Below are 144,179 nucleotides of genomic sequence, written 5' to 3'. Positions count from 1 at the left end.
ATCCATGTGAGTTTAGTAAATAGCAGGGAAATGGTTGATAGCAGCAATGTTAGGCTACCTTCCCCTATCCATGTGAGTGTAGTAAATAGCAGGGGAATGGTTGATAGCAGCAATGTTAGGCTACCTTCCTCTATCCATGTGAGTGTAGTAAATAGCAGGGAAATGGTTGATAGCAGCAATGTTAGGCTACCTTCACCTATCCATGTGAGTGTATTAAATAGCAGGGAAATGGTTGATAGCAGCAATTTTAGGCTACCTTCACCTATCCATGTTAGTGTTATCAACTGATATACACAGACCAATTATTTTTTAGGTCTCATCCTAGTTGTACCTTAGTTGCATCCATTTTTTTAACATCCATTTTTTTTTCATTAAAACATGTAGATTGTCTGAACTTTAATCGATTGACTCTTAACAATGTAACTGTTAAAAATGGATCACACTAGGATGGATCTCTGCAGTACACAGTATGTGTTCCATTTTTCATTTATGTTACACAGATCCCCAAAAACTTTAATGGTCAAGTCTGATCTGCAAAATAGATGAGATTAGGAAATGTCACACAGGACAGATACAGGGACTCCTTTTTAAAACTGATGTGTGTGTGGCTCTATTAAACTTTATGGGTCTGTGTACTGTTAGAGAAGAAAATGAACAGCAGAAAATGTGTCACACAGATATGTGAATTCAGTCTGGTATTTTTCAGCAAGGCAATAGTTAATAGCAGCAATATTTGCAACTCAAACTTGTAGAGTAAAAATAAATAATGCAGGAATGTGATGAAGTACAAGCAAACTGGAGACATGCTTCAAGAGATGTGTTACCTTGTTTGCCGAAATTAGGTGTGAACAGGACTGAAAACAGTTGGGAGGAGTTGTTAACTTGTTGAGAGGTTGGTATCAAAGCAAAACTGAGTTTGGAAACTACTCCGGTTTGTAGCATGGAAGTCAGGAGTAGCAGAGATGATTGCCTCCATGCTGGAGAAGAGAAGAAGCAAACTTCGGACAGGCTTGCAGCAACTGAGTATTATGCTGCTTGATTTCCAAGCACCTGATCTCTGCCCGACTTAGCCTTAAAAGACCTGGGTGATGCTGTTTAAGGAGATTGATGGACTTCTTGAGAAACCCAGCATTGACTAATGCAAATAAAGGCAGGCATTTGAGAAGGGATCATGGGCCAGCATCGGAGTCGGGATAGGTAATTAACAATGTCCCTTCTTAGCATTGATCTAAAGGAGACAGAGGAGGAAACTATAATAAAGGTCAGTAAGATGTGGTGCCAATGGAGTAGAATGGAGCATTGGGGGTCCATACAGACACAGACAGAAGCACTAGGGGCCTAAGAAATGCAAACTGGAACACTGATGGACCAGAAGGATCCTAATCCCTAATTCATTGTACACTAGAGCTACCTTTTCCCCCCTTATCTTCATGAGTTACTTTACAAAACAGTTGCCCAGAAAAAACTAAATCATCTCATCTTATATAAACCATGCAAAAGAAATGTTAACTCTTGTTGACTAGAGGCTGTTTGACAATAAATTTGATTTAAGATCAGGAACCATATTTTTCTGACTGCTTTCCACTCTGTCAATCAGGTCACATGGTGACAATTACTCAACATTGCTATTGTATATACTGTACGTTTGGTGTGTTAGAAGCGATGCGCGTCGGGTCCACAGAGGCGCCTCTTATCCACCCTGGTAAATATTCTGTCAAATATGTTTATTTACTTATCTAATTGATCTGGTATATACAGTGGGGCAAAAAAGTATTTAGTCAGTCAGCAATAGTGCAAGTTCTACCACTTAAAAAGATGAGAGGCGTCTGTAATTTACATCATAGGTAGACCTCAACTATGGGAGACAAACTGAGAAAAAAAAATCTAGAAAATCACATTGTCTGTTTTTTTATCATTTTTTTTGCATATTATGGTGGAAAATAAGTATTTGGTCAGAAACAAACAATCAAGATTTCTGGCTCTCACAGACCTGTAACTTCTTCTTTAAGAGTCTCCTCTTTCCTCCACTCATTACCTGTAGTAATGGCACCTGTTTAAACTTGTTATCAGTATAAAAAGATACCTGTGCACACCCTCAAACAGTCTGACTCCAAACTCCACTATGGTGAAGACCAAAGAGCTGTCAAAGGACACCAGAAACAATATTGTAGCCCTGCACCAGGCTGGGAAGACTGAATCTGCAATAGCCAACCAGCTTGGAGTGAAGAAATCAACAGTGGGAGCAATAATTAGAAAATGGAAGACATACAAGACCACTGATAATCTCCCTCGATCTGGGGCTCCACGCAAAATCCCACCCCGTGGGGTCAGAATGATCACAAGAACGGTGAGCAAAAATCCCAGAACCACGCGGGGGGACCTAGTGAATGAACTGCAGAGAGCTGGGACCAATGTAACAAGGCCTACCATAAGTAACACACTACGCCACCATGGACTCAGATCCTGCAGTGCCAGACGTGTCCCACTGCTTAAGCCAGTACATGTCCGGGCCCGTCTGAAGTTTGCTAGAGAGCATTTGGATGATCCAGAGGAGTTTTGGAAGAATGTCCTATGGTCTGATGAAACCAAACTGGAACTGTTTGGTAGAAACACAACTTGTCGTGTTTGGAGGAAAAAGAATACTGAGTTGCATCCATCAAACACCATACCTACTGTAAAGCATGGTGGTGGAAACATCATGCTTTGGGGCTGTTTCTCTGCAAAGGGGCCACGACGACTGATCCGGGTACATGAAAGAATGAATGGGGCCATGTATCGTGAGATTTTGAGTGCAAACCTCCTTCCATCAGCAAGGGCATTGAAGATGAAACGTGGCTGGGTCTTTCAACATGACAATGATCCAAAGCACACCGCCAGGGCAACGAAGGAGTGGCTTCGTAAGAAGCATTTCAAGGTCCTGGAGTGGCCTAGCCAGTCTCCAGATCTCAACCCTATAGAAAACCTTTGGAGGGAGTTGAAAGTCCGTGTTGCCAAGCGAAAAGCCAAAAACATCACTGCTCTAGAGGAGATCTGCATGGAAGAATGGGCCAACATACCAACAACAGTGTGTGGCAACCTTGTGAAGACTTACAGAAAACGTTTGACCTCTGTCATTGCCAACAAAGGATATATTACAAAGTATTGAGATGAAATTTTGTTTCTGACCAAATACTTATTTTCCACCATAATATGCAAATAAAATGTTAAAAAAACAGACAATGTGATTTTCTGGATTTTTTTTTCTCAGTTTGTCTCCCATAGTTGAGGTCTACCTATGATGTAAATTACAGACGCCTCTCATCTTTTTAAGTGGTGGAACTTGCACTATTGCTGACTGACTAAATACTTTTTTGCCCCACTGTATGTCTCTTTTTTGTGTATTTCCATATTGATTTATACTTATTAATTGTTGTCTTATATTATATATATGATCTTCTCTTATTAGGAATGTGTTATGTATATACTGAATATTGATCCGGTGCCTACACCTATTTTGCCTGCCGGTTAAGGAGAGGCGTTCTATGGATTATTCAAGCTAAGCTGCTGCCAACCTCCATGAATATACATTTTTTAAATGTTTTTATTAATTTGTTGTGTGTTTTTGCTGTTTATCATACTTAATAAAGATTAATTAATGTTTGCGCATGCTGAGATTTTTTTCCTTGGAAAGGATTTATCCGAGGGAAAAAAAAAATCGGTTCCATAAAACACTGGTACGAGTGCGATCCGATATTTTGTCGAATCACTCTTGGACCAAAAATACGCTCGTCTGTACCTGCCCTATAAAAGCATAATCAATATATATTGAGCAGTAGAATAATTGTTACAGCCAATCACTTGGCTTTTTATATCAGCTGCATGGCTGAGCCATGTGATTCATGTAAAGAAGCTGCGGAGACACCATCACGTGTTTCTCGACGCAAGCAGTGAATAGCCAGGCCTTTCCACGGGAAGGAACAACCACGGGAAGGGCAGCATCCTATGAAGGAAAGCCACCTATGCCAAGCATGGTATCCATCCACAGACAGCTGTTTCGGGGTTTTTTGCCCCTCATCAGTGTGGAGTAGGAATCTGGCTATTAGGAGCAGTGCCTAGTAAAAAGGCTATAAAGGCACAGATGATTGGCCTCGATACCATGCTTGGCATAGGTGGCTTTCCTTCATAGGATGCTGCCCTTCCCGTGGTTGTTCCTTCCCGGGGAAAGGCCTGGCTATTCACTGCTTGCGTCGAGAAACACGTGATGGTGTCTCCGCAGCTTCTTTACATGCATCTGCATATTTCCCATAAGGGATGGGGGCAATGTTCTGGAATCACTGCGTTGAGAAACACGTGATGGTGTCTCCGCGGTGTTGGATGTTTTGGTCTCCCCGAGGCCAATCATCTGTGCCTTTATAGCCTTTTTACTAGGCACTGCTCCTAATAGCCAGATTCCTACTCCACACTGATGAGGGGCAAAAAGCCCGAAACAGCTGTCTGTGGATGGATACCATGCTTGGCATAGGTGGCTTTCCTTCATAGGATGCTGCCCTTCCCGTGGTTGTTCCTTCCCGGGGAAAGGCCTGGCTATTCACTGCTTGCGTTGAGAAACACGTGATGGTGTCTCCGCAGCTTCTTTACATGCATCTGCATATTTCCCATAAGGGATGGGGGCAGTGTTCTGGAATCACTGCGTTGAGAAACACGTGATGGTGTCTCCGCGGTGTTGGATGTTTTGGTCTCCCCGAGGCCAATCGTCTGTGCCTTTGAGCCATGTGATTGGCGGCAGCGGTCAGGTGATGTTGATATGATGTTTCCGCTGTAGCCCTATGGACAAAGACTGGAGAGCAGGGAACCGATGCGGAATTGGCAGTGGGCGATCTGATCTATGCTGCCAAACCACGGCTAGCGTCAATCCTACACCGGCAGCTTTTTTGCAGTTGTGTATTTTTTTTACTCTGAAACGCTGCGGCATTTTTGAGAAAACGTACCTCGAAAAACCAGCCAAGGACCATAGTATGTCTTGGATGTCAGAAAAATAGAACTCTGACATCTAATGGCCACAGCGTGTCATTACTGCATCTGTCGGCGAGGACATCTAGTGGCAGACCAATAGAAATTACATCAAGAAAGTGGTCTGTATTCTATAAAGGACTGACCTTCTCAGCTTCCGTAGAAACCCCAGAAGAAGTAGAGCCATACGCATAATCCATCAAAGCTTGCGACATATTTTCGGATTTTGACTAGAGGAATAAATGATACCCACTCTATCCTTTATCCGGAGCTCAGGAAGTGAAAAACATTGTGATGAAGAAATTAGTATGGTAACCTATCATCCATCCATGATGTCCCCTCTGCCCACCTGAAGGAGCGTTAGAAAGATGTGCAACACCGCTAAGTGGATGCATTTACAATAACGTAACTTTCTAATGAATTGAACCTATGAATATCTCACCCCCCAAAAAAAATTAAATTAAGTACAAAGGAAACAACATCTAAAATATATACAAATGTTATTAGCTGACAATTAATCTACACGGACCCTAAAGAAAAAAACATAAAAAACACCCCATAAAACCCAGATAAAAGAGAAGGCAGTGTGGTCGATTATGGATAACATTAAGGCAAATGAAAGTCATAAATAGACTAATAATTACAGAGACCCGGAAATTATGAAGACATGATAGTACCTGACAGCGTTCTCGATCAATAAATCAATATATTTTTATTCCATTTTTTTATGGATTTGATGAAGAAAATAAAATCAATCACGCTTTTTTATGCCATTTACCGGTCACTGATTACGGTATTCTATTGTGTAGGTTGTTACGATTACAAATATGTCTGTTGTTTGCTGATTTGTGATCTTTATTCTTTTTTAAAAGAAAAGTGCATTAAAAATAACATTATTGTAATTATGGTAGTTTTTTTTAGTAATTTTATAGGAAGAAAAAGAATCTGACGTTTCCTTTACCTCTAGAGTACAAGGGACATAGAAATACACTGATATATACCGATGTGCATGTATCAGTATACTCTACCTGTGTGTTAAGTAGTTGGTTTAGTTGCTGCCTACAATGATGTAGGTTGTTGGTTTGATTCCTGGGGAGACCAAATCACAAGAAAAGAAGAGAAAAATAGTATTTTTCTAATTGTTTTTAAATATGTTTTAGTCTTTTAGGAAGAAAAAAATCTGACTTATACTTTCCCTGTAGAATACATGTACATAGAAATACACTGCTATGTACAAATATATCTCTATGTACCTGTACAATCTGTGCATTCACAGCCTGCAATGCAGCTTCAAGTCTGTCAAATAGCTGTGTCTGGAATAATGCAGATTGTGGGTATGATTGGCAGGGAGATCACAAAAAAATAAGAGAATTGTTTATTTAATTAATGTAAGTGCATGTAGAGCGGAGATGCCAACCCACCCCACCGAGGAGGAGGTAGGGAGCAATAAAGCAAAGAGACTGAGTGGAAGTTGGAACAAAGCCCTGACCTAGCTGGACTAAGCTCTCAAATTGGGACAGTCCCGCTGAATTGGAAACTGCTGGTAGCTATGTATTAGGGTTGGCAGAAATTAAATACCTGGGCCTCGGACGCTAGCCATGGGTTTTTGGGTTCCATAGGTAAAGGAGGATTCTATGCATGCGCCCACAAAGGTCTCAGGTTAGACCAAGATGTATGACTTCATCGTGTGTGCAATGACCTTGGCGGATGTAAAGCCGTCCCAAACCTAGGAAACCCAGAAGCCTCAGCCTGGCCCGGGAATATCATTTCTGCCAATGTCGATGCTGTGACAAGGACCGAACGGGTGGCGGTGCAAGTGATCAAAAGCCGACTTGTCTTTAAGCAATGTAAAAGGTTTATGTATGAAATAACAAGCTATCCCATATCCATATAATGCTGATCGCTGGGAGTCTGACCACTTTCTAGCAATCCTAGGATTGGGCTCTTGGGACCCCAGTAAATGGGCTCTCCATGCTAAATCATTGGTCCCTACTCCATACATTTTCTATAAGACTGTAGAAACTGTGCGCAGCTGTTTCCAGCAGTCCTCTTATTTAGCGACTTAATGGGGTTATCCAGGCTTTTTTTTCATCTGGACCCAGCACTACTCGGGCTTCCTTGTTTGTGGATGGTGGGGGGGGCGGGTCGCAGGCCGCTGACCATGTGCAGTACTGGATTAGGTACATTGATGATTTATTAATTTTTTTCTCAGGGTACCACTACTGAGCTGGAGCAATTCATGGATCAACTCAACTCAAATCCGTTTAATATTAATTTAGCTTTAAATCGTGATACTCGGATTGTACATTTTCTTGACCTATCGGCTCGAGAGGGTGTATAGTAAACGATGTATTAAGCGAGAGTTAATGGACTCCCTGCAGTCAATGACTTAATTCTAAGACCAAACGGCACAATGATCGTGGACAGCTGAGCTTCATCTCCACTTATAACCATAACTGGGGGAGTATGAGACATATTCTCCAAAAACATTAGTCGTTCCTATTAAGTGAACCTTCCCTTTAGCCTCATCCGCCTTAATGACACCAAAACGTAGCAAAAATCTAAAAGACATATTGGTTAATAGTCACTATGTTCCTCCAAAAGTGAACCCCTTTGGATCAAAAGGACCAACCCAAGGGTGTTTTCCGTCTGGCCTTCACCAATGTCTCTCGCAACACAACATTTAAATTTCACGGCAATTTTTGATTCTGTTTTTTATTAGTGATGAGAAGTTGGATCGCCCCCACGTAAGGGCAATGGGGTACTCGGTACTGGGTCCTTCAGCGGGGATGTCACAGTGGCCCGACCTGGCCCGTTGCCCTATGAGGGGCGCCCAATAAAAGACAGAGTTTGGATGGATTGATAGTGTTCGTGACGCCACCTGTGGTATTCGGTCAGGATGACTGACGCTGCTTAGGGGTCCGCTGGGGTGATATGATGGCAGCTAGATGGTATACCTTCCCACAGGTGAAGTATGTCCCCAGGGCTTCCCAGAAGAGTAAGTGGTAGATGGTGGATGGTGTGAGGCGCAGTTAATAACGAGGACACAAAGGGTGCAGTCTCTTTACCTTTACTGAAGGCTTCAGCATCCACATTCCAGAGTACCGGATTGCAGGGTTGGCAGAGTCCAGCCGGTCTGAAGGCAAGTCCAGAGTTCCCTTATCCAGGTAGAATTCAATAGCCTTCCTATAGCACTCGTGCGTTGTAGTACCTCCCTGCTGAACAACTTGGTAAGGTCCTCACAACTGTTGTAGATGTTATGTCTTCCTCCCTGTCCCCCAGATGGTATGGATAGGACGAACCCGTATGACTGATGGCCTGAGGCTTGTTTATAGGGACCCTAGAGATGCCCCGACCCCCACAATTGCCACCATGCCTCCTGGGTGTATGGTCGGGCAGCCAACTTGGAATTGACCGTCCTGCCAGTCTCTGAAGTAAAGCATAGAGTCTATTACTCCCTCGGTGTTCTGGCTACCGGTCCGCGCACCAGAAGGAGGCAGCCTCTCACAGGACAGGACTCCTTCTGGTTTTCTTCTCCTTGTGCTATGACTTTGTTTCTGACTCCCTACAATACAATTCTCTTCATTTCCTTTCTTAGGATGCTGCCGCACGTGGAGCAGGCGCAGCTCCGTGTCTTTCTGTCTTGCTAGGCCTCTGTCAGGATTCCACCCCTGACAGGGACCTCTGTCTGCAGCTCCGATGTTCCTCCTTTTCCCTCTGTCTGCCTGACAGGTGTTGCCTGGGCCGAGCCCAGTCAGCTTCTGACCAACTTCCTACCCAATCCACCAGTTTTACCCTAATGTGAGGAGTGCCCTAGTAGATAGGAGCAAGGCTCGCCCTGGTGGACTGGAGTGTGAAGTGTGTTGTGTGTTTTGTGATACCTGGTAAGGTGAACTCCTTTGGTGCCATCAGACGTAACATCACTCCCCCTGGTGGAAGAATAACATTACTGCAACGACCAGGACTCTGGGGCGCTGCACAAATATACTCGTTACTCAAGATTTCTCGAGCACGCTCGGGTGTCCTCCAAGTATTTTTTAGTGCTTGGAGATTTAGTTTTTCTTGCCGCAGCTGAACGATTTACATCTGTTAGCCAGCATAAGTACATGTGGGGTTTGCCTGGCTGTGCATGATCCCCAGTGATTGCTGGGGGGGCGTGGTCAGCTCTCACCGCCATGTTCATGCGCCATTAAGCCGGACTACGATTCGGTGAAATTGACCACAGGCTCTGGTTGATAAATAGCTAGTGGAAGGTCCTATTTACTATATCCCCAGAGGAAGCCAGCAAAGTTAATAGGCGAAACGCGCGTTGGGGCTATTCATTCCCTGTGTGGCCATACTACTTTTAAAAATAGTTAAGGACTCTCTGCCTTAATATGCCGTAACATTTACTTGCGCTGGGTATATTTATTGTGTCTTTTTATGCCCGCTGCGGCAGTTAAGTTCTGAATGACCTTCCTCCACTGTTTGCATAGCATTTAATAGGCTTCTTTTCTGTCTTTTACAGCAGGTATATGTAAGGGGGAGAAACTAACCAGGTTTGCATCATTCGTAACAGGTCCAGAACCGTCGGGTCTGTCACCTAGGATACAGGGGGGAGAGCTTGTGGTGTCCCTCTGCTCAAGAGAAGGGGGCGTGGGTAAGCAGACAGTTAATGCGCTTGCAGAAATTCAAACTGTTCAGGCGGGAATGGCGCGCATAGGAGGGTCCTGTCAGAAAAGATCAGCTGTGAGGCAACGGGGCAGCGCTGACTGGAGCCGAATACAAGAGGACGCGCTGACACGAAACGACCGACGGGGTCCTGCTGAGACACCATAGATAATGCTGTCCTCGCTAACACTGCTGTCCTTGCTTACATCACAAACCTTTAACCCCTTTCTGACATTAGACGTACTATCCCGTCGAGGTGGAATGGGCCCATATGACCACCGATGGCATAGTATGTCTAATGCGATTAGCCACACTGCGATCGCGGCCGGGTGTCAGCTGACTATCACAGCTGACATCCGGCACTATGTGTCAGGAGCAGTTACGGACTGCTCCTGGCACATTAACCTCCGGCACACTGTGATCAAACATGATCGCAGCGTTCTGGCGGCATAGGGAAACATCGCGCAGGGAGGGGGCTCCCTGCGTACTTCCCTGAGACCTTCAGAGCAACGCAATGTGATCGTGTTGCTCCGAGCGTCTCCTCCATCCTCCTCCCTGCAGGCCCCGGATCCAAGATGGCCACGCGGGTCCTGCTGGGTGCTGCAGGGAGGTGGCTTGCAAGCGCCTGCTCAGAGCAGATGCCGTCAAGCCTGGAGCACTGCCTGTCAGATCGCTGATCTGACACACTGCATTGCAAAGTGTCAGATGAGCGATCTGACACTATAACATGATGTCCCACACTGGTACAAAGTAAAAAAGTTAAAAAAAAAAATATTTACATGTGTAAAAAAAAAAAACCTAAATAAATAAAAAAATATATATATTGTTCCAATAAATACATTTCTTTATGTAAATAAAAAAACAAAAACAATAAAAGTACACATATTTAGTATCGTCGCATCCGTAAGGACCTGACCTATAAAACTGTCCCACTAGTTAACCCCTTCAGTGAACACCGTAAAAAAAGAGGCAAAAAACAACGCTTTATTATCATACCGTGGAACAAAAGTGGAATAACACGCAATCAAAAAGACAGATATAAATAAACATTGTGCCGCCGAAAACATCATTTTGTTCCGCAAAAAATGAGCTGCCCTACAGCATCATCAGCAAAAAAATTAAAAAGTTATAGCCCTCAGAATAAAGAGATGCAAAAATAATTATTTTTTCTATAAAATAGTTTTTATTGTATAATAGCGCCAAAACATAAAAAAAATATAAATGAGGTGTCGCTGTAATCGTACTGACCCGAAGAATAAAACTGCTTTATCAATTTTACCAAACGCGGAACGATATAAACACCCCCCCCCCCAAAAAAAAAGAAATTCACAAATTGCTGGTTTTTGTTCATTCTGCCTCCCAAAAATCGGAATAAAAAGCGATCAAAAAATGTGACATGCCCGAAAATGATACCAATAAAAATGTCAACTCATTCCACAAAAAACAAGACCTCACATGACTCTGTGGGCCAAAATATGGAAAAATTATAGCTCTCAGAATGTGGTAACGCAAAAAATATATTTTGCAATAAAAATGCGTCTTTTAGTGTGTGACAGCTGCCAATCATAAAAACACGCTATAAATAGTAAATCAAACCCCCCTTCATCACCTCCTTAGTTAGGGAAAATAATAAAATAAAAAAATGTATTTATTTCCATTTTTCCATTAGGGTTAGGGTTGGGGCTAAAGTTAGGGTTAGGGTTGGGGCTAAAGTTTGAGTTAGGGTTGGGGCTCGAGTTGAGGTTAGGGTTTGGATTATGTTTACGGTTGGGTTAGGGGTGTGTCAGGGTTAGGGATATGGTTAGGGTTGGGATTAGGGTTAGGGGTGTGTTGGGGTTAGAGGTGTGTTGGGGTTGGGATTAAGGTTAGGATTTTTTATTTTTACGGCTCTGCATTATAAACTTCTGTGAAGCACTTGGTGTTTCACAGAAAAAAAAAAAAATACTGAGGGATTAATAAATAGAACAATTTCACAGAAAACAACCCCTAATACTAAAAATATCTTTATTAACAGTAATTAAAAACAACAAAGTGCATACAAATCCATCACCAAAAGAAAACACTTGAAAATAGAAAAAGAACCTAGGGAGGTGCCTGTCCCTAATAGCCTAACACTTCTCAGTACCCTACCTACCAGCGGAGGTTGGCACCCTAATCCTGCGCAGTGGCGCCCCCGCTCAACGTCGACTGTCCCTTCTAGTTTATTTGACTCTATTAAGAAGGGAAATAGAAAAATGTAGTGAAATGTGGAGGGTGAGGATATCAAAATAAATACTGTCTCACAAAATCACCCTACCTACCAGCGGGGGTTGGCACCCTAGACCTGCGCAATGGCGCCCCCACTCCTCGACGGCTGTCCCAATATAAATGGCCCTGGCAGAAAAATTTCCAACCCTAGTGATGGTAGGGTACTGAAAGATGTGAGAACCAAGTGAACCAGGAGAAAGAAGAAAAGAAAAAAAAGGGGTATACTAACCTCCCAAAAATAGATAATGTTAGGATAACACCCAAAATGTTGGCTATATTAAATCTACAATAAATGGCCTTCCACTATAGAAGATATTCAGCCACAATACTTACTCTCAATACCACTCCTCCAAAATTGGTTTGGAGTGGAGAGAGAAGGAGCAATTTGAGCTATGAGACTGTTGTATGCCTATCTATCTTAGAATGTGAGTTTTTATATTTTTGCAAAATTGAGGGATTGGCCTCTTTTTGCAGAGTGCGGGTCTTATTATTTTGAAGCCAGAGAAACAAGCATGTTTGCTTCATGACCCCACTGGGTATTGTGTGAACCAGGACACCACCTCGGGGAGTATCTTCTTTTTTTTTTTTTTTTTGTATCAAGCGTTATATTGGGATATATGACTCATTTGATGATGATTATGGGCAATGTGCAATATTTGTGTGCATCTAATCTGTGGTAGCCTGCTATAAGCTATGTCATATAATATGTGATATCTATAAGGCAAGACATATGACACATTTCATTAGTGGATAAATTTCTGAGTGCAATATTTGTGGTTTGTTTAAGCAGGTTATATCACACTTTTTGTTCAAACAATGGCAGCCTAGGACTGTGTTATTTAGCACACCAGTGAAATAATCTTTTATTGCTACATTCTTAGACCCCCGTTTTGAGGTGTGTTTATTTATTTATTTTTTTTGGCTCCCTCTCTCTCCACTCCAAACCAATTTTGGAGGCGTGGTACTGAGAGAAAGTATTGTGGCTGAAGCCCTTGGTGGGTTAAAGTGCTCACCACACATCTAGATAAGTTCCTTAGGGGGTCTAGTTTCCAAAATGGTGTCACTTGTGGGGGGTTTCAATGTTTAGGCACATCAGGGGCTCTCCAAATGTAACATGGCGTCCCATCTCAATTCCAGTCAATTTTGCATTGAAAAGTCAAATGGCGCTCCTTCACTTCTGAGTTCTGCCATGCGCCCAAACAGTGGTTTACCCCCACATGTGGGGTATCGGCGTACTCAGAACAAATTGTACAACACCTTTTCGGGTCCAATTTCTTCTCTTACCCTTGGGAAAATAAGACAAATTGGAGCTGAAGTAAATTTTTTGTGAAAAAAGTTAAATGTAAATTTTTTGTAAACATTCCAAAAATTCCTGTAAAACACCTGAAGGGTTAATAAACTTCTTGAATGTGGTTTTGAGCACCTTGAGGGGTGCAGCTTTTAGAATGGTGTCACACTTGGGTATTTTCTATCATATAGACCCCTCAAAATGACTTCAAATGTGATGTGGCCCCTAAAAAATATTGGTGTTGTAAAAATGAGAAATTGCTGGTCAACTTTTAACCCTCATAACTCCCTAACAAAAAATATTTTGGTTCCAAAATTGTGCTGATGTAAAGTAGACATGTGGGAAATGTTACTTATTAATTATTTTACATGAAATATCTCTGTGATTTAAGGGCATTAAAATTCAAAGTTGGAAAATTGCAACATTTTTAAAATTTTCACCAAATTTCCACTTTTTTCACAAATAAACTCAAGTAATATCAAAGAAATGTTACCACTATCATAAAGTACAATATGTCATGAGAAAACAATGTCAGAATCACTGGGATCTGTTGAAGCGTTCCAGAGTTATAACCTCATAAAGGGACAGTGGTCAGAATTGTAAAAATTGACCCGGTCATTAATGTGCAAACCACCCTTGGGGGTAAAGGGGTTAAGAGACTGCTGACTCAGCCAACGACACTGACAAGACCGCCACGGCTGGGAGTACTGACTGTGAGAGGCAAGGTCTGTGTACCGGATACAGGCGCTCATCGGTACGGCACAGCGGACAGAGCTGGCCATTATAGAGTGTGTCGGGACAGTGTCACAGGGTCCGGCAGTGTGGGGACTCTCACCGCTGAGGGAAGAGACTATTCCTCCTTCCTCCCTTCATCCATTGGGGCCATTGCCCGTGATAATACCACAGATTATCACCACCATCGCCATGTTCACCAGAGGACATCGCCACGGCCACAACCACCAGAGGACACCGCCATCATCAGGACCACAGGAGGACACCGATAACACCAGGGAAGTTTCCCCCATTGTTTACACAGAACTGTGACAGACACTTTTTTTTTGTCTCGTAATCTAAACATCCTCAGTCACGGGCAGGAGTACACCCGTGGCTGATGCCCAAAGTGTTAAGAGTATTATTAATATTATTCTCCTCTGTTCATTAAAAAACCTTCCCCCCTATTAGTTCTCTCTGTATTAGGTATAACCTTGCTCCATGTGTACATATCTCCCTGCGAGGAGTAACTACTGTTTATTAAACCCCTTGTTAACTCTTGGTCTGCCTCCTGTCCGTCACTGCATCCCGCAACAGCTGATATCTATAATATAACGCTGGGAGCGTCACTCTGTCCGAAGCCTTTATGGACTGCGCAAGCGCCGGCGCAGTCTGGCCCCCACAGAGTGACGCTCCCAGGAGATCGCGGTATGCGTAAACACTGAACGCACACCGCGATCTCCAACAGAGAAGCAGGGACCGCCAGGAGGGTGAGTATATTCATCTGTCCCCCGTTCCAGCGCTGCGTGCGGCTCCGTCTCCCGGGTCCTCTGCTGTGACGTTCACAGTTCAGAGGGCGCGATGACGCGCTTAATGCGCGCCGCCGCCGCCCTCTGACTGAACAGTCACAGCCAGAGGAGCCGGAAGATGGCGGCGCGCAGCACTGGATCAGGGCCAGGTGAATATAGCAAGTGTCGGGGGCCTGAGCTAGCGGCGATACCGGCACCTGACCCCCACAGCGCGCCGGTGTCCCCGCCTGCTCAGGCCCCCCAGCACTCAGCGCCCAGCGACGATAGGTGAGTATGGTATTTTTTTTTATATATCGCAGCAGCATACGAGGCATATAATACTATGGAGCATCTTATGGGGCCATCAACCATAATTGAGCAGTGTACGGGGGCATATATTATGGAGCATCTTATGGGGGCCATAAACCATAATGGAGCAGTGTACGGGGGCATACACACTGGAGCGTCTTATGGGGGCCATAAACCTTTATGGAGCAGTGTACGGGGCATACACACTGGAGCGTCTTATGGGGGCCATAAACCTTTATGGAGCAGTGTATTGGGGCATACACACTGGAGCGTCTTATGGGGGCCATAAACCTTTATGGAGCAGTGTACGGGGGGGCATACACTATGGAGCATCTTATGGGGGCCATAAACCTTTATGGAGCATCTTATGGGGGCCATAAACCATAATGGAGCAGTGTACGGGGGCATATATTATGGAGCATCTTATGGGGGCCATAAACCATAATGGAGCAGTGTACGGGGGCATACACACTGGAGCGTCTTATGGGGGCCATAAACCTTTATGGAGCAGTGTACGGGGGCATACACTCTGGAGCGTCTTATGGGGGCCATAAACCTTTATGGAGCAGTGTACGGGGCATACACACTGGAGCGTCTTATGGGGGCCATAAACCTTTATGGAGCAGTGTATTGGGGCATACACACTGGAGCGTCTTATGGGGGCCATAAACCTTTATGGAGCAGTGTATTGGGGCATACACACTGGAGCGTCTTATAGGGGCCATAAACCTTTATGGAGCAGTGTACGGGGGGCATACACTATGGAGCATCTTATGGGGGCCATAAACCATAATGGAGCAGTGTACGGGGGCATATACTATGGAGCATCTTATGGGGGCCATCAACCTAAATGGAGCAGCGTATGGGGCATATGGATGGGAGAAGCAAATTAAAGAATGGTGACGCAGGATGGGAGCAGCACATGACAGAATAGGGCAGCATATGACAGAACGGGGGTGCAGGATGGAAGCAGCACATGACAGAACGGGGGTGCAGGATGGAAGCAGCACATGACAGAACGGGCGCAGGATGGGAGCAGCACATGACAGAACAGGGGCGCAGGATGGGAGCAGCACATGACAGAATGGAGGCGCAGGATGGAGCAGCACATACCAGGATGGAGACCATATACCAATATAAATGCTCGCCACCCGGGTGTAGAACGGGTTCAATAGCTAGTACTGTATATACAGCTCTGGTAAAAATTAAGAGACCACTGCGCAGTTTTATAAAAATCTGCTTCTCTACATGTCGTACAGCCATTCCATTCCAGTGTCAGATGAATTCCAAACATAGTACACCTCATTCTACTTAATGTGCTTCTGATTAGGTGATCACCTGAACCAAATCTTATTTAACGAAGGGAAGTATAAAAAACCCTGCTGTAGTGTTCACAATCCTCTTGCAATAGGACAAGCTGGATGGCAAAACAAGTGCTAGTAACATCCCAAAAGTAATATGAATGAAAAAATAACTTTTAACCATGGCAAATGAGTTGAAATGAAAAGTCTTGAGTGAGGAAAAGAAGGGCTCAATTCCGGTTTTACTAGCAGAGGGACACAGTGAGTGTCATGTTGCCTCCATCCTTAAAATTTCTAGGACGGCAGTCCATTACAACAAGGTCAAGCAGGAGATATTGGGGACAACAAAGCTACAGACCGGCAGAGGGTGAAAACGACTCTCCACTGACCGTGATGACCATCATCTTAGTCGAATGTCATTCAGCAACCACAGGATGACATCAAGTGACCTAAAAAAGGAATGGCAGCTGGGGAGAAGTGCACGGCAAGAACAGTTCGTAACAGGCTCCTAGAGGCAGGGCTCAAGTCATGTAAAGCTAGAAAAAAGCCTTTCATCAAAGAGAAGCAAAGGAGAGCCAGGCTGATGTTTGCAAATACCATAAGGATTGGACCATAGAGGACTGGAGTAAGGTAATCTTCTCTGATGAGTCTAATTTTCAGCTTTGCCCAACACCTGGTCGTCTAATGGTTAGACGGAGACCTGGAGAGACGTACAAGCCACAGTGTCTTGCACCCACTGTGAAATTTGGTGGAGATGATGATCTGGGGATGCTTCATGAAGGCTGGAATTGGGCAGGTTAATCTTTGTAAAGGACGTATGAATCAAGCCGCATACAAGGTTATCCTGGAAAAACAGTTGATTGCTTCTGCTCAGGCAATGTTCCCCAACTCTGAGGACTGTTTTTTTCCAGCAGGACAATGTCCCATGCCACACAGCTAGGTCAATCAAGGTGTGGATGAAGGACCACCACATCAAAACCCTGTCATGACCGCCCAATCTCCAGACCTGAACCCCATTCTTTGGAGCTCTGTAGCATGCATAATAAAATCTCCAGTTAAAAACCTTGAGTATATAAAGTGTAAAAGTTGAAAATGTTTAGGTTAAGTTATTTGAGAACATATGATGACCCCCATATGCCAATTTCTTGCTGCAACAGTCTCCACACATTGTAAGGGAAAGGTGACTCGTCCTGTTCCAGAAAGTTCCACTCTTGACCACAAGATGGCGACAAACATCATAGGAAAATATTAAAATCGGATTTTTCCGCTACACTAATGATTGTCATTCCACCATTCATTATTACTGTGTTTTACTTAAGAGTGAGGGTTGGAAGAATTCAGCTCTCACAATGACATTGACGTCAGAGGAATGATCTGCTAAATGACAAAGCCGATGTAGCAGACCTGCGTTTGTTATATAAACGTATCATGAAGCTGCTGAAAAAAATTCAATATAAATGTAAATAATGTGAAATGTGTATTTCCTCTTATTTAGGGACTTAATGGGGTTATCTAGGCTTTTTTTTTTTTTCATCTGAACCCAGTACTGCTGGTTTCTGAGCCTCCTCTTATGGCCCGAAGGTGGTGTCAGGAGAGAAGAAAACTATCTTTTTTTAATTATTATTATTATCATTTGGTTTCCAGCATCGTCTGATGACACCCAATTATACACATCGCCTCCTGCCGTCACCCCTGCATTACTACAGAATACCGGGGAATGTCTGTCTGCTGTCTAACACCATGTTCGGCCTCTATTGAAAACTGAATTTCTCCAAAACTCAACTCCCGATATTGCAGTTTCCTTGGGTGGCTCACCCATCACTCCCCAGCAGCACGCTCGCTGCCTTGGGGTCATATATGACCCAGAACTTCCTTTATTCCCTATATCCAGTCACTCCCTCATGTCACTTGCATCTAAAATAACCTTCTCCAGAATCCGACCTTTTCTTACCTTTGAAACTACAAAAACTCTTACTGTCTTTCTCATTGACTCTCGTCTGGACTGCTGCAACTCTCTACTGATCAGTCTGCCTCTTACCAAACTCTCCCCTCTCCAATCCATCCAGGGTTATGTTACTGTCCAGCCGTTACACCGGTGTTTCCTCCTTGTGCCAGTCATTACACTGGTTACCTATCTGCTACAGAATACAACACAAAACTCTCTCTCTCACCCACAAAGCTCTCCACAGTTCTGCACCTCCCTATATTTCATGCCGCATTTCTGTCTATAACCTCACCCGTGCCCTTTATTCTGCAACTGATCTAGGACTAACATTCTTCATAATCTGAACCTCTTAGCTCCGTCTCCAAAGACATCTCTTGTGCTGCACCAGTTTTCTGGAATGCACCACCGACTGATATCTAGCCCCAATATTTTAAGCCTGCTCTTTAGACAACTCTCCCAGCTTCCCTTTTTCTGAATGTTAATCATAATCTGCCCCTCCTCACCTGTCTCCACATCCTCCATGCACCCAATAACACACGGTAACTGCACTTACAGACGCCCGATTTATTATAATGATGGCTGGACTGTACATGATAATAGATGATAGATAGATAATAAATAGATAATAGATAGAAGATAGATAGATAACAGATATTAGATAATTATAGATAACAGATAAATAGATAGTAGATAGATAGATAATAGATAAATGATAGATAATAGATAGATAATATATAGATAATATATAGATAATAGATAGATAATAGATGGATAGATAATAGATAGATAGATAATAGATACATAATAGATAGAAGATAGATACAGTTGTGCTAAAAAGTTTACATACCTCAACAGAATTTTTGCTTTCTTGGCTATTTTTCAGAGATTATGAATGATTATTATTATTACTAGATGGTGGCCTGATTCTAACGCATCGGGTATTCTAGAATATGCTGTGACAAAACACTCTGGGATCGCCTTTGCTGGGGTCAAAGGTCACGTGGTTTGTGCATTGAATCTGAGGCGTACAGCAGGTTTCTGAGCAGGCTGACCTCAGGTCAGATTTATTAACGTGAAAGCAACACAAAAAACAAAACATAAAAATAAACCCTAACCTGTCCGGCACTAACTAAACAAATACGTTGCTATCTCAACAACTGGGGGGGCTTCTCCCACCCAGCTAACATCATACAGATCTTGAGCAGAGCTCTTCACTCACGTTTGTCTCACACAGGCAGGCAATCTGTGTGCCCCAGGCAGACACTGGAAACACCCAGCTGGTCATCTTTTATTCCTGCAATCATTAACCCATTAGCACCCTGAAGATACTGAGTGGCCTAATTCACATAGGACAAACACCTGGGCGAGATATACCTGCCTCCATCTACCACACCAGCATGAGTCTTACATATCCCCCCCCCTTGCTCAGACCACTCCGGTCGAGCAAGAACACTTTTGAAACAGTGCACTCGGGATAGGGCATCGGCGTTCCCCATCTGCACCCCAGGTCGGTGCTCCACCGTAAAAGAGTAAGCCTGCAGGGCAAGGAACCACCTGGTTACCCGACTATTACGGTCCTTGTGGAGGTGCATCCACTTGAGAGGGGCATGGTCTGTGACCAGCCTAAACTTCCTACCAGCCAGGTAATACTTGAGGGAGTCGAGAGCCCATTTAATGGCTAGGCACTCTTTTTCAACCACGGCATACCTCTGCTCATGTACATTCAGTTTCCGACTGAGATAGAGGACCGGGTGTTCGACTCCGTCCCTCACCTGGGAAAGTACAGCTCCGACACCAGTATCAGAGGCATCAGTTTGTACCACAAACTCGCTGCTGAAATCAGGAGTCACTAGTACGGGCTGAGAGCACAAAGCCCGTTTCAGGCTGTGGAAGGCCTCTTCAGCAGCTGAGGTCCATTTTACCATGACGGAACCCTTCCCCTTGGTAAGATCCGTCAAGGGAGTAGCCATGGCTGCAAAATTGGGTATGAACCGGCGATAATAGCCGGCAATCCCCAGGAAAGCCTGCACTTGTTTCTTGTTCACTGGTTGTGGCCAGCCCTGAATTGCCTGTATTTTGTCGATCTGGGGTTTAACCACTCCTCGGCCAATCACGTAGCCCAAGTATCGGGCTTCTTCAAGCCCGATGTGGCATTTCTTGGGGTTTGCCGTTAAACCTGCATCTCGCAGGTCATCAATCACGGCTTGTACCTTCTGGAGATGAGTTTCCCAGTCCATGCTGTAAATTACGATGTCATCCAGGTAGGCAGAAGCGTACTGTCTGTGAGGCCTCAAGACTCGATCCATCAATCTCTGGAACGTTGCGGGAGCTCCGTGAAGTCCAAACGGCATATAGACATACTGGAACAGACCTTCCGGTGTAGCAAATGCCGTCTTCTCTCTGGCCGCCTCGGCCAGAGGAATCTGCCAGTACCCCTTTGTTAAATCCAGGGTCGTAATGTATCGGGCTTTACCAAGCCGGTCGATCAACTCATCGACCCGGGGCATAGGGTACGCATCAAATTTAGAAACTGCATTCAGTTTCCTAAAGTCATTACAAAACCGGATGGAGCCATCCGGTTTAGGTATCAACACAATTGGACTGGACCAGGCGCTGTGTGACTCCTCAATGACTCCTAAGTCCAACATTGCCATCACTTCCCGGGAGACGGCTTCACGGCGGGCTTCCGGAATCCGGTAGGGCTTCACATGAACAGTGACGCCAGGCTCTGTGACAATCTCATGTTTCACCAACTTCGTCCGGCCAGGTTTTTCGGAGAAAAACTGTCGGTTCTGTAACAAAAATTGCTTAACCTCAGATTTTTGTCGTTCTGAGAGAGTCTCAGCAACCTGCACCTCTGGTACAGTAGGTGAACAAACCGGACGGGGCAGATCCGCCGTTAGGGCAGAGCGGTCTTTCCAGGATTTTATCAGATTCACATGATAAATCTGTTCCGGTTTTCTCTTACCCGGCTGGTACACTTTATAGTTCACTTCACCAACTCTTTCTCGGACCTCAAATGGGCCCTGCCATTTCGCCAGGAATTTACTATCCACCGTAGGGATTAGGACCAACACCCTATCGCCGGGTGCAAATGTACGGACCTTAGCGCCTCTATCATAACTTTGCCTCTGGGCTCCCTGGGCCTGTAACATATGGTCCCTAACAATGGGCATGACAGCGGCAATACGATCCTGCATTTGTGTTACATGGTCGATCACCGTTTTAAAGGGAGTGACTTGACCTTCCCAGGTTTCTTTTGCGACGTCCAGCAGTCCCCGGGGACGACGGGCGTACAACAGTTCGAAAGGCGAAAATCCTGTGGAAGACTGGGGAACTTCCCTAATGGCAAACAGCAAATAGGGTAACAAGTAATCCCAGTTCTTCCCATCTTTGTCTATCGCCTTCCGGAGCATCTGTTTTAAGGTTTTGTTGAAGCGCTCAACCAGGCCATCTGTTTGAAGGTGATAGACAGACGTACGCAACGGGTCTATTTGTAAGAGCCTGCAGAGCTCCTTCATTACCCTCGACATAAAGGGAGTCCCCTGGTCGGTGAGTATCTGTTTTGGAATTCCCACCCGACTAAACACTTGTACCAATTCCTTGGCGATCGTCTTGGTAGCTGTGTTACGCAAAGGGACGGCTTCCGGGTAACGAGTGGCATAGTCCACGATGACGAGGATATGTTGGTGCCCACGTGCGGATCGGGGAAGGGGCCCAACCAAATCCATCCCAATTCTCTCAAAAGGGACCCCGATGATAGGAAGGGGTACCAAAGGGCTACGGAACTGAGATTTAGGGGCCGCGATTTGGCACTCTGGACAGGACTCACAATAGTTACGCACATCACAATGTATTCCAGGCCACACAAAACAATGCAATATCCTTTCTGTGGTTTTCTGTACCCCCAGATGTCCCCCCATTATATGTCCGTGGGCCAAATCCAGTACCTTCCGCCGATAAGGTTTGGGTACCACTAACCGTTGCACTGTGTCTTCCCCTTTTTTTTCTACCTGGTAGAGCAAATCATTTTCAAGAACCATATATGGGTACGCTAGCCTAGTGTCAGGTTCTACGGGTACCCCATCTATCATTTTTACATTTTTCCTAGCCGGAGTCAGGGTAGGATCTTTCATTTGCTCGCTGTGGAAGTCATCCACCTGGACTCCCAAATCTGGCAGGCAGGGTGCCGGATGGCTGTCTGCCTCCGCCTCTCGCTGAAGTTCCTCAGTTTCCTCTGTTTCCCCCGCCATGACGGAGAAGGGGTACTGAAGGTTAGATTCACTAACCTCCCCAGCAACATCTTCCTGTGGGGTCTCCTCTAGGGACTCGGGACCTCCAGATGGCATGGGAGAAGATTCACGGGTACAGCTACCGTGAAGGAGCAACTGATTCTCCCTCAACTGCCAGAAATAGGGAAAATCCCTGCCCAGGATTACATCATGTAACAATGCGGGAACGAGTCCCACTATGTGCTGCACTGACCCATAGGGAGTAGAAATCCATATGACCGCTGTTAAGTACGAGCGGGTGTCACCATGCACACACGTCACAGAAAACTTGTCAGACGGACCAGACGGAAGTGCCACCAGACTAGCTTTCACCAGAGTCACCACACTTCCAGAGTCTAGTAATGCCACAACATTTTTCCCATCAACAGATAATTCACACAGGTGTTTCACTGTATCATTTTGACCCGCATTCACACTCACTAGCTGTGTAACCAAAGACATGCGTTTTCTAGAGTCTATAACGTCGCACTGCATGGGTTCAGCGGTAACAGGACAGTTCGCAGAAACATGACCCTTCTCATGGCAGCGGAAACATCTAACAGGTCCCCTACTGAGACCACCGTCCAATACTCTTGGTCTCGGAGTGCGAGCAGTCCCGGACTCCTCCCCCACAGTTTTAAGCGATTTTCCTTCACCCGTGGTCCCTGGAACAGTCTTACCGGTTCCACGAGGAGGAGGCACAGTCCGGGGTTTGGCGGTGTCGTCGGGAAGTCCTTCTGCCACGGAATAACGCTCGACCAACTCCACAAGTTGATCCGCTGTCGTGGGATTTCCTTGGCTTACCCACCTTTTCAGCGCTGGGGGTAGTACTCTCAGGTACTTGTCCAGGACAACCCGCTGGATTATTTCGGGTATTGTCAGTACCTCGGGTTGCAGCCATTTCTTTGTCAAGTAGATCAGGTCGAACATCTGAGACCGCGCTGGTTTATCTTGCTGGTATGTCCACTGATGTACCCTCTGTGCACGGACAGCCGTCGTCACACCCAGCCGGGCCAGGATCTCAGCTTTCAGCTTCTCAAAGTCCTGAGCAACCTCCGGGTCCAAATCATGGTAAGCTTTTTGGGCCTCGCCGGAGAGAAACGGGGCAATCAAATCGGCCCATCGTGCCTTCGGCCACTTCTCTCTCAATGCCGTCCGCTCAAACGTTGTCAGGTATGCCTCGACGTCATCTTCTGCAGTCAGCTTTTGCCAGTATCGACTCACATGGATCCTTCTGGACTCTGCTTCCGGGTCAGCGTCAGGCATGCTCACCAGGCGCTGCGCCACCTGTTGGAGAAGTTGGCGGTCTGCAACCGTCATGTCCAGTAACTCCTTCAGCTGTGCGGCCATCAAGCGATTAGCTTCGTGCTGTGCGGCAGTGGCCTGCTGCTGTACGGCAGTGGACTGTACTAAGGCTTTCACCACGTCTTCCATGCTGTCGCCTGTGCCACGGTATGCCCGCGTTCTCCACCACAATGTGACAAAACACTCTGGGATCGCCTTTGCTGGGGTCAAAGGACACGTGGTTTGTGCACTGAATCTGAGGCGTACAGCAGGTTTCTGAGCAGGCTGACCTCAGGTCAGATTTATTAACGTGAAAGCAACACAAAAAACAAAACATAAAAATAAACCCTAGCCTGTCCGGCACTAACTAAACAAATACGTTGCTATCTCAACAACTGGGGGGGCTTCTCCCACCCAGCTAACATCATACAGATCTTGAGCACAGCTCTTCACTCACGTTTGTCTCACACAGGCAGGCAATCTGTGTGCCCCAGGCAGACACTGGAAACACCCAGCTGGTCATCTTTTATTCCTGCAATCATTAACCCATTAGCACCCTGAAGATACTGAGTGGCCTAATTCACATAGGACAAACACCTGGGCGAGATATACCTGCCTCCATCTACCACACCAGCATGAGTCTTACAATGCATGTCCACGTAGTATATTGCACAGCCCACGTAGTATATTGTCCAGCTACGTAGTATATTGCACAGCCACATAGTATATTGCACAGCCACGTAGTATATTGCCCAGCAACGTAGTATATTGCCCAGCCACGTAGTATATTGCACAGCCACATAGTATATTGCACAGCCACGTAGTATATTGCCCAGCAACGTAGTATATTGCCCAGCCACGTAGTATATTGCACAGCCACGTAGTATATTGCACAGCCACGTAGTATATTGCCCAGTCACGTACTATATTGCCCAGCAACGTAGTATATTGCCCAGCCACGTACTATATTGCCCAGCAACGTAGTATATTGCCCAGCCACGTACTATATTGCCCAGCCACGTAGTATATTCCCCAGCCACGTAGTATATTGCCCAGTCATGTAGTATATTGCCCAGCCACGTAGTATATTGCCCAGCCACGTAGTATATTGCCCAGTCACGTAGTATATTGCCCAGTCACGTAGTATATTGCCCAGCCACGTACTATATTGCCCAGCAACGTAGTATATTGCCCAGCCACATACTATATTGCTCAGCCACGTAGTATATTGCCCAGCCATGTACTATATTGCCCAGCTACGTAGTATATTGCACAGCCCACGTAGTATATTGCCCAGACACGTAGTATATTGCCCAGTGACGTAGTATATTGCGCAGCCACGTAGTATATTGCCCTGCCACGTAGTATATTGCCCAACCACGTAGTATATTGCCCAGTCACGTAGTATATTGCCCAGTCACGTAGTATATTGCCCAGTGACATAGTATACAGCACAGAGCCACGTAGTATATTGCCCAGACACGTAGTATATTGCCCAGTCACGTAGTATATTGCCCAGTGACATAGTATACAGCACAGAGCCACGTAGTATATTGCCCAGACACGTAGTATATTGCCCAGTCACGTAGTATATTGCCCAGTGACATAGTATACAGCACAGAGCCACGTAGTATATTGGCCAACCACGTAATATATTGCCCAGCCACGTAGTATATTGCCCAGTGACGTAGTATATTGCGCAGCCATGTAGTATATTGCCCAGTGACGTAGTATACAGCACAGAGCCACGTAGTATATTGCCCAGCCACGTAGTATATTGCACAGCCACATAGTATATTGCACAGCCACGTAGTATATTGCCCAGCAACGTAGTATATTGCCCAGCCACGTAGTATATTGCCCAGCCACGTAGTATATTGCCCAGCCACGTAGTATATTGCACAGCCACATAGTATATTGCACAGCCACGTAGTATATTGCCCAGTCACGTACTATATTGCCCAGCAACGTAGTATATTGCCCAGCCACGTACTATATTGCCCAGCAACGTAGTATATTGCCCAGCCACGTACTATATTGCCCAGCCACGTAGTATATTCCCCAGCCACGTACTATATTGCCCAGTCACGTAGTATATTGCCCAGCCACGTACTATATTGCCCAGCAACGTAGTATATTGCCCAGCCACGTACTATATTGATCAGCCACGTAGTATATTGCCCAGCCACGTAGTATATTGCCCAGTCACGTAGTATATTGCCCAGCCACGTAGTATATTGCCCAGCCACGTAGTATATTGCCCAGTCACGTAGTATATTGCCCAGCCACGTAGTATATTGCCCAGTCACGTAGTATATTGCCCAGCCACGTACTATATTGCCCAGCAACGTAGTATATTGCCCAGCCACGTACTATATTGCTTAGCCACGTAGTATATTGCCCAGCCACGTAGTATATTGCCCAGCTATGTAGTATATTGCACAGCCCACGTAGTATATTGCCCAGTGACGTAGTATATTGCGCAGCCACGTAGTATATTGCCCTGCCACGTAGTATATTGCCCAACCACGTAGTATATTGCCCAGTCACGTAGTATATTGCCCAGTCACGTAGTATATTGCCCAGTGACATAGTATACAGCACAGAGCCACGTAGTATATTGCCCAGACACGTAGTATATTGCCCAGTCACGTAGTATATTGCCCAGTGACATAGTATACAGCACAGAGCCACGTAGTATATTGGCCAACCACGTAATATATTGCCCAGCCACGTAGTATATTGCCCAGTGACGTAGTATATTGCGCAGCCATGTAGTATATTGCCCAGTGACGTAGTATACAGCACAGAGCCACGTAGTATATTGGCCAACCACGTAATATATTGCCCAGCCACGTAGTATATTGCCCAGTGACGTAGTATATTGCGCAGCCATGTAGTATATTGCCCAGTGACGTAGTATACAGCACAGAGCCACGTAGTATATTGGCCAGTCACGTAGTATATTGCCCAGCCAGGTTTGTCACAGGTTAAAAAATAAAAAAATAAACATATACTCACCTTTCCGAGGGAGCCCTTGTAGTCCACGGCAGCTTCCGGTCCCAGGGGAGCGCAGGGCCTGTGATGACGTCGCAGTCACATGACCGTGACGTCATGGCAGGTCCTTCTGCCACCAGAACCTGCAGCGGAAGATGGCGGCCGGCGTAAGCTGCTACTGAGGGTGAGTATACGATTACCAATCAATGTCCCATCATAATCGATGAATAACTTCCTAGCAGGGAAGTGACAGCTATTTTACTGTCTCTTGTGTGTGTTGAGGGTGAGTATAGTAGGTTTTTTTATAATTATTATTTTTAACATTACATTTTTTACTATTGATGCCGCATAGGCAGCGTCAATAGTAAAAACTTGGGGACACACAGGGTTAATAGCGGCGGTAACGGAGTGCGTTACCCGCGGCATAACGCGGTCCGTTACCGCCGGCATTAACCCTGTGTTAGCGGTGACCGGAGGGGAGTGTGTGGGTGACGGGCACTGACTGCGGGGAGTAAGGAGCGGCCATTTTCTTCCGGACTGTGCTCGTCGCTGATTGGTCGCGGCAGCCATGACAGGCAGCTGGCGAGACCAATCAGCGAATGAATAACCGTGACAGAAGGACAGACAGACGGAAGTGACCCTTAGACAATTATATAGTAGATTATTATTATTATCATTATTATTTATTTATATAGCACCATTGATTCCATGGTGCTGTACATGAGAAGGGGTTACATACAAGTTACAGATATCACATACAGTAAACAAACTAACAATGACGGACTGGTACAGAGGGGCAAGGACCCTGCCCTTGCGGGCTTACATTCTACAGGATGGTGGGGAAGGAGACAGTAGGTTGAGGGTTGCAGGAGCTCCGGTGTTGGTGAGGCGGTAGCTTCGGTAGTGATGAGGAGGCAGCGGGGTCAGTGCAGGCTGTAAGCTTTCCTGAAGAGATGGGTTTCAGGTTCCGTATGAAGGATCCGAATGTGGTTGATAGTCGGACGTGTCGGGGCAAAGAATTCCAGAGGATAGGGGATATTCGGGAGAAGTCTTGGAGGCGATTGGATGAGGAGCGAATAAGTGTGGAGGAGAGAAGGAGGTTTTGGGAGGACCGGAGATCACGTGAGGGAAGATATCGGGAGATTAGTTCAGAGATATATGGAGGAGACAGGTTATGGATGGCTTTGTAGGTCAGTATTAGTAATTTGAACTGGATACGCTGAGGGAATGGGAGCCAGTGAAGAGATTTGCAGAGGGGGGAAGCAGAGGAGTAGCAGGAGAGAGATGAATTAGTTGGGCAGCAGAGTTAAAGGGACTCTGTCACCTGAATTTGGAGGGAACAATCTTCAGCCATAGGGGCGGGGTTTTCGGGTGTTTGATTCACCCTTTCCTTACCCGCTGGCTGCATGCTGGCTGCAATATTGGATTGAAGTTAATTCTCTGTCCTCCATAGTACACGCCTGCGCAAGGCAAGATTGCCTTGTGCAGGCATGTACTACGGAGGACAGAGAATGAACTTCAATCCAATATTGCAGCCAGCGGGTAAATAAAGGGTGAATCAAACACCCAAAAACTCCGCCTCTATGGCTGAAGATTGTTCCCTCCAAATTCAGGTGACAGAGTCCCTTTAAGAATGGACTGGAGAGGTGCAAGGGTGTTAGCAGGGAGGCCGCAGAAAAGGATGTTGCAGTAGTCAAGGCGGGAGATGATGAGGGCATGCACAAGCATTTTAGTAGATTGGCGGTTGAGGAAAGGACGGATTCTGGAGATATTATTGAGCTGGAGGTGACAGGAGGTGGAGAGAGATTGGATGTGCAATGTGGATGTGGAAGGACAGGGCAGAGTCGAAGGTTACTCCGAGGCAGTGGACTTCCGGTACGGAGGAAAGCATGATGTCATTGATTGCGATAGATAGGTCAGGTAAGGAAGATCTATGGGATGGAGGAAAGATGATGAGTTCAGATTTGTCCACATTGAGTTTGATGAAGCGAGAGGAGAAGGAGGATATGGCTGATAGGCACTCTGGGATTCTGGAAAGCAGAGAGGTAACATCTGGGCCAGAGAGGTAGATCTGAGTGTCATCTGTTATGACCTGGTGGTCAGGACAATAATGGACCTGGTGGTTAAGAGCACATGGAATGACCTGATAGTTACTGATAATAAGGACGAGCTCTGGGATGTGGGAACTCTGCTGACCGCAATCCCTAAACCTATGAAACACACTAGAAATAGCCGTGGATTGCGCCTAACGCTCCCTATGCAACTCGGCACAGCCTAAGAAACTAGCTAGCCCTGAAGATAGAAAAATAAAGCCTACCTTGCCTCAGAGAAATTCCCCAAAGGAAAAGGCAGCCCCCCACATATAATGACTGTGAGTAAAGATGAAAATACAAACACAGAGATGAAATAGATTTAGCAAAGTGAGGCCCGACTTACTGAACAGACCGAGGATAGGAAAGGTTACTTTGCGGTCAGCACAAAAACCTACAAAAAGACCACGCATAGGGCGCAAAAAGACCCTCTGCACCGACTCACAGTGCGGAGGCGCTCCCTCTGCGTCCCAGAGCTTCCAGCAAGCAAGACAACAAATTAAATAGCAAGCTGGACAGAAAAATAGCAAACCAAAGAAATACAAGCTGGAACTTAGCTTCTGATGGGAAGACAGGTCACAAGAACAATCCAGGAGTGAACAGACCAATACTGGAACATTGACAGGTGGCCTGGAGCAAAGATCTAAGTGGAGTTAAATAGAGCAGCAGCTAACGAATTAACCTCGTCACCTGTGAAACTCAGAAACATATTCTCTGAAAAAAGGCCAAGAAAGCAAAAATTCTGCCGGGGTGTGAAGACTCTTGCATTTTTCATCCAGCCACTGACGTTTCTGGATTGTGAGTCATGGGGAAAGCAAAAGAGTTGTCAACTTATCTACGGGAAAAGGTAGTTGAACTGTATAAAACAGGAAAGGGATACAAAAAGATATCCAAGGAATTGATAATGCTAGTCAGCAGCGTTCAAACTGTGATTATAAAATGGAAAATCAGAGGCTCTGTAAAAACAAAACCACGGTCAGGTAGACCAACAAAAACGTCGTCCACAACTGCCAGCAAAATTGTTCGAGATGCAAAGAAAAACCCACAAATAACATCAGCTGAAATACAGGTCTCTCTTGCGGTGTGGCTGTTTCAAGATGCACAATAAGGAGGCACTTGAAGAAAAATGGGCTGCATGGTCGAGTCACCAGAAGAAAGCCATTACTGCGCAAATGTCACAAAGTATCTGGCCTACAATACGCAAAACAGAATAGAGACAAACCTCAAAACTTGTGGAACAAGGTAATTTGGAGTGATGAGACCAAAATTGAACTTTTTGGCCACAATCATAAACGTTACATTTGGAGAGAGGTCAACAAGGCCTATGATGAAAGGAACACCATTCCTACTGTAAAGCACGGAGGTGGAACGCTGATGCTTTGGGGATGTGTGAGCTACAAAGGCACAGGAAACTTGGTCAAAGTTGAAGGAAAGATGAATGCAGCATGTTATCAGCAAATACTGGAGGCAAATTTGCACTCATCAGCCCAGAAGCTGCGCATGGGACGTATTTGGACGTTCCAACATGACAGCAATCCAAAACACAAGGCCAAGTCGACCTGTCATTGGCTACAGCAGAACAAAGTGAAGGTTGTGGAGTGGCCATCTCAGTCTCCTGACCTCAATGTCATTGAACCACTTTGGGGAGATTACAGGAACTGGAGGCTTTTTGCCAAGAAGAGTGGGCACCTTTACCATCTGAGAAAATAAAAAACCTCATCCACAACTACCACAAAAGACTTCAAGCTGTCATTGATGTTAGAGGGGACATTACACGGTATTAAGAAATGGGGTATGTAAACTTTTGATCAGGGTCATTTGGATGTTTTGGGTTGTCATGATTTAAAAAGGGAAAACACAGTAGTCTGAGAATAAATGGTTTCACCCAACTACTAACCATGAGTGGCGAAAAAGTGTTGGGTGTTATCATTCATATTCTCTGAAAAAAAGGCCAAGAAAGCAAAAATTCTGCCGGGGTATGTAAACTTTTGAGCACATTTGTAGATCGATAGATGGATGGATGGATAGATAGATAATAGACAGATGGATAATAGATAATCACACTGGCACTACCACTAGATGGCAGTCTGGAGTAAGTATAGGAATTCCCGCTGATTCATGCTCAGCCTGATGTTTACTGAGGACTGGATGTCATCCGCGGCCTCGTCCTGTACAGATGACAATGAGCAGAGCAGCTTCTGCCATCCGGCTCCATTTGCCTCTGGCCATCTGCGTTACCAGCCAGCGAGCCTCCCATCATCTCCTCTCTGCAAAACCAAGAATTTTATATTTCAAAATGATGTTTGATGTTTAAATGATGCTAAATCTAAGGCCTTATTATTTACTGTGCAATTCAATGGGAACTATTGTTCTCTGTTATCTGCCAAACTGATACTTCAATTCTAGAATCTTATAGCGGGTAGACAATGTGATAACTGAGAAGAAAAAAAAAAAGTCCAGGATTACTGCTGCTTTCTGTCACATATTTCCATTGCTGTGACATTTACTGTGGTTCTCTGTATAGAGGAAACTTTGTATGATCAGATACATTTTCTTTCTCCACTTATGGAGCCAGTTCTCTCCCAAAACCATTGAGCCGATCATTCACTCTGAAAAACAGAGCTAAAATCATGGTCAAAACAAGATAGACTGTCAGCTCACTGAGAGATCAGATTACAGCTCCCTGCTGAAGTCTATGCTAATAGGGTGAAGTGGAGGGAGGAGCAGAGTGAGAGAGGCAAAATCTAGTGCTGCAGCCTTCAAGTAAGTGTTTATCTCACTCTAGAGCTGAATTCACAGCTACACTGCAATGTTTAGCTCACCCTAGAACTGGATTCACAGCTACACTGTAGTGTTTGTCATCCTAGAGCTGGATTCACAGCTACATTGCAGTGTCTATCTCACCCTAGAGCTGGATTCACAGCTATGCTGCAGTGTCTATCTCACTTTAAGGCTTGATTAACAGTTATACTGAAGTGTTTATCTCACCCTAGATCTGGATTCACCGCTATACTAAAGTGTTCATCTCACCCTAGAGCTGGATTCACTGCTATACTGAAGTGTTTATCTCACCCTAGATCTGGATTCACCGCTATACTAAAGTGTTCATCTCACCCCAGATCTGGATTTACAGCTGTACTGAAGTGTTTATCTTACCCCAAATCAGGATTCACAGCTATACTGAAGTGTTTATATCACCCTTGATCTGGATTCACAGCTATACTGAAGTGTTTATCTCACCCTAGAGCTGGATTCACAGTTACACTGCTCAATACTACTGTATTATGACCTATGTCCTCCCATGCTGCTGCCGATTATGCATGTGCTACTTAGACACATACATCAATCAGGAATCCATCATTTCTGTGTGTGCTGTACACGGGAGACATCATAAATCTTGTCCACCCCCATTATCTCAGAGACAACTGAAAAATAAAGATAGAAGTTTTTGCCAGAATTCAGACATAAAGCCATTTAAAATGTTGCAAAATGTTGTTCTTATATCAATTTTACAGCACCTCGGTCAACTTTACAAAAGGTAGGAGAAACTTAGCCGAGAAAAAGTAAGGGCAATAAATTCATCATAAGTTACTCCACAAAGGCAAGCATTGCTGTGCTTCCACCTCTGTGAATAGAATAGGTTTTAGGAGGGCAAAACACTCATGTAAGGAAATTTCTGCAATTTGTATTTATTGCTGCTCTGACATTAATGTGTTTTGGCTTTAAATGGAAAATCAGTGAAAGCTTTATTTACATAAAATAACACACTCCCCGGAAAATGACCTAATGCTCATCAGGTTTCAGGTATTTCTGTTAAAGGTGTTGTCAGGTCCAAATCAATAAGACTCTGTGACTGCAAACTGATGAGTTTCCGCAGCGCATGCGGTGTGCGCTGCAAGGATTCGCCGGTTTCTGAGCCGGGACGGGAGGGTGTGAAGCCGTTATACATACTCGGGGCAGTGAGTGCCGCCTCGCTCTCCATATGAGGACATGCCCAATATCCGGCAGCAGTAGTCGGGGCCGGGAGTATGTATAACCCATATATACCCTCCAGTACCGGGTCAGAAACTGATGCATCCCCGCAGGGCACAGTGCAGTCACTGGTGGGATTCATAAGTCTGCAGAGTGACCCCTTTAAATGTTTTTTTTTCTACTTTTTTATAGTTTTTTTGTTTTCAATTTTTAAAAGCGCTATCTATATACAAAAAAAAACTAAGAAAAAAATACGAAAACTTGCAGAATACTAGAGTCATACTTCCTGCTAAAATTTACTTTTCAGTAGTCTTCTTATCAGTACAGAGAAGGCAGCTATAAAAAAAAAAAAGAGTACCACCTCTATATACAGCAAAAGCACAGGATCCACCATTCACAATAGGTGATTTCACAGCTCACCTCCTCCTGTACAATGACTGATAACACCTCTATATACAGCAAAAGCACAGGATCCACCATTCACAATAGGTGATTTCACAGCTCACCTCCTCCTCCTGTACAATGACTGATAAGACCTCTAAATACAGTAGATAACATAGAATCCGCCATTCACAATAGGTGATGTCACAGCTCACCTCCTCCTCCTGTACAATGACTGATAACACCTCTATATACAGTAGATAACACAGGATCCACCATTCACAATAGGTGATGTCACAGCTCACCTCCTCCTCCTGTACAATGACTGATAACACCTCTATATACAGTATATAACACAGGATCCACCATTCACAATAGGTGATTTCACAGCTCACCTCCTCCTCCTGTACAATGACTGATAAGACCTCTAAATACAGTAGATAACATAGAATCCGCCATTCACAATAGGTGATGTCACAGCTCACCTCCTCCTCCTGTACAATGACTGATAACACCTCTATATACAGTAGATAACACAGGACCCACCATTCACAATAGGTGATGTCACAGCTCACCTCCTCCTCCTGTACAATGACTGATAACACCTCTATATACAGTATATAACACAGGGTCCACCATTCACAATAGTAGATGTCACAGCTCACCTCCTCCTCCTGGACAATGACTGATAACACCTCTACATACAGTAGATAACACAGGATCCACCATTCACAATAGGTGATGTCACAGCTCACCTCCTCCCACAAGATTTTTTTTATCTTTATATAATATGAAAAAATAGAACAAAGTCATTATTAGGCACACTGCACTGAACATGTTTTCTGTCCTCACATTCCCTTTCTCTGGTGCTGTCAGTATAGAGCTGATACTGTACAGTTCTCAGGACTATTAGCCTTTTCCAGCAGCTCATGGGTTACGTGCGCTGATCTCCCTCATTTACCATCACATTGTACTTGTTTTGCAATTAAAAGCAGGCGGCTCATTACATTGATGGAAGATGAAATGAAATAATTCACTGAGAGCTGTTTGTATTCCAGTTCTCATGGCTCCTCTCTGAATAATGCATCGGCAGCACATCAAAGCCCGTCAGGGAGGCGTCCGGCCTCGCTCCTGCCACTTATTCATTTCTGAGAGGTTACAGCGAAATTCATGTCATAAGCGGGCACAGTATATAGTCAGGGTGAGGGGTCATATCTATGGCGGACCACACTGGGCTCTGAGCCTCGGGTCCTGAATGCTATCCTCCGCCAAAGGGCGAGGGCTCCCGTGCAGGGGAACAGATCCTGTGCAGGGGAATATTTTACCTGCGCAGGAGAATAGCAACGATATAGGGAAGGACCTCCTGTGCAGGGGAATAGCAACAGTATAGGGAAAGGCCTCCTGTGCAGGGGAATAGCAACTGTATAAGGAAGATCCTCCTGTGCAGGGGAATAGCAACAGTATAAGGAAGGGCCTCGTGTGCAGGGGAATAGCAACAGTATAAGGAAGGGCCTCCTGTGCAAGGGAATAGCTCATATGCAGGGGAATAGCAACAGTATAGGGAAGGGCCTCGTGTGCAGGGGAATAGCAACAGTATAAGGCCACTTGTACTGCTGTGATCTGGTGGCGTAGGAGCAGCATGAGACGTACTCTGGAGAAGGTGGTCCCTGTACTGACCGCAGACCCTGAACTTAGCAGCGCAACTAGAAATAGCCGTGGGGGGTACCTAACTCTCCCTAGCCTCCTCGGCACAGCCTAAGGACTAACTTCCCCTAAAGATAGAAACGGAAAACTATCTTGCCTCAGAGAAAATCCCCAAAGGATAGACAGCCCCCCACAAATATTGACTGTGAGAGGAGAGGGAAATGACAAACGCAGACTGAAATCAGGATTAGCATAGGAGGCCATACTAGCTAAATAGAAAGAATAGGACAGAGAACTATGCGATCAGTATTAAAACACTAGAAAATATCCACCACAGAAAATACAAAACTCCACATCTGACTAAAGACATGGGGGGTATATCTGCATCTCCAATGATACCGCTTGGCTGCAAAAAATCCTTTCACAGACAAAGCTGGACAAGACAAAACATGAAAATGCACTGAACTATAAGGCCCACAGCATGTGGACAGCAAAAACAAAGCCAGGACTTATCTTTGTTGAAAAGAACAGCAAACAGGAGAGACCAGTAAGGAATGTGAATCCTCCAAAAACAATGGACAACTGGCACTGACTAAAGGATCAAGCAAGACTAAATAGCCCAGTCCAAATTGCAATAAGTGGACACACCTGATAAATGCAGCGATCCAAAGACAGCAGCACTACCACTCATAACCACCGGAGGGAGCCCAAGAGCAGAATTCACAACAGGGAATAGTAACAGTATAGGGAAGGGCCTCGTGTGCAGGGGAATAGCAACAGTATAGAGAAGGGCCTCCTGTGCAGGGGAATAGCAACAGTATAAGGAAGGGCCTCCTGTGCAGGGGAATAGCAACAGTATGAGGAAGGGCCTCCTGTGCAGGGGAATAGCAACAGTATAGGGAAAGGCCTTCTGTGCAGGGGGATAGTAACAGTATAGGGAAGGGCTTCCAGTGCAGGGGAATAGCAACAGTATAAGGAAGGGCCTCCTGTGCAAGGGAATAGCTCCTATGCAGTGGAATAGCAACAGTATAGGGAAGGGCCTCCTGTGCAGGGGAATAGCAACAGTATAGAGAAAGGCCTCCTGTGCAAGGGAATAACAACAGTATAGGGAAAGGCCTCCTGTGTAGGGGAATTGCAACAGTATTGGGAAGGGCCTCCTGTGTGGGGGAATAGCTCATATGCAGGGGAATAGCAACAGTATAGGGAAAGGCCTCCTGTGCAGGGGAATAGCAACAGTATAAGGAAGGGTCTCCTGTGCAGGGGAATAGCAACAGTATAGGGAAAGGCCCTCTGTGCAGGGGAATAGCAACAGTATAGGGAAGGGCCTCCTGTGCAAGAGAATAGCTCCTATGCAGGGGAATAGCAACAGTATAGGGAAGGGCCTCCTGTGCAGGGGAATAGCAACAGTATAGGGAAAGGCCTCATGTGCAGGGCAGGGGAATAGCAACAGTATAGGGAAGGGCCTCCTGTGCAAGGGAATAGCTCCTATGCAGGGGAATAGCAACAGTATAGAGAAAGGCCTCCTGTGCAGGGGAATAGCAACAATATAAAGAAGGGCCTCCTGTGCAGGAGAATAGCAACAGTATAGGGAAAGGCCTCCTGTGCAGTGGAATAGCAACAGTATTGGGAAGGGCCTCCTGTGCAGGGGAATAGCTCCTATGCAGGGGAATAGCAACAGTATAGGGAAGGGCCTCCTGTGCAGGGAAATAGCAACAGTATAGGGAAAGGCCTCCTGTGCAGGGGAATTGCAACAGTATAGGGAATAGCTCCTATGCAGTGGAATAGCAACAGTATTGGGAAGGGCCTCCTGTGCAGGGGAATAGCAACAGTATAGGGAAGGGACTCCTGTGCAGGGGAATAGCAACAGTATACAGAAGGGCTTCCTGTGCAGGGGAATAGCTCTGGTATGAGAGGACCTCCTGTGTAAGGCTAGGTTCACATTGCGTTAGGGCAATCCGTTAAGTGCATAGCGCTAGCGGATTGCGCTAACGCAATGTTTATCTTGGGTCCACGTTCACCGTCCCCGCTAGCGCAGATCCCCGATCTGCGCTAGCGAGGGACGGACCTCGGACGCTGCAAGCAGCGTCTGAGGTCCGTCACAAAAGAACGGCACATCGCTAGCGCGTGCCGAAAGTGGCTTGCGCTAGCGATGCGCTACAGGCACAAATCACATTGCTGTCAATGGGTGCACTAATGGACCCGTTGCACGGCGTTAATTGCGACATTTTCACTGTGCAACGCAGTCCGTTAGCGCTAACCCATTAACGCAATGTGAACCTAGCTTAAGGGAATAGTTCCTGTGTATGGAAGGGCCTCCTTTGCAGGGAAAAACTCCTGTGCAGTGGAATAGCACCTGTACAGGGAAGGGCCTCCTGTGCAAGGGAATAGCTGATATGCAGGGGAGGGCCTGCTGAGCAAGGGAATAGCTGATATGCAGGGGAGGGCCTGCTGAGCAGGGTAAGAGCACCTATGCAGGGGACCAGTTCCTGTACATGAAGGGAGTCTGTGCAAGGGAACATTTCCTTTGTGCAGGAGCACATGTGTAGTAGAACAATTCCTGTGCATGGGAGGAGCACCTGTGCAGGGGAGGGCCTTCTGTGCAGGGGAGGAGCACCTGTGCAGGGGAGAGCCGTCTGTGCAGGGGAGGAGCACCTGTGCAGGGGAGGGCCTTCTGTGCAGGGAAGGAGCACCTGTGCAGAGGAGGATACACTACTTGTGAGGAGCAGGAGACAATTTGTCTCAAAGATCCTGGACAATGTTATCGATAACTTATGGAAATGTCCGTTTCTGTAAATGGGCAGCAAATAGAGAGATCTTCTTTAGTAAATGTGGCATGTCCATATTGAAGATGTGGCAGAGGTGAGACAAGAAGAAGAAAGTTGTGCTAGAGCTGATGCACTCTGTGAACTCTGACACGCCTCCCTGTGGATACTGACACACCCCAATGCACTTTCTGGCTAATTAGCATTTGGTCAGATGCAGGAAACACTGAATTAGGACATCTGAGGTCCCTCGGGAGGATTGAAGAAGAATGTTGATCCACCATATACAACAGGACATATACTGCATCATATACTTCACCACTTAAACAAGTTTGCGCTTGACCTGGTGAATCAACAAAGTAAAAAAAAAAATGACTGAGCATCTTTACACATGTTAAAGTCACTTGAATATTATTTTTAAGCTTTTTCTTTACTTGCAGTACCAACTTTCACCACTGCATCTAATAGTGTATTTTCCCTAGAGAGCAATGCAATAGCGCCTCCAGTCCAACCTTTTCCAAGGATGGAACGAATTTCAAAAACTTTGGAATTAAGCCCTTGCAGGAAAAGTTGCCATCATTTACTGTATGAGAAAAATATTTTTTTCAACTCATAGAATTAACTATACATTCACTGTAACAGCAGTAATTATTTCTTCCCCCTCCACTCCTACGAGGACCCCATAAAATGATGTTTTTTTGTAGTGATGTTTACTAATCAGCCGCGTTGTATGAGCAATGTCAAATCAAATTCTAAAGCACAACTACTATTCTCACTGAGATTACGCAACTTGTTCTCCCGTACGCCCACGTCGCCGTCCGTACAATACCGAGCTTCTCCTGCATGAAAAAAGCTCCTTTGAAAAAAAACAACTCTTCATTCAGGAACACAATCCGCCCTCGAAAGGCCCTTTAAGAGGTCAATTGTTTTCTGTGTTTTTTTAACATATTTTTTTTTTCCAGGAAGAACATTGTAGTAGAAATGAATGGACTGCACAAGACAAGAAAGGCTCAGTGTTCAGGACCTATAGTGATGTGGGGCAATACCGCGTACAGACCAGAATGGCCATGGCTCAAGTTGGCGTTTGCGTTGGATAATATGATGCATGCAGAATTGTATCACACGCTCAGCATAGATCCACATTAACTCTTACTATGCCAAGTTTGCAAACAATCATTAGGATTTTATAATGTATGTAATCAGAAAAGTATTCTTATTTCTCCACCTGTATGCCATTTCTTTTCCTCCCCCTGCCTCCTAAATTGTGTAGCACAAACAGGTAGGACAGGGTTAAGTCCTGGCTCTGCAGGATTTGATTAGATGCACCTGCCTATCTTATTTTACTAGAACTAGGGACAGTGTTCACTACTGGTGTGTCTCCTGGATGAAGCAGAATCGAGTGTGCTGCTGGCGAGTGATCAGCCAAAGTGTGAGCTTGAGACTGCATGGGTCAGCTAGGAAAGCTGGGCAGTCTGTATGTTGGAGCTGCAGAGACCTGGCAGCTGCAGCCTGTTCAGTGTGAACTGCGCCCAGAGTTGAATACTTTAATGCTGGAAGCGGCTGGAGCTTGGGCTGAAAGTGATGCTGAGACTGAGAGGATCAGTTTGTTACGGACCACGGAGCAGTGTCTGACGGGGAGAGGCAGAAAGACCTCTTTGCGCAGATTCAGACTGGGACTAAATCTGAGGGAAAGCCGGACATGTAACTGAAGAGGAGAGCCTGTTCTGTCATGTGGACCGGTTTGTTTCCTCTTTGCTTGCCTTTATGCCAGAGGAAGGTTGTATATTTTACTTTATACTGGAAGTGTTATGTTGACCTTCAATAAACTTTCCTATGTGCCATAAAAACTGTGTGCCTGTGCATAAACTATGCAAACTGCCAAAAAGTTAAATGCCAAAGAGTTAAATCCCTACAATTGATTAACCCAGAAAAATTGATGAAACGTGTTTTGCTCAAAACAAGACAGACTACCAGCTCACTGAGGGATCAGACTACAGCTGCCTATTAAAGTCTATGGAGAGACGAGGCAAAAGAGTTGAGAAAGAGGAGTATATAGACGCACAGGCAGAAAAATAGTGCTGCCAGTGTTGCACTGTGCTATAATGCTGCTTTATCTCACCCTGGTGCTGGATTCACAGCTACATTGCCCAGTGCTGCTGTATATAGTCTTCCATGTTGCTTCGCTACAGATGCCTATTAACCCCTTATCGACATCGGGCATAATAGTACGCCGATGTCGGTATCCCTCCCTTTGATGTAGGCTCCGGCGGTGAGCCTATATCTTTCCCGTGACATGTCAAAAATTCTATATATATATATATATATATATATATATATATATATATATATATATATATATATATATATGTGTGTGTTTTTCCATTTTTGTTAATCACAATGAACTTTTGGAAAGTTTTTAAATCCTCTCCAAACTCTTCCTTGCTGCCAGAGACAAATCCTATAATCATCCCCAACTTCTCTCTCTCTTGGCCCTGCTCTATTTGTATCTCAAAAATGGACCAAGTCATGAAAATATAATATTTTTATCCAAGAATTTAAAATCCTTCATGGCTACAATAAACCCGAATGATTCTGATTCTACACTGGACTCGCCATAATTTTTATATTCTCTTTAATGTATATTCATAGTTTCTGCTCCTTGTACATGTTAAACACTTTTTCACCTCGTTGAGTTGTCAGTAACGAATTCGCATTTTGCAAGAATTTCAGACATGGTTAGGGAACTACACGATTTTTGGGGGCTGTGACAAACATGAACGGTTACTTTAACTGAAATGAAAGAGAATCTGTCTCCAGGTTTTATTATATTCCCGCTTCTTCCCTGAGTATTACATTTTTTATATTTTTAAAATCCGCCATACGGTTCCAGAGATACGATTCTTTTAAGTGCTAACTTTTTTTATCTTTCAAAGTGGGCGTGGCTCACAAGGTACTGATGCAGAGGAGCCTAAAGACCCGCCCCTGAGGAGCTACTAAAAACCAGCGCTAAATACAAAAAGGCCCATATCTCTGGAACTGTATGACGGATTGAAAAAAAAGCAAAAACGGAATATTCAGGGGAGCACGAGGAATAAAATCAGAGCACAAAATGGCCACAATTGACTTATTGTCAGGTTCTATTGGTGTCAGGCATTTTTTGAAGGCAGCAGGAGACTGCAAAAACAATGTGGTTGCTGGCAAGGAGCAATCATTATCTACCGAATCTCATCTTCTATCGATTACTAAATGACTCCGTGATTTAGAAAGGGACTCAATGAGGTTAGTATTCCAGGAATTGGGGTAGCAGCAGTGCATGATGGTGGAGCTATTATATGGAGTAATATATAAGAATAAAACCATGAAGTCTGACTTTCCAGCCTAATATAATGGAAGCCAGGCTGACACATCTGCACACAATATAGTATTGGACCTGAGGCCAGGACTTTGTAGTAGCTGTGGGTACGGTCCTGGGACACAAGGAAGGATCTAGTCCTGATTTCCGCAGCACAGTCTCCATAAAAGCTGGCAGCGCTCCAGAAAGCAAATTACAGCAGAGAAAGCCATTTGGGAACTTTAGTTACTTTATCTCTGATGAAATCAGAGTCTAAAATCTACTGATCTGCCCGTCAGCGAGGTTTATTGCCTACTAATAGCAGGTAGAAGGAAATAAAAGCTGATGAAAACCTTCCTCTGCTGCATTAACTCCTTAACGACGGGACAATTTAAAAAAAAATAAAAATTGCCAATACTATTTTTTAGCAACCATACATTTTAAAAAAAAATTATTTCATTTACAATGTTGCTGTACGACTGAGGATTTGTTTCGGAAGGGCGGAATTGTAATTTATTTTTTTAAAATGCTGTTTTGCCGGCAGCGGTTGGCGCACAGCCCCGCACCTTTAAAGGCTAGAAAGTATTAAGGACCCGCTGAGAGGGTGACCGTGACGTGGCGGTGGGCTTCATACAGTCTGATCAGAAAGGGAAACCAAGAATCTCATGATCAGTTTTGTAAATTTTGGCACTAGACCAATGTATGATTTTTGGATGTGCTGCCCATGTTTTTCTCTACAGCTATGGTAGAAGGAGTGAAGTACCTGTTACAGGACTCGCACAGCATATACCCTGCTTCATTTAGCTATACAAGACATAAGAAATCTTTCTAAAACCATCAAAAAATATGTTCCGAGTCCCTGCACTAAGATCTCTCGTGGCTGTTTGACAGCCTCAACATATGCAGGGGGACTAACAAACAGACAATCCCTGCATGCGCTGCGGCCGTCGAACAGACGCGAGGCATGCAGTTGCAGAGACTCGAACAAATTTTTCGAACACGAAGAAGAAACTCACAGCCAGCACATGAGCATGTCCAGACAACACCTTATCCAAGCATGTTCTCTCATCAACAACGGAAGTTTAGCCGCTAGTCTGCCTGTGTCTACCTCTACAGAATAACACCTTATCCAAGCATGTTCTCTCATCAACAACGGAAGTTTAGCCGCTAGTCTGCCTGTGTCTACCTCTATAGAATAACACCTTATCCAAGCATGTTCTCTCATCAACAACGGAAGTTTAGCTGCTAGTCTGCCTGTGTCTGCCTCTACAGAATAACACCTTATCCAAGCATGTTCTCTCATCAACAACGGAAGTTTAGCTGCTAGTCTGCCTGTGTCTGCCTCTACAGAATAATACTATATCTAAGCATGTTCTCTCATCAACAACGGAAGTTTAGCTGCTAGTCTGCCTGCATCTGCCTCTACAGAATAACACCTTATCTAAGCATGTTCTATCATCAACAACGGAAGTTTAGCTGCTAGTCTGCCTGTGTCTGCCTCTACAGAATAACACCTTATCCAAGCATGTTCTCTCATCAACAATCAACAACGGAAGTTTAGCTGCTAGTCTGCCTGTGTCTGCCTCTACAGAATAACACCTTATCCAAGCATGTTCTCTCATCAACAACGGAAGTTTAGCTGCTAGTCTGCCTGTGTCTTCCTCTACGGAATAACACCTTATCCAAGCATGTTCTCTCATCAACAACGGAAGTTTAGCTGCTAGTCTGCCTGTGTCTGCCTCTACAGAATAACACCTTATCCAAGCATGTTCTCTCATCAACAACGGAAGTTTAGCTGCTAGTCTGCCTGTGTCTTCCTCTACGGAATAACACCTTATCCAAGCATGTTCTCTCATCAACAACGGAAGTTTAGCTGCTAGTCTGCCTGTGTCTGCCTCTACAGAATAACACCTTATCCAAGCATGTTCTCTCATCAACAACGGAAGTTTAGCTGCTAGTCTGCCTGTGTCTGCCTCTACAGAATAACACCTTATCCAAGCATGTTCTCTCATCAACAACGGAAGTTTAGCTGCTAGTCTGCCTGTGTCTTCCTCTACAGAATAACACCTTATCCAAGCATGTTCTCTCATCAACAACGGAAGTTTAGCTGCTAGTCTGCCTGTGTCTACCTCTACAGAATAACACCTTATCCAAGCATGTTCTCTCATCAACAAAGGAAGTTTAGCTGCTAGTCTGCCTGTGTCTGCCTCTACAGACTAACACCTTATCCAAGCATGTTCTCTCATCAACAACGGAAGTTTAGCTGCTAGTCTGCCGGTGTCTACCTCAACAGAATAACACCTTATCCAAGCATGTTCTCTCATCAACAACGGAAGTTTAGCTGCTAGTCTGCCGGTGTCTACCTCAACAGAATAACACCTTATCCAAGCATGTTCTCTCATCAACAACGGAAGTTTAGCTGCTAGTCTGCCTCAACAGAATAACACCTTATCCAAGCATGTTCTCTCATCAACAACGGAAGTTTAGCTGCTAGTCTGCCGGTGTCTACCTCAACAGAATAACACCTTATCCAAGCATGTTCTCTCATCAACAACGGAAGTTTAGCTGCTAGTCTGCCGGTGTCTACCTCAACAGAACAACACCTTATCCAAGCATGTTCTCTCATCAACAACGGAAGTTTAGCTGCTAGTCTGCCTCAACAGAATAACACCTTATCCAAGCATGTTCTCTCATCAACAACGGAAGTTTAGCTGCTAGTCTGCCGGTGTCTGCCTCTACAGAATAACACCTTATCCAAGCATGTTCTCTCATCAACAACGGAAGTTTAGCTGCTAGTCTGCCTCAACAGAATAACACCTTATCCAAGCATGTTCTCTCATCAACAATGGAAGTTTAGCTGCTAGTCTGCCTGTGTCTGCCTCTACAGAATAACACCTTATCCAAGCATGCTCTCTCATCAACAACGGAAGTTTAGCTGCTAGTCTGCCTGTGTCTTCCTCTACAGAATAACACCTTATCCAAGCATGTTCTCTCATCAACAACGGAAGTTTAGCTGCTAGTCTGCCTGTGTCTACCTCTACAGAATAACACCTTATCCAAGCATGTTCTCTCATCAACAAAGGAAGTTTAGCTGCTAGTCTGCCTGTGTCTGCCTCTACAGAATAACACCTTATCCAAGCATGTTCTCTCATCAACAACGGAAGTTTAGCTGCTAGTCTGCCGGTGTCTACCTCAACAGAACAACACCTTATCCAAGCATGTTCTCTCATCAACAACGGAAGTTTAGCTGCTAGTCTGCCTCAACAGAATAACACCTTATTCAAGCATGTTCTCTCATCAACAACGGAAGTTTAGCTGCTAGTCTGCCGGTGTCTGCCTCTACAGAATAACACCTTATCCAAGCATGTTCTCTCATCAACAACGGAAGTTTAGCTGCTAGTCTGCCGGTGTCTACCTCAACAGAACAACACCTTATCCAAGCATGTTCTCTCATCAACAACGGAAGTTTAGCTGCTAGTCTGCCGGTGTCTACCTCAACAGAACAACACCTTATCCAAGCATGTTCTCTCATCAACAACGGAAGTTTAGCTGCTAGTCTGCCTCAACAGAATAACACCTTATCCAAGCATGTTCTCTCATCAACAACGGATGTTTAGCTGCTAGTCTGCCTGTGTCTGCCTCTACAGAATAACACCTTATCCAAGCATGTTCTCTCATCAACAATCAACAACGGAAGTTTAGCTGCTAGTCTGCCTGTGTCTGCCTCTACAGAATAACACCTTATCCAAGCATGTTCTCTCTTCAACAATCAACAATGGAAGTTTAGCTGCTAGTCTGCCTGCGTCTGCCTCCCTCTACAGAATAACACCTTATCCAAGCATGTTCTCTCATCAACAATGGAAGTTTAGCTGCTAGTCTGCCTGTGTCTACCTCTACAGAATAACACCTTATCCAAGCATGTTCTCTCATCAACAATGGAAGTTTAGCTGCTAGTCTGAATGTGTCTGCCTCTACAGAATAACACCTTATCCAAGCACATTCACTCATCATAGAGGACACCTATGCCACACTGGTGACTTCATTAAAACTAACTAAAAAATCTTGCACATGGTCTTGCGACAGACAGAACCCCGTGTTTTTCAACATTTGTGCCATATAGATATTACTCACTTGTAACCTCGGGCAACTTCTTTAAATTTCTCTCAAATCAGTTGTAAAATTCTCTCCAACTTTTTTCTGTGCTTGTACTTACATCTGACATTTTCCGTCACCAGTTACGACTCTGTGCACCATTGGGGGAGCGTGTTTATGCGGAACGTTAGGAGCGATCTCTCTTAACCCAAATGATAGTTTATCTGCAGCAAACAAGCCATTTGACCCTTTCACAGCCAAGGTTTTATCTCTCATACATCAAGCACTATATAACATATGCCGTGATTAGTATATATAGGATACCAGGGTCGAAGCTTAAAAGTACAAATATCAGGAGCACAAGAATTTCTTTGAAATTAGAAAAGTGGGAAAAATAAATGTACTTCCTGGTTCTGTATCTGTGTAGGGTTCTGTATCTGTGTAGGGTTCTGTATCTGTGTAGGGTTCTGTATCTGTGTAGGGTTCTGTATCTGTGTAGGGTTCTGTATCTGTGTAGGGTTCTGTATCTGTGTAGGGTTCTGTATCTGTGTAGGGTTCTGTATCTGTGTAGGGTTCTGTATCTGTGTAGGGTTCTATATCTGTGTAGGGTTCTGTATCTGTGTAGGGTTCTGTATCTGTGTAGGGGATGAGCAAGTGAGATCAGGAAGAAAGAGGACTCATTTTTCCCTCTATAACTTATTCCCTTATCAGTTTTATGATATGTGTTCTGGCTGTAGCATATATCATAGTTGTTATTTTTACAAAAGCGTGATAAAATATGTAATCACACCTTCAGGCCATTTCTGGAGTGGATTAACATGTGGCAGATTTCACATCGTAGGCTGTGCTTAGGTCAAACTTTAAGATCATGCTCCCACATGCTGCAAAGTTGCATCAAAATACACACAACAGAAATTTGCACCAATTTTGCCTCTTTTTTGGCGCAAATTTGACAGCAATTTTTTTAATGCTTTTTTTTTTTTTTTTTTTTCAGTGGACAAACACCAGTGCGTTTTTTGTGTGTATCTTTTATGAGATCCATAGAAAAATAGAGGGGAAAAAAAGTTGCACAGTTCAACAGCATCAGAACTTTTCGGCAGGATTTACTACACCACCCAACTGATCTAGTCTGCGTTAGTTTGCTGTAAGGGCTCATGCACCATATTTTTGGTCCAAATGTGATCTGACAAAACATTGGCACGCACCTGGACCAATGTTATTACATGGGGCCCTGCAAGCACACAATGAGTTTCCACTAAATCACTTTGTGTGAACCGTGAAATGCAAATTTTCAGCATAAAAAAATAAATAAAATCTGCAGTGGGAAAAAAAATAATGCAACATTTATCCTTACGTGGGAACATGGCCCAAGTCTCAGATTAATTTGAATGAATATTCAGATTTAATCAAATTTATTGATAAAATGCAATTAATCATATCCAAGTTGCATGAAGGAGCGCGAGAGTGTAAAGTGCTGGCTGCAATTTTTTCAGAACATCGGTGAATAATAGTTTGGTTTTTTTAGAGGGTCTTGCTTGTCCAAAATGTGAAATTTCTTTGAAACCTGCTGAAAAAGGGTTAAAATGGAACAAAAAAATTAAAATCTCATTGTAAATAATCGTTATACTGTAGATAACCCTGCCCGGTATGGAGGTCGCATGTAAAATATGTACTAAAAATATTGACACGAGACAGACATAACAAACGCACGTTGGCGGCGGTGGTGGACGGCGCCCTTCACCATTAATCAAACAACACAAACAGCTCTTGAAATATAAATAGTAATTTTTTATATTTTTCTTAGAAAACAAGAAAATAAAGAAACGCACTTGCTTAATGCTTAACATATCTGACTGCTTACTAGTAAGGTATAAGTACATGGAAATATCTCATCTTCATGAAGTAAACGTACAGAAGTATTGTCCGGTGACATCTACTAATAAATTAGTTCTATTAAAGACAATTCTCAATTTTAAATCAGACAAGTTTTGGAGCACAAGTTAAAAAAACAAACAAAAAAAAAAAACAAACAAAAAAAAGCACCAGAAAATATTTCAGAATTGAAAGGGTGATTCAAACATGAACAGGAATGAGGAAAGGTTGTGGACTCAGAGAAGAACTTGCCCGAAACGTCTGTTGAAAACTCAGACACAGATTCAGCTATTTGATCGTTTCTAAAAAAAAAAAAAGCGGCTCATCTTTATCAACTGTGACTTTTACATTGGCCGATAATCAGCCAAACTAAGTAAAAACGCTCGTACCGGATCACTGGGCATGAGATGGCAGAGATCGGCTGATCAGTGGGATCACTCGTTGGCTGATCGCATCATTTATGCAGCCAAAAAAATATATATTATAGCTGCTTCTCCGTAACCAACAAAAGTGCTGCCGGTAGAGTTGAGCAAAAAGATTAGCGGGACCTTGGTACAGTGGTCTCCGTGCCAAACCAGAGCTCTGAGACCTCCTCCTTCCTGCCGGCATCCCCAGGCCACCTTTTGATCAGCAGACCCTTGTCGTGGTGTGACACCTCCAGACATACTAAATCATAGGAGGTGCTGGGGATGACAGCAAGGAGGAGGAGGTTCACAAGATCCTGGTCCACAGCCACCAAACCAGAGCTCTGAGACCTCCTCCTTGCTGCCGGCACCCCCAGGCCACCTTTTTTTATCAGCAGACCCTTGTCGTGGTGCGACACCTCCAGACATACTGAATCAGAGGAGGTGCTGGGGATGCCGGCAAGAAGGAGTAGATTCACAAGATCCTGGTCCACAGCCACCAAACCAGAGCTCTGAGACCACCTCCTTCCTGCTGGCATCCCAAGGCCACCTTTAGATTAGCAGACCCTTGTCGTGGTGTAACACCTGTGGGCATACTAAATCAGAGGAGGTGCTGGAGATGCCGGCAAGGAGGAGGAGGTTTGCAAGACCCTGGTTCACAGCTACCAAACCAGAGCCCTGCGATCTCCTTCCTGTCGGCATCACCAGGCCACCTTTTGAGTAGCAGACCCCTGTAGTGGCATGACACCTGCAGGCATACTAAATCAGAGGAGGTGCTGGGGATGTCATCAAGGAGGAGGAGGTTCGCAAGATCCTGGTCCACAGCCACCAAACCAGACCCCTGCAACTTCCTCCTTCTTGCCGGCATCCCTAGGCCACCTTTTCATTAGCAGACCCTTGTCGTGGCATGACAGAAAGGAGGCGGCAGCTTGCAAGCCTGGTCCAGAGTACATATTGGTAGTCAACAGCCGCCAAACCAGAGCCCTGTGACCTCTTTATACCTGCCGCCATCTTCTCATTAGTAGGCATGGCTTGTTGTCAGAAGAAGTGCCGTGGATACAGGCAAGTAGGAGGAGGTTCTCAGGGCTCTGGTCTGGAGGTCATGGACTGCAAATCTTTCTGCTCGACTCTTGCTGCCAACAATAGGCAAACTGATCGTTAATGAGATCGATCGTTCCCATAAAGTTAGAAAAAGGGGCCTTTAAACAGGCACTGACCCGCCATGTCTCGGCGTCTGTTATGGGCCAACATCTGCCCAAGTAAGTGGACCTTTAGTATTTCAGTGGCTACTGTAGTTGCTGAAGAAGTCTGATCACATACGTTGTCTGAACTTTTAGTAGACAATTTCAGGCAGAAATAATTCTCCAAGGCAATAAAAGTTATATCAGAACATGATGGAAACACAATAATGGTTTCAACTGGATGTAGACTTCCCCCGTAAAGGAGAGTCATGTAATATGAACTAAATGGAGACCCCTAACAAAGATAGAACAAGAGTAACAGGTGAAGAGGTCTGTACACCTGCATTGCCACTAGGGGGAGCTCAGGGGGCTACTGTATACACAGCTCCCATTATCCTCAGTAACTAGATCTGTATGCATTCAGCTCCCCCTAGTGGTGGCTGGAGGAAGGCGGAATATTTCCAGTTAATTTACTTCATTTCTGCATGAAGAAAAGAAGCTGGGGATTTTTGGGGGCGTTTCACATGAGAAAAGAAAGAACTCCCACCTGCATAAAAGATATATTATTAAATATCAGAAATTATATGGTGTTCATATAATTGGCCAATGCCTGCTAATACTTATAATTAATAGAAACTTTATTATATCCTGGGGGTCTACGGTGTTTCCTCCATTTATTAACACTAGTGATGTCTGAAGATGCAACACGGTCTCATATTTTTGTAATATTTTGTGTTTTTGTTTATTTTTTTAAGGATTGCTGGAAACCGTCAGCAAGCTGCTGTAGACAGATCTGTTCCAATGTGGCTTTTCTTGGTACTTTCAGTGTCCTACTGCATCACCTTATCACCTATTCACGTTGCAACATGTCCCATTATTGGGAGCCCCTATGAAAACATGAATGAGGGTCTCGTGTCCCTGTTTGAATGGATGGGTCGGTCAATCCGGTGCACTTCTGCTCTCTTAGGAGTAAAAATAAAAGATGGCTGAGTAGAAGGATGCAAACTATGCTTACTATTAAAATAAAACCATAGTAAGATCTGTCAACAGCAGCTTAGTGATGGTTTCTAGAAAGTAATTTTTTTTACACTGCTGAATAAAAACGAAGTAATAAAAAAAAAAAGGAAAACGGTCACGTAGAAATCATAGAAAAATGCCAAACAATGCAACTAGTCACATTATGGGAGGTGCCCAAAAATCCAAAGCCCCTTATATAAGAGATGGTAAGAACATGTTTCTGCCTGATAGCTCCATGAATTAAAGTCTGAGTGGACGTGTCGGCAAACGAAGGCCATGTTGGGATCCTATGACGAGGAACGAGGCAATGGTTTAGACCACAACATGGATTTTGCCACCATATTGTGGGTGGTGGGGAGTCTTGCCATGAAAATGAAAAATGTAAAAAAAAAAAAAATGAATGGCAGATACTCTCATCCTGAGAAAAACTAGACCAGATGACTAAATAGAACAAAAATATAGAATTTTCTTCCCTTTATCAAGATCAATAACCCAAAATGTGACTTTCATCTTTGCAAACATTCATGGAGAAAAACTTTTTACGAACACAAAATACCTTCTGATATTACTAAAATGGGGTGAAATAATGAGGCGAGGGTCCCTCAAGGGTGGATGGAGATGCGATGACTAAGACGACTGCAGCATTTTTGAACCTGTACCATTCGTCACTGGACGGAAGTCCCTCCCATGAGGAGTCGTAGAAACCTATACTCTCGTACCGGCTGTGATATAGGTAAGTACCATGCATTGTAAGTCTCATCAGCAGCTCGGGAGGGCGGGATATCAACTTCCAGCCCCTTAATTATAACCATCGGCCCGAAGGTCAGTGATCTACGGAACACTAGAAGATAAGAGAGGTGCCAAGAGTGGTCTACATTATGCAACATAATGGATATCGCCATATTGTGGTGGAATGCCTTCGAGAATCCAAAGAGCACCTCCACGGCTTCACGTCACATGGAACGGACTATAACGGTTATGCGAACGTGGTGACGAGAATTCCGTTGAACAGAAAATGGATATGATATGTACAAAAGCTGCAAATCCAACAGACGTTTGCAGCATGCGTAGCATCCCGACCAATGCCACGGTTGGGTGAATGCGATAAGTGGGGATGATGTTTCGTTACGACTGGCCTGGAGAAACAAGGTACCCGCTCCGTTCTGTCATTCAAGGCAAGCTCTTTATTGTAGACTTCACCAAGGCTACAGCAGGTCAGGGAGGTGGCTGTAGACCGAGTCGAGGAGTTTTTGGCTGGCCTCTTGGCTCTTAACACCTGCTATCTCAAAGAGTCGGTCCAGTTTGTCTTCGGCCTGTGGTATTTCATCGATGATGTGGATCTCTTCGGGACTGAGGATGGGTAGCATGTCATCGAAGATCGGCTGAAGGTCACAGGGGTCTAAGCGAACTTGGCGGAGTACCGTGTCCTTTTTTTCTGTAAGAAGAACAAAAACGTATAAATGTGGATTCTACACAAAAATAGAAAACTGCTTTGATCTTCAAAGGAATTATAACAGACTTGGTGGAGCCGGATTCCAGTTATGAACATTGAGATTTTTATGAATGGCATAGGTCCTACAGTTATGGGAGACATTTTCGGCGTTGTGACGAACTGGCAAACGTAACGCATTTACTTAAATCACTTGGAACAGCTCCAAATTAATATCAGACAGAAGGATAATGATATATTTGCCATGTTTTTTATCTATGGAAAGAGAAGCATTGATAGGAAATAAGGCATTAATATCTCCTTCCTGGGACCTCCAGCGGGGTGTTATCCTGAAAATTGGTGATCTCGTAAGTTTTTGGGACATTGACGCATTTCATTGACCAGTCCCAATCTGAGGTTATACAGGGGAGGTATGTGGGCACATCTTTTGTATATTTTTATAAACACAGTCTACTTTTCATATTAAAAAAATAAATTTTATTAGCTTTGTTCTTTTTGCTCTATGAACCGCATTCCTGAAGACATATGCTAACTAACGGGTGACCAATCGGCCTGTATAAACGAGTGGTGGTGGTAGTATTATTGCGAAGCTTGGCAGTGACAGAACCAGAATTTATTCATATCCCATGCGTTGGAATCAGATGTGTATATACTATACATTCACTGTGAGTTCCCCAATAACCGGCCTAGCGGTGAAAGCAGCCGTGGCCCTCTCCCATCACTCGTCAGTCAACTGCATAATTGTCCTGACGATTGGAGGAAGCAGATTGCTAGTTTTTGACAGCTTGGTAACAGTGGAGGTATATCTGTGTCATTTTCTAGGAGTGCCAATGTTAGGACCACCATAAGGTAAAGATAGTTTGTTGTTCCTGCAACTTATCAAAAGGGTAGGAAACATTAAAGTTCCAAACACTATTTTGCTCCATATTTATAAGGACGATTGGTGGGTGTCTTAGTAGGAAAAGACAAGATTTTCCTACGTGGAGATGTTGAAGAACCAATGATTCTCTCATACTCTTAATTTGCTCCAAATTTGGGAGAGTTACTTGACGTGTACCCTAGTCATACAGCATTAGGAAAGGGGGCTCGGTGTACCAACCACTCCACTAAAGGGTAGGAAAGAAATGGATTCTCTTTGGAGATGTTGAAGAACCAATGGTCCTCTTATACTTGTTCTTGGACCAGACTGAGAAGAGTCATGACTGGTGGGCGCGTCAGTGATATTTATTGTCTATCCCTTGAGTATCAGTAGTAGGATTATCCCTTTTTGAGGAAGATGTTCCATGACCTCCTGGTTCTGAAATTCTCCAGGTAGCTCAGGTAACCATCAAGGAAGATCCAGGCTTTGATACACAGGCGTGACTGCCACCAAAGTGAACCCAAGTTCAGTTACCTTTGGTTATAAAGGAGCCTCTTCTACTTAAAGCAGAGGAACCACTGGACGTAGAGTCGCATCGCAGAAGAGGTTCTGACTCATCGGCAAAGAAGCATTTATTCTTATCCAGAGGAGATGGTTCTATTGTCAAGGCGGCAGAATCGGGCGTCTTGACAGAGGGATCCTGAGTTGGCATTGGCTGGTTAGGACTGACTGGAAGGGTCGGCTTTTCCTCTTCTATCTGTCGAGGCAAACAGAAGACATATAAATGAATGGTAGAAAGCAATGCTCTCATCTACTGCCCAAGATACCAAGTCAAGTCTCCTCTGCATCCTCACAGTAACGTTACACCGGGCTCGATAGGGACGTTATAATAAGCAAACGGTATTCTCAGTTATAAGGACACATTTGCAGATTGTCAAATACAGCTTCAATTACTAAATTCAGTAAAAACAAGAATCTAAATGTCAAAATAGTGAAAAAAAAAAAGAAGAAAATAGAGAAGTAAATCGCCTGAGAGGTGAAACAATGGAAGAGGTATAAATACTCTGATAAATGAAGAGGTCAGTAATATATTATAGTAGTTACAGGGGTTGGACAAAATAATGGAAACACCTAACGTTTAGGCATCATAATCTTCGAACATGTTATAAACGTGCAAACCGTGACATATGGTAATGTTTTGTAGTTGATTATCTGTGTTATGTGATATGTGTATGTAAATTAACGGTTTGTTTTGCATAATTGTAAGAATGTTGATGAGAACCTGATACCAATGGCAGACCTCTCGGATTTTCAAAGAGGCCAAATTGTTGGTGCTCGTACGGCAGGTGCTAGTGTAACAGAAAGTGCCCGAATGCTTGGCGTGCCAAGAGGTACTGTCTCCAAAGTAATGACTGCGTTTGAAAGAGAAGGAAAAAACGTCCGCAGCAAAGCACAGGTCCAGCCGAAAGTCAAAGTCGACTGAGAGAGACCACGGCTCCGAAAATCACTGCTGAGCTCAATGAACACCTACAGGACCCGGTTTCCACGAAAACTGTTCGTTGGGAGCTGCACAAATCTGGATTCCACAGAAGAGCTGCTCTCAATGACAAATGTTTCCAAGCGTTTAGAGTGGTGTAGAAACCTCCAGAATTGGCCCCTCGAGCAGTGGAAACAAGTGATTCTCAGACGAATCATCGTTCACCCCATTTCCGACCTCCGGCCGAGTGTACGCTTGGAGACAGCCGAAAGAAGCATTCCATCCAGACTGCCTTCTCCCAACCGTAAAACATGGTGGAGGGGAACGCCATCTTTCAGGATGATAATGCACCAATTCATACAGCTAGAATCGTTAAAGCGTGGCACGAGGAACATTCTAATGAAGTTGAGCATCTCATCTGGCCCCCACAATCCCCAGACCTCAACATTATTGAGCATTTGTGGTCGATTTTAGAAATTCAAGTTAGACTGGAGGGGTTTTAACTGCAGACTGGGTTAAAATTCCTTTGGAAACAATTCACACCTTGTATGAATCCATACCTCGGAGAATTGAGGCTGTAATCGCCGCAAAAGGTGGACCTACACCATATTAAACTAACTTTTGTTGATGTTTCCAGGTGTTTCCATTATTTTGTCCAACCCCTGTATATTCTTGTACATAGGAGCAGTATTATAGTAGTTATATTCTTGTACATAGGGGCAGTATTATAGTAGTTATATTCTTGTACATAGGGGCAGTATTATAGTAGTTATATTCTTGTACATAGGAGCAGTATTATAGTAGTTATAATACTGCTCCTATGTACAAGAATATAACTACTATAATACTGCCCCTGTGTACAAGAATATAACTACTATAATACTGCTCCTATGTACAAGAATATAGTAGTTATATTCTTGTACATAGGGGCAGTATTATAGTAGCTATATTCTTGTACATAGGGGCAGTATTATAGTAGTTATATTCTTGTACATAGGGGCAGTACTATAGTAGTTATATTCTTGTATATAAAGGCAGTATTATAGTAGTTATATTCTTGTACATAGGGGCAGTATTATAGTAGTTATATTCTTGTACATAGGGGCAGTATTATAGTAGTTATATTCTTGTACATAGGAGCAGTATTATAGTAGTTATATTCTTGTACATAGGGGCAGTACTATAGTAGTTATATTCTTGTATATAAAGGCAGTATTATAGTAGTTATATTCTTGTACATAGGAGCAGTATTATAGTAGTTATATTCTTGTACATAGGAGCAGTATTATAGTAGTTATATTCTTGTACATAGGAACAGTATTATAGTAGTTATATTCTTGTACATAGGGGCAGTATTATACTAGTTATATTCATGTACATAGGGGCAGTATTATAGTAGTTATATTCTTGTACATAGGAACAGTATTATAGTAGTTATATTCATGTACATAGGGGCAGTATTATACTAGTTATATTCATGTACATAGGGGCAGTATTATAGTAGTTATATTCTTGTACATAGGAGCAGTATTATAGTAGTTATATTCTTGTACATAGGAACAGTATTATAGTAGTTATATTCTTGTACATAGGGGCAGTATTATAGTAGTTATATTCTTGTACATAGGAACAGTATTATAGTAGTTATATTCTTGTACATAGGGGCAGTATTATAGTAGTTATATTCTTGTACATAGGAGCAGTATTATAGTAGTTATATTCTTGTACATAGGAGCAGTATTATAGTAGTTATATTCTTGTACATAGGAGCAGTATTATAGTAGTTATATTCTTGTATATAGGGGCAGTATTATAGTAGTTATATTCTTGTACATAGGAGCAGTATTATAGTAGTTATATTCTTGTACATAGGGGCAGTATTATAGTAGTTCTATTCTTGTACATAGGGGCAGTATTATAGTAGTTATATTCTTGTACATAGGAACAGTATTATAGTAGTTATATTCTTGTACATAGGGGACAGTATTATAGTAGTTATATTCTTGTACATAGGGGCAGTATTATAGTAGTTATATTCTTGTACATAGGAGCAGTATTATAGTAGTTATATTCTTGTACATAGGGGCAGTATTATAGTAGTTATATTCTTGTACATAGGAGCAGTATTATAGTAGTTATATTCTTGTACACAGGTGCAGTATTATAGTAGTTATATTCTTGTACACAGGTGCAGTATTATAGTAGTTATATTCTTGTATATAGGGGCAGTATTATAGTAGTTATATTCTTGTACATAGGGGCAGTATTATAGTAGTTATATTCTTGTACATAGGAACAGTATTATAGTAGTTATATTCTTGTACATAGGGGCAGTATTATAGTAGTTCTATTCTTGTACATAGGGGCAGTATTATAGTAGTTATATTCTTGTACATAGGAACAGTATTATAGTAGTTATATTCTTGTACATAGGGGACAGTATTATAGTAGTTATATTCTTGTACATAGGGGCAGTATTATAGTAGTTATATTCTTGTACATAGGAGCAGTATTATAGTAGTTATATTCTTGTACATAGGGGCAGTATTATAGTAGTTATATTCTTGTACATAGGAGCAGTATTATAGTAGTTATATTCTTGTACACAGGTGCAGTATTATAGTAGTTATATTCTTGTACACAGGTGCAGTATTATAGTAGTTATATTCTTGTATATAGGAGCAGTATTATAGTAGTTATATTCTTGTACATAGAGGCAGTATTATAGTAGTTATATTCTTGTACATAGGGGCAGTATTATAGTAGTTATATTCTTGTACATAGGAGCAGTATTATAGTAGTTATATTCTTGTATATAGGGGCAGTATTATAGTAGTTATATTCTTGTACATAGGAGACTGGTAGCTGTGGTAATATCCTTTCCCCACATCACCGTGCAGACAGTTTCTTCTGAAGTAGAGAATGTGAAGCTGAGATCGGACGTGAAGAGGGTGTTTATCATACATAACCTCAGATGTATTTGTGGCTTACAGGACATGGCCACCTACAGCACATTGTTTTCTATGTACACAACCCCAACCTTTGGGCCATAAGCACAGACACGGGTTAGCGATCACAATGTGCCGCCATCTATATGCAGTTCCCTTCATGTGTGTATATGCAGCCATGTTGCTCTTCACCTTCATCACACCAGGTCATTGTCTGTTCTGCATATTCAAGCCTTTCTGTAAATGGTCCACACCCACGGAGGGATCCTCTCCATGTTCCAGAGCTGCCACTCCCAGCATGCCAGGACTAGAATAGAGATTTGTGACTATAAGATTTCCAGCACTTTCATCTTGTAAGAGCCCATTAGAGAGTGCTGCGCCCCAGCAGATAATGTAAGTGCTCCCATTCGTCACTGACAGCTGCTGGTGGCGGAGAGCATTGATATGATGTGGCGGCACTAGACGGGTGGGTCTCAGAGAAGATTACTACTGTATGCAGCGACAACCCCCACTCTCCGCACAGCAATCACATACTATTCTACATGACAAATGAAGAAAACAGCAAAAACGAACATCCATTATGGAGGAGCGTGTGTGCATAGATATAAGCAATGCTACGGCTCATGGTTGACGGCCATAGCCAAAACAACCCTGTTCTAATACCACCGTTGGGCAATCAAGGTGCCAGAGCACCCCATCATGTCATAGCTATTACCCAGGGCACCCCATCATGTCATAGCTATTACCCAGGGCACCCCATCATGTCATAGCTATTACCCAGGGCAACCCATCATGTCATAGCTATTACCCACGACAACCCATCATGTCATAGCTATTACCCAGGGCAACCCATCATGTCATAGCTATTACCCAGGACACCCCATCATGTAATCACTATTACCCAGTGCACCCTATGATGTCATAGGTATTAACCGGAGCAGCCCATCATGTCATAGCTATTACCTAGGGCACCCCATCATATCATAGGTATTACCTAGGGGACCCCATCATGTCATAGCTATTACCCAGGCCAGCCCATCATGTCACAACCATTGCTCAGGACAGCCCATCACGTCAGAACCATTGCTCAGGACTGCCCATCACGTCACAACCTTTTCTAGGACATGCCATCACGTCCTAGCTTGCGTGTAGAAACACGTGATGGTGTCTCCGCGGCTTTTCTACATGCATTTGCATATTTCCCATAAGGGATTGGGGCAGTGTTCTGGATCACTGCGTTGAGAAACACATGATGGTGTCTCCGGGGTGTTGGATGTTTTGATCTCCCCGAGGTCATTTATCCTTATGTTTATAGTTATTTTACTAGGCACTGCTCCTAATAGCCAGTTTCCTACTCCACACTGATGAGGGGCAAATACCCCGAAACAGCTGTCTGTGGATGGATACCATGTTTTGGCATAGGTGGTTTTCCTTTTTGGATGCTGCCCTTCCCGTGGTTGTTCCTTCCCGGTGAAAGACCGGGCTATTTATTGCTTGCGTTGAGAAACACGTGATGGTGTCTCCGCGGCTTTTCTACATGCACAACCATTGCTAGGACAGTCCATCACGTCACAACCATTGCTAGGACAGCCCATCACGTCACAACCATTGCTCAGGACAGCCCATCACCTCACAACCATTGCTCAGAACAGCCCATCACCTCACAACCATTGCTCAGGACTGCCCATCGCCTCACAACCATTGCTAGGACAGCCCATCACCTCACAACCATTGCTAGGACAGCCCATCACGTCACAACCATTGCCATCACGTCACAACCATTGCTCAGGCCTGCCCATCACCTCACAACCATTGCTAGGACAGCCCATCACGTCACAACCATTGCTCAGGACTGCCCATCACGTCACAACCATTGCTCAGGACTGCCCATCACCTCACAACCATTGCTAGGACAGCCCATCACGTCACAGCCATTGCTCAGGACTGCCCATCACCTCACAACCATTGCCCAGGACAGCACATCACATTACAACCATTGCTAGGACAGCCCATCACGTCACAACCATTGCTCAGGACTGCCCATCACGTCACAACCATTGCTCAGGACTGCCCATCACGTCACAACCATTGCTAAGACAGCCCATCACCTCACAACCATTGCTAGGACAGCCCATCACGTCACAAGCAACCATTGCTGAGGACTGCCCATCACCTCACAACCATTGCCCAGGGCAAGTTGATCAAAGCAACAAATGCTGCTCGGGTCAACTCATTAATGCTGCCGAGCGAAGCCAGTCATGTGCCAACTGTTGCTCGGAGCAGCCAATGACATGAAAAAAGTTGCTTGTGGCTGCTTATGTGGTGACCATTACGCGGAGCAGTCCATCATGGGACAGACTACCTGAGGGGTTGTTTGTAGTCTTAAACCATGGAGACGTTAAGGTCTGTGTTAGAGCTGCAAACACAAAACTCTTGGGAGATTTTGAATAAAAACCATTTGCATGTCACCAGCACATCAGGACCTTCACCGGCCACTAAAGTGGAAACAAGGCAGACCGAGGAGAACCAGTCCCCTGCTGACATCACCGTGTACTCCGTGAAGGAGAAGGCGCTAGACGGGACATCAACCTCACTCGCTGTTTCGGAGGAGCTTACAATCTACTTTCTTGCTGCCGGGGAGGACACCACAGATAATGAAGGCAATTTTGCTAGATATGTGCAACTGCCAAGTGTAATGGCGTCATCATAGGACATCACACGGTGGATCCAAGATGGCTTCATCTATCTAATCAGGTACGTGGCAGTTTTTATTAATTTTTGCATGAGATCAGTTACCAAGAGAGGAAACACATACAGGAGCGAAACCTCCTTCCCCGTCGTTTTGGAAAAAATTCCTACCATTCATTGAGAATGAAAAACTGCAAAAAGTGGCACCAAACTTCACGTGCCCCATAGGTGGGGCCTTCCCTATAATACATACCACCTTGTCCTAGAAGATGGGGACAGAATATTCAATAGTCACAGCTCGCTAAAGGTTACCAGTTTGATGGCTGTCAGAGGACACTGAGGGAAATAATTTGCCAGGGAAGGGAGAGGCATGCATAGACGTCGCTCAGCAATTACAGGGAGACCGGCGGGCAGACACTCGCAGTAACAGAGGACCTCAGCACGTGCCTTGGCAGCAACGTCTAATACGATGCGATGTGAATGCCAATTCTATCCTGATGGCGACAGCACAACAGGGAAGAAAAATGTAAAAACCTCCTGAATAACCGGTGAAACCATACCGCACTGAGAGAGGGGCACATCATTCTCCCCAACCTGCCAAATCTGCCATGCGGGAAGTGGACATGGCGTCTTCCGAGACATATTGGAGCAGTGTCGATGATGTTACGACCCCACACAGGCCGAGACGTGTGCACGATCGGCAACTATCAAGCATGTGTCCTGGTCATTAGAATGAGACACATGCTCGATACCTCTTATGTGCATGCTTCTCGGCAGGTGTGTGGGGTCACAACGTCATCGTACCACTGAGATCCAATATGGAAGTGAGCGGCGATGGATAATTCCTTTAAAGAAGTTTTTAAAAGTTAGCCTAATCGCAGACCAAACCGCCATCACGCCGGTGGTCTTCAACGGTCTTTGTTTTTTGCTGCTGTGTTGCCATGCCGTACATATGATGTACTGCTGCAGTCAATCTCTGGAGTCATGTAAATATAGATCGTTGAAAACCACGGAAGTGAGAGAGGCGGGGCTGGAACTTAATGGGTGATTAATGGTGAATGTTTTTTTCCCCATTCATTTATGACAAAGCAGGGTGCGGGCACAAGAGCTGAACTGACTCCATTAACTGAAGAGGTGTTATAGCTCAGATCTCTAAGTGCCGCTGTCAATCGCCGATGAGAGCTAGGAGGCGGCTTTGGCAGGGCTTCATAGGAGATCATTAATTTCACAAGATAATGCAATTTTTAAAAGAAATTTTTAAAACAGTATTCTCAAGTTGTCTCCTGAGCAGCTCGGAGCTTTGCAGTCTCCTTACTTCCTTGTTTCTGGCAGGGAGGGCTCTTCTTGAGTGACAGTGATTTTAAGTAGCACTATAACTGCAGATTCAACAGTCAGTAGTTTGTTCTACATTGTTATCACTATCTTTACAAGAATAGATAACAAGACATTTGAATAAGCATACAGGTTAGTGAGAGCTTTGATTAAAGGCCCCTTCACATTTAGCGACGCTGCAGCGATACTGACAACGATCCGAATCGCTGCAGCGTCGCTGTTTGGTCGCTGGAGAGCTGTCACACAGACCGCTCTCCAGCGACCAACGATGCCGGTAACCAGGGTAAACATCGGGTAACTAAGCGCAGGGCCGCGCTTAGTAACCCGATGTTTACCCTGGTTACCATGCTAAAAGTAAAAAAAAACAAACAGTACATACTTACCTACAGCCGTCTGTCCTCCAGCGCTGCGCTCTGCTTCTCTGCTCTCCTCCTGTACTGTCTGGGAGCCGGAAAGCAGAGCGGTGACGTCACCGCTCTGCTTTCCGGCTCACAGCCAGTACAGGAGGAGTGCAGAGCGCAGCGCTGGAGGACAGACAGCGTTAGGTAAGTATGTAGTGTTTTTTTTTTTTTTTACTTTTAGCATGGTAACCAGGGTAAACATCGGGTTACTAAGCGCGGCCCTGCGCTTAGTTACCCGATGTTTACCCTGGTTACCAGTGAAGACATCGCTGGATCGGTGTCACACACGCCGATCCAGCGATGTCAGCAGGAGTCCAGCGACGAAATAAAGTTCTGGACTTTATTCAGCGACCAACGATCTCCCAGCAGGGGCCTGATCGTTGGTCGCTGTCACACATAACGATTTAATTAACGATATCGTTGCTACGTCACAAATAGCAACGATATCGTTAACGATATCGTTATGTGTGAAGGTACCTTAAGAAAGCTGATCTGAAGCTAATGATTTTACAGGATTTAGAACAGCAGCTTGTCAGGAGCTGAGATAGGGGGAAGGAAGTGAGCAGCTTTATTGGCTGTATAGAAACGAATTGGCTGAAGAGAGTTGGTATGTTAGGAGTTAACTTATCTCCTAGAATGTAACTACTGTCTGGGCTGACACTAGTAGCCGAGTGCAATGGAAACCAGCTGTACACTATGAAAGATAAAAGCTCACACAGGATAACGATTGCAGATCAAAAAAGCAAGTCAATTGCAAACTTGCTTAATTATATACAGTCTTAATTAAATTAAATTTGAGTAATGCAGTATAGTGATCACAGGTTGGGGAAGACTTAAGAGAAAAAAAATTGTATTACAAGAAATTAAAAGAATTATTCCATAAAAGGAAAATACCGTAAATAAAAATTGAATGAACAGTGATCATAATGTCGAATATACCCCAAAGCTATAGAAACAGAAATATCATCTCGCCCTGCAGGGAAAAAAAATGTCCAACAACAAGCTGGAACTTCTCTAGCTCTTCTGTCAGAGTAAATGTCATTATCGAGTCAATTACGCAGAGATTCAGCTCCAGCCGGACTCATTACAGGAGTCTACCAGACCGGACCCCTCAATGCCAGACGTCTGCAGTTCATTAGCGATGTATACCCGTGACGGGACGTGCCTGCTGCCGGCAGCTCTACACACTATATCCATCGCTATACCAGATCTCATTTGTGGCACCTAGAAGGCCTTAAAGAGAGAAAAATAAGGATTTTATCTGATTAGGATTTTCTTTTTGCTGGATTTAGGTAATCACCAGCTCTATGGAAAAGAGAGTTTGGCCCAAAACAGAAGGATGACTGGCCAGAGGAAGGAGTATCCAAGAAGGTGGTGTGCCGACTAACGGGTGGTTTCCACCTTGGGCCTCCCAGCTGTGACAGCACCTCTGGTGAATGTTGGATCCTGTGTTATCTACTGTGTACAGAGGTGTTATCAGTCATTGTACAGGAGGAGGAGGTGAGCTGTGACATCACCTATTGTGAATGGTGGATCCTGTGTTATCTACTGTATATAAAGGTGCTATCAGTCATTGTACAGGAGGAGGTGGTGAGCTGTGACATCACCTATTGTGAATGGTGGATCCTGGGTTATATACTGTATATAGAGGTGTTATCAGTCATTGTACAGGAGGAGGAGGTGAGCTGTGACATCACCTATTGTGAATGGTGGATCCTGTGTTATCTACTGTATATAAAGGTGCTATCAGTCATTGTACAGGAGGAGGAGGTGAGCTGTGACAGCACCTCTGGTGAATGTTGGATCCTGTGTTATCTACTGTGTACAGAGGTGTTATCAGTCATTGTACAGGAGGAGGAGGTGAGCTGTGACATCACCTATTGTGAATGGTGGATCCTGTGTTATCTACTGTATATAAAGGTGCTATCAGTCATTGTACAGGAGGAGGAGGTGAGCTGTGACATCACCTATTGTCAATGGTGGATCCTGTGTTATATACTGTATATAGAGGTGTTATCAGTCATTGTAGAGGAGGAGGAGGTGAGCTGCGACATCACCTATTGTGAATGGTGGATTCTGTGTTATCTACTGTATATAGAGGTGTTATCAGACATTGTACAGGAGGAGGAGGTGAGTTGTGACATCACATTGTGCATGGTGAATACTGTGTAATCTACTCTACATAGAGGTTGTACCACAAAAACTTGATTTAAGCAATAAGTTCTTTTCTAATTACACATTTCCTTTAAATATACAGATAATTTCTTTTTTTTTTGCTAGGTGCATCTATGCCTTAACAGCTTGGACCTGTAACTGTCCCTGTACATGGCGCTGTCCGTAGTCACACAATAGAGGCCTTGGTTACTAGTAAGGATTTATTGCATCGCTTTCCAGTCGGTTCAATCAGTGGTCTGCAAACAATTTGGGGCACAGGCTTTTTTTTGTTAAAGAAGCTTAAAGGGGTTGGTCTAATAAAAAACATTAATGCACAGGACAGATGATAAATATATGATCACTGAGGGGTCTGGATGCAGAAATTCCTGCCAATCTCTAAGGTATAAAATCTAGCAGTACTGAGCATGTGCGACCACCACTCCTGAAGCAATGGTCGCACATGCTCAGTACTGCTCTGCAGAAGACATTGGGACCCCTGTTCTTCTGATCATACACTTATCACCACTTGTGGATTGGCCTTACATGTTGCATATGGTACACCCCTTTAACCAGTCAGCGATAATCTGTGCTTTACCCCAGATGACTACCCTTAACATTTGCAACCCCCAACCGTGCATTACCAATGAGTCCCTGCAGATCCTCATCTGGGAGCAGATAAATATTCCTCTGCATTGCAGGTATTTCTGGCAGACGAGTGCATTAAGACATATTTATAAAATCTGCTCTTCCAGTAATTTCATTACAGGCAGAAACACAAACATTTTGCGAGACTAATCCACTTAATCCTGCACCTGGGAGCCACTACACCATCAGTACATGATAAAAACACCGGGCCCTAAACTGTACTGAGCGCTGCGGGTAGAAACAAAACACCAAAGGGACATGTCTGTACAGAACAATCCCCATCCGTCACCTCCATAACTCACACAACGAATGTCTGAGCCGTGAGATGCATCAATGCTCCTCCGAGAGGGGCTCAATCATCTCTAATGGAAAGTTCTTCAACTCTCAACAGTTTCTCAAGAACTCTGCTTTCTGCCAAAGAAAAAAATCATGAAAAGGCTGACTATATCTGAATAACCAGGTGTATTATACTGCAATGAGCTTAATAGCTAGGTCCGAAGGAGATCATGCGGATAGGCCTTGAAGGCAAATCGGTCAGCAAGCTTTTGATGCCTCGAAACCAGCATGAAGTAAGGGCAGATACCCATATTCCTCAGGTATAACCCCAGTAAGGAGAAGGTTCTTCTCCGAAACGCGTTGTAATAAATTGGAAGGTATTTTTTATACTTACCACCTGTATTAACCTTAATCAGTGGCAGCGCATGGGATCCACCGCACTCCCCTCTCCTGTAATGGTGTTATAGCATATACGTAAGATGGACACAAGGACACAGGTCAGCTTACACTAGTGCAAAGACCACATGTACCTGAAGAAAGGAAAGGACGGTTCATCCATTCTTTAACTGTTGCCCACGGTCAGGGCCGGACTGGCCATCTGGCAATTCTGGCAAATTCCAGAAGGGCCTGTCTGGTCGTGGGCCACCTTGACTGCTACATTGTTAAGAGAATCGGTGATCTCAAGACACCCATACTATTAAGATTTGTGACAGAGCACAAAGTCACTGACTCCGCCACTTACCCCAGCAGGCCACGGGTATCATTAGAAATATTGGTCTTGTAGTAAATTTTGCTTTCATCCATCCAGGGTAATATTAGTAATATATCCCATCTGGTGCTTGGAGACGGGGACAACATGGGCCTGTGTGATTTCAAATGCCAGGGCTGAATTTCAGCCCCAGTCCGTACCTGCCCACGGTGTTACACCAGGAGCGCCTCTTGTTTGTTAGTGCTCTAGTAAAAAATAAAGAACAAAAGGCTTTCACTTCTCAAAGTTGGTCCATGATCTCCTGCCTGTCTTCCTGATACTTACCAACTTTAACAAAGGGCTTTCCGAAAAGTTGTACCGATGTGGCACATTTAGCGCTCAGGCAAAAAATTTACCTACAAACCATGACCTTTATTCCAGGTCACACCACCATTTCGACCCCTTCCACATTTAATTTCCTGCCCCTTGAATGTCCAGTGAAGAAACCTCCCAGAATCACTGCTTTATAGGAGGTTTGGGTGGCTTTCCAACTCTACCAGGAGATCTCACTCTTGGATAAAAGTTGTATTTCGGTAAGAAAAATCTTCTATCCCAGCCCAAAGTCTCCAAGGTTTGTTTGCTCTAACCCAAGCCTACATATGTCCTCCTGTCAGGATTGTTCATCAGAAGAGATTACAGCTTAGACCAATGATTGATATATTGACATTATAAGACCTAGAAATCTCAAACGTGTCATGGCTTCCTACGGTCAGATAAAAATAAGGTTCGAGCAGAAACACTCTTTGGTTACTAATTCTCCACTACTTTCGGCTTTTCACCAAACATTAGTTTATGCTTTGAAGGTACCAGAGCTAAAGCGGTAATTCCCTTTACAAAATCAATGAGTCTTTCAGCCGCTGCGTCCGTCTGGTCACAGAACTCAATTGAACTCTCCGAGGTCTGGAAAGTTACAGAGAGGATGGAAAAGTCACTAAACCGCATCTGTCAACCAGATCTCAAGTGGTCCCCACCACGGCTTCCCGTCAGGTCAGGAGAGGAATCGGACTTGTGACTGGTTGCGTTGGACTGAACGAGGTGTAACTAAACACAGCCATGTAAATGACTGACAGATCTTTTCCATTCGAGAAAATGGTCTGCCTGTTTTGGGCTCATACATCATGGGCTAATTAGGTTTGGGATAAGTCCAAAACAAATTCCTCCAGGCTTCCAGGATGTTTGGTTACGGCCAGAAATATTCATGAGTAAAGTCCTCTTCCACTGAACTCCGAGCAAAATTATTTTAGATTATTCTAACTCCAACTTGGCTGTTCATGGCTAGTCCTGCCCTCAGCTGAGAAGTACCTGCAGTATCAGTGTACGCAATGCTCTGCGAGCTAAAAAGCAATGCTCTTCACCAATTTCTTGATTCCCCTCCTATTTCCGTCTGCGGTGATGACATGTTCCTGTGTTGGGACATCATCGCTGAGACAAAGTAGTGACCAAATGAGGACCGGGCGGCATTGAAAAGAGAGATGTACATTCATGGAGTAGTCAAACATACTTTCAAACTAAAGTATGGGGATTATGTCTCAACTAACTAGTTCAAGGCAGGTCCTGATCCCTTTGACCGACAAGTTTCTCCCTGTACACACATAGTGAGAGACCTGTCAACCTGGTAAACCGAGTGGGGAGAAGATCCAAGAGACCTACCTTGGATCAGTCAAAACAAAACTGGTATGTCAAAAGCTTCAGGGTATGAGTTTCCATCTATTAGCAGTCTCATATCACCAAGCCCAATGCCGATCATCAGATGGAGTGGTGTAAAGCCACCACCACTGGACTCTGGAGGAGACGTGTTCTGTGCAGTGACAGATCACAGTTCTCTATCTGGCCTCTAATGGAGTTTGGGTTTGGCGATTCCAGGAGAACGTTACCCCCTGACTGCATTGCGCTACTGTACAGTTTGATGTAGGAGGCATAGTGATATGGGCTGTTATCAGGGGTCAGCCCTTTGTACCAGTGATGAGAAATTTTAATGCTTCAGCACAAGACATTGTGGACAGTTAACGTCCAGCTTCGTGGGAACAGTTTGGGGAAGACCCTTTTCTGTTCCCCATGACTGTGCCCAGTACACAAGGTCCATACAGACATGGTTGGGGGAGTTTGGTGGGAAGAACATGACCGGCCACACAGAGCCCGGAACGAAACCCCATCCAACACCTAAAATGGAGACTGTGAGCCCGGGCCACTCCCCAACATCACGTTCTGACCTCACAAATCCTCTTCTGGATCAAGGGGAAAAAATCCCACAGAGCAGGGTGGATAAAAATCAATGTTTAAAAAAAAAAAAAAAAAAAAAAAAAAAAAAAAAAAATCGGATTTTTTTTATTTAAATCGGATTTTTTACAATAAACTGCTTTTTGAGGAAAATATTTTACCATCCAAAGGTTCTTCCATCATGAGATAAAGCTGAGTTGTTTAACTCAGTAGACTAAAGGCTGTATATGTGTAACATTCACAATGCCATGCTCTTCCAGAGGTTTCTGTAGGATTAGTGGGCAGTTTCTCTCCTATATTATCACAGACGCTCGCTTTACTTATGCAGTTCTCAAAACTGAATTTGACTCCGCAGAGGTCCCAGCCTCTTCTTCACGGCAAAAATGTTACAACATGAACAGAGTTGAGAAAAAGACCTTAATCCTATTGTTCTACAAACCTATGAATACAGAATCAACCCCTTCAGTGCCAAGTCCAAGAAGTTAGACAATATGTTTCTGATTGTTTGGAGTGGAATAGATCTGCACAACACAAGAAGAATGTGAATCTAAGTGTGAGGAGGAGGAAGGGCAAGCAGTCAAGAAAATGAAAGTGAAACTTTGAGCACAATACTGCAGCATAGCCACAGACAGACAAGTCTGGATCTGTTTGTGTGTACGATCTGAGGTTTATTACATTCTTTCCTTATAATGGCAGCAGGCCGTAAAAGAGACCCAGTTTGGGAATATTTTAATGAAGCTCCTTTGCCTATCGGTAAGGCAGGCATGCGTGCAAAATGCAAACGATGCAACAAAGAGATGCAAGGCCTGGTGGCGTGAATGAGGCAACATCATGAGAAGTGCGGTGATTAAGATGACCAAAGAAACTTCTGAACAGGCAGGATCTTCAGGTTGGTAAACATTTTTATTGAATCCTATTTCTAAAGACTGAACTGTCATGTGTGAGAAAAATTATATTTCTTATTATTACTGCATGTTACTGTCATTTGGTACAGTTATGAAGAAAAACAAATATTCCTTTTGGGGCAGGGGCAGTGATGTGTTGTGTACAATAAGCAGAAATTGTATAAACAATAAAATAACAGCATTGACTTTTTTTTGTTTAGGGGAATTCGTGGATTCTGGAAACTATCCACCTCCAAGATCACCATCATCCTGTTCTACAGTTTCAGAGTTATCCATCCAGGATAGTGCTTCATTAGCAGCAGCATCATCATCAGACACCCACAAACACATATCACCATCACCCAAAAGGAAGAAAAAACCTTTACCTCCTGGAACCACCATAGATAGGTTTGTGATAAGAACTAGCAGCTTAGAAAAAGAGTTGACTGATGAAAAAATTGCCCAGTTTATTTATGCAACGAACTCTTCTTTCTGTCTGACTGAGAACCCACATTCCATTAATATGGTTCAGTCACTGAGACCAGGATACAGTCCATCCAGCAGAGCTGGTGTTGCAGGGAAACTGCTGGATCAAGTGTATGACAGAGAAATGGAGCAATGTGCAACAGCTCTGGAGGGTAAAATTGTTAACCTAAGTATTGATGGGTGGAGTAATGTCCACAATGATCCTATTGTATGTGCTTGTATAACAACAGAAGAAGGTAAAGTCTTCCTTGCACAAACAACTGAAACGTCAGGAAATGCACACACAGCAGAATACTTACAAGAAGTGGCAGTAAAAGCTATAACGACATGTGAACAAAAATTCAAATGTCTAGTACGCAGTTTGGTCACTGACAATGCTGCAAACGTATCCAAGATGAGAAGAGATTTAGAAGAGCAGGGAGGGAATACAAAGCTGCTAATAACATATGGTTGCAGTGCTCATTTGCTGCACCTCTTAGCCAAAGACTTACGTGTTCCAGAAATAAAGGCTAATGTTGTTGAAATTGCTAAATACTTCCGTAATAATCATTTTGCTGCAGCAGCTCTGAAAAGGATGGGTGGAACCAAGCTAACGCTCCCACAAGATGTTAGATGGAACTCTGTGGTGGACTGTTTTGAGCAGTATATCAAAAACTGGCCTATTCTGATGACACAATGTGAAGAAAATCAAGATAAAATAGATGGCACTGTCATGGCCAAAATCCTCAACATTGGGCTTAAGAGAAATGTTGAACATATGCTGAGCTTCCTGAAACCCATCTCTCAAGCTTTAAACAAAATACAGAAAAATAGCTGTTTTATTGCGGATGCTGTTGAAATTTGGAAGGAACTGAGTGAACACTTAAAAACAGAACTACACATGGACAGAATTAAATTACAAGCAGTAAACAAACGAATGGGACAAGCACTGACTCCAGCTAATTTTTTGGCAAATATTGTCAATATCCAATATCAGGGTCAAAACCTAAGTGCTGAGGAAGAGGAGTTAGCTATGACATGGGTATCCAGCAATCATCCATCTTTAATGCCAACTATAATAAACTTCAGAGCTAAGGGGGAACCATTCAAGAAATATATGTTTGTTGAAGATATTTTAAGGAAGGTCACACCAGTAAACTGGTGGAAGTCACTTAAGCCCTTGGATTTAGAGACTGTTCAAGTAATGATTTCACTTTTAACAGCAGTAGCTTCTTCTGCAGGCGTTGAAAGAATATTCTCTTCCTTTGGACTCATTCATTCTAAATTGAGAAATCGGTTGGGACCCAATAAAGCAGGAAAGCTTGTTTTTCTTTTCCAGATTATGAATAGGAACAAAGAAGAAGATGATGATGAAGATGACGACAAGTGAGCTACAGAGGACAGCAGGGACAGTAGTATTTAAGTTTTTCATGTGTCGGCTGGGCTGACAGTCTAAGTTTCTTATAATATATATATATATATATTGTTTAGCCAAATTAGTTAACAAACATGGATGTTTGTTTAAGCAAATAACTTATGCTGTAATGTTGTTATTGTTTCAGTTGAATAAATCTATTTAAATTGTTATTAAGGTCAGGATTATTTTTCTCCTTCCTAAGTACAACAGAACAGTGGTGTCCAAATATGAATGATTAACCCATTAAACTGTGGAGAAAAAAGTAATATAAAAAGTGATTCTAAAAATCTTCATCTACTTGCATGTTAAAGTAGCAAGAACTAGTTTAGGTAGAAACTTTGATTTAAATCAAGCCTTACTGACTAGTGATTTAAATCGTGATTTAAATCGTGATTTAAAATCAGGTTAGATTTAAATCAAATCCACCCTGCCACAGACCCCTCCAAAATCTTGAAGAAATCCTTCCCAGAAGAGCGGGAGCTGTTATATCTACAGAGGGACCGACTCCATATTAATGTCAGTGGATGTAGAATGTGAGATGAGAAAGGAGGAGTAATGTGGAGGGGGCACATACTTTGGTCCACATAAAATCCAAAAGCTGTAACAGCTGCTAATATACGTGAAGCTGATAGAAGACTGTATCTGCCATGTCCATGCCTTCATGAGTTTTCTAATGACATGAGCTATGGCGACGGCGAAGTGCACGGAGGTCGGATGCCCCCTCCTCGGTATCTATTCTCTCACAACGTGTGGATTTTGTTGGTACAGGATGACATTGGTGTCATCTTAATGGTGAAGAAAAGAACATGACGGGGACATTTCTTTTTGCATTAACATGAGCTGCCACAATGTAAGGCATTTTCTGTGTCCCCTTATTATGAAGAGTGCAGCTCACGACCTCCGCCGTACAATGGCTAACAATGTGCGCCTGGCAAACGAGGCGATTCTGGGTCACGAGCCCAGCAGAGCAGAGTCAATGTTTAACCAGAGCCAGCTCCAAAAGCACGAGCAGAAAAACACACAACACGGAGATAACGCTGGAGGCTGCGGGGTACAACAGCGAAACCTGGCTGAGCCACAGGCGACGTCATAGTTATCCACGTGCACCACAACATCTATCCACCTATATTGTGTATTTTTGTATTTATTTATTTATTTATTTTTCGTCCACACCGATCACATCACGGTACAATTCTCACAAGAAGAAGCAGCTGTTTTCTTACAAGCCAGGACTTGAGATACATCTTCCTCCACATCTAATTTTAGAGGATCAAATATATAGATTTACTCCGGCTGTATCAGGTTCCCGGATCCTTGTATTACTTATACGAGGAAATGCCGTCACCCTATGCTTTCTCATAATTTACGCACGCGCCGGTACGACCACACGCGACATCCGATATTTCACAGTTACATTTTCTTGTGCCACGTGGACTACAAGCTCGTAATGTTATTGCCAAAATCTCGGTTTATATGACATTTATGTAACCGGAGAGCTGAGAACACATAACATCCACACCTCATCCGGCACCAACCAGATGAGCAGAGGGAAAAGAAAAGAATTCAGCACCTTGTTTATCGAGTACACCCCGTACCACGTCACAGAGGTCATCTAGGAGAAGATTAGCTAAAGACCCATACACATCTACTAATCGATTTCCAAAATATAAAAGGTCTGGGAGAGTACAAGTCCTGTAGATTTATAAAACTTTCTAATATGTTTACAAAGGTAGGAGGAGGAGGAGGAGGGGGGAGATGCAGCTGCAGAATTCCCTTTTCTGTGTATGTCAAACTACATGCTGTGAGAGGGGAGTGGAAGCGACCTGTACAGCTTTTGAGTCACACTGAGAACAGCATGCCACGGATAAAAAAAAAAATGGTAAAAAAAAACATTTACAGAAAGAACTTGGGAACAAAAACACCCCCAAATATTCAGGTTATGCACATCTAATACACATTTACTCCTCTGCTCAAGTATGCCCTCATGTATACCAACAATATGCATGCCCTATTAGGGAGTATGTGTGCCACACAGAGGAGGATCCTCCGATCAAGACCCCCAACTAAGAGCCAGAACAAAAAAAAAGCTGGTGAATAAAAGAGCCCCCCAATCTGGTGATCTTAAAGGGTTTAGGGGTGTTGCATAATAGTCATCTATGACATATGCATGGGAAATTACAGAGGTGGGACCCGTATTGATTTGTAGATCGGAGGTCCCCAATTCTGTCCGACCACCAATGAGTGGAGAGAGGGAGACGTAAGCACCGGCTCGCTCCATCCACAACTATGGGAGTTCAGAATACAGCCCAACCAATGACAACAGCTGTATCAGGATTTGGTCAGTCGGAGCATACGCCGCTACCTCTCCACTCACTGGTGGACGGATGTGATCTAGAACCTCCTATCTGGAGATAAGGGACCTGCATCTATCAGATATTTAGGTTATTTCATCTGGATATCGTATGTAGGATGCACAGCACTTCGTGTGGTCTGGTTGCACAGGAAGGGTACAACTACAGAGTATATGCGGCTACCTCTCCACTCACTGGTGGACGGACGTGATCTAGAACCTCCTATCTGGAGATAAGGACCTGCATCTATCAGATATTTATGACATTTCATCTGGATATCGTATGTAGGATGCACGGCACTCCGTGTGGTCTGGTTGCACAGGTAGGGTACAACTACAGAGTATACGCCGCTACTCCTCCATTCACTGGTGGACGGACATGATCTAGAACCCCCGATCTGGAGATAAATATCTGATAGATGCGAGTCCCTTATGTCATTTCATCTGGATATCGTATGTAGGATGCACGGCACTCCATGTGGTCTAGTTGCACAGGTAGGGTACAACTATTTCTGAGATATCCCTTGGATATGGCAAATGTTTATAGAGGGACAACCCCTTTAACAAGGACCGTGTCAGCAGGATATTTTCATACAGAAATAGTGGTATTTTTGTATAGGCACTGGTCTTCCCAATGGTTCCTTTTTTGTGTCGCAAGAAATTGAGCATATAAGCCATATGCAAATCAAGGTACAAGTGCATTGGGGGGGTGGGGGGGTTGTGCATTGACACACTCCCACAGTGCACTTGCAGCCTGATTTGCATATTGTTTCTTTATGAGATTTTTCATGATTGGCACATCAATTCTCTAAAAACAAAGTTATCATTTTTTGGGGGGGACAACATCTGTACAGCCATAACACTACTTCCATGGGCAAAACTGCGCAGACAGATTTCCTTTAAGATGTCCTGGTACTACAGGGACGCCTGCCACTAGACTTTCTCCAGACATGTCTCTTCTTTTTTAGGATTCTGCTGCCTGTCAGCATTCGCAGACCTTGTGAAGTGTGTTTACTACGATGCGGGAAGGATTTGGATATTTATAGATCTAAGATCTACGTCTTTGGCTTGGTAAACATCACATCGTCCGCCCTGGGCCGAGAGCTCGGCTGACGGGAGATGCTGCAAGAATCATCTTCAAGAGCAAATTTCATCCATGCCACATAAAAGAGGTGACCAGAGATGGCCGAATCCATCCCTTAAAGTGGAGCAAACAGGACAGGAGTTCAAGACCTACCAAGGCTCCACGTTAACGCCGCTGCAGACCACTCTGAAGCTCTTTTGGTCTTCTTCAGGCTTGTTGTATCTAAGACTGTGCTCACCAAATGTGCCGGTGGTTTCCCGTGGTGTTGACGTAACGCAAAGTGAACATAGCCTAAATATTTCTGCGCCTATTGCTGCAGAGCGTCACATTGGAGTCACAGGGGATGTAAACCAGGAGAACCTCTATAAATAAGCAGTTCTGGGTGGACAGAAGATGGACGATGTCCTCATTAGTGGCGGTTGTGTGCAGGATCTGGTCATTAATGGGTAGAAGCGTCAGGGACGGGGGATCAGATCAGTGCTGAAAATAAGCGGTGAGGTTTGATTACAATGTACTGGGAAATTGGAGCTCAACATACATTAATTATTCAGGGAAGGAGCTACGCTTAGTACATATCTGCTACTGCTAAGTGCTGCCAGGACAGGTAGTGCCCGCTGCACCAAGGATCCAACCGTACCAGCACCAGAACAAAGGCTGTCATGGTAGAGACCACCTGCTGTACCCAGGTCCCGAATCTGCCAGCAACCACAGCAATTACGGTCACAACAGGTAATAACCACTGTACCCAGGTCCCGAATGTGCTGCCAACCAGAGCAGATACGGTCACGGCAAGTAACACCCACTGTACCCAGGTCCTGAATCTGCCAGCAACCAGAGCAAATACGGTCACGGCACGTAACACCCACTGTACCCAGGTCCCGAATCTGCCAGCAACCAGAGCAAATACGGTCACGGCACGTAACACCCACTGTACCCAGGTCCCGAATCTGCCAGCAACCAGAGCAAATATGGTCACAGCACGTAACACCCACTGTACCCAGGTCCTGAATCTGCCAGCAACCAGAGCAAATATGGTCACAACAGGTAACACCCACTGTACCCAGGTCCCGAAAGTGCTACCAACCAGAGCAGTTACGGTCACGGCAAGTAACACCACTGTACCCAGGTCCTGAATCTGCCAGCAACCAGAGCAAATACGGTCACGGCACGTAACACCCACTGTACCCAGGTCCCGAATCTGCCAGCAACCAGAACAAATACGGTCACGGCATGTACCACTCACTATACCCAGGTCCCGAATCTGCAAGCAACCAGAGAAATACGGTCACAATAGATAATAACCACTGTTCCCAGGTCCAGAATGTGCCAGCAACCAGAGCAAATACGGTCATGGCAGGTAACATCCACTGTACCCAGGTCCTGAATCTGCCAGCAACCAGAGCAAATACGGTCACGGCAAGTAACACCACTGTACCCAGGTCCTGAATCTGCCAGCAACCAGAACAAATACGGTCACGGCACGTAACACCCACTGTACCCAGGTCCTGAATCTGCCAGCAACCAGAGAAATACGGTCACAATAGGTAATAACCACTGTACCCAGGTCCAGAAATCTGCCAGCAACCAGAGCAAATACGGTCACGGCAGGTAATGACCACTGTTCCCAGAACTTGAACATAGAAGCACCAGAGCAAATACTAAATACTGTTATAGCAGATACCACCAACTGTACCAGAAATCTGCCAGCATCAAAACAAAAACAGTCATGGTAGATGGCACCCACTGTACACAGGACCCAAATCAACCAGCACCAGAGTACACAGTGTCAAGGCAAGTGGTGCCAATTGTATGCAGGACCCAAATCTACAGCAAACACTATGAAGAATCCACCTGGATAATGTAATAAAAGGGGTTGCTCACTATTGGGGACTTTCTTTAAAAATCTATCACCATTATTAGGCTTCTACAGGCTCATTTGTTTCCCAGCACATTCGATTTTGATGTGGTCTATGGTCATAAATCTCAGAGAAGCTTAAAAAAAAGACCAGACCACTACAACGAGCTGACTGACAGATTCTCAGTTAGCTCATTCTGCAGCCAGCAATAAGTAATGTAACATAGGGGTTATAGGAAAGCAAACAGTGCAAAATTTGTAATGAAACCCAAATGAAAAACTGAATTTTAGACCACAGTATATGTATTGAAGAAAAAAAAATGAAATCACAAAAAGATGGACAAACCCTTCAACACTAAGTGGCACACCGGAACAGGACATGTGTACATAAGAGGGGGATCATGGTTCACATCTTATTACAGCCTTTATTTTTCCATGTATCTTAGTAACCCATGGGGCTTCTGCCGCTTCGCTTACACCCCTGACAATGACCCGTGTTAGGACTCTCTTCTCATTGAGCACAGTGATTACCTCTGTGGTGTTAAAAGGGATTTTCAAAAATTTGAAAATCATGGCTTATTTCTACTAGAAATAGCGCCACACCTGTCCACAGGTTTTGCGAGGTATTACAACTTAGTCACTTCACTGCGCAGCCTGGCGTATCCTGTGAGCAAGGTCAAGTGCCATTCCTGACGCATTCTTGAAGACCACTTCAGGACCTCGGAACGTCTTGGAGACCAGTCTGGTCACAACGATCAGCAGCAGCAGCTCCTCTTCTCGCTTTAGTTGGCAAATACGAACCCTGGAGACACATTACAAATTTAGAATATTCATTGCGCAGAAAGGACATTTAGGGTCTCCGTCATCTTCCCGAGAAGTCCAATAGGATGAAGTGTCGGGGGGCGTCTGACGCAGCAGATCTGGGGTTTGTTCACTCAGCATCAAGACTTCCCGGGCCCTCGACAGCTCTCCGAAGAAATGAGCGAGCGCCCTTGTCACGGCTGATCAGTGAAATGCAGCATGAAGGAGATGCCCGGAGCCACAGCGTGCCCTTCGTTAAAATAGAAACGATCCGGCTCCTGGCAGCTGTGTACAAGTCCCGAAAATTAAAGACTGTGGAGTTTCTGGCCACCAGGTGATGCGAAAAAGGTCAAGTCAAAAATGAGTAGATCTGACACATACCACCGTTACATTGCCAATATAAAGATGAAGAAAAAAGATGAAGTCCCCCATTGTGAAGTCAAAACTTCGAGGGCTATTTACATAGTAACATAGTAACATAGTTAGTAAGGCCGAAAAAAGACATTTGTCCATCCAGTTCAGCCTATATTCCATCATAATAAATCCCCAGATCTACGTCCTTCTACAGAACCTAATAATTGTATGATACAATATTGTTCTGCTCCAGGAAGACATCCAGGCCTCTCTTGAACCCCTCGACTGAGTTCGCCATAACCACCTCCTCAGGCAAGCAATTCCAGATTCTCACTGCCCTAACAGTAAAGAATCCTCTTCTATGTTGGTGGAAAAACCTTCTCTCCTCCAGACGCAAAGAATGCCCCCTTGTGCCCGTCACCTTCCTTGGTATAAACAGATCCTCAGCGAGATATTTGTATTGTCCCCTTATATACTTATACATGGTTATTAGATCGCCCCTCAGTCGTCTTTTTTCTAGACTAAATAATCCTAATTTCGCTAATCTATCTGGGTATTGTAGTTCTCCCATCCCCTTTATTAATTTTGTTGCCCTCCTTTGTACTCTCTCTAGTTCCATTATATCCTTCCTGAGCACCGGTGCCCAAAACTGGACACAGTACTCCATGTGCGGTCTAACTAGGGATTTGTACAGAGGCAGTATAATGCTCTCATCATGTGTATCCAGACCTCTTTTAATGCACCCCATGACCCTGTTTGCCTTGGCAGCTGCTGCCTGGCACTGGCTGCTCCAGGTAAGTTTATCATTAACTAGGATCCCCAAGTCCTTCTCCCTGTCAGATTTACCCAGTGGTTTCCCGTTCAGTGTGTAATGGTGATATTGATTCCCTCTTCCCATGTGTATAACCTTACATTTATCATTGTTAAACCTCATCTGCCACCTTTCAGCCCAAGTTTCCAACTTATCCAGATCCATCTGTAGCAGAATACTATCTTCTCTTGTATTAACTGCTTTACATAGTTTTGTATCATCTGCAAATATCGATATTTTACTGTGTAAACCTTTTACCAGATCATTAATGAATATGTTGAAGAGAACAGGTCCCAATACTGACCCCTGCGGTACCCCACTGGTCACAGCGACCCAGTTAGAGACTATACCATTTATAACCACCCTCTGCTTTCTATCACTAAGCCAGTTACTAACCCATTTACACACATGTTCCCCCAGACCAAGCATTCTCATTTTGTGTACCAACCTCTTGTGCGGCACGGTATCAAACGCTTTGGAAAAATCGAGATATACCACGTCCAATGACTCACCGTGGTCCAGCCTATAGCTTACCTCTTCATAAAAACTGATTAGATTGGTTTGACAGGAGCGATTTCTCATAAACCCATGCTGATATGGAGTTAAACAGTTATTCTCATTGAGATAATCCAGAATAACATCCCTCAGAAACCCTTCAAATATTTTACCAACAATAGAGGTTAGACTTACTGGCCTATAATTTCCAGGTTCACTTTTAGAGCCCTTTTTGAATATTGGCACCACATTTGCTATGCGCCAATCCTGCGGAACAGACCCTGTCGCTATAGAGTCCCTAAAAATAAGAAATAATGGTTTATCTATTACATTACGTAGTTCTCTTAGTACTCGTGGGTGTATGCCATCCGGACCCGGAGATTTATCTATTTTAATCTTATTTAGCCGGTTTCGCACCTCTTCTTGGGTTATATTGGTGACCCTTAATATAGGGTTTTCATTGTTTCTTGGGATTTCACCTAGCATTTCATTTTCCACCGTGAATACCGTGGAGAAGAAGGTGTTTAATATGTTAGCTTTTTCCTCGTCATCTACAACCATTCTTTCCTCACTATTTTTTAAGGGGCCTACATTTTCAGTTTTTATTCTTTTACTATTGATATAGTTGAAGAACAGTTTGGGATTAGTTTTACTCTCCTTAGCAATGTGCTTCTCTGTTTCCTTTTTGGCAGCTTTAATTAGTTTTTTAGATAAAGTATTTTTCTCCCTATAGTTTTTTAGAGCTTCAATGGTGCCATCCTGCTTTAGTAGTGCAAATGCTTTCTTTTTACTGTTAATTGCCTGTCTTACTTCTTTGTTTAGCCACATTGGGTTTTTCCTATTTCTAGTCCTTTTATTCCCACAAGGTATAAACCGCTTACACTGCCTATTTAGGATGTTCTTAAACATTTCCCATTTATTATCTGTATTCTTATTTCTGAGGATATTGTCCCAGTCTACCAGATTAAGGGCATCTCTAAGCTGTTCAAACTTTGCCTTCCTAAAGTTCAATGTTTTTGTGACTCCCTGACAAGTCCCCCTAGTGAAAGACAGGTGAAACTGTACAATATTGTGGTCGCTATTTCCTAGATGCCCAACCACCTGCAGATTTGTTATTCTGTCAGGTCTATTAGATAGTATTAGGTCTAAAAGTGCTGCTCCTCTGGTTGGATTCTGCACCAATTGTGAAAGATAATTTTTCTTGGTTATTAGCAGAAACCTGTTGCCTTTATGGGTTTCACAGGTTTCACTTTCCCAGTTAATATCCGGGTAGTTAAAGTCCCCCATAACCAGGACCTCATTATGGGTTGCAGCTTCATCTATCTGCTTTAGAAGTAGACTTTCCATGGTTTCTGTTATATTTGGGGGTTTGTAACAGACCCCAATGAGAATTTTGTTACCATTTTTCCCTCCATGAATTTCAACCCATATGGACTCGACATCTTCATTCCCTTCGCTAATATCCTCCCTTAAAGTGGACTTTAGAGAAGACTTTACATAGAGACAAACCCCTCCTCCTCTCCGATTTTTACGATCCTTTCTAAACAGACTGTTGGTCATTTCATGTTGGTCTAAAGAACCCACTTCCTATAAAGGCCAACATTGTGATGGCCACCCCATCCCCAGCCTTGAACCTGAAGGTAATAACCTTACATTACATTGTGTCGCTTCCAGAGCTGAACTCAAAATTCTGCTGACTCAAAGATCGTTCTCCAGTTTCATAAAATTGTATTTCAGAGGTGCGCTCTGATGATTCAGGGTCTTGGTAGGTTTGTTGCTTTTGTATTATGGGGTTGAGCCATACACGTACCTTTTGGTCTAGGGTTACTGTCGCGAAGGTCCACTGCTCGGGACTCCCCTGTATGGAAGTATCAAAACCTCCCACTCGGACGGTCACACCTATGTTATTACAGTGTCCACTGCTTAGAAAATCTATAGCTGGGTGTAACAGGAGCCCGTACTCCTACCCAAAAAGTTAGAAGAAGGTATTTGCTGGGCCGGCTTCATTTCAAAAAGAGTCTACGATTATGAGACAACCATTTTAAAGAGGATCTGTCAGTTCCTTTTGTCGTAAATATGTAAAAATTTTATCTGGTGTAAATGCCACTGTTCTCCTGAACCTGGCATTCTTTTTCTTTTTTTCCTGTGCCTCTCTGTTCCGGAGATCTGGCCCTCTCTTCTCTATCTCTAAACCCAGTCTTATTAGTCAGGTGGGCGTGGCCTTAACACTGCCCTGTGGGAGTGTCCTTGTCAGACACGCCTCCTGGCTTAAAGAACTAGATTAATATATACAGCGAAGAGAGAGTGATATCTCAGGAACGGAGAGGCGCAAGAATACAATAACAATATCGCCAGATTCAGGAGAACAGAAGAATTCACACCAGGTAAAAAAAATACATATGTATGGCAAATAAGCGAGCCCCTTTAAGAAGGCAATGCCATACTTTTTCGGTTCTACTTATACTTTAAAAGATTACTTCTTCAATCCCTGGTGGCCATACCAGTTAACAGTAGTTTCCCCAGACTATCCTGTCTTCTGTATGAATCTTCAAGCCACTCAATGACATTTCTATGATATAAGTGATTATCTCCATTTAGCTTATTGCCATTCATCATCTTTCTCTTTATTTCTTAGTCGTTTTTCCCAAACAGAATTGTCTTCTCCAATGAGCCAGGTCTCCTTACCAGATGTCCAGTATAACTGATCATCTAAGCTTCCCGTGAAATGTTTGACCTGACAGTCCAGGGTTCATTTTGTTCAAGGATGGGGATGCAATGTAAGGGTGGGGGGGAAGAGAGAGCAGGGCAGGGGAGGAGAGAGCGGGGCAGGTGAGGAGAGAGCGGGGCAGGGGAGGAGAGAGCGGGGCAGGGGAGGAGAGAGCGGGGCAGGGGAGGAGAGAGCGGGGCAGGGGAGGAGAGAGCGGGGGGTGGAAGGGGGAGAGAGCGGGGCAGGGGAGGAGAGAGCGGGGCAGGGGAGGAGAGAGCGGGGCAGGGGAGGAGAGAGCGGGGCAGGGGAGGAGAGAGCGGGGCAGGGGAGGAGAGAGCGGGGCAGGGGAGGAGAGAGCGGGGCAGGGGAGGAGAGAGCTGGGCAGGGGAGGAGAGAGCGGGGGGTGGAAGGGGGAGAGAGCTGGGCAGGGGAGGAGAGAGCGGGGGGTGGAAGGGGGAGAGAGCGGGGCAGGGGAGGAGAGAGCGGGGGGTGGAAGGGGGAGAGAGCGGGGCAGGGGAGGAGAGAGCGGGGCAGGGGAGGAGAGAGCGGGGGGTGGAAGGGGAAGAGAGCGGGGCAGGGGAGGAGAGAGCGGGGCAGGGGAGGAGAGAGCGGGGCAGGGGAGGAGAGAGCGGGGCAGGGGAGGAGAGAGCGGGGCAGGGGAGGAGAGAGCGGGGCAGGGGAGGAGAGAGCGGGGCAGGGGAGGAGAGAGCGGGGCAGGGGAGGAGAGAGCGGGGCAGGGGAGGAGAGAGCGGGGCAGGGGAGGAGAGAGCAGAGCAGGGGAGGAGAGATTGGGGAAGAGATAAGGGTAGGGACACAGGCTATGTGCAGGAACATGAGATGAGGGTAGGGACACAGGCTATGTGCAGGAACATGAGATGAGGGTAGGGACACAGGCTATGTGCATGAACATGAGATGAGGGAAAGGACACAGGCTATGTGCAGGAACATGAGATGAGGGTAGGGACACAGGCTATGTGCAGGAACGTTAGATGAGGGTAGGGACACAGGCTATGTGCAGGAACGTTAGATGAGGGTAGGGACACAGGCTATGTGCAGGAACGTTAGATGAGGGTAGGGACACAGGCTATGTGCAGGAACGTTAGATGAGGGTAGGGACACAGGCTATGTGCAGGAACATTAGATGAGGGTAGGGACACAGGCTATGTGCAGGAACATTAGATGAGGGTAGGGACACAGGCTATGTGCAGGAACATTAGATGAGGGTAGGGACACAGGCTATGTGCAGGAACATGAGATGAGGGAAAGGACACAGGCTATGTGCAGGAACATGAGATGAGGGTAGGGACACAGGCTATGTGCAGGAACATGAGATGAGGGTAGGGACACAGGCTATGTGCAGGAACATGAGATGAGGGTAGGGACACAGGCTATGTGCAGGAACGTTAGATGAGGGTAGGGACACAGGCTATGTGCAGGAACGTTAGATGAGGGTAGGGACACAGGCTATGTGCAGGAACATTAGATGAGGGTAGGGACACAGGCTATGTGCAGGAACATTAGATGAGGGTAGAGACACAGGCTATGTGCATGAACATGAGATGAGGGAAAGGACACAGGCTATGTGCAGGAACAGGAGAGAAGGGTAGGGACACAGGCTATGTGCAGGAACATGAGATGAGGGTAGGGACACAGGCTATGTGCAGGAACAGGAGATGAGGGTAGGGACACAGGCTATGTGCAGGAACATGAGATGAGGGAAAGGACACAGGCTATGTGCAGGAACATGAGATGAGGGTAGGGACACAGGCTATGTGCAGGAACATTAGATGAGGGTAGAGACACAGGCTATGTGCATGAACATGAGATGAGGGAAAGGACACAGGCTATGTGCAGGAACATGAGATGAGGGTAGGGACACAGGCTATGTGCAGGAACAGGAGATAAGGGTAGGGACACAGGCTATGTGCAGGAACAGGAGATAAGGGTAGGGACACAGGCTATGTGCAGGAACAGGAGATAAGGGTAGGGACACAGGCTATGTGCAGGAACATTAGATGAGGGTAGGGACACAGGCTATGTGCAGGAACATGAGATGAGGGAAAGGACACAGGCTATGTGCAGGAACATGAGATGAGGGTAGGGACACAGGCTATGTGCAGGAACATGAGATGAGGGTAGGGACACAGGCTATGTGCAGGAACATGAGATGAGGGTAGGGACACAGGCTATGTGCAGGAACATGAGATGAGGGTAGGGACACAGGCTATGTGCATGAACATGAGATGAGGGAAAGGACACAGGCTATGTGCAGGAACATGAGATGAGGGTAGGGACACAGGCTATGTGCAGGAACATGAGATGAGGGTAGGGACACAGGCTATGTGCAGGAACATGAGATGAGGGTAGGGACACAGGCTATGTGCAGGAACATGAGATGAGGGTAGGGACACAGGCTATGTGCATGAACATGAGATGAGGGAAAGGACACAGGCTATGTGCAGGAACATGAGATGAGGGTAGGGACACAGGCTATGTGCATGAACATGAGATGAGGGAAAGGACACAGGCTATGTGCAGGAACATGAGATGAGGGTAGGGACACAGGCTATGTGCAGGAACGTTAGATGAGGGTAGGGACACAGGCTATGTGCAGGAACATGAGATGAGGGTAGGGACACAGGCTATGTGCAGGAACGTTAGATGAGGGTAGGGACACAGGCTATGTGCAGGAACATGAGATGAGGGTAGGGACACAGGCTATGTGCAGGAACGTTAGATGAGGGTAGGGACACAGGCTATGTGCAGGAACATGAGATGAGGGTAGGGACACAGGCTATGTGCAGGAACATGAGATGAGGGTAGGGACACAGGCTATGTGCAGGAACATGAGATGAGGGTAGGGACACAGGCTATGTGCAGGAACAGGAGATAAGGGTAGGGACGGAGATCAGAGTAGGGACACAGAATAAGGATTGAGATAGGATAATGTAGAATAGGGTTACAATAACAATGGGGATCGGTTATGAATAAAATAAAAATACGATATGATAGGATAAGGATGGGTAATCAATATCACGGTCTCAGAAATTCCCCTTTAACTTATGAGACCTCCATTAAATTCAGGTTACACTTGGTTACGGCAGCGTGTGCACATTGGATGGTAAATGCCACTGATAAGCCGGGTATATGGAGCGTGACCAGACTGAAATGCGAGGGACTCTGTACTGAACACTACTCAGATTAATGAAGGTTTATTGAGCCGCGCTTCAGCATCTTTTACGGATGCCACCGCTACCGTACACGTCTCCACCGCCGTCATCTCCTGACCGGTGTCACTCGACTCATATAATCACAGGTCTGCTTCCCGAGAAGTTATAATTACTTTATGAGAGTTAGAAGTATTTTGAACAAGTCAGTTTAAGTTGTGCAGCTACATAACAATGCTTTTTATCGGAAGTATTACACTCCAGAGCTGTATTCATGCTTCAGCTGTTTTTTTACAGTGAAAACTGTGGCCAGACAGAAGTGGCAATACTATTCCTGAGCAGCATTATATTCTTGATCACTTACTTCCTAAATTCCCACAATGTAAAGGCGCAGACACTGATCAAGCAGATAAAGTGGGGAGAGTAGATCTTAGAAGTCATAAAAACGGAAAAAAACAGAAGTGGATAAAAGGAAGTAAAGGCGTTCCCCTCATGGAGAATCAGCCGAAACGTAAAGTTGTTTACTGCTCGTTTCCTTGGTTAAAAGTCCTTCAATGGAGGCCGGTTTCCTATGTAGGGAGCGCAGCGCTTGCAAACTCTTTTCTATATAGCTTGGAAGCGCTGCTCTGAAGCTGGCGGCTTCACAGGATCTGGCAAATGGCCTCCGATGCCACCTCTGCTTGCAGCACAGCAGAGCACAGCAGAACAAGGATACCACTGGTCTAAACTATCAATCATCAGCGGCGCGATGTTTGTCAGCAAGCGGGAAGACGTGAGGCCGAAGCGCGTTGCACTCCTTCCAATAGAAGAGGAGGCAAAATATCGCAAGAATCACTGTACGACCTCTGGGACCGGCACCGATCCCAAGAATGAAGTGGCTTCAGTGCTGGCTTACTGCTGCAAGCCTCTTTAATTTGTCATGCACGGCGGCAGCCATACCACCCGGCTCGGAAGGAAATTGTAGCCAGCCCCATAAAGAGGGAACGTAGCAGTACACACCCTGGGGGATCACAAACGTTGGATCTTACAGTGAAAAGTGAACTGACCAATGTGACAAACACTCCAAAATAAATCCATTGCTCAGCACAGAGACGCCCAGGAAGGGGATGATCGTGCCACCATCTCTGGTGAGGACTTGATGCAGAACCTTACGCTCCACTGGGCTCCCGGTAACTTATATATAGACTATAGTCATCAGCCAAACAGAAAAAGCCGAGCATGGGACAATGATGTGTTACAGCCGGCACCACTGCCCCAATTTATGGGGATTAATGGCTTATCCCTTCCACTGTCAGGTTAATATAAAAACATATGGATATGTAAACTAAGGAAAAAAAAATCATATAAACTCCCAAAATTTTTAAAAAAAGTTAACACTTGGTATAATGGAATCGTGCAATTTGCATCAAGAAGTAAGATTTTATAAAAAAATAAATAAAATAAATAATGTAGAACAATTCCTGTTTGAGTTTACAAGTGTAATCTTGAGTAAAACCTAAAATAAAAACTTCCGAAACATAAAAGTACAAGACATGACGAGTTTATACACAACACTCACGGCGACGTCTATGACCATATCACATATTCACCAGAACTGGTGCAGGGGTTCCTGGGGCATATGACAAATGTATTATCCATGGGCACCAATTCATTCAGGAGAAGCCAAGAGTGTCCTTTGGGCTGGTCAGAAAGCCCAAAAATAGTTTTTCCGGGATTTAACCGCCCCACCTAATCTATACCTGCTAATCTTGTAGATCTCTACAATGTCTATAGATCTATAGATTCTTGATGGACACTTTGGTCAAGTCCTTGGAGAAGGTCTCATCGATGGAGACCATGATAGACAGGTGGTTCTCCTAATCTGAGCGTATGGTGAGGACACGGACTATAGTAAGGGTGGTGACGTCACGGTACCTGCACAGTGTCCTCCATCAGACCTCGGATCTTCTCCACCACGTCATTCCGTCGGTGCTGACGTAAAGCGCTGATGAGCTTGGCCAGGCTGGCTTCAGGCCCTCGTATAGTCCAGTGCTGTAAGGCTGCGTAGGCTCGCTCGTGATCCGCTGTGTAGCCATTGGAAAATGCCGCCACCTCGTGCTCGTTGGCATTGCAAAGGAACTGATAGATATCCTGCCACTGGCTGCCAACCTGAGCTGCCACCAACTTCAGAATGTCGATACCTGCAGAAAGAACGAAACGATGATCACCGGGGCGTAATACTCAGATACCCTTGTGCTCCAAATAACGACCACATTGGAGGAGATCACAAATCTAGTGCTTTCATTTCATTGGCTCACTATTGCTTTTTAGGGTTAATTCCATATTCATAAATGAAGTTTGTCGGACAGTGCTAGCAAATACCAGCAGTTTTGCAATTTACAGCTTATTAAAATTTGCAGGCATCTTTGAGATATTAACACTTTTCTTTTGTTTACCTCTGGTTGCCTTAGAGACCGACCACCGTTGATAAATAGCAGAACAGTGCTCTTTTCCTGTTCAGGTCTCTGGAGAACACGGTTACCTCCAATTCCCAGACACCTACAGCGCAATGTTTAAGAGCTAAAGAGTAAAAGGTGGTCGGTCTCCTAGGCAACGAGCTGTAAACAAAAGAAAAATGTTAATATCTCAAGAACGGCTGCAAAGTTTAAATAATAATAAAAAAAAAAAAAAAAAAAAACGAACCACATGGGTGCTGAGAAAATCCTGGTACATGAGGCACCCTTCTCCCTCAGTAAATGGTCAGACAAAGGAGGGTCGGTATTGGGGCATCTATGGTGATTTTTTGCAGTGGTGGCCGAATGTTTATCACAGTATGGCGCAGCCCACATAGGAATGCCGCCCTGGGTACCACCTTCTCTCTCACAGACTGGGGTATGCAGCGTTACTGCCTGGCGATACACTGCAACATGGAGGAGAGAGCTCAGATATTAGTTTAGAGGCAGCCATGGTGTCCAGACAGCTTCTAGAAGGTAATGTTTATACACCCAATGTTCTAAAATAGTCCGGACAGTGAGTGCAAAGAATGCGATGCAGTCAGTCCGGAGTTTTCCTGCTGCCGTGAACAAAGAATAATTGGACGGCTTCGATTAGAGCGCAGTGGAACATTGCCACCGGGACGGGTTTTATGACCATTATGAATTATTTGTAAAAGGACAGAGAGAACTTAGAAGAATCAAAGATGCTGAGCGTCGTGAAACTCCACCCAAACCGTCCATCTAGGCTTGTATGAAGGGGTTTAGGAAACATTTGATAATCCTCAGTAAAATAAAAATCAATGTAGCAAAAAATTAATACAGCTGCGTAGAGGGGTTGTCTCTTCAGAGATCAAGTCTTTCAGAAAGGAGCCACCGCAGATCAGCTGAGTGCAGAGGGTCTGGCGCAGATGTGATTGTCCTTCTCTCTAATACATTGTGGACTGGTGATTGTCCCTCTATGTAATACATGGTGGACTGGCGATTGTCCCTCTATGTAATATATGGCGGACTGGCGATTGTCCCTCTATGTAATATATGGTGGACTGGTGTTTGTCCCTCAATATAATACATGGTGGACTGGTGATTGTCCCTCTATGTAATACACAGCGGACTGGTGATTGTTCCTCTATATAATACATGGTGGACTGGTGATTATTCCTCTATATAATACATGGTGGACTCCTGAATAACATTCTGACTCATAAGGAGCAAATAAGTAGTAGTAAATAAGCATTACTGTGCACTCCAATGCTCTATTGTTACCAGGCCTGTGGAGTCGGTAAGCCAAACCTCCGACTCCTCAATCTCCACCAAAATGGGTTCCGACTCCGAATCCAAAGCCCTGATTGCTACGGTGGTCTCCTTAGGTGCCGGGAGTGCCAACCAGTCACTTGAACACAGCAGCTAGTGACTACTTAGCATCTGGTCCAGGCGGAGAACACCAAAGCACTGGAGGGGAAAGTAACACTTGCTTCTTTGTTATTCGCACACTATCCAGTCAGCAATCATATTCGGCCAACAGTCCCGGATTCTTTTCCCCTTGTGCTGCACACACCGGAGGCAGGGTCAGCAGTGATTATGGGGTTCACATGCAACTATTCACGCCTGAATCCCTCACACCCCCAATAAACATCCAAGTGTTCTCATGGGGAGGGACGTATGAGCCACACGTCTTTGGCAGGGGCTCATGCTCCAAAAGAACATACGGAAGGATCGGCCATGCTGAAGTAATCAAGCTCAGATGTAATGTGCATGGGAACCGTGAAGCACCAGATATTTATCTACAGATCTAAGGGCGCAGTCAGACGGCCCTATAACGATCACATCGCAGTGAATGGACTGGCCGCCAGCTCTCCTGACCAGAGCGTGACAGCCGCATAGAAATACATGCTGTCACACTCCAACCAGAAGAACCGCCGGCCAGTCCGAGGACTGCGATGTCATAATCGATATATGGCCGTCTGACTGCGCCCTAAGGGCACCAGACACATTAGATGAAAATTATCTGAGTCCGTTGACCATCTAATGTAGATGATTACCTAACGACCCTCCCTCACAGGAAAGAGAATGATCCGCCCTTTGGAATTTCAATGGCGACCCTTTTGTTCTCCTGAAGATAAGCCGTTGCCCGATGACGGCAGTAGCAGCTCTCTCACAGAGAACTCCGGAGTTATCTCCCGGGTATGGGAGAGTCGGGAAACATGGCCGCCGGCTGGACAGTCATTTGGCCCACAGCAATCAGACATACAAGGCCAACGCTAGTTCTGTCAGCAGTGTCTGTAATTAGTTTCATACTTGTCTTATGCGGAAGAATATACATTTTGTGGTGGCAGCAGATAATCCCCTTTACGTTTTCTCCTTTGTGACAGGGCATGCCCATTTTTCACCATGGGATCGTGGATGTCGGGGCCAAGGTTGATGACGCAGTAAGCAACCGGTCATGGTGAAGGAAATGCCGGAGAAGAGAATAACGGCCTTACAAGAAACTTGACAAATCTTCCATGACGCCAGGAGGTCTGCTCTTTTTCCAGGAGCCTCTTAAACACTCAGACATAATTCACAAATGTGGGCAATATAAAGGGAATCTATCAGCAGGATTTCACACCCCAAACCATTATTATGCACATGGAGCCTTTTCAAAAGACAAGTCAACATGTGAGGCAGGACAGAGTCCCTCTACAGCACGTGGGGGCGGGGCAGAGTCCCTCTACAGCACGTGGGGGCGGGGCAGAGTCCCTCTACAGCACACGAGGGAGGGGCAGAATCCTTCTACAGCACGTGGGGGCCGGGCAGAGTCCCTCTACAGCACTTGGAGGCGGGGCCAGAGTCCCTCGGCAGCACGTGGATGCGGGGCCAGAGTCTCTATAGCACGTGGGGCAGGGGGAGTCCCTCTACAGCATGCGAGAGAGGGGAAGAGTCCCTCTACAGCACACGAGGGAGGGACATAGTCCCTCTACAGCATGTGGGGGCCGGGCAGAGTCCCTCTACAGCATGCGAGAGAGGGGAAGAGTTCCTCTACAGCACGTGGGGGTGGGGCAGAGTCCTTCTACAGCACCTGGGGCCAGGCAGAGTCCCTCTACAGCACGCGAGGGAGGGGCAGAGTCCCTCTATATTAAGTGGGGGCGTGGCCGCATCCCTCTACAGCATGTGGGGGCAGGGCCGCATCCCTGTACAATAAATGGGGGGACTTTCTCTTTAAAGTTGGTTGGGTGGGTCTTTGTCCCCCTACAGGAAGTGGATGCAGGTCTTCATCTCTGCTCCTGCTCTTCAAAACTGCAAAGAGGTGGTCCTCCAGTTCAGGAAAATCATGCCATTGGACAATAGAAGGAGCAATGTGTACCAGGAAGTAGGGGAAAGAAAATTCCAGCACCTATAATGCTGGCAGAATACTGAGGTAAAAACAACCACCGGCTTAAAGAGACTAGATGCCAAGATACAGAACATGAAAAATCAAGACAGCTCCTGACATATTGACTGATATGTACACCAAAAGTAGTTTTATTTTGTTGTGGGGGATGAGGGCAGAAGAGCAGGTATTCCTACAGGCAGTGTGCGGAAGGATAAGTACACGTCAATAAATATACAGATCTCCCCATATTATACAAAATTGAAGCAAAAATTCATAAAACACAAAGAAAAACAATAAATGAAACAAGTATGTCCCAATAACTAAAAAATAAAAAAACAAAATTATTGTTGAAATATCCAGATGAAAAGCCCCCACTGCCCCCACAAAGCCCGGCTCAGCTGTCCATATATTTTCAGTGACTGTCTCTGCAGACAATGTTCTCTGGGTTTTAACACAAGGTCGGAGCAGTCACTTCTGGGAAATGACATAAAACCTCCAGGATCCCGGCGACCAGGAGCCTCATCTATCAGATTCTGCGGCTGCTGGAAGGATCTGGACTAAAACTCATTCAAGGTTTGAGCCAAATTCTGAGATTTATTGGACGACACGAAGGAAATAAAAACAAAACGGGAAAAGTCAAAGCGACAGACGGGAGCGAAACGTTCTCCCGTCCTCATAGGTAACAGCCTCATCAAGAATTCGCATCGGGGCACGAGAGCGGTTAGCGCCAAATGTAATATGCAACATTGGACCCCCGGTCTTAGGACTCCCACCTAAGAGCCATGATAATGGAGATCTAGTGGGCGCTCGTTCTTTATAAACCCCTTCGCAACAACGTCGTAATATATATCCCCCATAGCAAGCCCATAGCGTTATCCATCCTCTGCCACCGAACTGTACAGGGGGCACAATGCAGTCAGGGGGTAACATCCTCCTGGAATCAGCAAACCCAGACTCCTCCATCAGTCGCCAGATAGAGAAGGGTGATCCGTCACTGCACAGAACAGTCCAGTGGTGGCGGCTTTACACCACTCAATCCGACGCTCAGCATTGTGCTTGGTGATGTACGGCTGAATGCAGCTGCTCGGCCATGAAGCTCCCTACAGGGGGGCAGTGTTTGTGCTGATGTTAATACCAGAAAGCTCTGCAGTTATGGGGGTCAGCAGAGCGCTGGTAAGTTTTCTGCCCTCTGCTCCTCAGCACTCGGCCCCCCGCTCTGTAATGTTAAGGGGCGATGGCGTCCCATTACAGGTGACTTTTTCTGGGATGTCGCGCCCTGAATCACACAGTCCATACATCTACACAGCACAGCCACATCTGAAGCTCCAAGCAGCTGGTTCAGACTTGTTCCATCCACACCAGGCACGTACCCAGCTAATGAGCCAAAAAACATGCAGCACGGGCGCTCAGAAACCCCTCCGCCCCCCCGGGGACACCATGTTATAGCCGCCGCACATCAGAGATGACAAACAACAAACTTCTCTGCTCCTGAGGGGATGGAGGGGACGTTACGGACCCAATTCTGCACTGGCAGTGCGGGACCATGGGGGACAATGGCCGCTCCGGCTGTAAGTGACAGCAGGACATTACCTAGAAACAATCAATATTCTGCCGGCACTACACAGAAATCTGCTAAATTATCAAACTTTTTGCAACGATCGCTGTCAACCTCGTTTCCCCGAGTGTCAGGGTTTCACCGCAATGTGCACAAAATCTGTGGCAAAGTGAATCTAAGAAGAGTATTAAAAAAAGATTCCTTACTATCTACCTTGTTTTACATATCAATTTGTTGTTCTTATAAAGATCTCTGTTTGCTGTCAATGAGTGGAAGCATTCATCCAGATTCCATCCCAAGAGAATAACCTGGTCAGATCCAATATTTCACACAGCCGTGGATTATAAATTGTCTTACCAAGTTTTGGCAACGCTAGAAATGCATCACTATGGGGTCCGGGCTAATGTTCCCTCTAATCTGAGCAATCTGGAAAGGAAAAAGAGTTAGGAGAATGGGAGAATGAGGTTTGCTTCTCTCTCCTCCTGGACTGATCCTTCATTATCAAAATTCTCAATCACTGGGTAAAATCTGCATTTAGTGAAGTTTGTTTCATTATGGAGATGGGAAATAACAGTTAGTGCTCATAAAGCTCTACGGAGAACTGGAATTCTTTTAGGAGAACTTGTAGCAGAATGTCGGTCTCTAGCTCCTCCCCTCCATAGAATGTCTGTGTGTTCCTCTAGCTCCTCCCCTCCATAGAATGTCTGTGTTCCTCTAGCTCCTCCTCTCCATAGAATATCTGTGTTCCTCTAGCTCCTCCCCTACATAGAATGTCTGTGTTCCTCTAGCTCCTCCCCTCCATAGAATATCTGTGTTCCTCTAGCTCCTCCCCTCCATAGAATGGCTGTCTGCCTCTAGCTCTTCCCCTCCATACAAAGTCTGTCTGCCTCTAGCTCCTCTCCTCCATAGAATGTGTCTGCCTCTAGCTCCTCCCCTCCGTAGAATATCTGTGTTCCTCTAGCTCCTCCCCTACATAGAATGTCTGTGTGTTCCTCTAGCTCCTCTCCTCCATAGAATGTGTCTGCCTCTAGCTCCTCCCCTCTATAGAATATCTGTGTTCCTCTAGCTCTTCCCCTCCATAGAATGTCTGCCTTAAGCTCCTCCCCTCCATAGAATATCTGTGTTCCTCTAGCTCCTCCCCTCCAAAGAATGTCTGTTCCCATAGCTCCTCCCCTCCATAGAACGTCTGTGTTCCTTTAGCTCCTCCCCTCCATAGAATGTCTGTGTTCCTCTAGCTCCTCCCCTCCATTGAATGTATGCGTTCCTCTAGCTCCTCCCCTCCATAGAATGTCTGTGTTCCTCTAGCTCCTCCTCTCCATAGAATGTCTGTGTTCCTCTAGCTCCTCCCCTCCATAGAATGTCTGTGTGTTCCTCTAGCTCCTCCCCTCCATAGAATGTCTGTGTTCCTCTAGCTCCTCCTCTCCATAGAATGTCTGTGTTCCTCTAGCTCCTCCCCTCCATAGAAAGTCTGTCTGCGTCTAGCTCCTCCCCTCCATAGAATGTGTCTGCCTCTAGCTCCTCCTCTCCAAAGAATATCCGTGTTCCTCTAGCTCCTCCCCTCCAAAGAATGCCTGTTCCCATAGCTCCTCCCCTCCATAGAACGTCTGTGTTCCTCTAGCTCCTCCCCTCCATAGAATGTATGCGTTCCTCTAGCTCCTCCCCTCCATAGAATGTATGCGTTCCTCTAGCTCATCCCCTCCATAGAATGTATGCGTTCCTCTAGTTCCTCCCCTCCATAGAATATCTGTGTCTGCCTCTAGCTCCTCCCCTCCATAGAACATCTGTGTTCCTCTAGCTCCTCCCCTCCATAGAATGTATGCGTTCCACTAGCTCCTCCCCTCCATAGAATGTATGCGTTCCACTAGCTCCTCCCCTCCATAGAATGTATGCGTTCCACTAGCTCCTCCCCTCCATAGAATGTATGCGTTCCACTAGCTCCTCCCCTCCATAGAATGTATGCGTTCCACTAGCTCCTCCCCTCCATAGAATGTATGCGTTCCACTAGCTCCTCCCCTCCATAGAATGTATGCGTTCCACTAGCTCCTCCCCTCCATAGAATGGCTGTCTGCCTCTAGCTCTTCCCCTCCATACAAAGTCTGTCTGCCTCTAGCTCCTCTCCTCCATAGAATGTGTCTGCCTCTAGCTCCTCCCCTCCATAGAATATCTGTGTTCCTCTAGCTCCTCCCCTCTATAGAATATCTGTGTTCCTCTAGCTCTTCCCCTCCATAGAATGTCTGCCTTAAGCTCCTCCCCTCCATAGAATATCTGTGCTCCTCTAGCTCCTCCCCTCCAAAGAATGTCTGTTCCCATAGCTCCTCCCCTCCATAGAACGTCTGTGTTCCTCTAGCTCCTCCCCTCCATTGAATGTGTGCGTTCCACTAGCTCCTCCCCTCCATAGAACGTCTGTGTTCCTCTAGCTCCTCCCCTCCATAGAATGTATGCGTTCCTCTAGCTCCTCCCCTCCATAGAATGTATGCGTTCCTCTAGCTCCTCCCCTCCATAGAATGTCTGTGTTCCTCTAGCTCCTCCTCTCCATTGAATGTATGCGTTCCACTAGCTCCTCCTCTCCATAGAATGTATGCGTTCCTCTAGCTCCTCCCCTCCATAGAATGTCTGTGTTCCTCTAGCTCCTCCTCTCCATAGAATGTCTGTTCCTCTAGCTCCTCCCCTCCATAGAATGTCTGTGTTCCTCTAGCTCCTCCCCTCCATAGAATGTCTGTGTTCTTCTAGCTCCTCCCCTCCATAGAATGTCTGTTCCTCTAGCTCCTCCTCTCCATAGAATGTCTGTTCCTCTAGCTCCTCCCCTCCATAGAATGTCTGTTCCTCTAGCTCCTCCCCTCCATAGAATGTCTGTTCCTCCTCTCCATAGAATGTCTGTTCCTCTAGCTCCTCCCCTCCATAGAATGTCTGTGTTCTTCTAGCTCCTCCCCTCCATAGAATGTCTGTTCCTCTAGCTCCTCCTCTCCATAGAATGTCTGTTCCTCTAGCTCCTCCTCTCCATAGAATGTCTGTTCTTCTAGCTCCTCCCCTCCATAGAATGTCTGTTCCTCTAGCTCCTCCCCTCCCTAGAATTTTAGCGGCACTAATTGTCATCTATCTCAGTAACGTCTCTGTCTTCACAGAATACAGATTTTACCCCTGAATTAAGAACAAATAATCAGTCAAGGAGGAGAAAGAAGCAGATTTCTCTGATAAGATCTATTGCAAAGTTTTTTTATTTTCCTGTGTACTATTGTACTAAAAAATTAAACCGACAGTTACTCTATTGAACTGACTGCTCTGAATGCGTTTTTATGTATAAGCTTCCGGTGGGGTCTAATAAGCCTTAAAAAAAAAAACGCATGTACAAAATGCAATTCGCATGAATCCTGAACAAGCGACCATTTACCGCCTTAGGATATAGAGGTTCCAGCAATAGTTTCTTAAAAAATTACAATTTATTAACACATGATTAAAAATATCCATCAAAGAAAAAGAAATGTGAAAAAAGATGAAAAAACAGGCTGGCCCCTCATGCACGCCGTCCAATGCTCACACTCAGAATGACTCTCATGCTCAGAACACGCCAGTAAGGAGAGGCTTGTCCACGCAAACAAATCCCTTTTTCAAAAATGGTTTAATGTACAGCACACTTAGTGCAAGAAATACTTAGTATCAAAAAAGGGCAAAATATTCCAAGATATTAAGTACAGAATTACAACAACAAAGGCCGGCGTCACACTCAGCGTATAAAAATACGGTCCGTAATTTACGGCTGTAATACGCAGAAAGTCCCCAAAAGGCAATTCAATTACCGGCTTTTGCTATCTCCTTCCTAAAACCCGACATGATATGAGACATGGTTACATACAGTAAACCATCTCATATCCCCATTTTTTTTTTTTGCATATTCCACACTACTAATGTTAGTAGTGTGTATATGCAAAATTTCGGTGCTCTAGCTATTAAATTTAAGGGTTAAATGGTGGAAAAAATTGGCGTGGGCTCCCACGCAATTTTCTCCGCCAGAGTAGTAAAGCTAGTGACTGAGTGCAGATATTAATAGCCTGGAGAGGGTCCACGGTTTTTGGCCCCCCTGGCTAAAAACATCTGCCCCCAGCCACCCCAGAAAAGGCACATCTGGAAGATGCGCCTATTCTGGCACTTGGCCACTCTCTTCCCATTCCCGTGTAGCGGTGGGATATGGGGTAATGAAGGGTTAATGCCACCTTGCTATTGTAAGGTGACATTAAGCCAAATTAATAATGGAGAGGCGTCACTTCTGACACGCTTTGCAGCATTGAGAATCTCTCCCCCCCATGTGCTGACCCACCTATCCACTCTCTCTTTCCCCATGTGCTGACTTCTCCCGTCTGTGCTCTCTTCTTTGACCTGTCTCCCCATGTGCTCTGCGCTCCTCCTGTACAAAGATGGCGGCGGTCAGTGAATCATTCGGCTGATACCGGCAGCGGCGTGTTCGCGACGGTGCTTGCTTGTGGTACCGCACAAGAGGCTGCGTACAGCGCATACAGTGTGTGTGTTGCACACAGCATATACAGTGTGTGTGTGTGCGCACGGCATATAGTGTGTGTGTGTGTGTGTGTGTGTGTGTGTGTGTGAGAGAGTGAGAGTGTGCAGTGTGTGTGTGTGTGTGTGTGTGTTGCGTACGGCATATACAGTGTGTGTGTGTGTGTGTGTGGGTGTGTGTGGTGTGTGTGGCATATAGTGTGTGTGTGTGTGTGTGTGTGTGTGTGTGTGGTGTGTGTGGCATATAGTGTGTGTGTGTGTGTGTGTGTGTGTGTGTGTGTGTGTGTGTGTGTGTGAGAGAGTGTGAGTGAGTGAGTGTGTGTGTGTGTGTGTGTGAGAGAGTGTGAGTGAGTGTGTGTGTGTGTGTGTGTGTGTGTGTGTGTGTGTGTGTGTGTGTGTGTGTGTGTGTGTGTGTGTGTGTGTGTGTGTGTGTGTGTGTGTGGCGTACGGCATATACAGTGTGTGTGTGTTGCATACGGCATATACAGTGTGTGTGTTGCATACGGCATATACAGTGTGTGTGTGTTGCATACGGCATATACAGTGCGTGTGTGTTGCATACGGCATATACAGTGTGTGTGTGTGTTGCATACGGCATATACAGTGCGTGTGTGTTGCATACGGCATATACAGTGTGTGTGTGTTGCATACGGCATATACAGTGTGTGTGTGTGTTGCATATGGCATATACAGTGTGTGTGTGTGTGTGTGTGTGTGTGTGTGTGTGTGTGGTGCGTACAGCATATACTGTGTGTGTGGTGCTTACGGCATATACAGTGTGTGTGTGGTGCGTACAGCATTTACTGTGATACTGTGGCATATACTGTGTGTGTGTGTGTGTGTGTGTGTGTGTGTGTGTGTGTGTGTGTGTGTGTGTGTGGTGCGTACAGCATATACCGTGTGTGTGGTGCGTACGGCATATACAGTGTGTTTGCGTGTGGTGCGTACGGCATATACAGTGTGTGTGTGTGATGCGTACGGCATATACTGTGAGTGTGTGTGGTGCATACGGCATATACAGTGTGTGTGTGGTGCGTACGGCATATACAGTGTGTGTGTGTGTGTGTGGTGCGCACGGCATATACAGTGTGTGTGTGTGTGTGTGGTGCATACGGCATATACAGTGTGTGTGTGATGCGTACGGCATATACTGTGAGTGTGTGTGGTGCGTACGGCGTATACAGTGCGTGTGCGTGGTGCGTACGGCATATACTGTGAGTGTGTGTGTGTGGTGCGTACGGCATATACAGTGTGTGTGGTGTGTACGGCATATACAGTGCGTGGTGTGTACGGCATATACTGTGTGTGTGGTGCGTACGGCGTATACAGTGTGTGTGTGTGTGTGTGTGTGTGTGTGGTGTGTACAGCATATACTGTGATATTGTGAGTGTGTGTGTGTGTGTGTGTGTGTGTGTGTGTGTGTGTGTGTTGGTGCGTACGGCATATACAGTGTGTGTGTGTGTACGGCATATACAGTGTGTGTGTGTGTGTACACGGCATATACCGTGTGTGTGTGTGTACGGCATATACAGTGTGTGTGTGTGTGTACACGGCATATACAGTGTGTGTGTGTGTGTGTGTGTGTGTACGGCATATACAGTGTGTGTGTGTGGTGCGTACGGCATATACAGTGAGTGAGTGTGTGTGTGTGTGTGTGTACAGCATATACAGTGTGTGTGTGTGTGTGTGTGTGTGTGTGTGTGTGTGTGTGTGTGTGTGTGTGTGTTGCGTACAGCATATACTGTGAGTGTGTGTGTGTGGTGCGTACGGCATATACAGTGTGTGGTGCGTACGGCATATACTATGTGTGTGTGTGGTGCGTACGGCATATACTGTGTGTGTGTGTGTGTGTGTGTGTGTGTACGGCGTATAGTGTGTGTGTACGGCGAATAGTGTGAGTGTGTGTGTGTGTGTGTGTGTGTGTGAGGCTGGTACAACCAGCAGTTTCCATATTGAGTCACCCATCACTCGGGTGTCCCAATATGGCGGTCGGTGAACTTCCGCCGCTTGGAATTCTGGGATCCGGACACATCTGGACGGTATAGGATGTGAAGACATTACAAGGTAAGTACAGTGGGGCAAAAAAGTATTTAGTCACTCAGCAATAGTGCAAGTTCCACCACTTAAAAAGATGAGAGGCGTCTGTAATTTACATCATAGGTAGACCTCAACTATGGGAGATAAACTGAGAAAAAAAAATCCAGAAAATCACATTGTCTGTTTTTTTAACATTTTATTTGCATATTATGGTGGAAAATAAGTATTTGGTCAGAAACAAAATTTCATCTCAATACTTTGTAATATATCCTTTGTTGGCAATGACAGAGGTCAAACGTTTTCTGTAAGTCTTCACAAGGTTGCCACACACTGTTGTTGGTATGTTGGCCCATTCCTCCATGCAGATCTCCTCTAGAGCAGTGATGTTTTTGACTTTTCGCTTGGCAACACGGACTTTCAACTCCCTCCAAAGGTTTTCTATAGGGTTGAGATCTGGAGACTGGCTAGGCCACTCCAGGACCTTGAAATGCTTCTTACGAAGCCTCTCCTTCGTTGCCCTGGCGGTGTGCTTTGGATCATTGTCATGTTGAAAGACCCAGCCACGTTTCATCTTCAATGCCCTTGCTGATGGAAGGAGGTTTGCACTCAAAATCTCACAATACATGGCCCCATTCATTCTTTCATGTACCCGGTGTTATGAAAGGTAATTCAGTACCACAATGGACATAGAGGTCAGCGCACATACAGTGACCTGGCAATAACCCAAAAAACAAGAACGAGCTCTGAGACGTGGGAACTCTGTTGACCGCAATCCCTAATCCTCTCCAACCACACTAAAGGCAGCCGTGGATTGCGCCTAACGCTCCCTATGCAACTCGGCACGGCCTGAGAAACTAGCTAGCCTGAAGATAGAAAATAAGCCTACCTTGCCTCAGAGAAATATCCCCAAAGGAAAAGGCAGCCCCCCACATATAATGACTGTGAGTTAAGATGAAAAGACAAACGTAGAGATGAAATAGATTTAGCAAAGCGAGGCCCAACTTTCTGAACAGAGCGAGGATAGGAAAGGTAACTTTGCGATTAACACAAAACCCTACAAAAACCACGCAAAGGGGGCAAAAAGACCCTCCGTACCGAACTAACGGCACGGAGGTACACCCTCTGCGTCCCAGAGCTTCCAGCAAGCAGGAAAAAACAAATAGACAAGCTGGACAGAAAAAAACAGCAAACAAATAGCAAAGAATAACTTAGCTATGCAGAGCAGCAGGCCACAGGAACGATCCAGGAGGAGACAGGTCCAATACTAGAACATTGACTGGAGGCCAGGATCAAAGCACTAGGTGGAGTTAAATAGAGCAGCACCTAACGACTTCACCATATCACCTGAGGAAGGAAACTCAGAAGCCGCAGTACCACTTTCCTCCACCAACGGAAGCTCACAGAGAGAATCAGCCGAAGTACCACTTGTGACCACAAGAGGGAGCTCTGCCACAGAATTCACAACAGTACCCCCCCCCCCTTGAGGAGGGGTCACCGAACCCTCACCAGAGCTCCCAGGACGACCAGGATGAGCCATATGAAAGGCACGAACAAGATCGGGAGCATGGACATCAGAGGCAAAGACCCAGGAATTATCTTCCTGAGCATAACCCTTCCACTTAACCAGATACTGGAGTTTCCGTCTAGAAACACGAGAATCCAAAATCTTCTCCACAATATACTCCAACTCCCCCTCCACCAAAACCGGGGCAGGAGGATCAACAGATGGAACCACGGGTGCCACGTATCTCCGCACCAATGACCTATGGAATACGTTATGTATGGAAAAAGAATCTGGAAGGGTCAGACAAAAAGACACAGGATAAAGAACCTCAGAAATCCTATACGGACCAATAAAACGAGGTTTAAACTTAGGAGAGGAAACCTTCATAGGAATATGACGAGAAGATAACCAAACCAAGTCCCCAACCCGAAGTCGGGGACCCACACAGCGTCTGCGATTAGCGAAACGTTGAGCCTTCTCCTGGGACAAGGTCAAATTGTCCACTACCTGAGTCCAAATCTGCTGCAACCTGTCCACCACAGTATCCACACCAGGACAGTCCGAAGACTCAACCTGCCCTGAAGAGAAACGAGGATGGAACCCAGAGTTGCAGAAAAACGGTGAAACCAAGGTAGCCGAGCTGGCCCGATTATTAAGGGCGAACTCAGCCAAAGGCAAAAAGGACACCCAGTCATCCTGATCAGCAGAAACAAAGCATCTCAGATATGTTTCCAAGGTCTGATTGGTTCGTTCGGTCTGGCCATTAGTCTGAGGATGGAAAGCCGAGGAAAAAGACAAGTCAATGCCCATCCTACCACAAAAGGCTCGCCAAAACCTCGAAACAAGCTGGGAACCTCTGTCAGAAACGATATTCTCTGGAATGCCACGTAAACGAACCACATGCTGGAAAAACAATGGCACCAAATCAGAGGAGGAAGGCAATTTAGACAAGGGTACCAAATGGACCATCTTAGAGAAGCGATCACAGACCACACCAAATGACTGACATCTTTTGAGAGACGGGAAGATCTGAAATAAAATCCATAGAGATATGTGTCCAAGGTCTCTTCGGGACCGGCAAGGGCAAAAGCAACCCACTGGCACGAGAACAGCAGGGCTTAGCCCGAGCACAAATCCCACAGGACTGCACAAAAGTACGCACATCCCGCGACAGAGATGGCCACCAAAAGAATCTAGCCACTAACTCTCTGGTACCAAAGATTCCAGGATGACCAGCCAACACCGAACAATGAACTTCAGAGATAACTTTATTCGTCCACCTATCAGGGACAAACAGTTTCTCCGCTGGGCAATGATCAGGTTTATCAGCCTGAAATTTTTGCAGCACCCGCCGCAAATCAGGGGAGATGGCAGACACAATTACTCCCTCTTTGAGGATACCCACTGGCTCAGATACACCCGGAGAGTCGAGCACAAAACTCCTAGACAGAGCATCCGCCTTCACATATTTAGAGCCCGGAAGATATGAAATCACAAAGTCAAAACGGGCAAAAAACAACGACCAACGAGCTTGTCTAGGATTCAACCGCTTGGCGGACTTGAGATAAGTCAAGTTCTTATGATCAGTCAAGACCACCACGCGATGCTTAGCTCCTTCAAGCCAATGACGCCACTCCTCGAATGCCCACTTCATGGCCAGCAACTCTCGATTGCCCACATCATAATTTCGCTCAGCAGGCGAAAACTTCCTGGAAAAGAAGGCGCATGGTTTCATCACCGAGCAAACAGAACTTCTCTGCGACAAAACAGCCCCTGCTCCAATCTCAGAAGCATCAACCTCGACCTGGAACGGAAGCGAAACATCTGGTTGACACAACACAGGGGCAGAAGAAAAACGACGCTTCAACTCTTGAAAAGCTTCCACAGCAGCAGAAGACCAATTGACCACATCAGCACCCTTCTTGGTCAAATCGGTCAATGGTTTAGCAATACTAGAAAAATTGCAGATGAAGCGACGATAAAAATTAGCAAAGCCCAGGAACTTTTGCAGACTTTTCAGAGATGTCGGCTGAGTCCAATTATGGATGGCTTGGACCTTAACAGGATCCATCTCGATAGTAGAAGGGGAAAAGATGAACCCCAAAAATGAAACCTTCTGAACACCAAAGAGACACTTTGATCCCTTCACAAACAAAGAATTAGCACGCAGGACCTGAAAAACCGTTCTGACCTGCTTCACATGAGACTCCCAATCATCCGAGAAGATCAAAATGTCATCCAAGTATACAATCAGGAATTTATCCAGGTACTCTCGGAAGATGTCATGCATAAAGGACTGAAACACTGATGGAGCATTGGCAAGTCCGAATGGCATCACTAGATACTCAAAATGGCCCTCGGGCGTATTAAATGCAGTTTTCCACTCATCGCCTCGCTTAATACGCACAAGATTATACGCACCACGAAGATCTATCTTGGTGAACCAACTAGCCCCCTTAATGCGAGCAAACAAATCAGATAATAATGGCAAAGGGTACTGAAATTTAACCGTGATCTTATTTAGAAGGCGGTAATCTATACAAGGTCTCAGTGAACCATCCTTCTTGGCTACAAAAAAGAACCCTGCTCCTAATGGCGACGATGGCGGGCGAATATGCCCCTTCTCCAAAGACTCCTTCACATAACTCCGCATAGCGGCGTGCTCAGGCACAGATAAATTAAACAGTCGACCTTTTGGGAATTTACTACCAGGAATCAAATCGATAGCACAATCACAATCCCTATGCGGAGGTAGGGTATCGGACTTGGGCTCATCAAATAAATCCCGGTAATCAGACAAGAACTCAGGAACCTCAGAAGGGGTGGATGACGAAACAGTCAGAAATGGGACATCACCATGTACCCCCTGACAACCCCAGCTGGACACAGACATGGATTTCCAATCTAATACTGGATTATGGACTTGTAGCCATGGCAACCCCAACACGACCACATCATGCAGATTATGCAACACCAGAAAGCGAATAACCTCCTGATGTGCAGGAGCCATGCACATGGTCAGCTGGGTCCAGTACTGAGGCTTATTCTTGGCCAAAGGCGTAGCATCAATTCCTCTCAATGGAATAGGACACTGCAAGGGCTCCAAGAAAAACCCACAACGCCTAGCATACTCCAAGTCCATCAAATTCAGAGCAGTGCCTGAGTCCACAAATGCCATGACAGAATACGATGACAAAGAGCAAATCAAGGTAACGGACAGAAGAAATTTTGACTGTACCGTACCAATGGTGGCAAACCTAGCGAACCGCTTAGTGCGCTTAGGATAATCAGAGATAGCATGAGTGGAATCACCACAGTAGAAACACAGCCCATTCAGACGTCTGTGTTCTTGCCGTTCAACTCTGGTCAAAGTCCTATCGCACTGCATAGGCTCAGGTTTAAGCTCAGGTAATACCGCCAAATGGTGCACAGATTTTCGCTCACGCAAGCGTCGACCGATCTGAATGGCCAAAGACATAGACTCATTCAGACCAGCAGGCATAGGAAATCCCACCATGACATCCTTAAGGGCTTCAGAGAGACCTCTTCTGAAAATAGCCGCGAGCGCACCTTCATTCCACTGAGTGAGTACAGACCACTTTCTAAATTTCTGACAATATACCTCTATCTCATCCTGACCCTGACACAGAGCCAGCAAATTCTTCTCTGCCTGATCCACTGAATTAGGCTCATCGTACAGCAATCCGAGCGCCAGGAAAAACGCATCAATATTACTTAATGCAGGATCCCCTGGCGCAAGGGAAAATGCCCAGTCCTGAGGATCGCCACGCAAAAAAGAAATAACAATTCTCACTTGTTGAACTGGATCACCAGAGGAGCGAGGTTTCAAGGTGAGAAACAGTTTGCAATTATTTTTGAAATTCACAAACTTGGCTCTATCACCATAAAATAAATCAGGAATAGGAATTCTTGGTTCTAACATAGGCTTCTGAACCACCAAATCTTGAATCTTTTGTACATTTATAACGAGATTATCCAATGAAGAGCACAGACCCTGAATATCCATGTCCACACCTGTGTCCTGAACTACCCAAATGTCTAGGGGGAAAAAAAGGCAAAACACAGTGCAAAGAAAAAAAAAAAAAGGTCTCAGAACTTCTTTTTTCCCTCTATTGAGAATCATTAGTACTTTGGGCCTCCAGTACTGTTATGAAAGGTAATTCAGTACCACAATGGACATAGAGGTCAGCGCACATACAGTGACCTGGCAATAACCCAAAAAACAAGAACGAGCTCTGAGACGTGGGAACTCTGTTGACCGCAATCCCTAATCCTCTCCAACCACACTAAAGGCAGCCATGGATTGCGCCTAACGCTCCCTATGCAACTCGGCACGGCCTGAGAAACTAACTAGCCTGAAGATAGAAAATAAGCCTACCTTGCCTCAGAGAAATATCCCCAAAGGAAAAGGCAGCCCCCACACACAATGACTGCGAGTTAAGATGAAAAGACAAACGTAGAGATGAAATAGATTTAGCAAAGCGAGGCCCAACTTTCTGAACAGAGCGAGGATAGGAAAGGTAACTTTGCGATCAACACAAAACCCTACAAAAACCACGCAAAGGGGGCAAAAAGACCCTCCGTACCGAACTAACGGCACGGAGGTACACCCTCTGCGTCCCAGAGCTTCCAGCAAGCAGGAAAAAACAAATAGACAAGCTGGACAGAAAAAAACAGCAAACAAATAGCAAAGAATAACTTAGCTATGCAGAGCAGCAGGCCACAGGAACGATCCAGGAGGAGACAGGTCCAATACTAGAACATTGACTGGAGGCCAGGATCAAAGCACTAGGTGGAGTTAAATAGAGCAGCACCTAACGACTTCACTATATCACCTGAGGAAGGAAACTCAGAAGCCGCAGTACCACTTTCCTCCACTAACGGAAGCTCACAGAGAGAATCAGCCGAAGTACCACTTGTGACCACAAGAGGGAGCTCTGCCACAGAATTCACAACAACCCGGATCAGTTGTCCTGGCCCCTTTGCAGAGAAACAGCCCCAAAGCATGATGTTTCCACCACCATGCTTTACAGTAGGTATGGTGTTTGATGGATGCAACTCAGTATTCTTTTTCCTCCAAACACGACAAGTTGTGTTTCTACCAAACAGTTCCAGTTTGGTTTCATCAGACCATAGGACATTCTCCCAAAACTCCTCTGGATCATCCAAATGCTCTCTAGCAAACATCAGATGGGCCCGGACATGCAGTGGCGTAGGAAGGGAGATGCGGGGGGGGGGGCGGTCCGCCCCGGGCGGCACAATGCGGGGGGCGGCCGGCGCTGCAGGAGAAGAAAAAAAAAAAAAAGACGCCCCTTTAAATCTTCGGGCGGCGCCGTCCGCCGCCACGACCAGGGCCAGCTCCCCCCACCACCGGACCCCGCCCCCCGCTCTATACTCACCTCTCCTGGTTCCTGCGGCGCCGGCAGCTACAGCGTCCTCTGACTCTGCGACGTCTCAGAGCAGAGGGCGCGATGACGTCACTACTGTGCGCGCCGCTCTGCCTCTCTGTCCTGAGCATCGCAGAGCCGGAGAGACGCTGACTGCACCGGACCTACGCTAGGAACGGGAGAGGTGAGGATTTTACTTTTTTTTTTTTTTTCTTTATGTCTGACTGTCTGGGGCTGGGGCAATGCTGGACACACTGGGGCAATACTGGAGACTATGGGGCAGATTGCTGGACACACTGGGGCAATACATGAGACCATGGGGCAGATTGCTGGACACACTGGGGCAATACAGGAGACTATGGGGCAGATTGCTGGACACACTGGGGCAATACTGGAGACCATGGGGCAGATTGCTGGACACACTGGGGCAATACTGGAGACCATGGGGCAGAATGCTGGACACACTGGGGCAATACATGAGACCATGGGGCAGATTGCTGGACACACTGGGGCAATACAGGAGACTATGGGGCAGATTGCTGGACACACTGGGGCAATACTGGAGACCATGGGGCAGATTGCTGGACACACTGGGGCAATACTGGAGACCATGGGGCAGAATGCTGGACACACTGGGGCAATACAGGAGACCATGTGGCAGAATGCTGGACACACTGGGGCAATACAGGAGACCATGGGGCAGAATGCTGGACACACTGGGGCAATACAGGAGACCATGGGGCAGATTGCTGGACACACTGGGGCAATACTGGAGACCATGGGGCAGAATGCTGGACACACTGGGGCAATACTGGAGACCATGGGGCAGAATGCTGGACACACTGGGGCAATACTGGAGACCATGGGGCAGAATGCTGGACACACTGGGGCAATACAGGAGACCATGGGGCAGATTGCTGGACACACTGGGGCAATACTGGAGACCATGGGGCAGAATGCTGGACACACTGGGGCAATACTGGAGACCATGGGGCAGATTGCTGGACACACTGAATACAGGAGACTATGGGGCAGATTGCTGGACACACTGGGGCAATACTGGAGACCATGGGGCAGAATGCTGGACACACTGGGGCAATACTGGAGACCATGGGGCAGATTGCTGGACACACTGAATACAGGAGACTATGGGGCAGATTGCTGGACACACTGGGGCAATACTGGAGACCATGGGGCAGATTGCTGGACACACTGGGGCAATACAGGAGACCATGGGGCAGATTGCTGGACACACTGGGGCAATGCTGGACACTGGGGGTAATATGCTGGACACACTGGGGCAATGCTGGACACTGGGGGTAATATGCTGGACACACTGGGGCAGACTGCTGGACACACTGGGGAAAGGCTGGACACTGGGGCAGATTGCTGGACACACTGGGGGCAGTGCTGGACATACTGGGGCAGATTGCTGGACACACTGGGGGTAATATGCTGGACACACTGGGGCAGATTGCTGGACAACATGGGGGTAATATGCTGGACACACTGGGGCAGATTGCTGGACAACATGGGGGTAATATGCTGGACACACTGGGGGCAGGACTTGAGGCATGGGCAGGATGTAGATACGGGGCATGATTGGAGACACGGGGCAGGATTGGATCATGGGGCAGGACGGATACGATGGAGGCTGGTGGGGCAGGATGTGGAGATCATATGGAGTAGAATGGATACTCATGAGGGCAGGATGCGAGAACATATGGCTGGAGCCAGGAATGAGAAACGGGGCCAGGGTGGGGAATAGTGTTACCATAGGGGATAATTAAGGGATATTATTACTGCAGTGATGTATTTATTTTATTTTTTTGAGTATACTGTTTTAAATGGGGGGCGGTCCTGTTACTGTGCAGAGTGACACTATATCACCTTTTTTTCTTCATGTGATGTAATGTAGAAGTTGTGAAAAATTAAGTAATGTGTTCTGCAAGCGGAGCTCGAGATAACTGTTATTTCCTGCAGAAACGAGTCCTGGCTGGAAGGAATGATGGCGGTCTGTGCTGGATGAAAGATGAAAGACTTCACCTAGAGACGTCACTGGTGAGTCAGTGTTACCTATACACTGACACTATACACTGTATACTATATAGAGGTCCTGTGTATAATGTCACCAGTGATCTCTGTATTACCTCTACACAGACACTGCATACTAAGTACAGATCTCCTGTGAATACTGGCACTTATGGTGATAGTATTGTGGTTTGTTTTTTTTTATTACTGATCAGTATTGTAGTATTCAGTCACTATGTGGTGGTAATATGTGGTCTGGAAATGGTGTTGTGGTATTTGTCCCTTGTATGTAGTATTATTCGGTCACTATGTGGCCTGGTCATGGTGTGGTGGTATTAAGTCACAGGTGTGGCATGTGGGGGTGACACCATTAGGCCCAGTTTAAGTTCTACAAAACAGGAAAACCATTTTTGGTAACCTTTGTGTGTATTGAGCCGGGGGGGGGGGGAGGGGGGGGGGGGCGCCAAACTCAGGAACAGCCCCGGGCGGTAAAAGCTCTAGCTACGCCTCTGCGGACATGTACTGGCTTAAGCAGTGGGACACGTCTGGCACTGCAGGATCTGAGTCCATGGTGGCGTAGTGTGTTACTTATGGTAGGCCTTGTTACATTGGTCCCAGCTCTCTGCAGTTCATTCACTAGGTCCCCCCGCGTGGTTCTGGGATTTTTGCTCACCGTTCTTGTGATCATTCTGACCCCATGGGGTGGGATTTTGCGTGGAGCCCCAGATCGAGGGAGATTATCAGTGGTCTTGTATGTCTTCCATTTTCTAATTATTGCTCCCACTGTTGATTTCTTCACTCCAAGCTGGTTGGCTATTGCAGATTCAGTCTTCCCAGCCTGGTGCAGGGCTACAATTTTGTTTCTGGTGTCCTTTGACAGCTCTTTGGTCTTCACCATAGTGGAGTTTGGAGTCAGACTGTTTGAGGGTGTGCATAGGTGTCTTTTTATACTGATAACAAGTTTAAACAGGTGCCATTACTACAGGTAATGAGTGGAGGAAAGAGGAGACACTTAAAGAAGAAGTTACAGGTCTGTGAGAGCCAGAAATCTTGATTCTTTGTTTCTGACCAAATACTTATTTTCCACCATAATATGCAAATAAAATGATAAAAAAAAAACAGACAATGTGATTTTCTGGATTTTTTTTTCTCAGTTTGTCTCCCATAGTTGAGGTCTACCTATGATGTAAATTACAGACGCCTCTCATCTTTTTAAGTGGTGGAACTTGCACTATTGCTGACTGACTAAATACTTTTTTGCCCCACTGTATATATTGGAGGTTTATTCCCAGCCAGTTTTTTAGTCTTTTTTTCACATTTCTTTTTCTTTGATGGATATTTTTCATCATGTGTTTATAGAAACTATTGCTGGAATCTCTCTATATCCTAAAGCGGTAAGTGGTGGCTATTTAGGATTCGTATGGGCTTTGGACCTTATTGTTAAATTATTATGTACAAAATACAGTTGCATTTTTTACATCCAAAAATCAAAGAATTTTTGCACTAAGGAAAAAAAAAAAACATTAAAATTGCTGCTTCAAATCAACACTTAATGATAAGAAATTGCTATTGCATATTTTGGTGCTGACACCAGCAGAAGTCCTTTATCTGCAGAAACATTCATTTATGTGTGAACACGACCCAACACTGAGGTTAACGATATAATTTTCTGCAGACTCTAAAATTGTAACATTTCCAGAGTGCATATTTAGGAGATATTCACACAGTTTTTTGGAGTCGCAAAAAAACAAACAAGTTTTTGAAGAAGAATCCACTTCATGAAATGCTGCTTTTTTCAGTATTTAGGCTTTTTTCACCCCTGAAAAATTCCGTTTTGGAGCAAATTCCACAAATATATGACATGTAATTTCCTCTCCCACCGCAGCAAGGTTTTCAAAACTGCGTCGGTGAAATAATACCCTTGGATCCAATTATTGGATCTGTGTAAGTGACAGTGTTCGCTGAAGAACTCTCATTCTCTTCAGGAACCAGCAATACCAGGATGAGCAAAGTTTCTAATTCTGAATGGGATTTTTCTCTGCAATGCAAAGAGTTAACTCATTACATCCCAGATCGAGAAAACGTCGTCGCTGCAGAAGATTCCGATTTTTTTTACTTATCTGATCATTTTTTATCGCTTTTTTAACCCAAAGTTGTTAAAATCCAGAGTTTGTGCAATCTCTAAATTATCCTTTAATTTTGTGCTAAATTATTTTGCAACTTTTTTGCGCAAAATATTACTTGTTCTGCTAAAATGTAGCAAAGTTACGTAAATACATCAAATTACTCAATGGGACTGGCGAACACTTGCGCAAAATAGTTTGTGACATTTTTAAAAAAAATTAATGCAACAGCCGAGAACATCAAAAACATCAAATCCTATCCCAATGACAAAAAAAAATTTGATAACATTGAAAGAATAAGCAGAAAATGAAAAATAGGCTAAAGAGCACCAAGAACCATAAAAAAGAAGTTGCAAATGCAATAAACGAATCAAGGCCCGATATCTATAAGAAACAAACAAAAAAAATAAAATAAAAGAAATAAAAAAGAAAATGAAAACATCCAAAACTATGGGGAAGGGAAGTCCACCTATATTGCATGCGACAGCCACCTGATCTTATACGATGTCGAAAACATCACAAAAAAAAACGCTAAAACTTGTGTCCCTTCTTCGGGTCCCATAAAGCCAACGCTGCCAATCGATGGGTGCACCGAGCACCTGAGCTTAGTTTGAACAGTCACTTTGTGCTCACAGACTCCCTTTAAAGGGTTACTCCTTTTTGATATATAGGCATCGTTGGATAGGGCTTGTAAATACAAGTAATTTTGCAATTAACTGCTTGTTCAAATTTTAATCCGTTCTTGCGATATTAACACTTTTCTTTTGTTTACCTCTCGTTGCCTTGGGTGACCGACCACCGCTGCTAGAGAGTAGAACACGTGTAGTGCATACAAGCTCTCATCTATTGACCTTGTAAGCGCTGTTTTGAAGTTGGCTAGGATTGGTGGAGCGTGCTTTCACTGCCAAATCCTGGGCTAACTTCTGGCCAGTGTTTACAAACTAAACAGCAGTGGTGGTCGGTTTCCTAGACGACAGGTTTGTAAACAAAAGAGAAAAGTGTTAATATCTTAAGAACGGTTGCAAATTTTAACAAGCGGTAAATGGCAAAAGTGTTTATTTTCACAAGCTCTATCCGACAGTATCCATCTCAGAAGATGAGAATAACCCCTTTAAGGCCGGGTTCCAAGCTATGTGCCAATGAAACTACAGTATCTGGACCAAGGCTGATGTATGCTTTCTACACGGACCTTAGTCTGTAGCATTATGATGAAGATGCCCCCTATGATCAAATGGTTGGCTTGTCACGGATGATGATCTGAAGATCAGTAGTGCCTTGGTGACGTCAGTCATCCGGTGACGTCGTCTGTTACACATTTACAGCACATCTAGGTAATTACATTAATTATAAATCATTTGGCGCCTGCTGCAATTACACCTCATTAGTGAACATTACATTACACAAGGCAATTAACGGGAGAATTACAAAAACAGTGTTATTCCCTGCAAGCTGATCCAGTGTGTGAAGTCTATACAGAAATGACTGCCCATATATTACAAAAGATACGTATTGTTTTGCTTACAAGTGGATCCCAAAAAAGTCAAAGAGGTGTGCAACTTTCACTAACCTTAGCTCAATTAACTTGTTTGCTAATAAAATGTCTTTGGTGTGCTTGAAACATATGTTGGAGTCCCCGCGGCTCCATGTCTCACAGCTGCCGAGGGGACTCAAATATATTTTTCGAGTACGCCGAAGACGCCTTATCCAAGCACGTTCGCTTAACGATATTCCTTAAAAATCGACACCATCGTGTTCCCCTTCGCAATTATGGATTAACTGCCTAGCATAATGACTGGCAAATCCTGGAAAACCCCACTAATTTAGTGTCAAAGGGTGGCTTAAATGATAGCTTGCTGATCACCAGGAGGACCTCCTGCCAATGAGACCCTACCGACCTGGAGAAATGTAATCTTGGATTCGAAACATGGGTTAGCCAAGTACAATGTTCTGGTCTCAAAATTGGTGGGGGTCACAGTGGTATCACCCCCACCCCTAGCAATCAGAAAGTTATGGGGAAGTGGGTAAATCTAAAACCCATACTAACAAACTCTCCTAGAAAGTTCAGTAGGGTCTCGAAGAAAAGTGGAGACCATTCAAATTTCTGGAAGTGTTGGCAAATTTTCTGAGGATTTACAAAATTCTCTAAAAAAAAACCTGGAGGAGGTGTAGAAGGGGTGTTGAGGAGAAATGGAAGGATGAAGGGTGCAAAACAAAGTGGGTAGCTGAGGGAACAAACTTTCCAGATGGGACTTGTCTTATCATTGCTCAGATTACTCCTACATTCCCACAAAACGTTCCCCCATAGGGCACCAATCTTGTAAAAAAAAAAAAAATAAATAAAACTAAGGCATTAATTCTTGAGAGGAATAATACTTGATCACTCAGAACAAGACACCATCTCCGTCTCACTCACCATGCCCGTTGCAGTAGTAGATCCATTTCTCCTTGTTCTGGGTTAATGCCGTGGACTTCTTGAAACCAGCTTTCTCCACAATGGAGCTCGGATCCTGCTTTGGTCCTTTTTTGAGCGTGCGGGAACTTTTCCTGACGCTGCAAACCACAATGATGACGAGTACCAGCAGAAGAAAAAGTACAATCATCCAAGGTAAGTGCTCGTTGATGTCAAAGTGGTGAGGGACCTGCCGGGAAGGTCTACTCTTAGTGGTCTTATAAATGGTGCTCTTGAGTCCTTCACCTCCGCCTCTCGATTTACCAGGCTGCTCGTCTGTCAGCTTTGGTTGCCTTCCGTCTGGAGTCTCCTGCGGGTGCCCCTTGCCTCGATCTTCCGTCATGTTCAAGTATTTTGTTTCATTCGTTTCAGTATCGTTGTAAACATCAGTCGGCTCTGTAAGAGGAGGAGAAAAAGAGAACATTGGAGGTGGGGAACTAGACGCCTGACTAACATCTCAAAGGCTGCACAGACATTCATCGAGACCTATTCCCGAGATCTGGAGAAAGACCAACCTCCAAGTGACAGCTCCTTATAGAAGGCCATGTGTCCGGGCAAGGTGCTCTTACTTTAAGCAAAGAAAACGACTGACATACAACTCCTTTTGTCAGACTTCTCTATGACCTCACATAGAGCTGGCAGGAACATGTGCCTCCAACCAGCTCAATACTCAGACGAGCGGTCACTAAACTAAACACCTGCTGCACGGAAAAGCTAAGAAACCAAAAAAAAATTGCGGTAAAAAAGGAGAGTGCAGATGAAGTAGACCTTTGTGTAAGAACATGGCCGGTAAATGAAGAATTTGGAAGCCTCTCCATAACTTTCCATGGTAAACATTAGCCATCCACCTGGCACAAAACTCTGCCAGAACTTCCTAATTACCTGAGCTGAATTAATGACTTTAGCAATTATACTTGACCCTTAACGCATAGATTAATTGGTTTATTGGTTTAACCTTGGCTTAACCGAGAAGACGTTTAAAGGGAAAGTCCAGAGAAAATGAACACTGATGTGAGACGCACTTGACAAGAGGAGTGCATTGGTGTTTTTAGGTCATCTTCTTCATCTAGGTCATAGGAAGCTGAATAAATGAACCCATAATATCTGCGATCTGATGTCTTATTCCAGAGAAATCCACGTTTTTCTTTATATGTAAATGAGCTGTTAAGATCTATGGGCGGGGCATAGATCTCCCTGAGAACCTGCCTCCAGAGGTTACTACAAATGCTTCTTCTGAGCTACTCTCAAGCTCATTAATGACCACAAAATTCAACTCAATTTTTAAAATGTTCATGAGAAAAACTAAGTACACCTTCTTTGAACGCTATGGTTTTACATATCAGGGCGTAATTTTGAAAAAAAAAAAACTCATAAAAACATCTGGTCTTTAGTAGGCCTTAAAGCTAAGTAAATGCAACTTGAAATGAAAAATGACACATGAAAAATGACACAGTCATTATTAAATGGACCAGAAACTAGGCCAAAATGTAGAAGCAGTAAGTGAAAAATTAAGTACACCCTCACTTTTTCCATGGGCGATTCCAGTCAACAGAACAGCTCTTCTTTTTCTGCACCGCTTTGTCGACGGGTATGACTGCTGACATCATATCGATTAATAGCTGGCTCCCTGCAGTTAGGCAGTGGGGAGCCGGCTGACAATCAGCATGAAGTCGGCCGTCACGCTCTGTCAACAGAGCAGAACGGAAGAGAAGATGCTGCTCTGTCGACGTAACGTCAGCAGAAGCTGCTAAATCGCCAACAGAACTGGTCTTTGATGACTCTGTGCCACCAGAGATTTACACTGGTCGCGACAGGCAAGTAGTTAACAACTGCCTGTTAATTCTTACCCCCATAATAAAGAAATTAAATAGTCCCAGATATCCCCTTTAATAGGGTAAGAAGCAGCCAGGTGCTGCCAATCAAATGTCCTCAATTATCAGCAAATGTGACCGCCTCTATAAAAGCACAAGTTTCATCAAATGCTGTTCTGGAGCATTCAGGAATTTCAGTTCCAAGGAGGAAAAGAAACAAGCAATGATCTTAACTAAGTAATTGCTGCTGCTGCTGCCCTCGAATCTCGGATGGGTTATAAGGAAATGTTGCCCCCAAAATTGGAGTCCATTATTCTACAATAAGAGCTAATTCACAATTAGAAAAATTTTTCTAAACCATGGACCATCTCCCAGGAGTGGACGTCCAAGCAAGTTCACCCCAAAAATCAGACAGTACAGTGGTCATAGAAATTCCTTAACAACACAAGAGCTGCAGCACAGACTAAGGGTATGTGCCCACGCTGCGGATTTACCTGCAGATTTTTCTGCAGCGGATTTGGAAAATCCGCAGTGCAAAACCACTGCGGTTTTCACTGCGGATTTTCTTGCGGTTTCTTCTGCGGGTTTTCACCAGCACTTTCCTATTGGTGCTGGTTGAAACCCGCTGCGGAATCCGCACAAACAATTGACATGCTGCGGAGAATAATCTGCAGCGTTTCCGCGCGGCTTTTTCCGCAGCATGTGCACAGCGTTTTTTTTTCCCCATAGGTTTACATTGTACTGTAAACTTTGGGAAGACTGCTGCGGATCCGCAGCAGCCAAATCCACTGCGGATCCGCAGCAAAATCCACAGCGTGTGCACACAGCCTAAAGGCCTCAGACAGCATGTTAAATATTCACGGTTATAACAGTACAATCAGAAAGAAACTGATGAAATACACACATATGATTTATTCAAATTAATATATATTTTTTTATCACTCATATCCTTTTTCGTGGTCTGCGCCAATTTCTATCCTGTCTTATTATGCACTATTATTTTTTTTTAAAACTCAGTGAGTTGGACGGTTTGCGATTCAGCAAATGGAGCAGGAGCCTTAAGACCAACCATACACGTGCTTCAACGATACATCTCACATTATTCCTTATTAGCTCTATGCAATTTTACACCATGGCGGGTGTCTTAATTTTTTTCTTTTGGAAGGGCTGCCAGGAAAAATTCTCTCCGTTCTGAAAAGAACAGGGCAGCATGACTAAGGCCAGCACTACACCTACTTCCCCTGACCATAGTCTGCTGGGTGTCGCTGCTACACAAAGTGAATGGAGTAGCATTGGGTTCCCAAGGGTGCTGCAAATGGTGACAAACAACAAGCGGCACCAAAAGCCTGGGGAAAGTGGCACAAACGGTCTGGGGGGAAAAACGGCATAAACGGTCTGGGGGGGAAAACGGCATAAACGGTCTGGGGGGAAAAACGGCATAAACGGTCTGGGGGGAAAACGGCACAAACGGTCTGGGGGGGAAAACGGCACAAACGGTCTGGGGGGGAAAACGGCACAAACGGTCTGGGGGGAAAGCGGCACAAACGGTCTGGGGGAAAGCGGCACAAACGGTCTGGGGGAAAGCGGCACAAACGGTCTGGGGGGGAAAACGGCACAAACGGTCTGGGGGAAAGCGGCACAAACGGTCTGGGGGAAAGCGGCACAAACGGTCTGGGGGAAAGCGGCACAAACGGTCTGGGGGAAAGCGGCACAAACGGTCTGGGGGAAAGCGGCACAAACGGTCTGGGGGAAAGCGGCACAAACGGTCTGGGGGAAAGCGGCACAAACGGTCTGGGGGAAAGCGGCACAAACGGTCTGGGGGAAAGCGGCACAAACGGTCTGGGGGAAAGCGGCACAAACGGTCTGGTGGAAAGCGGCACAAACGGTCTGGTGGAAAGCGGCACAAACGGTCTGAGGGGAAAGCGGCACAAACGCTCTAGGGGAAAGCGGCACAAATGGTCTGGGGAAAGCGGCACAAACGGTATGGGGGAAATTGGCACAAACGGTATGGGGGAAAGCGGCACAAACGGTCTAAGGAAAAAAGATATAGAGATGGGAGAGTTAGAAGGTCGAACAGACCCGAAAACAATCTGTAAGACCGTTATAGTTGTAGAATTTTGAGAAAATAAAGTGAACAACTTACCATAATCAGCGGATGGAGAATTAGAGTCTTTGGAAGAAGGGGAGGAGATGGGTCCACATATATTGTCCCGTTCAGTTGTACCAGGCTTCAGGACTATCAGGCCCAGAGCTGAGCAGTTGGTATGAGTCTTACATCTCAATGTAGTAGAAGGCACATCAGAATAAGTACCGTGGGCACAGGTCTTACATTTGACATTTTCAGTCTCGCTTCCCTTTTTTCTCACCCCCCATCCTACGGGGCACACAGTGTGATTGACACAGGTGCCGTTCAGGAGGTACATTGCAGATGGGCATGAGCACTCGCGGTCAGACAAGGCAGAACAAGGCATTTTCATGACCATGGGCGGTTCACATGGTGGACTACAATTATGGCACCTGTCATTCCCATTCTCGTGTCTTGTGAAGGTGCCGTTCGGGCAAGGGCTACACTCTCGAAGGGCAAACTGGGAACAGTGTTTGGACACGTACGTGCCCGCTGGACATTTGTCACATGTTACGTTTATCTTCGAACCTGGATTGGTGTACAGATATTTCCCAGATGGTAGAGATATTGACTTTTTATCAGTAATCTGCCCCGGCTCAGCTCCCGTGGGTTCAAGATGGAAAAGCAGAACCTGAAATAACAAGAAAAGAGATTACCAGGATTTTCCTTAGGTAGGAAGATTGAGCAGCTCCATAATGGACGAGATGTTTCTGACTTTACAAGTAATGTGTCCATGAGAAGCCTTACAAAAAGAAACCGTGCCTAATGTCCTTTAGTAGGGGGTACACCTTCACAATGTGGGGGTTCAAACATGATGGAATTACAGAAGAATGTCTTACTATCAGCAGAAAATTGCTTCACATCTGAAGTTTTTTGGCCAAATCAACAGCAAATTATATATTATCTTCGAATGTATATATGATCTAGGAGAAAACCCCAAAATCAATCATCTCTCCCGACCCCAACTTTCATGGCCCAGCGTTCTTGGTTACTTGGATACTTGGTTTTGGGACTTTGGGATAAATTGGACATCACATGGATGGCGCACTGACCAACATTATTCAATAGGGCTATACAGATTAACGATTTCTCTCTCTGCCCGACTGTCCCTGAGGAGAGAAAAATCTCAGCGTGTGCTATTTCTAGTGTAAATCAGATGAGACTTGCCCATTCCCCGAGGCACAGCCTGGCGTCCAGGCCCTCCCCGAGCCACAGCCTGGCGTCTAGGCCCTCGCCGAGCCACAGCCTGGCGTCCAGGCCCTCCCCGAGCCACAGCCTGGCGTCCAGGCCCTCCCCGAGCCACAGCCTGGCGTCCACGCCCTCCCCGAGCCACAGCCTGGCATCTAGGCCCTCCCCGCGGCACATACTGGCATCCAGGCCCTCCCCGAGGCACAGCCTGGCGTCCAGGCCCTCCCCGAGGCACAGCCTGGCGTCCAGGCCCTCCCCGAGGCACAGCCTGTCATCCGACCCTCCCCGCGGCACAGCCTGGCGTCTAGGCCCTCCCAGTGGCACAGCCTGGCATCTAGGCCCTCCCCGTGGCACAGCCTGGCGTCAAGGCCCTCCCCGAGGCACAGCCTGGCGTCAAGGCCCTCGCCGCGACACAACCTGGCGTCCAGGCCCTCCCCGAGGCACAGCCTGTCATCCGGCCCTCCCCGCGGCACAGCCTGGCGTCTAGGCCCTCCCCGTGGCACAGCCTGGCATCTAGGCCCTCCCGTGGCACAGCCTGGCATCTAGGCCCTCCCCGTGGCACAGCCTGGCGTCCAGGCCCTCGCCGCGACACAGCCTGGCGTCCAGGCCCTCCCCTTGGTAGATTTTTTTTCTACCTGTAGGTAACATTTGTCATTACCGCGCAGGAAGCATTTATTTTTAGTTTGTGCTAAGTAAATGAGCGTGTAACTGTCAGTGGTAGAACAGGCAAATAAATCATTAAATATGAGATGTTTAGTTTATGATTACAACACCTGAATAACCCAATCGATATTCCAGAAATGCAGGAGTCACCAGCTTTATCTGTCGTAATTTACTATTGTTACTGGCAGGAGGTGGGATGACCTCATAGTTTAGTGACAGGAACCTTGTGAATGAGTAACTGGAAGCAATCCTGGAGGATGAGTAATCATGATGTGAGGATAATAAGGGAATTCTCTGTAATAAGGTCCGGAGCTCCCGGAAATACTGCGGATATTCCTGGACCAAGAAGTCCTGAAAACTGCAATTTAGCCCATAAGACTTCTCAGCATGTGCATATTTAAAAAAAAAAAAAAAGTGGAGACATTTAATTAAAAAAATAGCACCAAGTTTCAGTCGGTATTCTTCATTTATTCATATATTTTCAGACTCCATGATGCTCACTTTACAGCCTGATCAAATTTCTCTCGTAGGAGTGACTCTCCCAGTCATATAGGCTGGATGTGAGCTCTGTGTGTGTCTCTCCCAGTCATATAGGCTGGATGTGAGCTCTGTGTGTCTCTCCCAGTCATATAGGCTGGATGTGAGCTCTGTGTGTCTCCCAGTGATATAGGCTGGATGGGAGGTCTATGTGTCTCTCCCAGTAATACAGACTGGATGTGAGCTCTGTGTGTGTCTCCCAGTAATACAGGCTGGATGTGAGCTCTGTGTGTGTCTCCCAGTAATATAGACTGGATGTGAGCTCTGTGTGTGTCTCCCAGTAATACAGGCTGGATGTGAGCTCTGTGTGTGTCTCCCAGTAATACAGGCTGGATGTGAGCTCTGTGTCTCTCCCAGTAATATAGGCTGGATGTGTGCTCTGTGTGTGTCTCCCAGTAATATATGCTGGATGTGAGCTCTGTGTGTGTCTCCCAGTAATATAGGCTGGATGAGAGCTCTGTGTGTGTCTCCCAGTAAGATATGCTGGATGTGAGCTCTGTGTGTCTCTCCCAGTAAAATAGGCTGGATGGGAGGTCTGTGTCTCTCCCAGTAAAATAGGCTGGATGGGAGGTCTGTGTCTCTCCCAGTCATACAGACTGGATGTCAGCTCTGTGTGTCTCCCAGTAATATAGGCTGGATGTGAGCTCTGTGTGTGTCTCCCAGTAATACAGGCTGGATGTGAGCTGTGTGTCTCTCCCAGTAATATAGGCTGGATGTGAGCTCTGTGTCTCTCCCAGTAAGATATGCTGGATGTGAGCTCTGTGTGTGTCTCCCAGTAATATAGGCTGGATGTGAGTTCTGTGTGTGTCTCCCAGTAATACAGGCTGGATGTGAGCTCTGTGTGTCTCCCAGTAATACATAAGTAAATAAGGCAGCACACTGCAGCGCTACAACATGCAAACTTGAAAACACGAAATTTGAACTGCATTACTGCACTAGAAATATGAAAAATGAGAGCTTTTAGCGCATAAAAATGGCCAATTTTATGTGTACCTGGTAGCCTCTTTACGGCATCTCCCTTATACCAGGTCCTACGCTTGCCCTACCTCGCTGAGAATAAACGTCTCCATCTGAATGGGTGCATGTGAAACCTCTTCTTTTCACATGCACCCATGCACCCATTCAGATGGAGACGTTTATTCTCAGCGAGGTAGGGCAAGCGTAGGACCTGGTATAAGGGAGATGCCGTAAAGAGGCTACCAGGTACACATAAAATTGGCCATTTTTATGCGCTAAAAGCTCTCATTTTTCATATTTCTAGTGCAGTAATGCAGTTCAAATTTCGTGTTTTCAAGTTTGCATGTTTTAGCGCTGCAGTGTGCTGCCTTATTTACTTAACTATATACGAGTTGGCGACTCTGGGTTCAGCACCTGTTCACACTTAATCTATGTTTGGATGTGCAGGTCAGGTTTTTGAAATGTATTCTCCCAGTAATACAGGCTGGATGGGAGCTCTGTGTGTGTCTCCCAGTAATACAGGCTGGATGTGAGCTCTGTGTGTCTCTCCCAGTAATACAGGCTGGATGGGAGCTCTGTGTGTCTCCCAGTAATACAGGCTGGATGGGAGCTCGTTGTGTATCTTGTAATACTTTCTGCCTTCTCTCTGCTCTTGAGATCTGTGTACATCCCCCTTCTCCTCCCTGCAGCTATCTCTAACACTGAGATAAAAGAGGGGAAGAGCAGAGACCCCTCAGAACAAGCAAAAAGGAGATGTGATGGATCTGTAACATTCTTGCAATATTTCTCTTCAGGCCTCTTCCCAAAGGAGTCCGGCCAGGGGACATATAGATGTAGATAGTATTGCTGCTCGCACCCATTGAGCTGTGTCGGTCGTGCAGGAACGTGGGATCACATATCACACATGGGGGTGGGAGTTTAAGCAGCATGGGGGCAAACAGAGCAAATTCTGTCCCTAGTGGCAGCACATCACGGCTCATTATAAAGAGACTGTCTAGAAAACAAAAAATCATGTTGACCGCTGGGACCGGCCCTTATCCTGTGAATGAGGCACTTTAACCCCTGTTATAATGCCCCACTCCATTCATTCCCTGGGGGGGCAGCCGAGCACTCAGCTTTTACCATCAGTCCTGCAGAAAGTGAATGGCGCGATGGTCGGAGATTTCACCTGTCGCTCCACTTTTGTAGCAAAATTAAAAGTACCACATTGTGCGAGGAGACAACAGGTTAGTAAGTTATCACCTGTCCTGCAGATAACTTGTTTTCACAGCACACGCACAGCTATTATGGTCTGTGCTCAACCTCTGATGTGAGTGCAGCTCAGGAGTATAATACAGGATGTAACTCAGGATCAGTAATGTATGTACACAGTGACTGCACCAGCAGAATAGTGAGTGCAGCTCTGGAGTATAATACAGGATGTAACTCAGGATCAGTAATGTATGTACACAGTGACTGCACCAGCAGAATAGTGAGTGCAGCTCTGGGGTATAATACAGGATGTAACTCAGGATCAGTAATGTAATGTATGTACACAGTGACTGCACCAGCAGAATAGTGAGCGCAGCTCTGGGGTATAATACAGGTTGTAACTCAGGATTAGTAATGTATGTACACAGTGACTGCACCAGCAGAATAGTGAGTGCAGCTCTGGGGTATAATACAGGATGTAACTCAGGATCAGTAATGTAATGTATGTACACAGTGACTGCACCAGCAGAATAGTGAGTGCAGCTCTGGGGTATAATACAGGTTGTAACTCAGGATCAGTAATGTAATGTATGTACACAGTGACTGCACCAGCAGAATAGTGAGTGCAGCGCTGGGGTATTATACAGGATGTAACTCAGGATCAGTAATGTAATGTATGTACACAGTGACTGCACCAGCAGAATAGTGAGTGCAGCTCTGGGGTATAATACAGGATGTAACTCAGGATCAGTAATGTAATGTATGTACACAGTGAGTGCACCAGCAGAATAGTGAGTGCAGCTCAGGAGTATAATACAGGATGTAACTCAGGATCAGTAATGTATGTACACAGTAACTGCACCAGCAGAATAGTGAGTGCAGCTCAGGAGTATAATACAGGATGTAACTGAGGATCAGTAATGCAATGTATGTACACAGTGACAGCACCAGCAGAATAGTGAGCGCAGCTCTGGGGTATAATACAGGTTGTAACTCAGGATCAGTAATGTAATGTATGTACACAGTGACTGCACCAGCAGAATAGTGAGTGCAGCTCAGGAGTATAATACAGGATGTAACTCAGGATCAGTAATGTATGTACACAGTGACTGCACCAGCAGAATAGTGAGTGCAGCTCTGGGGTATAATACAGGTTGTAACTCAGGATCAGTAATGTATGTACACAGTGACTGCACCAGCAGAATAGTGAGTGCAGCTCAGGAGTATAATACAGGATGTAACTCAGGATCAGTAATGTAATATATGTACACAGTGACTGCACCAGCAGAATAGTGAGTGCAGCTCAGGAGTATAATACAGGATGTAACTCAGGATCAGTAATGTATGTACACAGTGTCTGCACCAGCAGAATAGTGAGTGCAGCTCAGGGGTATAATACAGGATATAACTCAGGATCAGTAATGTAATGTATGTACACAGTGACTGCACCAGCAGAATAGTGAGTGCAGCTCTGGGGTATAATACAGGATATAACTCAGGATCAGTAATGTAATGTATGTACACAGTGACTGCACCAGCAGAATAGTGAGCGCAGCTCTGGGGTATAATACAGGATGTAACTCAGGATCAGTAATGTAATGTATGTACACAGTGACTGCACCAGCAGGATAGTGAGTGCAGCTCTGGAGTATAATACAGGATGCAACTCAGGATCAGTAATGTAATGTATGTACACAGTGACTGCACCAGCAGAATAGTGAGTGCAGCTCTGGGGTATAATACAGGATGTAACTCGGGGTCAGTAATGTAATGTATGTACACAGTGACTGCACCAGCAGAATAGTGAGTGCAGCTCTGGAGTATAATACAGGCTGTAACTCAGGATCAGTAATGTAATGTATGTACACAGTGACTGCACCAGCAGAATAGTGAGTGCAGCTCTGGAGTATAATACAGGATGTAATTCACAATTAGTATAGACAAGTAATGTAACGTACTAATACATTTATTACACTTTTTGCATATTAAAGGGCTATTTCAGTAGCCCCTGTAGGTTTCAAGCACATTGCTTAGATTACAGGCATTGCTTACTAACTAGTGATGAACTGTTTGTTAGTCCCCCTGCATGTGTTGCGGCTGTCTAAGAACCGCGAGGACTGGAATATATTTTTCGAGCACGCTGCAGACACTCCGTTAGCACCCGAGCATGCTGAGATAACGCCTCATCCGATGACGCTCGCTCATCGCTATTACACACACGTTTCTATCTCCGCATACTTGCTTACGGTTTCCTCCGGCAGGTTCAGGCCCTCCGCCCCGCACTCGCTCACTTCCCCATCAGGACACGCCTGATGCAACCTGTCATTCAAGGTCTCCTAGTAAAGACAAGCTGCAAACATAAAGGTTTTGTCTGGGGAGAGGCCACAGCCGAGAACAGCCATAGGCAGGGAACAATCCGGGCACCACGTCCTGCACCCAGTCCAAGTACCCCTTGTAGGAAAATCGGCAGGGGCTTCAGGGAAGTGAAAAGATTGGGGAACTGAGAGGAGACAAAGCCGAGGATGTGGAGAAAAAAAACCTCCTGTATGGAGGTGTCATGGAGGGAGGCCAGATAACATGAGGTGTGGAGTCCTAAAAGGGGCGGAAAAGCAGCGTACGGCGCTGTACCAGCAACCGCCTCGTAAAGTGACAAAGACGAGGCTCATCACCTCCTGAATGCTGCCTGACATTGTAGGCAGCACATCTCATCAGGTAAACGGGACATGTGCTGCCGAGAAGATGCACTGGAGCGAGGCCCATCATGGCGCGGATGAACGTTCTGCCCGTAGGCCATGTGCGTGGGCTCGTGTGTGAGGGTCTGTACACAAACGTCGACCAACCCAGTAGAGAAAAATGATCGGCGCTCGCTTATAGTGGGGAATAATGACGCCCAAAAGTCTCATATTTGCCTGAAGGGGTACAAAAAGGAAATCTATTAATTTAAAGGGGTTTTCCAACCCAAGAGACACTTCTACAGTCGTTATAGGAAACCCCCGATTGCCGAATGGTGACAGCGAGCAGCGAGGGTGGGCGGCCATGAGACCCCAAGTGCGGGATTTGCAAGTCTGGCATCCAATCACTACAGCCGCAGTAATCCGGGGATCACACATTTCCCACCGGCGTCCGTCAGGATCAACCTCTTTGTCACTGACCGGAACAAGCCTTGGCTTTTCCGTGCCACTTAGGCTATGTGCACACGTTCAGGATTTCTGGCAGAAAATTCCTGAGAAAAACCTGAAATTTTCTGCAAGAAATCCGCATGCGTTTTTTGCGCGTTTTTGATGCGTTTTTTTTTACGGACATTTCCCAATGCATTTTATAGTGGGAAATCCGCAAAAAGAAACGCAAAATTTAATGAACATGCTGCGTTTTTTACCGCGATGCGTTTTTTTCACGGAAAAAAACGCATCAATGTGCACAAAAGATGCGGAATTCTTTCTAAATGATGGGATGCTTATTGTATGCTGTTTTTTTTTTTTGCAGTTTTACAGTGTTTTTATTGCGAAAAAAACACGAAAAATCAGCAACGTGTGCACACAGCCTTACGGTATTTCTGTCGCAATTTTAATTTTTTTGCCCCATAACAGTCTAACAAATGTCCAGAAATTTGTCAGAGCATGTGCACGGGGTTTCCGAAAACACTAGTCACATGTACGGGGTGCAAATAGTTTGTGGATTTTGGGGCAGAACCAAACATGACAATGAGCGAACGTGCTCGGATAAGGTGTTATCTAAGCATGCTTCAGTGCTAAAAGATAAAAAAAAAGAAGAAAAATATGTTTGAGTCCTCGCGGCTGTTTGACAGCTACAACACATGCATGGATTGTTTGTTAGGCTGTCTAATAGCCATGAGACATGTAACCGCGGGGACTCAAACATATTATTAGACCATGCCGTAGAGACTCAGCACATGAGCATGGCGGATGACACCTCGCTCAGCACTAATAGTCAGGTATCGTAGAATCGCTGTACGTCAGAAGTATCCGAGAGCCGACACTCCAGTAAAAAATGCTGGAGGAAGCAGCTTAGCATCTTCCCACAGTCCAGACTCTTCACTGCCTCGCTCCAGTCAGTCAGGACCCGAGTCACACATCCGCTTACAAACTGACCACAAACAGCAGTGCAGATAGTTTTGCTTATCTGTTACTACAAAGGGATAAAAGGAAAGAAATAAAGAAAAAGAAAGAAAGAAAGAAAGAAAGAAAGAAAGAAAGAAAGAAAGAAAGAAAGAAAGAAAGAAAGAAAGAAAGAAAGAGAGAAAAAGAAAGAAAAAGGAGAAAGAAAGAAAAAGAAAGCAAGAAACAAAGAAAGAACAGAGAAAGAAAGAAAAAAAGAAAGTACAGAGAAGAAAAGACAGAACGAAAGACAGAAAGAGATAGAAAGCAAGAAACAAAGAAAGAAAGAGAAAAAGAAAGAAAAAAAAAAGCAGAGAAGGAAAGAAAGAAAAGACAGAACGAAAGACAAAGAGAAAGGAAGAACGGAGAAAGAAAGAACGAACAGAGAAAGAAAAACAGAAAGAAAGAAAGGACAAAGAATAGACAAAGAATAGACAAAGAAAGATACAGAGAAAGGAAAGAACAGCGAAAAGAAAAAGAAAAGAGACAAAGAAAAACAGAAAGAGAGAAAGACAGAAAGAACAGAGAAAGAAACAGAAAGAAAAGAAACAAAAGACAGAGAAAGATAGAAAATAGGAAAAAAAGAAAAAGACAGAAAAAAAAAGAAAAAAAAAAAAGGAAAAACCGTGAAAAAAAGAAAAAGAAAGAAACAAAGAAAGAAAGAAGAAAAAAAAAAGACCGAGACAGAGAAAAGAGAAGTTTAATGAAATGATCGTGCGATTTTTTCTTTTACTCAAGATATAATAAAGCACAAGAGCCAGTTATCGGCATTTTTGAATTTGCGCTGAAATTAAAATATTTTCATAAATTTAGCAAAATATCCGTCATTGCAAAAACGAAATTAAAAAAAAATAAAAAAAAAAGAAAGAAAAAAAAGGGAATTAAAAACCCAAATGATAAATGAGAGCCATTGATTAATGCACGCTTTGGTATTATACTCTGTTCACACCCAGAGCTGCATCCAAAAAGTCATCTCTGGTTCCAAAAGCATAAACTGCTCCTCGTCAGCCAAGAAGATGACAATCCGCGCCCCCATTATAACACCGCACAGGTCTCCCTCTCCCCTCTCTACCATCTCCCATTGTTAGTTTTCTGCAATCTATCGGTATTTTGTATGTAATCCCTTGGAATCAATGGCACTTTAAAAATAAATACTACTAGTGTCGTTCCTCTGTTATTCTTCCTGGAAATGTAGGAATAAATCATCAGCAGTCCCTTTGGGGTCAGATAATGATGCACCTACCATCCTATCAGAGATTATGGGTCTAACAAGGATTTATTGGTGTTAAACACTAACCAGGAGCTGTAACGGGATCGCAGCCATTTTTCACCCAGTCAGGACCATCAATAATACAGAAGGCTGATAAAGCTGAAGATACCGGAGGCAACGGGCAGCAGAGTCAGGCGGGTAAGTGAGCGTTGAGCGTTCTCTTGCGAGCCACCTCCTGAGCATTTATGCTTTTTTCCTGGAAGCATTGCTGAGTTTCCTCGAGAAGAATGGACAAGACGAGAGGCCACGGGGTGGTGGCCATCATTAGTAGCCACAGCTTCTTGTAGATCATTTTTCCACTGTAACTGGGGCATCTATAGAAGCCTCAGTTACAGGAAAATCCACCCTGTTTTTCTGCCACAAGTCTCTGGCGGGGCCGAGCAGTTGCACTATTCCTGGCAGACAATGGCTGATCATCTGATCGCCGCCCCAGTAAACGTGACTTCTATCTAGTGCTCACTGAACATTATGCAGCCGGCACAAGAGAAGGTAGAAGATGTCGGTAATAAACGGTTTGCCTTTCCCTCCAGGGTCCTTGGCTATTTCTGCCATCTGGAGACCAGACGCGATCCTGCTAAACTGCCGGAGCGGTATCGGAGCGACACCAAAAGATGCCACGGCAAACCTAATGCCTACACCAACCCCCGATAAAAGACAGTGGGTGGTCGAATCAAATAAAACACGTGTATGAGACCAGCAAGGGGCCATTGAGGCAGTATCAGTAGTGCCAATGGTCAAAACGAGAAGAACCAGATAATTCCTTTAACAAGCAAAAGCGGAAAAATCTACAGCACTAACAATAATAGAGCCTGATGGACCCCATCAATGACAATGAGGTCCACTAGGGTCCTTCTGAGCAGTCATGATGCCAACGCAAAGTCCAGGGTGTGGTTTCAAAAAAAATTCGATCAAACTCATTTATTTAGGCCACAACCATTTCTGAAGTATCAGCCAAGGCGTGAAGAACTTATGTTGAAGATGACGCCCACTCAAGAACTCAATGTTTCCTTTTAAAGGGAACCTGTCACCCCGTTTTTTGAGATTGAGCTATAAATACTGTTAAATAGGGCCTGCGCTGTGTGTTCCTATAGTGTATGTAGTGTACCCCGATTCCCTATGTATGCTGAGAAATAACTTACCAAAGTCGCCGTTTTCGCCTGTCAATCAGGCTGGTCAGGTCGGGAGGGCGTGGTGACATCGGTGGTTCTTCCTCAGCTTTACGTTGGTGGCGTAGTGGTGTAGTGGTGAAGACACAGCGCGCGATCTGCGCTGTAATCCCTTGCATCGGTGGGGGCGGCCATCTTCCTGGGGCCGCGCGTGCGCAGATCGAGTGCTCTGCTGCACGGGGCTTCAGGAAAATGGCCGCGGGATGCCGCGCGTGCGCATTAGAGATCGCGGCGGCCATTTTCCCAAAGCCGAGTTTGCATCTCGGCTTTGGGAAAATGGCCGCCGCGATCTCTAATGCGCACGCGCGGCATCCCGCGGCCATTTTCCTGAAGCCCCGTGCAGCAGAGCACTCGATCTGCGCACGCGCGGCCCCAGGAAGATGGCCGCCCCCACCGATGCAAGGGATTACAGCGCAGATCGCGCGCTGTGTCTTCACCACTACACCACTACGCCACCAACGTAAAGCTGAGGAAGAACCACCGATGTCACCACGCCCTCCCGACCTGACCAGCCTGATTGACAGGCGAAAACGGCGACTTTGGTAAGTTATTTCTCAGCATACATAGGGAATCGGGGTACACTACATACACTATAGGAACACACAGCGCAGGCCCTATTTAACAGTATTTATAGCTCAATCTCAAAAAACGGGGTGACAGGTTCCCTTTAAGGAAAATTATTATAATTACTTAAAGTTGAGGAAAAAGATTTGGAGGACCCTGGACCAGAGGTCACGTCGATAGTCTGTGGACAGATAGATCAGAGCCCTACGAAGCTCCTGGCATCACTACACCTCTTCTGATTAGTAGGCTTGGCACAACGTCATGCTCGAGATGATGTTGCACTAGGCCTTATAATCAGAAGATGTGCCAGGGATGCCGGCAAGTAGGAGGAGGTTTGTAGGACTCTGGTTCAGTAGTCATGGACACACAACATTGGCCATTAGACGAGGGTCCTGCGAAAAAAAAATTTTGTTCAACTCTATTAATAATTTCTGTAGAGCAGGTTAGCAAATTAATGGAGAAAGGGAAAAGATCATCATGGTAGTAAGGCCACGAACGAAAAGAAGAATTAAAGTAATCAGGTAATCGGTGGAGGTCCTGCTGTGGGGATACTGGACGCGATAATCCGCTTTATTCTACACACCTTCAAATGAGAAGAAAATAAAAACAAACCCATGGTGTAACGTATCTCCAAGAAACGATCACGGGAAGAGAGGACTTTACTCGGATGGGCGATAGTGGGAATCCACCGGTCACCAAGGACTAGATGGAAGGCATGATGACTACTTGTGGTTTGGAGGAGCACTCATATAGAGACCAGGCGAAGAAATGAGGAAACTCTACTGTTGGCATTGGAGAATCTTCGGTTTAGCACCAGGTTCCCATTGAAAATACAATGAAAAGTCTCGAAAATCAGAATCTGAAGTGTCTACTCCACTTCTTAGGTACATGGTGCTGCCCGGGCCAAGTTCAATACATCGAGTCCATAGCTTCCACCAAGTCCCTATATGGTCCTCCGAAGTTTATGGAGGTGATGGTCACCAGGTTGCAAACGTGCCCAATTCTTTCACGTCTTGGTAACTTTCCCCCCCATGGGCATATCCAGCACAGATGACGGACGCGGTCCAAAGCCTTCGACCCAGCTAGTTGGTATCAATGATTGCTTTTCCGTAAATAACAAGGAATTTGTCATTACCCTACTGCACAGATGACGGCAGAAAGCGTGCACTCATCATGGACAACGCTGGCTCTGATGGGATCTTCTACGATCTGTACACAACTGACCAACTCCCAGAATATCTACTGCTCTTTAACTGATTATTAGTGTACCGGAAGGACTACACACATCTCCCCAAAATATCTGTGTCACATATTATACCAGAAAGCTCTTAAAGGGAACGAGTCAGCAGAAAATTACTTTAAATCAAGTTTATGTTTCTTTTTTTTTTTTTCATACCACAAACAGTATTTAAATAAAGGAGGAGGTGAGCTGTGACATCACCTATTGTGAATGGTGGATCCTGTGTTATCTACTGTATATAGAGGTGTTATCAGTCATTGTACAGGAGGAGGAGGTGAGCTGTGACATCACCTATTGTGAATGGTGGGTTTTGTGTTATCTACTGTATATAGAGGTGTTATCAGTCATTGTACAGGAGGAGGAGGTGAGCTGTGACATCACCTATTGTGAATGGTGGATCCTGTGTTATCTACTGTATATAGAGGTGTTATCAGTCATTGTACAGGAGGAGGAGGTGAGCTGTGACATCACCTATTGTGAATGGTGGATCCTGTGTTATCTACTGTATATAGAGGTGTTATCAGTCATTGTGCAGGAGGAGGAGGTGAGCTGTGACATCACCTATTGTGAATGGTGGATCCTGTGTTATCTACTGTATATAGAGGTGTTATCAGTCATTGTACAGGAGGAGGTGAGCTGTGACATCACCTATTGTGAATGGTGGATCCGGTGTTATATATAAAGATCGTGCCCTCTTGGAAAGACCATTAAAAAAATTAACACTCAACAAAGAGGTCCAAATATCTTGCACCATATGGTGGATTATTTTCTTTAAAGCAGAAAACTCAGGATAGCTGTAGGCACAAATCAAGAGCAAAGACTGGTCATTCCTGACCTGGTGACGGGTCATCTTTAAAGAAAAACGTGTTTAAAGTGAAATGGAGCAAAGATCCCAAATTAGACAAGCTGTAGAAATACGGCGCTGTGTGACTGTATGTCCTATGGATATCTGTTTCTAGACCGTGCTATTCCTCTGTTATTCCTCCTGGAATAGTATGAATGAATTGACATCCCAGCTTTCTAATAGCTTGTGTTTCTACGTACTTAGACACACGTTTCGTGAATACGGTATATGCTATATGCATTTCCCGGAGGAATAACAAAACGCAGAGTTCTAAAATTATCACCATAATTTTTGGAGATGGGAATAAACGGCGCCTACAAGTGGAAACCGCGGCGGTGCAGAGAACCCTCTGTGCTGAATTACGAGAAAGTTCACATGTCTGCGGGGGACGGGTATAATTCACGTCGTAACAGACTCCATTGTCACTTAACAGGAATGCGTGACACGGATCGCTGCAGAAGCCGGATATCAACGCGAAGAAAACAAGCGTAAAATGCCAGCACAAAGTACGTGACTCATCCATGTCACCCGGCAGAGAGGGCACGGACCGGCGCCAGGCATCCGAATACCGCAAGGAAAAGCCACAGCGAACCTGGACCTGTCCTGACAGCAACATCCACCCACTTATCCCATACCAGCTGCCGAGACTGCAAGAAATTAGGAAGGTCACAGGGCGAAATCTCCAGCAGAGGAGAAGGGAAGCTGGGAGAAAGTTGGACCCCGGCTCCTTCATAAAAATGTATCCATAAGAGAGAGATATATATATATATATATATATATATATATATATATATATATATATATATATATATATATATATATATATATATATATATTTTATTAGATGGTGGCCCGATTCTAACGCATCGGGTATTCTATAATATGCATGTCCACGTAGTATATTGCCCAGCGACGGAGTAAACAGCACAGAGCCATGTATATATATAAAATGTATATATATTTTAAATTTACACAAAAATTTAAAATAACCAATAAATTTCGTTCAACTTCACTATTGTGTTCCACTTGTTGTTGATTCTTCACCAAAAATGTAAATTTGGTATCTTTATGTTCGATGCATGATATGTGGGAAAAGGTTGTAAAGTTCCAGGGGGCCGAATACTTTCACATGGCACTGTAATATATGTAAATTATATATATATATATATATATATATATATATATATATATATATATATATATATATATATATATATATATATACACACACACACATATATATCCATATATATATATATACATATATATACACACACACACACACACATTATCATAGATAATTCCTCGTGCATTCCTCAACCATGAATCTGCAAAAACCCTAGTCCATGCCCTCATCATCTCTCGCCTTGACTACTGTAACCTCCTGCTCTGTGGCCTCCCCGCTAACACTCTCGCACCCCTCCAATCTATTCTAAACTCTGCTGCCCGACTAATCCACCTGTCCCCCCGCTATTCCCCGGCCTCTCCCCTCTGTCAATCCCTTCACTGGCTCCCCATTGCCCAGAGACTCCACTACAAAACCCTAACCATGACGTACAAAGCCATCCACAACCTGTCTCCTCCATACATCTGTGACCTCGTCTCCCGGTACTTACCTACCCGCAACCTCCGATCCTCACAAGATCTCCTACTCTACTCCCCTCTTATATCCTCTTCCCACAATCGTATACAAGATTTCTCTCGCGTATCACCCCTACTCTGGAACCCTCTACCACAACACATCAGACTCTCGTCTACCATCGAAACCTTCAAAAAGAACCTGAAGACCCACCTCTTCAGACAAGCCTACAACCTGCAGCTACCACCGATCGACCAAACCGCTGCATGACCATCTCTACCCTCACCTACTGTATTCTCACCCATCCCTTGTAGATTGTGAGCCCTCGCGGGCAGGGTCCTCATTCCTCCTGTACCAGTTATGACTTGTATTGTTTAAGATTATTGTACTTGTTTTCATTATGTATACCCCTCCTCACATGTAAAGCGCCATGGAATAAATGGCGCTATAACAATAAATAATAATAATAATAATAATAATAATAATAATAGATGGATATTGTCAGATTGTGCTCGTAAAACAAGCACTTTTGCAATTTACTTCTTATTAAAATTTTCAACCGTTCTAAATTCATTAACACTTTTAATTCCGTTGCCTAAGAGACCGACCACCGCTGCTGTCAAGCGAGTAAACACTGCCGCTGTCTAGAGTGTAAACACTGCGCGGATGCTAGTCGGGATTAGGAGGTAACTGGCCGGCTTCATAACAGTGCGTAAAAACGCAATAGAAAAGAGATTGTAAGCACTGCACGTGATCTGTTCTCTAACAACGATGGTCGGTCTCCAAGGCAACGAGCTGTAAACAACCACACAAAAAAAGTTAGTGTCTTAATAAGCGGTAAATTGCAAAACTGATAGCTTGTTTTTACCAGCATTATCTAAATTCACAAATAATGCCCCCAAATCTGCTAATGGAAATAGATACAACTGGACAAGACTGATGATGGCCGCTCGGATCAGTATACAGAGCCTCAATCCGACCAAAGGTATGTAAGGACATGGGAGATCACTCTGAAGTGAAAGGGTCTGACCACTGATAATGATGCCCCGTAATTTTTTGTTTTGTTCCATCTCTAAGACACGGCCCCATATTTTCGCAATATAAATGCAACATGGAGAACCTCGGGGGCGGGGTCATCTTGAAAACACCCACAGAAGAGCTGAGGCCAACGCCCACTTAGCTAATAAAACAACAGAGATGAGAACGGTGAATCTCAGGAAGGGAGAGGCACAGGAAGAAATTAAAAACATCGCCAGATTCAGGAGAACACCGGCATTTACACCTTGTAAATAAAATTACATATTTAAGGAATGCGACAAGTTCTTTTTAAGAAAGGCATGGAGTCTTATGGACATGTGAATTAGCTCAATCCAGGAGGAACGGGAAAGTATTTCATTACTGAGACTTTTTGGAGGCAGTCACCCTTCGTTAGTGCCCAGCCCTTGTAACATGCCCCAGTCCTTGCACCTAATTCCTGGCAGGACTCCATACCCATCCTCCATTGCAACACAGTCCTGGGTCCATCAGACCTTCGTTTCTGCTGATCCTTGGGACATTATCCTCAAAAAGAGCGATTGAGTCAAGTTCAGAATCAATGTCAATCAGATGAACCGTTTTATGAATTGCGGCTCATTGATTGCTGGAGAAAGAGTCAAGATAAGAGAGGTCAAGACAAGGTTGTCTGTTATGCAGCTTCAGTAAAAGCCACTAAAAAAAAAAATCAAGTAAAGATGTAACGGGATCGAGTTTAATTAGATTATACTCCTACATTCTGTGTGCAGGAACCCTAGGATCAACACTGACAACTATGGCAGCAACCACGTTCTATCTAGAAGTCTTGGCCCCACAGTGACAGCTGTTTCTCTCTGTTCTTTGCAGTATAGACTGTGACAGACTGAGCAGAGTCATTTCATTATTATGTGAGAGTGGGAAAGTTAACGTGACCCTCCAACTCAAACCTAAACGTGACAATGCTTTTCCCATGCTTAGTCACCAGACCTGGTGCCCCCCGTTCTGTTGTCGTTGCCTCTCTATCTGTTTGGTGGTCTCATTCGCCTTTACTTCAAAATGGCCAATTTAGAGGCATGGGGAGAACTATAAGCAGCTTGAATCAAGCCTCTTCTGACTTTTTCCTGCCGGGGGATGAACATAAAACAGTCATCATTTCCCGGAAGCTCCCCACGTCTTTGCAGTGGCCATCATTTTGCAGCAAAGGCAAATAAGGCCACAAAGCAGACAGAGAGGCAACGACCTAGAGCACCATGTCTGGTGATTAAATATGGAAAATATATAGTCACACTAAAGTTCCACTTGCAGGGTCAATTTAACTTTCGAAGCCTAAAAATAATAATGAGATGACTCTGCTCAATGTGTCACAGTCTATGCTGCAAAGTCAAAAATATATTTTTTACTGTCCAGTGGTCAAAACATTTTTTGGATAGTAAGAGTATGGACATGTAGCTGCATTATATAAGATCCTTTTAAGTTGATGCGACAGATCAATATATCAGAGAAGTTGTCCTAAACTCACAACGTGCGATGCAACGGAAATCCTTCTCCTCCAGAACAATCTGTGAAAAAAACAAACACATCTGGCAACAAAACTGAGCATTTCTTTTCACGTGGAGAACACAAGAGACGATAAAAAATTACAACGGTAACTCTATAAAAATAATGACATGTTGCACAGTAACCGCCCGGAAGGTTAAGTAGTCATCTGGAGGGAGCGTCCTCCTGACAAAGCGACTCGTGTACATAAACTCTCAATAGAAGTGTCCTGGCCAACAACAACCAGCGTCGGGCTTATAAATGCTAAATTATCAGCACGTCCAGCGTGTCCACGTCTGAGTACCATCCTGGAGGCCCAGCGTGTCCACGTCTGAGTACCATCCTGGAGGTCCAGCGTGTCCACGTCTGAGTACCATCCTGGAGGTCCAGCGTGTCCACGTCTGAGTACCATCCTGGGGGTCCAGTGTGTCCACTCTGAGTACCATCTAGGAGCTCAGCTTGGATACACTGCATAGAACAAGCGGAGTTGGGCCCTGTTCCCAACAGAGCGCAGAGCCTCTGCACCAGTTGTGTTGAGGTTTCATTATCAACAGATTTTTCTTAAACGACTGCAGAATTGGTGCCATCTTCAGTTCTTGAACTGAGACGTTCTACATGACAGATCTGAGGATTATACCCACCCACAGACTATAGGGATGAGTGGTGCATTATAGGATTACAATAAGCCATAAACAATATTCTGCGCTCTATGCAGTTTGTAGGCACGAAATGTCCGGAGGTGAAGGTGACCGGGACCTGCACGTGGTCTGTGCAACAGCTCCTACATGATCTCACTATCTAATGATCGAAGGAGAGCAACACGTGTACATACATTACTGATCCTGAGTTACATCCTGCATTATACCCCAGAGCTGCACTCAGTATTCTGCTGGTGCAGTCACTGTACATACATTACATTACTGATCCTGAGTTACATCCTGTATTATACCCCAGAGCTGCACTCACTATTCTGCTGGTGTAGTCACTGTACATACATTATATTACTGATCCTGAGTTACATTCTGTATTATACTCCAGAGCTGCACGCACTATTCTGCTAGTGCAGTCACTGTGTACATACATTACATTACTGATCCTGAGTTACATCCTGCATTATACTCCAGAGCTGCACTCACTATTCTGCTGGTGCAGTCACTGTGTACATACATTACGTTACTTGTTATGACCTGGTGGTCAGGACAATAATGGACCTGGTGGTTAAGAGCACACGGAATGACCTGATAGTTACTGACAATATAGGACGAGCTCTGGGACGTGGGAACTCTGCTGACCGCAATCCCTAATCCTATCAACCACACTAGAAATAGCCGTGGATTGCTCCTAACGCTCCCTATGCAACTCGGCACAGCCTAAGGAACTAGCTAGCCCTAAAGAAAGAAAAATAAAGCCTACCTTGCCTCAGAGAAATTACCCAAAGGAAAAGGCAGCCCTCCACATATAATGACTGTGAGTAAAGATGAAAATACAAACACAGAGATGAAATAGATTAAGCAAAGTGAGGCCCGACTTACTGAACAGACTAAGGATAGGAAAGGTAGCTTTGCGGTCAGCACAAAAACCTACAAAAAGACCAAGCAGAGGGCGCAAAAAGACCCTCCGTACCGACCTAACGGCACGGAGGTACACCCTCTGCGTCCCAGAGCTTCCAGCGAGCAGTAAAAAACAAATTGACAAGCTGGACAGAAAAAAACAGCAAACAAATAGCAAAGAGGAACTTAGCTATGCAGAGCAGCAGGCCACAGGAACGATCCAGGAGGAAACAGGTCCAATACTAGAACATTGACTGGAGTGAGTCGGTGCGGAGGCGCTCCCTCTGCGTCCCAGAGCTTCCAGCAAGCAAGACAACAAAAATAGCAAGCTGGACAGAAAAATAGCAAACCAGAGAAAAACAAGCAGTCACTTAGCTTCTGCTGGGAAGACAGGTCACAAGAACGATCCAGGAGTGAACTAAACCAATACTGGAACATTGACAGGTGGCCTGGAGCAAAGATCTAAGTGGAGTTAAATAGAGCAGCCAGCTAACGAATTAACCTCGTCACCTGAGGAAGGAAACTCAGAAACACCCACAGCCACCAGAGAAAGTCCATAGACAGAACCAGCCGAAGTACCATTCATGACCACAGGAGGGAACCCGACAACAGAATTCACAACAGTTACTGATCCTGAGTTACATCCTGTATTATACCCCAGAGCTGCATTCACTGTTCTGCTGGTGTCGTCACTGTGTACATACATTACTGATTCCGAGTTACACCCTGTATTATACCCCAGAGCTGCACTCACTGTTCTGCTTGTGCAGTCACCGTGTACCTACATTACTGATCCCGAGTTACACCCTGTATTATACCCCAGAGCTGCACTCACTGTTCTGCTGGTGGAGTTGCTGTAAGCCCCCATGCACATTAGATAGTGGTTTTGCTGACAGCTCCTGGAGAAGAAATGGGCAGGCAGTCAGAAATCCAACATGTCGGATCCATCTGCCCCTGACACCCCGTCTGGAGAGAGTGGGCCCCCATACACACTGCTCCTCCCGCTGTCACCGGGATCATGTGACTTTTGCCTTCGGTTCTGTCTGATAACAAAAACAGGACTGTCTCTAATAGCAACTGGAAAAACATACCTTCCTGCCCATAGCAACCAATCGCAGAGCAGTTTTAATTTCTTAAAGAGTTCTTGAAAAATAAAAGCTGCGCTGTGATTGGTTGCTATGGCCAACAAAAACAGGTTCTCATCTACTCAGGTCATAACTCACAGTTGGTGTTGCCCGTAGCAACCAGTCACATTACAGCCAAAATTAATCTAAAAATAAAAGCTGGCCTCTGATTGGCCAAGATTGGCTCCCTGATGATTCGCAGGCCAGCAGAGGGTTTGCTTTCTGGAATGTACAGATGCCAGGGTGACAGTCTGCGGTGCCCATCAGCCACACACAGGTGCTCTTAAAGGTGATGGACTTGTGAGGCACCGGAGCCTCCAACCTCAAAGCCGCAGAGTCTACACACACTGCTGCACAACCTCTAATAATCCACCTACACTGCTGCAGAACCTCTTGATATTGTCATCCACTGCTGCACAACCTCTAATAATCCACCTACACTGCTGCAGAACCTCTTGATATTGTCATCCACTGCTGCACAACCTCTAATAATCCACCTACACTGCTGCAGAACCTCTTGGTAGTCTGATAAGTCACATACACTACTACAAAACCTCTAATAATCCCCCCTATACTGCTGCAGAACCTCTTGATATTGTCATCCACTGCTGCACAACCTCTAATAATCCACCTACACTGCTGCAGAACCTCTTGGCAGTCTCATACACTACTACAAAACCTCTAATAATCCCCCCTATACTGCTGCAGAACTTCTTGATATTGTCATCCACTGCTGCAGAACCTCTTGGAATCTCCAGACACTGCTGCAGAACCACTTGAATTTGTCATCTGCTGTTGCAGAACCCCTTACAATCCTCCTATACTGCTGCAGAACACCTTGAAATAAGCATGCACTGATGCAGACCCTCTTGACAATGTCATGTACTGCTGCAGAACCTCTTGAATGCTCATGCACTCCGCAGAACCTCTAAAAATTCTTATATGCTGCTGCAGGACCTCTTGGTATTCTCATGTACTGCTGCAGAACCTCTTGACGTTTTCATGCAGTCTACAGAACCTGGAAAAACGCTTATATGCTGCTGCAGAACCTCTTGGAATAGGATCTGTACATTGCACAGAACGTCTTACAAGCTGTATAAACTGCTGCGGAACCTCTTGGAATAGCCATAAGTCATTCCTGTAAATTCCAATACCACGGAGCTCTGTAGCCTGAGCCGCCCACAAAGAGGTTCTGCATCAGCAGCAGCATCATCATCCTCCCCATGTATAGGTGATGGTCCGGCCCCGCATACGGCGCACAATGGAGGCGGCACCGCGGTACTTACAGCCAGGAGGCAGATGCCCGCAGCAGCAGAGGTCCGGGGGCTGCAGCCCTCCCTCTCCCCGGTGCCCCCCATGTCCCGGGCGGTGTGGGGTTAGCTCATGCCCCGTGCAGGGCTCAGCAGTAGCCCGGCTGGGCGGAGGAGTGGCCGAGCTCCGGCAGGGCAGGCTGGCCGCGGGGCAGGGTGGCACAGAGACCGGCGGCCATCCCTGAGCCGGAGCCGCCGCTCTCACCGGCAGTAAGGGCAGCGGAGGAATGAGCCGACAGTGACAGGCGGCGGAGAGCAAGCGCACGACTCCGCCCACCCGCTGTGACGTCACAATGAAACTCAGGCTGGCCCCGCCCAGGTCCTGCGGCCACCATGAGCTCAGCGCGCAGTCATCGCCATTGTCACCTGCCCCGGCCGGGGAGAAGCAGCACCGGGACCGTCCGCACCGGGACCGTCCGTCCATGGAAAGGCCCTGTGTACACATAACACATGGAAATGGCCCCAAATCATCACACAGCGGGGGTATAACCCGCCGGGATCAGAGGTGTGATGGGCAAAGATGATGGGAAGGCAAATTATATTCCTACTAGATTGTGGCCCGATTCTAACGCATCGGGTATCCTAGAATATGCATGTGCCCATAGTATATGGACAATGATGATTCCAGAATTCGCGGCAGACTGTGCCCGTCGCTGATTGGTCGAGGCAACCTTTATGACATCGTCGCCATGGCAACCATTATGACATCTACGTCGATACTGTGCCCGTCGCTGATTGGTCGAGGCAAATTTCCGGCAGACTGTGCCCGTCGCTGATTGGTCGAGGCAACCTTTATGACATCATCGTCGCCATGCTGTGCCCGTCGCTGATTGGTCGAGGCCTGACGGCCTCGACCAATCAGAGACGCGGGATTTCCAGGACAGACAGACAGACGGAAAAACCCTTAGACAATTATATATATAGATAGGTCATCTATAGGTTACGCTGACACTGCCCATGTGTAATGATATCAGTCTCTATAGGTTACGCTGACACTGCCCCTGTGTAATGATATCAGTCTATAGGTTACGCTGACACTGCCCATGTGTAATGATATCAGTCTCTATAGGTTACGCTGACACTGCCCATGTGTAATGATATCAGTCTCTATAGGTTCCGCTGACACTGCCCATGTGTAATGATATCAGTCTCTATAGGTTACGCTGACACTGCCCATATGTAATGATATCGGTCTATAGGTTACGCTGACACTGCCCATGTGTAATGATATCAGTCTATAGGTTACGCTGGCACTGCCCATGTGTAATGATATCAGTCTATAGGTTACGCTGACACTGCCCATGTGTAATGATACCGGTCTCTATAGGTTACGCTGACACTGCCCATGTGTAATGATATCGGTCTCTATAGGTTACGCTGACACTGCCCATGTGTAATGATATCGGTCTCTATAGGTTACGCTGGCACTGCCCATGTGTAATGATATCAGTCTATAGGTTACGCTGACACTGCCCATGTGTAATGATACCGGTCTCTATAGGTTACGCTGACACTGCCCATGTGTAATGATATCAGTCTCTATAGGTTACGCTGGCACTGCCCATGTGTAATGATATCAGTCTATAGGTTACGCTGACACTGCCCATGTGTAATGATACCGGTCTCTATAGGTTACGCTGACACTGCCCATGTGTAATGATATCGGTCTCTATAGGTTACGCTGACACTGCCCATGTGTAATGATATCAGTCTCTATAGGTTCCGCTGACACTGCCCATGTGTAATGATATCAGTCTATAGGTTACGCTGACACTGCCCATGTGTAATGATACCGGTCTCTATAGGTTACGCTGACACTGCCCATGTGTAATGATATCAGTCTCTATAGGTTACGCTGGCACTGCCCATGTGTAATGATATCAGTCTATAGGTTACGCTGACACTGCCCATGTGTAATGATACCGGTCTCTATAGGTTACGCTGACACTGCCCATGTGTAATGATATCGGTCTCTATAGGTTACGCTGACACTGCCCATGTGTAATGATATCGGTCTCTATAGGTTCCGCTGACACTGCCCATGTGTAATGATATCAGTCTCTATAGGTTCCGCTGACACTGCCCATGTGTAATGATATCAGTCTCTATAGGTTCCGCTGACACTGCCCATGTGTAATGATATCAGTCTCTATAGGTTCCGCTGACACTGCCCATGTGTAATGATATCGGTCTCTATAGGTTACGCTGACACTGCCCATGTGTAATGATATCAGTCTCTGTAGGTTACGCTGACACTGCCCATGTGTAATGATATCAGTCTCTATAGGTTACGCTGACACTGCCCATGTGTAATGATATCAGTCTCTATAGGTTCCGCTGACACTGCCCATGTGTAATGATATCAGTCTCTGTAGGTTACGCTGACACTGCCCATGTGTAATGATATCAGTCTCTATAGGTTCCGCTGACACTGCCCATGTGTAATGATATCAGTCTCTATAGGTTCCGCTGACACTGCCCATGTGTAATGATATCAGTCTCTATAGGATACGCTGACACTGCCCATGTGTAATGATATCAGTCTCTATAGGTTACGCTGACACCGCCCATGTGTAATTATATCAGTCTCTATAGGTTACGCTGACACCGCCCATGTGTAATGATATCGGTCTCTATAGGATACGCTGACACTGCCCATGTGTAATGATATCAGTCTCTATAGGTTACGCTGACACCGCCCATGTGTAATTATATCAGTCTCTATAGGTTACTGTTATGGCTGGCAATCAGGCAACACAGCGTGCAGTAATCAGCGCACATACAGAGATCTGGCAATAACCAAAAACAATAGGACGAGCTCTGAGACGTGGAATCTCTGTAGACTGCAGTACCTGATCTATCCTCACACAACTATAAGCAGCAGTGGATTGCGCCTATAACTACCTATGCAACTCGGCACTGCCTGAGGAGCTGACTAGCCTGAAGATAGAAATACAAGCCTGACTTACCTCAGAGAAATACCCCAAAGGAATAGGCAGCCCCCCACATATAATGACTGTTAGCAAGATGAAAAGACAAACGTAGGAATGAAATAGATTCAGCAAAGTGAGGCCCGATATTCTAGACAGAGCGAGGATAGCAAAGAGAACTATGCAGTCTACAAAAAACCCTAAAACGAAAACCACGCAAAGGGGCAAAAAGACCCACCGTGCCGAACTAACGGCACGGCGGTGCACCCCTCTGCTTCTCAGAGCTTCCAGCAAAAGACAATAGCAAGCTGGACAGAAAAAACAGAAAACAAACTAGAAGCACTTATCTAGCAGAGCAGCGGGCCCAAGGAAAGATGCAGTAGCTCAGATCCAACACTGGAACATTGACAAGGAGCAAGGAAGACAGACTCAGGTGGAGCTAAATAGCAAGGCAGCCAACGAGCTCACCAAAACACCTGAGGGAGGAAGCCCAGAGACTGCAATACCACTTGTGACCACAGAAGTGAACTCAGCCACAGAATTCACAACAGGTTACGCTGACACTGCCCATGTGTAATGATATCAGTCTCTATAGGTTACGCTGGCACTGCCCATGTGTAATGATATCGGTCTCTATAGGTTACGCTGGCACTGCCCATGTGTAATGATATCAGTCTCTATAGGTTACGCTGGCACTGCCCATGTGTAATGATATCGGTCTCTATAGGTTACGCTGACACTGCCCATGTGTAATGATATCGGTCTCTATAGGTTACGCTGACACTGCCCATGTGTAATGATATCGGTCTCTATAGGTTACGCTGGCACTGCCCATGTGTAATGATATCGGTCTCTATAGGTTACGCTGACAGTGCCCATGTGTAATGATATCAGTCTCTATAGGTTACGCTGACACTGCCCATGTGTAATGATATCAGTCTCTATAGGTTACGCTGACACTGCCCATGTGTAATGATATCAGTCTCTATAGGTTACGCTGACACTGCCCATGTGTAATGATATCAGTCTCTATAGGTTCCGCTGACACTGCCCATGTGTAATGATATCAGTCTCTATAGGTTCCGCTGACACTGCCCATGTGTAATGATATCGGTCTCTATAGGTTCCGCTGACACTGCCCATGTGTAATGATATCAGTCTCTATAGGTTACGCTGACACTGCCCATGTGTAATGATATCAGTCTCTATAGGTTAGGCTGACACTGCCCATGTGTAATGATATCGGTCTCTATAGGTTACGCTGACACTGCCCATGTGTAATGATATCAGTCTCTATAGGTTACGCTGACACTGCCTATGTGTAATGATATCAGTCTCTGTAGGTTACACTGACACTGCCCATGTGTAATGATATCAGTCTGTATAGGTTACGCTGACACTGCCCATGTGTAATGATATCAGTCTCTATAGGTTATGCTGACACTGCCCATGTGTAATGATATCGGTCTCTATAGGTTCCGCTGACACTGCCCATGTGTAATGATATCAGTCTCTGTAGGTTACGCTGACACTGCCCATGTGTAATGATATCAGTCTCTATAGGTTAGGCTGACACTGCCCATGTGTAATGATATCGGTCTCTATAGGTTACGCTGACACTGCCCATGTGTAATGATATCGGTCTCTATAGGTTCCGCTGACACTGCCCATGTGTAATGATATCGGTCTCTATAGGTTCCGCTGACACTGCCCATGTGTAATGATATCAGTCTCTATAGGTTACGCTGACACCGCCCATGTGTAATGATATCGGTCTCTATAGGTTACGCTGACACTGCCCATGTGTAATGATATCAGTCTCTATAGGTTACACTGACACTGCCCATGTGTAATGATATCAGTCTCTATAGGTTACGCTGACACTGCCCATGTGTAATGATATCAGTATAGGATACGCTGACACTGCCCATGTGTAATGATATCAGTCTCTTTAGGTTACGCTGACACTGCCCATGTGTAATGATATCAGTATAGGATACGCTGACACTGCCCATGTGTAATGATATCAGTCTCTATAGGTTACGCTGACACTGCCCATGTGTAATGAGATCAGTCTCTAAAGGTTACGCTGACACTGCCCATGTGTAATGAGATCAGTCTCTAAAGGTTACGCTGACACTGCCCATGTGTAATGATATCAGTCTCTATAGGTTACGCTGACACTGCCCATGTGTAATGATATCAGTCTCTATAGGTTACGCTGACACTGCCCATGTGTAATGATATCGGTCTCTATAGGTTACGCTGACACTGCCCATGTGTAATGATATCAGTCTCTATAGGTTACGCTGACACTGCCCATGTGTAATGATATCAGTCTCTATAGGTTACGCTGACACTGCCCATGTTTAATGATATCAATCTCTATAGGTTACGCTGACACTGCCCATGTGTAATGATATCAGTCTCTATAGGTTACGCTGACACTGCCTATGTGTAATGATATCAGTCTATAGGTTACGCTGACACTGCCCATGTGTAATGATATCAGTCTCTATAGGTTACGCTGACACTGCCCATGTGTAATGATATCAGTCTCTATAGGTTACGCTGACACTGCCCATGTGTAATGATATCGGTCTCTATAGGATACGCTGACACTGCCCATGTGTAATGATATCAGTCTCTATAGGTTACGCTGACACTGCCTATGTGTAATGATATCAGTCTCTGTAGGTTACGCTGACACTGCCCATGTGTAATGATATCAGTCTCTATAGGTTCCGCTGACACTGCCCATGTGTAATGATATCAGTCTCTGTAGGTTATGCTGACACTGCCCATGTGTAATGATATCGGTCTCTATAGGTTCCGCTGACACTGCCCATGTGTAATGATATCAGTCTCTGTAGGTTACGCTGACACTGCCCATGTGTAATGATATCAGTCTCTATAGGTTAGGCTGACACTGCCCATGTGTAATGATATCGGTCTCTATAGGTTACGCTGACACTGCCCATGTGTAATGATATCGGTCTCTATAGGTTCCGCTGACACTGCCCATGTGTAATGATATCAGTCTGTGTAGGTTACGCTGACACTGCCCATGTGTAATGATATCAGTCTCTATAGGTTACGCTGACACCGCCCATGTGTAATGATATCGGTCTCTATAGGTTACGCTGACACTGCCCATGTGTAATGATATCAGTCTCTATAGGTTACACTGACACTGCCCATGTGTAATGATATCAGTCTCTATAGGTTACGCTGACACTGCCCATGTGTAATGATATCAGTATAGGATACGCTGACACTGCCCATGTGTAATGATATCAGTCTCTTTAGGTTACGCTGACACTGCCCATGTGTAATGATATCAGTATAGGATACGCTGACACTGCCCATGTGTAATGATATCAGTCTCTATAGGTTACGCTGACACTGCCCATGTGTAATGAGATCAGTCTCTAAAGGTTACGCTGACACTGCCCATGTGTAATGATATCAGTCTCTATAGGTTACGCTGACACTGCCCATGTGTAATGATATCAGTCTCTATAGGTTACGCTGACACTGCCCATGTGTAATGATATCAGTCTCTATAGGTTCCGCTGACACTGCCCATGTGTAAAGATATCGGTCTCTATAGGTTCCGCTGATACTGCCCATGTGTAATGATATCAATCTCTATATGTTACGCTGACACTGCCCATGTGTAATGATATCAGTCTCTATAGGTTACGCGCCAATTTGTAACCAGAACTGATCGGTGTGGATTTTCCAGGTGCTGAAGTGGTGTGAGGTTTGATAATGGACCCAGTGGCTACAGAGCCGTCATCAAGTTCCTTTACTTGAAAGGCTGCACACCAAAGAAGACGTTCGAGGAGATGATGGAGGTTTATGGTGATGATTCCATCATATGATGGAGTCAACAACTGGCATCGTCATTTCAAATGTGGTTGGACTTCGGTGCAAACAGCTCCAATTCCAGGGCGACCCCACTCTGTCATTGATGAACACACCATCCAGTGGAGGTTGCCATTTTGGAAAATCACCGCATAACCATTCACCACCTCGCCCAATATATCAAGATTAGTATCATCCCTGACCATCTTCACATGCATGAGGCATCCGCTCGCTGGGTTCCCCGGCTGCTCACACCTTTCCAGAAGCAGGAACGAGTCGAATGCTCTCAGGCTCTATTGACGATGTGCCATGGAAACCAGGAGGACTTCTCCAACAGACTGATCACACAGGATGAAAGCCGGGTCCATCACTATGATGCTGAGACTAAATTCCAGTCAATGGAAGCATCATGACTCACCACCTCCAGAGAAGGCACGTGCCCAACCCTCAGCAGGAAGGTCTTGCTCACAGTATTTTGGGACCAGCACAGAGTAGTATTGATGGATTTCCCAGCAAAGGTACCATGATCACTGGGGCATACTATGCTTTACTGCTGCAGAACTTGCTGGAGGCCATCAAAACCAAGAGACGTGACATGCTCACCAAAGGTGCCCGCCTTCTGCTTGACAATGCATCAGCTCACAACTCACATGTTGCCCAAATGGAAGCATTCCCCTGTGTCTTTGAAATTCTATTGCATCCCCCTTATTCACCCGACCTCGCACCATCAGACTGCCACCTCTTTCCAACAATGAAGTTAGTGATGAAGGTCAAGCATTTTCCAGATGATGAGACTCTGATTTCTGAAGTCACAATGTGGCTTATGGAGCAGCCTGTCAACTTCTACAAGCAATTAAAACATGACTGTAGTTTATCCCATCTTTGGGAAACAGAGTTCCAATTCCCTAGCCACACGAAGGCCTGATTATTGCCACACCTGTTCTCAATCAAGAAATCACCTAAATAGGACCTGCCTGACAAACTGAAGTAGACCAAAAGATCCTCAACAACTAGACATCATCCAAAGAAATTCTGGAATAAATGAGAAACA

At 45.2% G+C, this 144,179-nt stretch overlaps 1 protein-coding gene across 1 annotated transcript; it reads right to left on the bottom strand.

The window, feature by feature from the left end:
- Positions 1 to 46,819: 46,819 nt before the first annotated feature.
- TNFRSF21 (TNF receptor superfamily member 21) lies at positions 46,820 to 136,615 on the bottom strand. The gene is made up of 6 exons (XM_069728192.1): positions 136,305 to 136,615; positions 114,502 to 115,114; positions 110,512 to 110,943; positions 85,026 to 85,291; positions 52,370 to 52,592; positions 46,820 to 50,961 (listed from the first exon to the last, which is right to left on the bottom strand). The coding sequence occupies exons 1-6, from the start codon at positions 136,374 to 136,376 to the stop codon at positions 50,732 to 50,734; spliced, it is 1,836 nt and encodes a 611-aa protein (XP_069584293.1). The 5' UTR covers positions 136,377 to 136,615; the 3' UTR covers positions 46,820 to 50,731.
- Positions 136,616 to 144,179: the final 7,564 nt, after the last annotated feature.

This window comes from Ranitomeya imitator, chromosome 5, assembly GCF_032444005.1.
Source record: "Ranitomeya imitator isolate aRanImi1 chromosome 5, aRanImi1.pri, whole genome shotgun sequence".
In the NCBI taxonomy this organism is placed as follows: Eukaryota; Metazoa; Chordata; class Amphibia; order Anura; family Dendrobatidae; genus Ranitomeya; species Ranitomeya imitator.
Note: the sequence above shows the minus strand (reverse complement) of the source record. Positions and strands in the feature narration are given on the sequence as shown.

Coding starts and splice junctions, on each gene's coding strand:
- TNFRSF21 (XM_069728192.1), bottom strand. CDS start 136,376: ATGGGGGGCACCGGGGAGAGGGAGGGCTGCAGCCCCCGGACCTCTGCT. Junction 85,292..110,511: donor CTACTACTGCAACGGGCATG/GTGAGTGAGACG, acceptor TTCTTTCTGCAG/GTATCGACATTCTGAAGTTG. Junction 50,962..52,369: donor AGGCTCCTTTATAACCAAAG/GTAACTGAACTT, acceptor TTCTTCTTACAG/AAAAAAAGGACACGGTACTC.